General features: G+C 46.9%; 2 protein-coding genes and 1 pseudogene across 2 annotated transcripts; 2 read left to right on the forward strand and 1 right to left on the reverse strand.

Annotated features, from left to right (window-relative positions):
- The first annotated feature begins 45,991 nt into the window (after positions 1–45,991).
- On the forward strand, positions 45,992–61,083 carry TECTB (tectorin beta). Its single transcript, XM_075533464.1, has 10 exons — positions 45,992–46,067; positions 46,681–46,871; positions 48,612–48,754; positions 48,861–48,933; positions 53,407–53,510; positions 53,644–53,727; positions 56,959–57,121; positions 58,255–58,327; positions 59,761–59,793; positions 61,034–61,083. The coding sequence occupies exons 1-10, from the start codon at positions 45,992–45,994 to the stop codon at positions 61,081–61,083; spliced, it is 990 nt and encodes a 329-aa protein (XP_075389579.1).
- A 5,525-nt stretch (positions 61,084–66,608) lies between these two features.
- LOC142428675 (guanylate cyclase 2G-like) lies at positions 66,609–113,603 on the reverse strand. Its single transcript, XM_075533465.1, has 22 exons — positions 113,232–113,603; positions 110,800–111,148; positions 108,862–108,971; positions 105,903–106,088; positions 103,441–103,585; positions 101,468–101,603; positions 101,131–101,237; positions 100,289–100,351; positions 98,730–98,830; positions 96,569–96,703; positions 91,869–91,952; positions 91,042–91,146; positions 90,481–90,552; positions 81,236–81,401; positions 79,794–79,949; positions 78,639–78,819; positions 77,330–77,470; positions 75,452–75,644; positions 73,155–73,329; positions 72,324–72,422; positions 70,051–70,142; positions 66,609–66,716 (listed from the first exon to the last, which is right to left on the reverse strand). Exons 1-22 carry the CDS (start codon positions 113,601–113,603, stop codon positions 66,609–66,611), a joined length of 3,276 nt encoding a protein of 1,091 aa, XP_075389580.1.
- Positions 113,604–116,641: 3,038 nt separating this feature from the next.
- On the forward strand, positions 116,642–117,035 carry LOC142428676 (protein Churchill pseudogene; annotated as a pseudogene).
- The last annotated feature ends 27,144 nt before the right edge of the window (positions 117,036–144,179 follow it).

Consider the following 144,179-nt stretch of genomic DNA (forward strand, 5'->3'; position numbering starts at 1 on the left):
CTCCCAAAATTAGCAAGTTTGACTATATATATATATATATATATATATATATATATATATATATATATATATATACAGAGAGGTCAAAGGCCACAGCGTCACCTGTCCGTGGTAGAAACACCAATGGGTTTAATTTTCTTCCTTCTGTTTTTTTGGGTACTTTCCAAATGGACCACAGCAAAAATAAGTAAATAAACACATGATCTCTCAGAACCGAAGAGTGCGCGTGGATAAAGCAGCTCTTTCTGGGCCCTGGAAGAAGTGTTCAATATGTTCTGCCTTGCTTCTGATTGAGGTTTGTCTCTGCTTCCTTCTGTCATTGCTGTTCGGCTGTTTGTTTGTGTTTTGTTTCGATCTTGTAAGTTTCCTGCTGATGAAACCCAGCATGGGCAAACCTATTGCGACAATCACTGGATGGATAGTTTCCAAGGGACCTGGCAGGGGAGGTTGGCGGGACATGGAGAGCGAATAGCGACGGGTACAAGGAGGGAGAACGGTACTGGAATCGGTCAAGAGGATGGCCGCACAACCCTTTTGAATGGAATTGAACTCGTGAAATGTATGACGTGTGAATTGTATGTCGGCGAAACTGTTCAAAGGAAATAATTAAAATAGAAGACAAAACCAAGTGTGGCGCTCTGCCTACTATGGCACTCTCAAATAATATTCAAGATGTTGAATAAGTTGGAAAAACAGAGTGGAAAATTCCAGAACAGAGTGAAAATAAAGGTTGTCATGGCACACTGGAAACTTGCCACCAGGTTTGCTACCTGCAAGTACGCTATTCCTACCTTCTAACGTTTCATTCCATAAAGACAGGCATAATAAAGGCAATGGAACCATGTTTTAAAAGGAAGAAGGGGAGCCTTTTGAACAAACGCTGAGAAGCAGGCTTTGGGAATTAAAATCGCAGCGGAAAAAGCTTTCTCCTGAGGAACAGTCCTTGTTTGTTCGAATCAAAAAGGATACAGTAAAATGCGTCCCTTCCTCCCCGATTCCTTTCTCCAAAGGCAGTTTCTGCTGAGAAACAGGAAACCCCCTGAACATTCTTCTGGGGATTCTCAAATCCATGCTTTGCCCCAGGGTCCGATAGAGGAGTATTTGTTCCTTTCTGGTAAGTCAACTGTGAGCCGTGGTTTATTGTTTTGGCAAATACGGCCACGGGAAGGGGCCCTTCCAAGGGAATCCTTTCTTTCCAGGGGCCTGGGGAGGCTGGGAAACCGGAAGACGCTTACATTGCCTTTCGGGTAGCCCGACCCACATGCATCTCCAGAATAATTTCCATCTCCTATTTTTGTCCCTGCCCAGTAAGCACTTTGCTTTCTCCCAGAAAGCTAGAGGTTATCTCTAATTCTCCTGTTTGCGGAGCTAGAAGCCATCATCTCAAAGACCTGGGAAATTAACATTCTTGGAAAAGTGGGTCCTTGAGAAACAGGGAAACGGGCTTCTCAAAGGAAACAGGCTCATTCTTAGAGATCCAGCCATTGAATCATTCATCCACCCCTCTATAGACATTACCCACCCATCCTTCTACTTAATAATAGTGCCAGGTTAGAGGATACCACTGAAAACAAGACAGACTAGAGTGGATTTCATGGACTTTATATACCGAGGGCAGCAAGTCCAGAGAGACACATGATTAAAAAAAGAAACAAACAAATCATTTTAAAAAGTGAGAATGTGATATAATGTCAATCGGAATAAGGTTCTAGAGCGCTCAACAGGAATAGAAGAGGCGGTCGGGAAAGGCCTGTTTGAGGAGTGTGGTAGGCACCTAATGTGGTGTCATGTTAAGGATTAAGAGTGTAGGGGTGAAGTCTAGGCTGTCAATCTGGAGAAAGCCAATGAGACTTTTGTGTGGGCATAGCCTTCTCCTGAGAATTCTGGGAAATCGGGTATGTCCTCCTTGGAGGCAGAAGACACTTCTCTCTCTCTGCTACTCCCTGAGAGACATTGCACAAGACCAGCCATATTTACACAACTAGAGTTCCGAACCTGGAGAAGCCACATAGCCGGAACTGAGATGCTTACGTCACTGGATCCAAAGACATTTTACCCAATGGCTTGTGATCATCCTTCATTTGGCTTCGTTGCATGTCTTTCATGAGTCTGAAGAGGACATCATAGATTGGTATCAGACATATGGGCTAATATCAGACTTATGGCCTTGGACTGGACTGGGCTGGGATGTTTTCTCAATGTTCAATTCCTCTTGTATATAAAACTCTTTCTCATACACATATCCATGTCCATGGATTTGTTTCTCTAGTCTACCAAGACTAACACAAGGAGGTAAGATTTGGAGCGGTGAGAAGATTGAACGTGGTATAGTTCACGAGAACAGAGTGGTCCAGGAGGCGGTGGCAGCAACTGCAGTCAGAAAACAAGGGCAAAACTAGAACATACAGGATCTTAGAAGCTGTAGGAAGAAGTTTGGCTTGGATTCAAGATCAAGTAGCCATCTTCAGGGTAGAGAAAGCAGCTGCGCATCCATCAACAGCTGTTTGTCCAACCCTGCTAGATGGGAGCATAGCTAACCAGGTTAAAACATTGTTTTCTAGGAGCTTCCAGACTGGACTAGGAAGCAAAAAAAAACCAACCCCCAAATAAAGCAATTCTTAATGATTGTCATCTCATCTTACTGTGGTGACTTGCACATTGCTGTGATGCTGAAAGCTATGTCACAGGTTTCGAATACCAACACGGTCACCCATAGTGGACAGACTTCAGGGATGTTTCTAGACTAAGACTAGGAAGAAAGACCTGGTGATTTCACAACAGAATTTCACCGCGCACTGGAGCGTATCAACGATCATGAAGCTGGGGCAGGATCAAAACCATCCTATGTGATTTTGAGAATGAGTGTCACATCCCTTATCTGTAAGGACCAGATAGAATGCACATGCCCCACAAAGTACTCTGATCCCTTGTTCTTCTGGGTTGACCTTGTTTTGACCTCCACACAACACAACTTACATGCGATCATCTCAGTTTGCTCCTGGGAATGCCAGAATTATTGTAATTTCTCTCATTCATCCTCGATTTTGATCCCAGTTTGGATGATAAGTCATGTGGTCCCACCTCAGTTCATAATTAGAGGCCTGGCATTAGCAGGCTGTACGTTATGTATAGGCGGTTGGATTTACAGGAAGCACACGGATCAAACATCTAAGAAACCCTAGTGGCACAATGAATAAGTCTTCGGCAGTTCAAACCCACCCAGTGGTCCCATCAGGGAAAAACCTGCTGAACCACTCTTGAAAAGATGACAGCCTAGGAAATCCTGAGGGGCAGCTCTAATCTAATGCCCTAGAGAGTTGGTTATTCATTGGGCTGTGATCCCCATGGTAGGCAGTTTGAAACCACCTGCAGCTCCTCTGGAGAAAGACTGAGCTTTCTACTCTCGTAAACAGTTACAGTCCCGGATACCCACTGGGGGTCACTGTGACTCGGCACTGGCTTGATGGCAGCGACTTCAGTTTGGTTTGCATGAAGACATAAGATGAAATGACTGTCAGGGGATGGTGGATCAGAAGGTTGTATGCAGAGGCCAGCCTGTTCCAGGAAGACCTTTGAAGAGATTACTACGTTGGTTTAGGCTGAGGATGGGTCAAAGCCCAGGGTCTTCGAGGAAGGAGAGAAGCTTAATCAACATTTAGTTAACAAGCACTTTGTTTCTGATTGATGAAGGAGACAGGCAATTCAGTTACCTATTTGTGGGGCAAGAAATGGGGAATTGGAGACTCTGTGTCTAAACAAGGGCATCCGTGAGTCTTACCTAAGTCATATGAGCTGTATGTGTGATGTGCAGTAAACACAAATGGTGGGAGGGATTTTGCCAGAACACAATGGTGGGAGGGATTTCTCTAACCATTCCTGTTTCCAAGTACTACAGAATTCAGGTCAAATGCACCACGCACAGCTTTAGGAGCAAGAAAAGTGCCCTGCCTCTGTTTGGCCCACCCAACAAGGAGGCAAGATCTCGGAGGAGAAGGAGCTACAGGGCACGTGTCTGATGGGGAGGACTGGGGATGGCTTCCGGAGTGCACGGAGCCCATCTGGCAGGAAGAGAAGTGCCAAGAGCTACCCATTGCCCACATGTCAATTCCAATGCACAGCGGCCCTCTACAACTGCCCCACAGGGTTTCCAAGACTACATCTTTATGTGAGCAAGCAGCCTCATCTCTCCAGTGGTGGGTTTGAACCTCCAACCTTGAAGATACCTGCCCACCACTTGACCCACTCAACAGAGTTCTTTCCTCTGATAGCTATGGCGACTCATTCATTCATTCTGTCACTTGTACTCTTATTCAACATGGGTGGTAGTTTCTCTTATGGGTGCTAAGAACGCTGCAGGGAACACAAGAGAGAATCTGTGGAAAAGGAATAGGCATCTGGTATACCTGTACAATGGGCTGTTGTTTAGCAATCAAGGAAATGAAGTCCCAGCACATGCCATAGCGTGGATGAACCTTGAAAACAGTATGCTCAATGAAGTCTGTCAGCCGCAAAGCATAATCTCATTTGTGTGAAACATCTGGAAGGCGGACAGAGGTCAATGGGTAGCTGTTGAGGGTTGGGGGAGAGGAGGGAAGGGAGGCAACTGCTGTTGAATGAGGAGTTGTCTTCTCAACTCACGCACTGCCATCAAGTCGATGCGGACTCATGGCGACCCTGTAGGCTACTTTGAGAGTGATCAAAGCGTGCTCACAGGAACCGTGCTTGTGGTGTGAAGTACACCCACTCGGCGAAGGCACGGAAACTCATGGTGGGGTGTACTTTCACTGGATGACTGGTCTGGTCTGTGACTTCTACCTCGAGGCAACTCTTTGAAATTGCAGGAAAAAAGGAACAGACGGGATGATAAGATTACACAGACACAATAGCAGTTGTCACGCCAGGACAATGGCTAGTATTTATTCTAATCATGCGGCACATACTTTCTCCAGTGAATCCTCCAGGAGGCCCACCCCGGCTAGGCTCCAGCTGACGTGGAGGAGGCCGAGAGAGAAGTGGGGGGTGGAGGTGGATTTTATGGGGCTTTCATGGAGCCCTGGGGTCATAGTGGTACACCCTGGGCTGCTAACCACAAGGTCAGCAGTTTGTAACCACACCAGCTGGTCCATTGATGGAGAAAGATGTAATGTTCTACGATCTCAGAAACCCATGGGGGCAGTTCTACCCTGTCCTATGGGGTTGCTGTGAGTTGGCATCGGCTTGATGGCAGAAAGTTTGAGTTTGGGTTTTTCCTCGCCCTACCCTTGTCAGTGTCATTAGTCCAGAGAAGTGAGAGGCTCCCCGTTGGGGTGGAATTTCTGCTCCATGGAGCTGTGGAGAAAAGTCTTTCAGAGGCTGCGGGCTGGTGGCCTGGATCAATTTGGGTCCCCGGAAGCACAGCTTGATTAGGTAACAGGGATCAGATAGTCTTTGGGATGAGATTCTGGGAAGCAGGAGTGAGGGACTAGGGAGAGGAGGCCAAGCGAGGGCAGCCAGTGACACTGTTCAGTCCCGCTGGCGCTTTCTGAGACAGCGAGTACAGTGCCACACAAGTGTCACTTTGAAAGTCTGAGACTGAGGCTTTTATTCACGTGTCCTGTGCCCTCTCCGTGGAGGGCTTCTCCAAGGGCATTACTGCCACTACCCACTCTCACTGCTCCAGGCAACACCTACTCATGGGCTTCAAAGAAAGCCCTGAGATCAGACTCGGGGGGGACTAAATGGGACAAAGGAGCGAGGCAAAGTGCTGTCTGCCACAAGTGCCCTGGAATTGGAGTTGGGCGGGGGCATGCTTTTTCATGGTGTGAGGGACTCTGGGTGTTCACTGGCTAGGAAAAGGTGTAGATAGGAGAGTGGATGTTGCGGGGGGTGGGAGGGCTGATGTAGCTAGATGAGACAGACTAAGAACAGACTAAGCCATTATGGAAAAGAGGATGGCTTTGCCCTAGACCAGTGGTCCTCAACCTGTGGGTCTCGACCCCTTTGGGGATCGAAGGACCCTTTCACGGGGGTCGTCCGATGCATAACCGTAGCAAAATGACAGTGATGAAGTAGCAATGAAAATAATGTTATGGTTGGGGGGTCACCACCACATGAGGAACTGTATGAAAGGGCCGTGGCACGAGGAAGGTGGAGAACCGCTGCTGTAGGGAAAGGCTGCCCCCTGGGCTCCACCTTTCCACATTTCCAGTGAACACACGCTCCAATAATCAAACTCAATTAAAACTGTGAGCACTGAACCTTTCCCTCCACTAGCAAAGCCAATGACAAGCACTTGCCGCACCATGCCAATGTAGGTGCATGCTACTTACAGAGAAGCATGCTAAGCAAAGTAGGGAGGATTGGCAGCAACCAGAGGGAGACGTAAAGCGCCGCTACAGGACAAACACTCCTTCGAGGGAAGGACGGCAAGCGAGACGTTGTCTCATGTTTTTCAGACATGTTGTCAAGAAAGATCAGTCCCTAGATCAGGACATCGTGTTTAGTAAAGTAGAGGGACCCTCTTCAAGATGGATTGACGCAGTGCCTGCGTTGAAGTGAGGAAGATGCGGCGCTGGGGCAGTGTTTCTTCCTGCTGTAAGAGTAAGAATCAACTTTACGGCACCCATCAGCAACATAGGATAAGTGAAGGGCCCTGGGTCAGCGTGATTCTGCGTTGGGTTGCTAACTACAAGGCCAGCAGTTCAAAACCACCAGTCACTCCATGGGAGAAAGACAAGGCTTTCTACTTCTGTAGAATTACAGTCTAGGCACCCACAAGAACCCTTCTACTCTGCCATAGAGGGCCACAGCCAGTCAGCATCAACTCGATGGCACCCGAGGAGTCAGCACGGACTTGAGGGCAGGGCGTCTGGAGTTTTGCGGGACGAAGTAGAACTGTCCCCGTAGGATTTGCCAGGCTATGATCGTGATGAGAGCAAATCTCCTGATGCATATCTTCCCTGCTTTTAAACACTGAATGTGTATTTGTTCTGTTTCAATGACTGCTTCGCGGTCTATGTACAGGTTCTACATGAGCACGATGAAGGGCTCGGGGCTTCTTGTTATTTGCAATATTATCTAGAGTTCGTTTTTATTCACTCGGCTGAAGGCCTTTGCGCCATCAGTAAGACACAAGTGAATATCTTTCCGGTGTTCTCAGCTTTAGGCCCAGATTCATCTGACATCATCCAGATTCCTCGTTCCGTAGCCTCTTCAGAATCCTGCGTGGACAACTGGAAGCTGCCTTCGTGTACTGCTACAACCATTGCTGACTAATATTCAGAGAAATTGCACTTGCATGTGATAGTCATGATATTGTCCGATCATTTCCACATTCTGTTGGGGCACCTTTCTTTGAAATGGGCACAGAGAGGGATGTCTTCTTGTTGCTTGCCCAAGTAGCTGTTTTGCAAATTTCTTGGAATAGACTCGTTAGTGCTTCTAGTACTTCATCAGCTGTTGCAACGGTTCAGTTGTTTTGTCAATTCTCAGAGCCTGATTTTTCTTGTTCATCCTTCAGAGCACCTTGGACTTCTTCCTTTAATTCTATTGGCTCGTGAACATATGTTACCTCTTGAAACAGTTGAATGTCAACCAATAATTCTTGGGGCAGTGACTATGTACTCCTTTCTTATCTTTTTAGATTTCCTGTATTGTTTCATATGGTACATTCAATACTGCGACGCCAGGCTTGACTTTTTTTTTCCTTCTCGGTTCTTTCAGCTTGAGATATGCTGAGCGCGCTCATTTTTGGTTTGCAAACTCCAGGTCTCTGTGTGTTTCATGATAACATTCTGTCTTCTCAAGCTACCCTTTGGAATTGTCTGTTCAGCTCTTTTACTTCAAACTTTTTCAATTTGTTTTAGTTATTCTTTTCAAGGGCAAATTTCAGACTCCCTTCTAACATCTTCCTTGGCCTTCTTTCTTGTCCTTTTAATGACATATTGCCTTTTTCAAGTATGATATTCTTGATGTCGTCCTACTACTTGTCAGATATTCAGTCATCAGTATTCAGTATGGTCTCTTAATTCAAGTGGGATATACACAAATCACAGCAACAATGAGATACTACCTTATCCTGATAATGACAGCCAAATTTTAAAAAGCAAAACCAGAAAATAACAAGTACTGGAGAAGCTTGGAAGAGGTTGGGACCCTCATACACTTCAGATGGGGATTTATAGGTAACTATTATGGAAAGTAATATGACAGTACCTCAAACAACTGGCAATAAAAATTCCATATGACCTAGAAAACAAACAAGCAAAAAAAGATATAGCACCTGGGGTTTTAAAGGCTTGAAGATAAATAAGCAGTCATCTAGCAGGGGAGCAACAAAACCTACATGGAAAAAGCACACCAGCCTGTGTGATCACAAGGTGTCGAAGGGATCATGTATCAGGTATCAAAGATCCCAAACAAACAATTATATCAATGCAAACAAGGTGGTCTGGAGTGGAGATCCAAAGCCTATCTGTAGACAATTGGTCATCCCCTCACAGAAGAGTCACAAGGAAGGGATGATTCAACTGGGGTGCAGTATAGCACTGACAAAACACACATCATTCCTCTTGTTCCTGACTACTTCCTCCCTCCTCCCACACTGTCAAGATGCCATTCTACCTTACAAATCCGGCTAGACCAGAGAATGTACACATGGAATCCAGGACAGATAAACTCAGGAACAGTATTGGGAGTAGTGATACCATGAGGGTAATGGGAGAGCGGAGGGGGGTGGAGAGAAAGGGAGAACTGCTTACAGATTGGATATACATGACCCCCCCCAAGGGGGACAAATAATAGAAATGTGGGTGAAGAGAGACAACAGACAGTGTAAGATATGAAATAACAATAATAATATATACCCTATATACTCGAGTATAAGCCAACCTGAATATCAGCTGAGGCACCTAATTTTACCACAAAGACTGCATACATAAAAAATGTGCTGGAAACTTGGTTTATACATGAGTATATATGGTAATTGATCAAGGATTCACGAGGGTTGGGAGTGGGGAAGAGCAACTGATACCAAGGGCTCAAGTAGAAAGAAAATGTTTTGGAACTGTTGATGGCATCATATGTACTAGTGTGGTTAATACAATTGAATGATAGATTGTTATAAGATCCGTAAGAGCCCCCCCCAATAAAATGATTAATAATAAAAAGAAGGACTTTATGTACATGTCCTTGATCCAATAGTGAGACTTGGTGGCCTAGTGGGTTATGAGTTGGGCTGTGAACCTCAAAGTCAGCAGTTCAAAACCACCAGCCACTCTGAGGAATAAAGATGAGGCTTTCTACTCCTGGAAACAGTGAGTCTCAGAAGCCCATAAAGGAAGTTAAATATTGCCCTCTGGGGCTGCTATGAGCCCAGATCCACTTGATGGCCATGAATTTGGGAGAGTTTTGATCCACTGATTCCAGGTCAACCATGATAAGGAAATTACTGGAATTGTGCACAAAGCGCTGTAAGAACCTTCAGTGTGGTGAGCATTCTGAATGGCAGCAATCGGGCCTACTCGATCATGAGCAGATGGAAACCACCAACAAAGACGGCGTTTCAATCAAGCCTACAGCATCGTAATGGAGTGTTCTTTGAATTGGTGCTCCTATTGTTGATTTAGACGCCACCAAGTCAGTTCCGACTCCCAGTGACCTAACGTGCAACTGAATGGAACACCTTTACCTTACTCACCAGTCTTATTTGAGCTTATTGTTGCAACCAGCATGTCAATCCCTCTCCTGAAAGGCCTTCCTCTTTGTCACTGCCCTTCCACCTCTTTTAAGGAGAAGTCTAGCTGGACTTCTTACAAGTCCGATTTTTGTCGTGATTCTTCTGGAGGTCCATGGTACTTTCAATATTCTTCTCCAGCACCATAATCAGAATGTATGGATTCTTCTTTGGTCTTCCTTCTTCAAGGTTCAACTTTCACATATGGATGAAATGAATGAAGATACAACTTTCACATATGGATGAAATGAATGAAGATACCATGACTTGGGGCAGGTGCTCTTTAATCCTGAAAGTGACATCGTTGCTCTTCAACCTTTTAAAGAGGACTTGTGCAGTCGATTTGCCCCAGTGCAATGCATCGTTTGATTTCTTAACTGCTGCTTCCATGAACATTCATTGCAGATCCAAACAAGACTTCAATCTTTTCTCCATTTATCATGATTTTATGTATTGGTTCATTTGTGAGGGTTTTTGTTTTCTGAACATTGAGTTGTAATTCATATGGAAGACTGCGATCCTTGACCTGCGTCAGCAAGTGGCTCAAGTCCTCCTCACTTGCAGCAAGCAAGTTTGCGTCATCTGTTAAAGGAGGTTGTTAACAAGCCTTCTTCCAATCCAGAAGGCACCTTCTTCTTCCTCTAATCCAGTTTCCCGGATTATGATATGATTGTCTGGTTCAAAATGGTCAATACCACGTCAGTGCATTCCAGCTCACGAACGCCTAGGGTTTTGATCTTTAGGCAGTCCGTTTCATTTGCAATGACTTCCCGTGTTCCCAGGTTCTTTCCTTGTATGTTCCAAGTTTCAATGATTAAAGTTGTTTGCAGCTGTTCCTTCTGGCTTTGAGTTGTTATCCATCAACAAATGAAGGTCCCGGAGACTTTACTCCCTGCAAGTAATTACGGTCGACTCTCCTTGGAGAAGGCAGCACTTCCCTAGTCATATGTCGAGTGCCTTCCGACTTGAGAGCTCATCTTGTGGCCCTTCCTCTGACACTGCTCCACTGCCACACACGAGGCTGTGTGTATCGGACACTGTCCACTGCCACGCACGAGGCTGTCTGTATCTGACACTGTCCCACTGCCACGCATGAGGCTGTCTGCATCTGACACTGCTCCACTGCCACGCATGAGGCTGTCTGTATCGGACACTGTCCACTGCCACGCACGAGGCTGTCTGTATCTGACACTGTCCCACTGCCACGCATGAGGCTGTCTGCGTCTGACACTGCTCCACTGCCACGCACGAGGCTTTCTGTATCTGACACTGCTCCACTGCCACGCATGAGGCTGTCTGCATCTGACACTGCTCCACTGCCACGCACGAGGCTGTCTGCATCTGACACTGTTCCACTGCCACGCACGAGGCTGTCTGCATCTGACACTGTTCCACTGCCACGCACGAGGCTGTTTGCATCTGACATGGTTCCACTGCTATTCATAATGTTTTCGGTGACTAATTCCTCAAAAGTGCACAGCCTATTTCTTCTTCATACTTTGTTCTTAATCTGTCCTTCATTTGTTCTTAGGCTGAAAGCTTCGACAAAACCTGCTGCTATTTGTAATATCTGTGGCAGAACTTCCCAGATCCCCGCAACACTACAGTATGACAAAGTGACAGACAAGTGGTAGCTGGTGTACCTAGAGCAAAGGAGAGGAAAAGGAAAGTAAACCAAAATATTAATAACGAGTATGTCTATGTGATATTGTGTATCTTCCTCTGTTTTATATTTGTATCTTTCTACTTTTTAAATAAATGTTCATATGTTGGTAGGTACCATTGAGTCTCACTGCCCTCCTTTCTAAGGAGCATTATGGCTGTACGTCTTCACATATAGATTTATTCATCCTTGCCACGGTCCCATGGCACATTCAATGGTCTTCACCAACACTGCAATTCAAAGGCATCTACTTTTCTTCAGTCTTCAAAAGATGGTCCACCAGGCATCTGTTCTTTTGTCAACTTGGCATGGCTTGACTGGTATGATGCTGGAAACTGTGTCACTTGTATAAATACCAGTAGGTCAGCAGGTGGGCATGGTGGTTGGGTTTCAGCACAGTTGCAGACTAGGAGAGACTAAGAGGAGGGATTTGGTGGGCTACTTATGAAAACAGGGACTGGTGAAAACCTTATGAATAGAAAACATAAGTCACTTTTATAACCAGAAAAATAAAATGACTTTTAAAATCCTATCTGTGGTACTTACAAGATCTGGTGTCAATGTGAGGATATTAAGAGTGAAGGGGTGGAGTCTAGCCTGTCAATCAGGACATAGTCAATAAAGCCTCTGTGTGGGTATGGCCCTTTCCTGAGGATTCTGAGAACTCCTGTCTTCCTCCCTGGAGGTGGGACACACTTTCTCTCTGCTTTGTCTCCCTGTGAGCCATTCCTGATGAAAAGTCAGATGGAGCTACACTGATGGAGCCAGAACCCTGGGGCTAGAGGAGCTACATGGAAACCCCTGTCAGTGCTGAGATGCTTCCACCACCACTGGATCCACAAGACTTTCCACCCACTGGCATGTGATCTTCCTACATTCAGCATCATTTCGTGTGTGTGTGTGTGTGTGTGTGAATCTGAAGAGAAATGTAGAGACTGGTATCGGACATATGGTCCGACACTGGACTTATGGACTTGATCTGGACTGGGCTGGGATGTTTTCTCAATATACAATTGCTCTTTCTTACACACATATGAGTGTCCTCTCACTCTCCTTGGCCCGGGGACAAGAGTGACTTCGACAATTATCTTATGCTACTGTGCCTGGCAATGCTTTCTGTCTATTCCTTATCGCTCCATCTTCAAGGTGGGTGCTTCATTTATCTTGACCATAGGAAGCACACACCATGTATCTGTTCAATAAAATGGCACTGAATACTTTGTTACAACATCTCCTTCAAAAGGCAACCAGAATCAAGCCACTTCTGCCTCAGCTGCTCCTGTCCTGGTCCAAGCCATGGTTATCTGCTGCCTGGTTCAAATATAATAGCCTCCTAGCTAGTCTTCTTGTTTCTGTCATTGCCACCTGGGGTCGCAACAGAGCAGCAGCAGAGGGATCCCGATAAAATGGAGAGAGATTGCATCCCTCTTCTGCTCCACATCCCCCTCAGGTCCTTCATTTCACCCAAAGTAAACTCCTGCACCCTAGCCAGGCTCCGGCACCAGTACCACTCTTGGTGGTGGACAGACCCAGTCACACCAGCCTCCTCGTTACCCCTCCGGCCTCCGGAACTTTGCCTTTGGGGGTTCCCTCTGCCTGAAACACTCCCCAGTGCCCAGGCCTCACTCTTCAGCCTCTTTCAAAATCTTCCCTGAAATATCCCCTTCTCAGAGAGCCCTTCTCAGAACCCCTGGCCCTGCCCTCATCACCACTGTCACCGTCATTCATTGTCCCCATAGGTCGTCCTGGAGGAAGGCCGACCACAGAGCCTGGCACAGAGTCAGAGTGAGCCCGTTCCTGCTGTAAAATGAGTTGATTCCACTTTGTGGAGGCCCCGTGTGTGTCCCAGTAGAGCTGTGCTCTGTCAGGCTCTCCATGGCTGTTCTTTCAGAAGTAGATTGCCAGGCCTTTCTTTGGAGGCTCCTCAAGGTGAGCTTGGACCTCCCACCTTTCTGTTAGCAGCCGAGGGCAGGAACCATTTGTGTCATCCAGGGACTCCAGAGTAAGCACAGGTACCAAATGGCATGCCTCTCCCCACAGCCAGCTTCATCCCAAACTCACTTGACTTGCCTGGCCTCATTAACAGAACATATCCCTGGTTCCAAAATGAACTCGGGCTCTGAAGTCAGGCAATATCTGTCAAAACGAATCAAGTTTAAGCAGCTAAAGTCCATTTGTAGAAGGCATTCTCTGCTCCGGTGAACACTAAGTTTCCTGAAGCCTGGCTGTCCCTGCTGACCCAGCAACCCAATCAGACCCTGAAGGGGAGTGTTGACATCAAGCACATCAAGAGCCACTGGGAATCATTTCCCAGCACTGCCGAGAAGTCGACTCTGTTTTCAATGACCTCTGAGCTTTGCAGGTCAACGGTACGTTCAAAAGTGACTTTCCTTTTCCAATATCCCCTCCCCTGGCTGGGCTCGTGGTTTGTTGACTGTGGCTCTGGTAGTCCAAGTCTGTGTACCTCCCGCCAAACAACTCTCCCTGCACAGGGTGGGTAAGAAGGCGGGAGACCCTCATAGGATTCACCCGAGTGGCTAAGAGACATCGTTTCGATCACCATCCTGCTGCATATAGAATGAGCCCTCTACGAAGAAGTGGGGGGGGGGCATGACTGTAACCACCAGCAGGAGGGGGAAGCATGTCCTTTGGACCGTGACATCCCTGTGCGGTGACCCTCCTGGATCCAGGAGACAGCTGTGACATCAGAGGAGTGGCGGGGGAGAAGCAGCAGAACCGGGAGCCAGCGCAGGAGACAATGTGGTGGCTTCCCAGGCAGCTGAACTGTGGAGTGCCATGCTTCTGGGCCCTTCACTGGGGAAACGGGGCTTGGTGACCTGTGGAGGTGGAGTTGAGTGTCTCCATATTGGCCCTTCCTGGAGTGGGGTGCCTCGGCTCTTATTTGGGGCCACTGGGCTTGCTGACTCATGGAGCTGGGGCGGAATATTTGGCGTGAAGCTTACAGAGGGTCAAGCCATTCGGGCCTTTGTAATGGATCTTGACTGGCCATCTGTATCCTGAACATTTCTCACCTGCATTGTAACTTGTTAAATTCCTTAATAAACCCTCAATCATAAGCATTGTCTGCGAGTTCTGTGCGGCCACTGCAGTGAATGAACAGACCTAGGAATAAACGTAGAGTATTGTGTGAGACAGAACACATTCAAATGTCTTTTTTTTTTAAGTTACTTAATCTGATCATTCCTTGCAGGATTTCTGAGTCTGTAAGTCTTCACGGCCGCAGATTTGCCTCATCTTTCTCCCACAGGGCAGCTGGTGATTTCAACTGCTCGGACCTCTTCTTCAATAGTTCAGTGCTTCGTCCACTGTGCCAGAAACATTCACCATGGCAGAGTAGATGGATCACGCTCATATGCACCAAACAAAGCTATGGAAACAACCCCGTGCCCATCAACGGGTGAAACAAACGGTGGTCGCCCACCCTGGGAGAGCGCACACAATAAAGAATAGACGGAGAATCCAAGAAACACCCCCCGCCTGAACCCACCTGAGGACAGTGTGCTGAGATAAGTCCCTCACAAATAGGCAACTGTGACCTGAGACCACTGTGAGCAAAGGTCAAGAACGCACAGAAAGAACATTATTTGACAGCTATCCAGGATGGAATGGTAGGGGAGGCAGAGAAATCACCAATGATACAGTAGCTATATATTGACCTGGGTGAAAGGAAAGACTATATATAATGAAGGTCAACACAGCATGATCAAGGCCAAGGAAGATAATGCGAGGCACGCGAGAGTAAAAGGTGAAACGGCTCAATATTCTTACATACAGTCTTGCAATAGCATTGTTTTACAAATAGAGATGTAAACTGAACAGGCATGGAAAGAGGTGGAGAAAACACACATTTTGTATTGCTGCACATATACCAAGGATATAATCAATAATACAGGAGGCAACGCAGACCATGGCCTTCCAGAAGAATGAAGAAATCTGTCCTGGAAAAACTTTGGCTGGCAGGTCTCTTAACAACAAGGATGGAGAGGCTTCCTCCTACCTACTTTGACTCTCTTATCTGAAGGACCAATCCCTGAAGAAAGACATCGTGTGTGGTGAAGCAGAGAGACGGGGGTAGGGGTGGGGGAAAGAGGCAGCCCCTCAATAAGGCGGATTGACACAGTGGCTGTACCAATGGCATCCAACACTGGAAAGATAGTGCAGATGGTCCAGGACCAGGCAGTGTTTTGTGCTCTTGGACATAGGGCTGCAATGGGCCAGAACTGATTCAACAGCACCTAACACCACCACCAATATTCAGAGTCGTAACCAAACACCTTGAAGGAATGTCACCGGACTGGAGGACCTGGGATCACACTTTCAGGGGTCCATCGAGGTAAATTGGCATTAAAAAGAACTCTTTCTCATTGGCCTATGTTATCAAAGGAAACGTACTCACAGGAAACATCTTCTGAAGAATGACAAGGCTCCGACTTCATCCCTCCAACACCCATCAAGGGAAAGGAAGGCGTGGCTTATCCTGGCCTCCCTGGCCCTATCGACATAATGAGGCCAGCCGTCATAGTGCCAGCACTTCCTCCCGGACAGCCTGTGTGTCCCAGTGGGACGGTGCTCAGTCCAGTTTGGAATAGCTGCCTTTTTGGAAGCAGATCACTCCCCACTTTCTTCCAAGCTACCTCTTGGTGGCTGTGAACGGTCAACCTTGTAGTTAGCAGCCGAGTGTATTCACCACTTGCAAGACTCAAGGACGTCACAGATGTCATGGCTCTTGTTGTGCACCATGGAGTAGGTCCAGCTCACAGAGACCCCGTGTCCCATAGGAGGAGATACAGCCTGGCCCTGCACCCTCTTCACAATGGCTACTTCCATATACGTGGGTGGTTCAAACCTGCTTCCCAAAGTAAGTGTTAACCACACTTGCCAGAAGGCAGTAGATGCCAGGGAAGCCCCCCGAATAAGAGAGGAACCAGTTTGTCTTCCAGATACACAAATATGACAATTTATTCAAATTTTATTTTATTTTTAATTTCTATGCTTTTTAAAATATTTAAAACCTTATGGATGTTTTATGGAAATAAACAGAAATGCTATGATATGACTTTTCCCCCCTTATTTAAAAAAATCACTTTATTGGAGGCTCTTACAGCTATTATCACAACCCATACATCCATCTATTGTGTCAAGCATATTTGCACATATGTTGTCATCATCATTTTCAAAACATCTTCTTTCAACTTGAGTCCTTGATATCAGCTCCTCATTTCCCCCTCCTCCACCCTCACTCCCTCATGAACAATCCATACATACATCAATCGTGTAAAGCACATTTGTACATTCATTGCCATCATCATTCTCAAAACATGTGCTCTCCACTTAGGCCCTTGGCATCAGCTCCTCATTTTTTCCTCCTCCCTCCCTGCTTCCCCCTCCCCCATGAACCCTTGATAATTTATAAATTATTGTTTTGTCATATCTTACACTCTCCGATGTCTCCCTTCACCCACTTTTCTGTTGTCCGTCCCCCAAGGAGGAGGTTATATGTAGATCCCTGTAATTGGTTCTCCCTTTCCACCCCACACCCCCCTCCACCCTCCCAGTATTGCCACTCTCAACCACTGGTCCTGAAGGGATCATCTGCCCTGGATTCCCTGTGCTTCCAGTTCCTATCCGTACCAGTGTACATCCGCTGGTCTAGCCAGATTTGTAAGTAGAACTGAAATCATGATCAGGGGGCAGGGGGAGCATTAAAAAACTAGAGGAAAGTTGTATGTTTCATCAGTGCTATACTGCACCCTGACTGGCTCATCTCTTCCTTGTGACCCTTATCTAAGGGGGTATCAAATTGTCCACAGATGGGCTTTGGGTCTCCACTCCATGCTCCCCCTCATTCATATTGATATGATTTTTTATTCTGGGTCTTTGATGCCGGATACCTGATCCTATTGACTCCTCATGATCACACAGGTTGGTATGCTTCTTCCATGTGGGCTTTGTTGCTTGTCAGCTAGATGGCTGTTTGTTTATCTTCAAGCCTTTAAGACCCCAAATGCTGTATCTTGATGTGACGTTTTAATGGATTTGAAAAATAAAAAAAGAGGAGGCATTGCTGACTCACTGTCCTGTGAGATGGAAAAACTTTATAAACACGGGTCACGATGATGCCAAAAGGTCAGTGCCCATCCTGCCTCTCCAAACACAGACTGCTGTCAGCGCTGACCCAAAGCAAATGAGTAACCTAAAATATAAATGTAGGGAAAACTATTTGAATTCACCTTGAAAAGAATTCACTCATAAAAGCAAGCAAGCCAGGGACAGCCGGCCAACTAAGTGCTCCCTGGCGCCAGGCTACAAAACTACCTGATCCTAGGGGACGTTTCCAGTTTGTGCCCAGGATGAAAGGTTTTCAGGGGCAGCTGTCCCCAGCAAAGGCAGGCGCCCTTGTGATGCTGGGTGCAGATAACGAGCGAGCCAGTCATTGTCATGGTGTGTGGAAGGACATTCAGAAACCATAAATGCCCCCCTGGAAGGAAATCTAAGAAATCAACTGAGCATCAAGAATGACAGAACTCTTAGTATGTCTGGCTAGTCCTTATCTTTAAAAGCAATTTTACTTATTGTATCAAATTATGGAAATGCAGCAAAGAAGAAACCAGAGGATAAAATCACCCATAATCCCTTTTGCCAGAAATAATGGAACAACTTAGAATGTTGCCATAGCTTTTCAGATCTCTATATACTTGAAGACATTGAACGGTAGGTAGGTAGGTAGATAAAGATACAGAGAGATGATAGATAGATACATATTATAAAATGTTGTATAGCTTGCTTTATTACTAAAATGTCACATATATACACCGAAACCCACTGCCATTGAATCCATTTTGACCCATAGTGACCCTCTAGACCAGAGTAGAACTGCTTTTTAGAATTTCCAAGACTCGAAAGGAGAGTCTAAAGTCCCAATAGTCAATAGGTAGCCTGGGTCGCCAAGGACTGACTGGAAACAAGGTCACAAGTGTCCCATTCGGAACATAATATACTAGGCATATTCTCCCCATAGGTTCCAGCTTCTCCACCAACCAAAATGCAATCACCGTCTCTGAGCCCCACATGCCTGCCTCCCCCATCTGCTCTTCATCTCTACTCACTCTTGTAGGATTGCCCGTGGCTTTGAGATGGTCTTAGCACAATGTTATATGGCAGCAACTGAATGGTCTTCTCCCTTTCTCCACATCTGACCAACTGACACCAGCTGGGTGAGGTCTCCTCTTTGCAAGTGGGTTTAAGATGCACATATAGAGGGGGTGGTAGATGGTTCCTGGACACTAGGTAGGTTCTCCACCTCATTGCCTGAGCGCCCAGAATAGAAGGTTGCATGACCTGAGAGCAGAAGTTTGCCTTCTCCGTGGTGCCTCTCCTTATAGCAGTCGATTCATACAGTATTTGTCCTTTTGTGACTGACGAGGTCCTTCCATGCCATGAGGTCGGGAATGGAAGCCTTTCTATCATGCAGAGTATAAGGGAAAGCGGATTACTGCAGACGTAGTCAGGTTGAAAGTTAGCACCTTCTGAGTTGATCTCCCTTTGACCCATTTTACGTTTGTTCTACTTTTTAGTGTGTTCGTTCTTTTCAGTTGAGGTTTTTCTCCATTTAATTGTATTACTGTTGTTGGTTGTTTTGTCATTTTGTTTTATTGGGTTGTTTGGATATGCTTTTTTCTGTACATGAAATCCAGAACAGTAAATCTATAGAGACAGTCACTGGAGTTTCTCATGGGTATTATGGGAGGTTGGGGGGGAAATGGGGTGCTATAAACAAGGAGTACCTGAATGAAGAATATGTTCTAAGATTAATGGTGGTGATAATTGTACAACTCTTTTTAATATGATTAAACTATTGGGTTGCATGATATGTGAATTTTATATTAATAAAACTTTAAAAAAATAAAAGATTTTCCAGGACTATCGCCCTTTACAGAAGCACTAACACAGCCTCACCATTCTTCCTCAGAGCAGCTGGTACACTTAAACCACAAACCTTGTGGTTGTTGTTGTTAAGTGCCATCCAGTGGATTCCAACTCATCGCGACCCTGTGTACAACAGAAGGAAACACTGCCCGGTCCTGTACCCGCCTTCCACTTGTTCTTATGTCTGAGCCCATTGCTGCAGCCCTAGTGCTAATCCATCTTGTTTAGGGACCTCCTCTTTGTGCTGTCCCTTTACTTTGCTAAGCATGAGGTCCTTCTCCAGTGACAGGTCTCTCCTGATAACATAGCCAAAGTACTGGAGATGAAGTCTTCCCATCTTGCCCTCTAAAGAGCATTTGACTGTACTTCTCTCAGCAGAGTTTAGTTGGTTCTTTTGGCAATCCATGGGACTTCCGAAATTCTTCACTATCGCCGGAACTCAGATGCATCGATTCTTCTTCAGGCGGATTCCTTATTCAATGTGCAATTCTCGCATGCATATCAAATGATGGAAAATACCATGGCTTGGGTCAGGCACTCCTTAGTCCTCAAAGTAACATCCTTATGGCTAGCAGCCCAGTAATGAACCTGCTAGACCAGCGGGCCACCATCGACACATATACATGCATATGGGACCCCGGTGGTGCATATAGCTGCAAAACCAAACACTGCCATCAACTGCAACTCACAGCTCCCTTCCCAAAGAGAATGAAATGGCCCCCAAATGTTCCCTAGGCTGTCATCTTTATAACAGCAGGTCCCAGGCCTTTCTTGGGCCAAATGGTTGGTGGCCTTGCGTCGTCACCCTTCTGGTTAGCAGACAAACACATAACCATTGCACCAGCAGGACTCCTGCGATAGATTTACAAGGATACACCTGTGACGACACCGTTATCTAACATGTGTGATCACTAAACATGAAATTGTGAACATTTACCATGTTCTTATTCTGTGTGTGTGCGTGTAATTTCTAGTATCTTCCTTATATTCAGGACCTCTTGTGGGAGCAATAGTAGTTCAGGGCCAGAACCCCCATCTCCCATGTGGAAACCCTGGCGTGATGCCCAGCAAATGTACCGCCTACGCAGCCACTTCTCACGTGTCAGTGGAGGCCTGTGGTTGCTATGATGCTGAACATGTTTCAGCAGGACTTCCGGACAAAGGTAGGTTAGGAAGAAAAGTCTGGTGATCTCCAAATTACGAGCCCCTAAACACCCTGTAAATCCCAGTGATTCAATCCTCCACGGGCCATAAGGAAGACACAGAGCCAGGCAGTGTTTTATTCAATTGTGCTTGAGGCTCCACAGCAATTCAGCAGCAGTTACAACCAATTCTCTGTCAATCCAATTACATGTATTTCAACGACCCCATTTTATACACTCTAAGTGTTTTATTATATATGTATGACATTTATTTATTTAAGCTACATTATTGGGATTTTTTTCTGTTTAAGTCTTCCAGTTTTCTTTTTTTTTACATTTTATTAGGGGCGCATACAACTCTTATCACAAGCCATACATATACATTCATCAATTTTATAAAGCACATCCGTACATTCTTTGCCCTAATCATTTTCAAAGCCTTTGCTCTCCACTTAGCATTATTGGGATTTTATTTCTAATCTATTGTTCAAGTTCATGCTTTTATAAACCACCCTAGCAAGCAAACCCAGCTAATGTCGATCATGCTAAACTCGTTCTGAGAAGCCTTTCATTGAAGGGTCACACTCGTTCCACGAGTTACTGTTATCACCCTCATCTTATGAATAAAGGAGGCAGAGAGAAATGAAGGAACTTCATCAAAATGCCAGAGCGAATGAGAAATGCAGCCAGACGGGCTCTGGACCACTAGGACATCTGACTGCGTCCTGGTTTTACTCATCCATCAGGGAGGATTGTGTGACCCAGGGGTTGATTAGGTCTAATTACACATTCCATTTCATCCCTGTTGTTGTTGTTGTTGTTAGGTACCATCAAGTTAGTTTGGGCTCACGGTGACCCTGTGTGCAACAGAAGCAAACACTGCCCAGTCCTGCACCGTCCTCACAATCATTATGCTTGAAAACATTGGTAAGAGGAGAAGCTTTGAAGCCACACTTGTGCTCGCTCATCAGCCTAGCTTCACCACTCACCATGCTAAGCCTGTTTCCCTGTCTGAAAAACGTGGACAACGGGAGTACTGATTGCTTTGAGAACTAATGAGATGATGCTAGCTAACTGCCTGGCACAAGGTTCATGATTGGGAGCCTTTAGAAGTGACTTTTAGCCAAAGTGTTTTTGCCAATTTGAACCCAAACTCTGCCCTGGGAGAGTGATCAGTGGGGACCTTGAAAAAGGACCCAAAATTTCATTTTTCCAAAGCTGGAAAGGAATCCAAGAAGCATATCTAGAAAAAGGCTGACATTCCAGACACATGGGGAACCTCTCCCCAGAACCTACCTAGCGCTGATCTGGACCATCTCTGAGTACTGGGCCTGGGAAAGGATTCTCCTGGAAGTCTCAGGCCAGACTTCACAACCGACAGTCCCAATAACAGTCCAGGAGGGTCCACTGCAGACCCATCGGACAAGCAGACCCTTCTAGCCAGTTCTTTTAGACCAAGTCCTTGCAGTGGGTCCCAGGCCAGGAGGTCAGGGCATCACCCACCCCAGACTAAGGTATGAGCAGTCGATGCATTCCCAAAGGTCTCTAGAAATATCCAGCTGGAATATGCTTACAGCCAAAAAAAGGTGTGTGTGTGTGTGAAGCTCGGGTGGGGTTGTTACTTCTTTGCTTTTTCCAAGTCAGTCAGAGAAAGATGAACGCTCTTCTCCTTGAATGTCCCCAAGCCGCGGGACTGATCATTCCAGGGAGCCAGCTGCCTCTAGGCAGCCAAAGATTGATGGAGATGGTGCCTCGGGATGCCATCGTCTGTGATCCAGGAGAAGGTCACATCCCGCAGAGTTTTCCCAGAGGACAACAAATTGGCTGGTGAGCCAAGTCACCTCCTCCTTTGATCACTTCCAGCCACTTGCAAATGTAGCCACTGCCAGGACAGACCATGGAGTTGGCCATTGAGTCAACGCCAACTCACGGTGGGCTCCATGCATGTCCTCAGCAGAGCTGTGCTCTGTGCTGGCTCTGGGAATTCAATCACCAAGGCTTTCTGTTGAGGTGGGGTAGGGGGACTCAAAATTACAGTCGTTCTGTTAGCGGCCAGGCACATAAATTGGCACGTCCCACGGGTTCCAGTACACAAGAGGCCCACTGAAACACTCGAAATCCCACCCATCGCTTCGACCCTTCCACCTCCCCAGACCCCACACTACTTTCTCAAATCGGATCAAATCCCGTTGCTGTGGTGTTTCTTTTCTCCTGCCAGTTTCCCATGCTTTCTTCAACAAAGGAGGCTGTTTCTGAAGCTGGAAAATGACCTCTTTCACCCTCAGCCTCCCTGCCCTCACAGCCCATCTTCGAAAACAGCTTTCCTGCTTAAAGCCAATTCAGACTAATCTCTGCTTTGGCCTGGAGAAAAGGGGGGAGGCTTGGCTGAAGCGAGACCGGGGAGCAAGTCCACCCTGCGGACTTCCCTCTCAGGCCCCTGCCCTGGATCACCCCTCTGGAGATGACAAGAGAAGGCTCTTTGAAAAGCAGAAGAAAGGAACAAAAAGTGTCTAAAAATAAGGCTTTCACCATGGCGAGAACTCTCGTGTAATATTGGGACAGGAGCCAAAGGATATTAGAATGGAATGTTCCATCTCTTCTCCTGCGTGTTTTCCCCCGACAGACTCCCCCACTCCCAAAAAGTAACCATTTGTAAAGGAAAACAACACAACCAGCTAAGAGAGTTAGTGCTCACAGTGGATGGCGCCCCCCCACCCCACACCCACTGTTACACTTTTAACCCTGTGATGGCCAACCTGTGGCCTGCCAGCTCTCAGTCTCTGACTTGCAGCAATGTTCTCTTATAAATAGTCTGAAGTTCAATCACTAGCGGGAAATAACCCTGAAAAGACAGAAGGGAAAGGCCATCGCTGGCGGAGCAGAAAGAAGCACTTGGGAAAAGGTTAGGAGGTGTTAGTCTGTAGACAACGACGAGAGTCTGGGGATAACCCAGTTGGGGGGGGGGGGCAGAGAGGAAGGACCTACCACCGGAAGCATAAAGCAAACCAGACGACAGGGTGGAAACCCAAATATTGGCATCTGGGGGATGGTTTTATTCTGGCAATCATGAGGAGCCATGGGAAATTTTTGAACAAGGGAGTGATGAACACTGGGCTGCAGAAGGACTACACACAACCAGGTCCCCACTAGAATCTGAGCTATGAGGATCTCTTGCTCTTTAATTAACCACTCAACCCTCTGTCACAGAAAGAGCGTGGCAGGCTGCGGCCTGCCGGGTGGCACTGGGTCAGCTGAAACCAGAGTTTGAATCAGCATCACCCACTTGCTGACTTGACTGTTGTTTTCCTCGAAAGCCATTGCCTTGTCCTTCAGATTGTTGTAACCCCTGAGGCTATTGCCCGTAGACACTCTTCAGTCCTGGAACCAAACTCACTCCTGGAGATCACCTGTCAGTCAGACAAAGGACAGGCCTGTAAAGTGAACAATAACACATGTGAGTTATGTGTTCGTCCAAACAACCAACTAAATGACCCCAAAGGGACAGAACCTGCCCTCCTCCAGCCCCCAAGACTTCAAAAGGCAGGCAGGGGCAGGAAAAGTGGTGAATGGGAATGGGGAGCCCAAGGAGGAAGTGGCAGGAACACTGCTGCTACATTGGGGTGATTGCGACCAATGTCAGGACACAAAATGTGCACAAGGATAAATTGTTGAGTGGGAACCTAATTTGCTCTGGAAAGTTTCAACCAAACCTGAACAAAGTGTTCAAAAGCAAAATCCTAAGACTGATAAGAGACTATTGTCCAAGACAGTGCTAGAGAAGAGGAGCCCGCTTGGGTTGGAAAGCCTTGAAGTACAAAATGACTGCAACAAAGACCTTGAGCTTGTCCATGAGCATGCACGGGATCATGCACTTGGATGGCATCGAATAAGAACATGCATCTTTTTATTTTAACTTGCATCTTTCAATACCTTTGGAGCACACCTCCTGTGACCCCCATCTCCACCTGGTGACGAACTTGATGGAAATGAAGAGCCAGAGAACGGGGACTATTTGCCCAAGGGTCACACCGCTATGTCTACAACTAAGAAGAGAGTCCCGTAAGCGCTAGGCAGGCCCCGGTTCTCCACGGCTCCAAGGGAAGACTGCATTATGGTGTGGCTTCTCCTGAAGACGCGTACAGAGTAGCAAATGGATTTCCTATCAATTGGAACAATCTCTTGGGTTCACCGGGGAGGATCAATTTTCATAGCTTTTTAATCCAACCACAAGAGAACAGAGATTGGTTTGAAACAAGAAACTAAAGCAATGTAAATGGTCTTGCTAAGAAAAATTGGAGGCACCAAGGTCAGGGCATGTAACCTTGGGACTATCGATATTTGCCATAATTGCAGGGGGGAATGGAAACCTGACTATCTAACTTTAAGATCCAAAATTGCTCATATTCAACCAACTGAGCTCCTCTGTCTTGTTTTTCTTTTCACAAGGAAGAAAATAAAGCTTTGTTCCATGTTCTCCTGTAAAGGATCTCATAGTTGTGCCTATGTGAGCACAATGCTGGATGGTTTTTTAATATTAATACTATTACTTGAGCCAAACCCATTGAAACACTAGGTCATGGCCAGCGAAATCTCCTCAAGCATGAGTTGTTACAGAAGTGGGAACTAGACAGTGACCACAAATCACTAAGTCAATTGGCTTTGTTGGACACAATCCAACAGAATTGCAGTCCAAAGAGTGCCTTCCCCAGGACCCAATGCTACAGGCAAAAAAAAAGCAGTGGGGTGAGCCTGAAACATCGCAGCACGTTGTGATGCTCTAAGTTCTGCTGCTTTGATCCAATTGCCCAGTCCATGAGCAGATGCAGACCAGACACAGGAGTCAAATAACCACTATTGACATCCTTTTCGAAATTTTCCATTTGTGTGCAGACAAAGAGTAGAATCACTGGCATTGAATTATACATGTAGAAGTTGTGGGATTGGAGAATATTTTGTTTGGTATCATTTTGCCACAATTAGAAAAAATAATAATTACGTGAACAACAATGAATGTGAGGAAAAAGAAAATGTTCTAGAATTGAATGTGGCGATAATTGTACAACTCTTCTTGGTATGATTGAATTATTGAACCATAGGACATGTGGATGAAGTGCTAATAAAACTGTTCAGAGAAAAAAGACAGGAGTTGGTGAGTGAATGGTCCCACAGGCTGATGGTCAAGCGGATGGTCAGAAAGCCCGAGAGTGGGTCAATAGTGCCTGGGGACAATTGACAAGGTCTGGAAGGCCATCATGCTAGCAGCGAGCATAACAAGGAGTTTGCCCAGCTTCCCAGACAGGTGAGTTCCTGAGCCCCAATTCTCCAGCAACACTGAGGACCCAGGAGAAAGAGAGCACTGAAATGAAGGGTCCTAAACCCCGGTGGCACAGTGGTTAAGCACTGGGCTGCTCACGGCAAGAGGAAGCGTTCTACTCCTGTGAAGCGTTTGTCTCAGAAACCCCCGTGGCCATTCTACCCTGTCCTAAAGGGTCGCTCTGCGTTGGAATCAACTCGAAGGCAGTGAGCTTGTTTGCATTTGTTTATTACACATCAAAAAGGAGCCCTAGTGGTACCAAGAGGTAACCGCTTGGCTGGCCAATGACAAGGGTTGGACATTTGATGCGACTAGAGAGCCGTCAGAAGGATGGTGCGGAGCCAGGCAGCATTTGTCCTGTTGTGGATAGGATGGCCACGGGAGAAAGAGCTGGTGACGGGCTTTCATAAAGCGTGCAGCCAAGAAAGCCCCCCGGGGGCAGTTCGGCTCTGTCCTATGGAGTTGCTAGCAGTCAAAATCGAATCAAGAACACCTAACCAGAGCAGGCGCCAAACGAGTCAACTAACACAACCTCCCGCCTGGGGATCTGGAAACATGGTGATAAAAATGGCAGCAGTCGCTAGCATTGAGGGGAAGCAGCAGTCAAGAAATCAAATGAGACACATTGCATCGAGCAAATCTGCTGCCAAAGAGCTCTTTAAACTGTTGAAATACAAAGGCATCCCGCTGAAGCCCAAGTCCACCTGACCCAAGCCATCCACGGCCTCAAACGTGTGTGGAAGCCGAACCATGAATAGGGTGGATGGAAGAATTGATGCATATGAACTATGGCTTCGGAGATGAATACCTGAAAGTAGAACCACGGGTGACCAGAAGAACCAACAAATCTGTCTTAGAAGAAGAGCATCCTCTCTCTCTCTCTCTCTCTCTCTTTCAATCTCTCTCTCACGTTCAGTTTACTATACTGCCTGAAACTGCTTCTATCCTTTATTAGAAATTCACTTGGATCACAAAATGAAGAAGAAGAAGAGAAGGAGGAGGAGGAGAAGCATCCTGAATACTTCTGAAACTAAAGCAAACATGGGTGGGGCTTAGGCTCATGGACAATGGGCATCCTGTCAGGAGAAACCAGGCATGGGCCTTGGTCAAGTAGAAGGCCAACAAAAAAGAGGAAGACTCTCAATGAGCTGGCCTGGCACACTAGCTGCAACAATGGGCTCAAGAGCAAGAACAATGATGGAGCTTACAATGAGGACACCTAGCCTAGCCAAAGCACTTCACCTGACTGACTACTGCCGTAGCTCCTTGATCTGCACCACAACCTTGATGGCAGTGGATGACCACTTGTTTCCAAATGAGAGGCATGGCGATGCACAGAGAGGGTGCACAACTTATCCACAGACACACAGCTCAGCGGCAAAGCCAGGCTGTCTGACATTGACGCCCTTCCGCCTTACCCTAAAAGCAAAGCCTCCCTACCTCCCCCAGCACCACACCTCCCTCCCCGTCGTTCCTGAAACCATTGCATCATACTCGTGGATCAATAGTATGATGTTTTCTCCTGATAAGAAATAAAAGGAGGCCAGGTAGCTAACATTGTGTTTTATGCCATCATCTAACAAATATTTAGTTAGTGCTTGCCACCAGGCTAGGTCTCAGGCATTCAGCCAAGCACAGCACTTTAGAGTTGAGGGGAGGGGCCAGCAAGCGACAACACACAGTACTAAGGGGTAGCACTGAAACAAGCAGATGCTTCCAAGAGGGTGCCCGGCATTTCTTTGGGCCATTTGCTTGGCTCGGGGTTCTCGGGTATGGTTTTCAGGACTCTGAGTTCCTCAGACCCTATCCAGGAGCCACTATTTGAGCGAATGTTTGTACTGGAGACACTCTTGGCTGCTAACCACAGGTAGGAGGTTTGCGTCACCCAGAGACATCTTAGTAACTAGGCCTGGCCCTCGGCTTCTGCAACAAAGCAACCACTAAATGGTGTGGGCAGCGCAGCTGGACTCTGACAGGCTGGGAAGCCAGGAGTCAGAGTTGACTGGTGCATGTGCACGGATGATACAAAGCCATGTGGGTAAAACAGTTACCATCGTAGCAGGAACCCAGGCAGCAGTCCTGCTGTCGCAGCGGCTAGGTGTCATTGCGTCCGTTCTAACTCGCAGTGACCCAATTTGACAGAGTGGAATTTGTGCCCCAGGTCTTTCTTGACTGTCATCTCTGTGGATCACCAGGGCTTTCTCCTGTGGAGACGCGGGATGGGTCCAAAAAGCCCTGGTATTGTATTCTTTGCCACAGCACCCAATTAAAAACAAAAAGTCATTTTCACTTAAGGATGTTCTTGAGCAGCAGTTCTCAACCTTCCTCATGCTGCGACCCTTTCATACAGTTCCTCATGTTTTGGTGACCCCCCCAACCATAATATTATTTTCGTTGCTACTTCATCACTGTCATTTTGGTACCGTTATGACTCGGGCGACCCCTGTCAAAGGGTCATTCAACCCCCAAAGGGTCGTGACCACAGGTTGAGAACCACTGTTCTTGAGAAAGCAGTAAACATTAATTTAAGGAAAGCTTGACCTTAGAATACATCTTTTTAACATTTGTATTAAAATTGCCTGGGACAAAATGGGGATAGTGCATAAGGCATTTCTGCTGCATACCAAAATATGATGGCTATATTTTGGGAAGCAGCTGTAGGATTGTATTAAGAAGTGAACAAAGCCCCTTTGAGGAACATCTTGCCTTTGATGAGCACTTGAGAAGCCAGCTATGGGTATCATCATTGGTAGATGCTTTCTTAAAAATGAACCCAGTAAGCTTTCCATGACCAGAGACCACTGACCGCATTCGTTGCCAATGATGGAAGCTGAGCTTCCATGGAAAAGAGCGAATTCTCCAAGCCTTGTGTTTAGCACTGTGAGCCTGCCCGATCTTCAGCACTCCGTGTCTTTTCTGATGTAATTTCGGTGTTTTCCAGTAGTGTGATTATTCAATAATGTATAGTGACATTTTCAACAGTGAACCAATGCTTTCCATAAGACCAATTTATGATGTTATTAGTCATGCATGTGTGGAGAATTCATTTAAAAAACAAGATAAACTAATGGATTTCAGTGGTATAGATTATAGACAGTTCATTGAGATGGTGGTGTCATATTCCACATTGATACTAACATTTGACAAATTTCAGTTTCATGTTACAAAAAAAGAGAATATCTAAATCGCTCTCAATTATCTTAAACGTTCAACTGAAATACTCCTCTTTTCTAACTGTCAATATGTGCGAAAATCAGATTTTCTTCATATGCTTCAACCAAAACAACAGATCTCAAAAGACTTCCCGGAGCAAATATGAGAATCCACCTGTCTTCTACTACGCTGAACCCCAAGATCAGTGGTACAAATCCACCAGCCACTCCAGCGTATAAGATGAGGCTATCATCTTAAAGACTTAAATCTCAGAAGCTCTGTGGAGTGATTTTACTCTGTCCTATCGGGTTGCTTTGAGTTTGAATCCATTTGATGGCAGTGGATTTTTTGTTGTTTCGTTTTGGCAAAAATATCTCTTTAGTTTATATGTTCAGCAAATAATACAAGAAACTGGATTACATGGAAAAGACTGGGGCATCTGGATTGAATTTGAAGTAAGACTCACTAACAACCTACCATTTATCGATGACCTAACCTGGTTTGCAGAAAGCAAGGCGATCTTGAATCACTTGTTGATGAAAATCAAAGACTGCAGTGGGGACCCAAAGCCCATCTGTAGGCAACTGGACATCCCCTTATAGAAGGGTCATGGGTAGGAGACCAGCCAGTCAGGGTGCTGTGTAGCAATGATGAAACATACAACTTTCCTCTAGTTCCTAAATGCTTCCTCCCCACCCACCATCATGATCCCAATTCTACCTTACAAATCTGGCTACCCCAGAAGATGTAAACTTGTACAGATAGGAACTGGAAACACAGGGAATCCAGGATGGATGATACCTTCAGGACCAGTGGTAAAAGTGGGGATACTGGGAGGGGAGAGGGAGGGTGGGATAGAGAGGGGAAATCAATTACAAGGATCTACATTAACCTGGGAGACGGGCAACAGAAAAGTGGGTGAAGGGAGACATTAGACAGGGAAAGATATGACAAAATAATAATTTATAAACTATCAAAGGTTCATGAGGGAGGCAGGAGTGGGGGAAAATGAGGAGCTGATGCCAGGGGCTTATATGGAGAACAAATGTTTTGAGAATGATGAGAGTAACGAATGTACAAATGTACTTTACACAATTGATGGGTGTATGGATTGTGATAAGAACTGTAAGAGCCCCCAATAAAATGATTTTTTTTAAAAAGAAAATCAAAGACTGCAGCCTTTAGGAAAGATTGTGAGTCAATGTGAAGAAAACAAAAATCCTCATAACAGAACCAATAGACAGCATCATGGCAAACTGAGAATTGAAGTTGTCAAACATTTCATTTTACTTGAATCCTCTATCGACACTCATAGAAGCAGCAATCAAAATTATGCCATGCTGAAGACAAAGGTGCGCCTGACCAAAGCCTTGCGGGTTCAGTCACCACGTGCGTGTGAAAGCTGAGCAATGACTAAGGAAGGCCGAGGAAAAAGAGATTTATTTGAATGATGGTTTTGGAGGATAGTAGCGATAGTACACTGACCTTCCAGAGGAACAAATAAATCCGTCTTAGAAGAGGTACAGCAGATGCTCCTTAGAACCGAGGGAGGATGTGACTTCATCTCGTGTATTTGGGCCATGTTATAGGAGAGATCATGACATCATGCTTTGTGAGATGATTGACACGGTGGGTAAAGCAATAGGTTCAAGGCTAACAGTTGTGAGGATTGCACACGACTAGTGTGCAGGTAGAGTCACAAGGAGAACTGACTCAAGAGCACCGCGCAATAACAACACAGGAAGACTGGATGTCTGCAGTCAAGAATAAGATGATTAAAAATACAACCGCAAGCACTGAATACTTAGATATCCTCATTTCAATGCTTCTAGATATTTAGATCACTTTTCTTATTTCATTCATTTAACAAATATTTATTACTTGCCAGACACTAAGAAACAGAGTGGCTTGTATTTATAAGGCCTTAGGATCATAGTCAGGATCTTCTACTTACTCTCTGTGGGATGTAGTTGAGATTCTTACCCTTTCTGGTTCTCGACATCCTCCAGTTTACAATGAAGATAAGCAAACCTACTTAACTTGCAAAACCAAGCCAAACTCCTTACTATCGAGTCGATTCTGACTCAGCTGTCAGAACTGGATAGAAAACAGCTGCTCCTGGGGGTTTCCAAGATGTAAATATTGACTGGAACAGAAAGCCTCATCTTTCTCCCATTGAGGGACTGAAGGGTTTGAACTGCTGACTTTGTGGTTAGCAGTCCAATGCATAACCCACTATGCCACCTGTGTTCCCTCACTCAATTCACAGGACTCTTAAAAGCAATGTATTTGTCAACACATAAATCTGTCAGTTGATCAAAGTAGTAACACACTTATGTACAAGCAAACATCTCATGGGATTTCTTTTTTTTGTTTGGAGATTTAGGGTCATGGTTTCCAGAGATATCCCAATTAATTGATCTAGCATTATATTTAGTGTTTCTGTTCTATCTCCTACTTTTTTGTACCGTGCCTGGAATCCTAAAAACTTCCAAATGGTAACCAAAGGTTTACAAATTGGTCTATTTTCACTTGGAGCCACAGAGAGACAGAAATACCATGAGAACAGAACTGAAGTTCTCTGCTACTGTTCCTGATCATTTAGCTCAAGTCTTCTATGGAAAACTCCTGATCAGAGGGGGGAATTGTAGAATGGAATTTTGAATTCTCATGAAATTAAGAATTACTGGAGCCATGGAGACTGGGTGAACTCCTGAAACTATTGCCTCGACATAATAATTGAACCTTAAATCAAAAACATCCATTGGTGGCTCCTTAAAGCCAAAACCAATTTTTTAATTAACTAGTAAAGAATGTCTATAGTAACTCTCTAAATGGGATCAAACGGACAGCAGCAACTTGAAAGATGAGGTAGGAATCTTAGGGGGCAGTTAGTCTATGCAATGGAGGAAGAATAATTCATAAAAGGAGGGTAAGAATGCATGCTCAACTTGAAGATGATAACAATGTACATGTAGAAACTATTGAACTGATATATGTTCTGCTGGACATATTCTAAATAAGAACAACAAATAAATTATTCAAAAAGATAAAAAGCAGTAATATAGTAAATATTGTATAATTACCTGCTGAAATTAAAATGCTGTAATTACACAATTGTAAAATATTTCAAAATAGCTTACCAGCTATTATTGCTATTCAATGTTGAAAAAAATCCCTCCCTAGGATATGTCTATTGTGTGGATAAGAAAAAAAGGAGTTGTGAAATAACCTGGGTGAATGCCCTACACCTTGAAGATTCTCCCACACCCTTGAACCTTCTCTGAAAGAAGGGGCAGTCAAGTTCTCTCATACCAGGTTATCAGAGTTCATTCAACTTGAACATGACTCCTTCTCTCAGCTCATTGATTGGCCCACTTATAGACTGATCAGCAACCGAGAAGATAGCTGGCCTGGCAAAGTAGCTTTTCCAAAAGGGCATTAATGACCAACCGTTTCCTCTCCTTGGGCTAAAGCAAGACTCTTGGTGGGAGGGCCGTGGGGGGCGGGGGGGGGGAACTCAGAGGTAGTCGAAGGGGAACAACTGTGCCTTGGGCATAAAGAGGAGGTTCAGCAGTATGAGAGCCACGTTGATCGTTTCAGACAATCACCTAAGCCCTCGTATGTTAGCTGTCACAGCCACAAGCATATGCAGACTAGGAGCAGAGACTTTGTGTGCTGACCCCAAGCCTGGATGTTTCCCTCTCCAAAGGCTTACATCAGAGAGCTGGCCACTCTGAAATGTGTGGCATCTTTATACCATGCCCTGCACCCATCAGCCTGCTCTTTAGAATCCAGCGGTGGGGACAGGAAGACAGAATGGGCCCCTGGTGCTGTTTATTTGATGGGGTTTTTTTCTTACACAGTTGGCTGCCAACAAAGACATCACCATACTGTCTGGAGCTCCTCTGCTAGGTCAGGATCGGCATGTGGCTGCTGCTGGGGCACTTCTTACAAAGCTGGAATTGATGGAAGTGACCGCAATGTTTCCAGAGGAGCCTGGGGTTGGGAGTGGGTGGGTTGTGGGGATCCTATACTAGGTGACGAAGAGGAGACAGAGGAGCTTGGTTTTGCAAATCACTGCTTCCTATACCATAAGGGAGGGGGGGATAGCATAAGTTAAAAGACTTAAATGTGTCCACAATCTGCATCCATCATTTCCATTTGTAATATAAACAATCCAGATGACTTCCAATCGCATGTAAACCCAACAAAAACCCATCGCCATTGAGTTGGTTCTGACTCATTTGTAAGACAGCTTTAGTCATTCCTTTAAGCATCCTAGTTTTCAACAAGATCGCTTGCCCTACAGCTCTTCCTAAGAGAAAAGAAGCCGCTATCATCATGCGCAACCTCGTGCTTCCGGCTGAATCACTGTGTACTTACACAGAGCCCTGCACCAACTCAGAAAGCTTCCTCTCCCTTTCTCTGACCCTAAACAATGTAGAGGCTGATAGGAACCCTGAGTGCTGATGATTGGATTTGAGGCGTCCCAAAACTGCTTTCTTTGCCCCTCCTCCAAGGACAGAGACCCACGTGGGTTAAACTTAGGGAATACTAGAGTGAGATCAAATGAAATAGCAAACAATGGATTTAGTGTAAGAAATACGGTGAATAGGCAAATAATAAATTAGTAAGTCCCATAGGATAGGTGAGTCTGAGATGGCTTTCCCAGGTGGGGAAGTTACATAATCTACTGTCAACTTGCGAAGGGGTGGAGTCTAGTCTGTCAATCAGGTCACAGCCACTGAGGCCTCTGTGTGGGCATGGCCTTCTCCTGAGGATTCTGGGAACTCCACCTGACCTCTCTCTGCGCAACTTCTTTTTGTTTCTGCAAATGAAGAGCGACATGAAAGGACAGCGATTTGATGATGTAGAAGAGGTGAAGGAAAAAAATGAGGGAGGTGCTGTCAGCCATCCAAACAGATGAGTTTGAAAACTGTTTCCAAGAATAGAATCACAGATTTGACAAAGGTATTAAGAGTAATGGAGAATACTTTGAAGGTGATAAGGTTGTTTTGTAAAAAAAAAACATAGCTTTGAAAAAAATTCTGGGTTATTTTTTTGGGGGGGGGAGGTACAATATAGATCTATTTTCTATATAACTTGACACATCATAAGCTCCCAAACCATGATCATATATACTGCATGTATACACAATGCAGAGATTGTTGTTAAGTGCTCTTGAATTGGTTCTGACTCATAGCAACCTTATGTATCAAGTGGCTCAGTGCTGTATCATCCTCACGAGCGGGAATGTTTGAGCTTATTGCTGCAAACACTGAGGGCTTTAGTGGACCTTGCCCAGGGCTTGATTCTTTTTACAGAACCCCTACCAGGAGTGATGAACCTCGGGACTTTGCCAGAGATTGGTTCCTCGTAATAATGTGTCCAAAGTAAGCGGAATGAAGAAGATTCACTACCCTTGCTTCAGATAAGAGTTTAGTAGCAGTTTCAGGTCCCCTTGAGTGAGGTGGCTCTGTGCTGTCTTTAGAGAAGAGCTAGCTTTGAGTTCGAAGGTTGGAGATGGATAATAGAGATATATCATCCATGCAACAGCCTTTAGAAACATCAGTAAGAAACCTTTCATCTTTCACAATCCACCTCTTGGTAGCCTGTCAAGATGTTTGGCATCTTAGCCTGTATTTCCGCACAGCTCATGTATTCTGCCAGTGACCGCCATGTGACCTGGTTTCTGGGTCCCGTGCTAGGACCCTTCAACACTCTGAAACCTACTGAAAAGGGATATTCCTTCATATTTCCACTTTTTATTTCTAAAAGCCCAGGAAAGCAAGGGTCTCCAGCTTGAGAATTGTTTGATACCCTACCCAGTGGGCCCATCATTCCCTGTGTTTGTAGCTTTAAGAAAGTAGCTGGTCAATGGAACCGAAACTATGTATTCGTATTGCCCCCAGCATTTTGATTTTCAACTTGCAGCCGCTGATCAATGAATCTGTTTTAATTACCATTTCCCTCTGATTAAACTTCAAGGCTATACAAGCAGAGCTTTATTTCAGAAATTGAAAGCCTGATCAGGATTTGGCAATTTGATCATTACCCTATAAAGAAATTTTATAACATAAACATTCTGCTTATAGTTTCCTCTGCCAAATCATTAATTATAGATAACATTATTTTAAAACCCTGCTCTGGTTTAAAATGTGCTTTTGCTTAAAATAACCAAGCTGGTTGCCCTTTAGTCTTTAGACGGAGTTAGACGGCCTATTTTGTATGAATAACAGAAAACGCCTTTGTCATTTCCTAAGTTTTCAACTTCCCCCAAATGCATCAACTAGACATTATTATTGTCCAAAGAAAGAAATGCACAGTGTATTCATAGACATTAAGAATGTCACACATGATTCTTTCTGTTTATTAAATAGCTATAAGAGGAGCAGAAACCAAAAAAGAATGAAGCCATCCAGAGGTCGGGCATGGCGTCATTTAAAACTCATCATTAAAAAAAACAAAAACAAAAACCTCATCATTTAAGTACTGTGTATTTTGCAGGAAGAAAGTTGATACAGCTTCCAGAGTTTGAAGCATATTCAAGGTTAAATTCTGGGAATCCTGGTTTGCAGGAGGCTATGGACGACAGCAACACCCAAAATCCACTGGCAGGGTCCCCACGTAGATTAAGCCTCCATTGAATTATTTCTGTTCATTAACCAAGGATGCAGATAATTTTGCCGTCGGGCAGAGTGCCTTAGAAAGAGACGGTCTCTCTTGGGGGCTGCCGGGGTGTGGCCTTGATGGAGATCAGTGTATTGGGGACAGACAGAGTTCCTTATGGGTCATGACCTATCAGTTAGGCCCTGACTGTCTAGGTCAGAAACCCCTGGCTCAACCTTGTAAGCCCTTCTACCTAACAGTGTACATGTCCCACACCTGGTCTCATTCCTATTTCTGTAGGAAGTTCCACCTGGAACTGTGATGTGTTGATCTGCCACCAATCATGAATTTGCAACAGTTCCTTAACTCCATGCCTGCTTAACCAGCTTCCTGACTGTGAGCCCTTGGCCACCATTTTGACCTTGCGTCTCCTTCATCTGGGTGATGTGTGTGTCTTTGTGTTGTCTCTGCCCTTGGAAGACTTAAATTAAATCTGAGATCAGGGGTCTTTTTTACTGTAGCACAGAAGTCACATCGACTGCCAGAGTGAGATTAATTTGACAACTTGGTTTTCTGCTTGCTAACGGGGCACCATTGGCAAGAGACACTCTACAGCTTTACAGGGACACAATGTAAAAATAACATAGTGTCTGCGGTCTTAAAGGCTTGATGGTAAACAAGAAGCACACCAGCCAGTGCGATCACGAGGTGGCGAAGGGATCAGGTATCAAGCATCATCAGAACAAAAAATCTTACCATAGTGAATGAGAGAGGGAGTGAGGGTAGAAACCCAATACCCATTTGTAGGCCACTGTACACCCCCTTACAGAAGGGTCTTGGGGAGGAGATGAGCCAGTCAGGGTGTGATTGAGCAATGATGAAAAATACAACTTTCCTCTAGTTCCTAAATGCTTCCTCCCCACACCCCTACAATGATCCCAATTCTCCCTTGCAAGTCTGGCTAGACCAGAGGATGTGCACTGGTGCAGATAGGAGCTGGAGGCACAGGGAATCCAGTGCAGATGAGCCCTCCAGGACCAGTGGTGTGAGTGGCGATACTGGGAGGGTGGAGGGAGGGTGTGTTGGAAAGAGGGAACTGATTACAAGGATCTGCATGTGACCTCTTCCTTGGGAGACGGACCACAGAAAAGTTGGTGAAGGGAGACATCAGACATGGAAAGATATGACAAAATAATAATTTATAAATTATCAAGGGCACGTGAGGGAGGGGGGAACTGGGAGGGAGGGGGAAAATGAGGAGCTGATGCCAGGGGCTGAAGTGGAGAGCAAATGTTTTGAGAATGCTGAGGGCAATGACTGTACAAATGTGCTTGACACAATTGATATATGTATAGATTCTGATAAGAGTTGTGTGAGCCCCTAATAAAAAATAAAAAGAAAGACAATGACCTTCTCTTTAGGTCAACAGTTTGAAACCACCAGAGACCATTAGCTGTTCCAAGGGAGAAAGACGAGCTTTCTACTCCTGTGACTCTAGTGTTACAATCTCCGGAAACCGACAGAGGCAGTTCTACCTCATCCTGTAGGTCGCTACAAGTCAGCATTGACTCGCTGGCCATGAGTAGCAGTAGCCACGCCACTGGAGAAAGATGAGGCAGTCCGTTTCCATGAAAAGTCACAGCAAGTGATACTTCCGCCCTCCTGGCTCTTTGAGCAGCACCATGGTGGTCGGCAAGGACAAGCGCCTTACAAAAGTTGGCCAAAAAGGAGCCAAGAAGAAAGTGGTTGGCCTGTTTCCTAAGAAAGGCTGGTAGGATGTGAAGCAGCAGCTATGTCCAATGTAAGAAATACTGGGAAAGCCCTAGTCACCAGGACCCAAGGGGCCAAAATTGCATCTGCTGGCCTCAAGGGTCGAGTTCTTGAAGTGAGCCTTGCTGATGTGCAAAGTGATGAAGTTAAATTTAGAAAATGCAAGCTAATGACTGAGGACGTTCAGAGGCTAAAACTGCCTGATCAACTTCCATGGCATAGGTCTCAAACAGAACAAAATGTGCCCCATGGTCAAACAGTGGCAGACCATGATGGATGCACATGTTGATGTCAAGACTACCAATGGGTATCTGCTTCGTCTGCTCTGTGTTGGTTTTACTGAAACAAAGAAACAAACAAAAACGCAACAATCAGATTCAGAAGACCTCTTACGCTCAGATCCACCAAATCCGAGAGAAAATGATGGACACCATGACCGGAGAGGTGCAGACAAATGACTTGAAATAAGTGGTCAGAAAATGCATTCCAGACAGCACTGGGAAAGACACAGAAAAGGCTTCCCATCTATTCATCCTCTCCATGATGCGTTCGTCAGAAAAGTGTAAATGCTGGAGAAGGCCGAGTCTGAATCAGGAAAGCTCATGGAGTCTCAAGGTGAAGGTGGCCATTCTGGAAAAACTCCTGGAGATGAGACAGGTGCTCAAGTGGAAGGAGCTGATGGCTATCAGCCACCAGTCAAAAACATGTTTAAAATTCAGATTTTTAATGGTGACAAATAAAAGATCTTATTTGTGAAAGAAAGCTAAACAGGAGTTTCGGTCTCAGAAATGCACAAGGTTCGTCCTGCTGCATCCCACAGGGCCCCTCTGAAGCACAATCAGCACATGGTGGTGAGTATGGGTTGGGTTTGTCTTTAGAACAGTTAGCTGGTGCCTACAGGAACCCTGAGGTCAGAAGTGGGATGGGAGAACTGGTATGGACTACAGCTGAAAGTAAAACTGAGACTTTCCCTGCACCGGTCTGTCTATGCTCACTAGCCAACATGGATGCTACTTGATTTAGTGCGCGCGCGCACACACACACACACACACACACACACACACACACACACACTGCAGAAACCTATCCTTCAGGGTTGTATGAGGACAGTGTTGGGTCAGGTAGCAGTCGATGGGTTGGGGGGACATTAGGAACACCCTGACCTGCCCTTATTGGACCAAGATGGCTAGCTTCAAAAAGACTCCAGGCCAATGAGCCATCTCCTCAGTATCAGGAGGAACGATCAAGACACCACTCTACCTTGGACTTTCACAGATGAAGATGGATGCAGCCCCTACAGCTGCGGCCCCTACCCCTCCCTTCTTGTTTACCCTCCTGACTGGCTTAAAAACTGGCTCTTCACCATAGATAGATGTGACTTTTCCGGCCCCCACTGGGACCCTATGAACTCATCTGGAGCTCAGAGTTCCCCTGGCTCTCTCTCTCTCTCTCATATATATATATATTCCCTCCCCTCCGTGAATCTCAGCCGGGAGCACAGAATAAACTCCCTTTCCTTCTCTCTGGCCCGGCCTCAGTTTATCTTTGTGGCTAGCCTAGCAGACAGTTGTGTTCCACTTTGAAAATTTCGTTGGTTTCTTCCAAAGAGCAACTTTGTCCCATTCATGCCATCTGCAAATATTTGCTAAATAACCTCTCTGCTAGTCCCTGGACTATCCCTGAATTCCCTGGGAGCTTGGAATTTCATGCTGAGCAAAAGGTTAGATGTGGCCATGTCCGTGGCCTTGATGGAGTTTTCTGTCTACTGAAGGTGGTTTTAGGCCCCAAAGAGGAGAGCACAGTTGTGTGAGAAGCTATGAAGGGGTGGTGTGTGATGTTATAAGAATGTGCCTCTCGGTCCTAGAAGCGGTACCACTGCTTGCTCCAGGGACCGCAAATGCACATGGGTTTCAAACCATGTGGGAATCCCCATTGATGAATAGTATCAGGAGTATGATTTTGAGAAAGCATTTGAGTTTCTGCTTGAGGTTAGAAGGGAAGAGGGTCTTCATGTGGTCCATCTCTAACACACACACACACACACACACACTAAATTCAATACTACAGGGGCTGATATATTGGTTCGCTTGGCGCCTATGATCATGCCTGCCATATAACAAACCATACATATTTGATGAAGCAAGAGATGAATGGACAAACAAGCAACTGGTTCTCACGGAGTTTCAAGTACGGAATAAAGTCTTTGCCTTGAATGTTTTAGATCAGCAGTGGGATCCCTGATGTGGATCGGAAGTGGAACTCTTGTTCATTCTCCCATGTATGATCACCTGTGGTAGCCAGGAGCGGAGGTTGGTGGGAGGACAAAGGACAGGTTGATAAGATGAGAAGAAACGTGACTGCCAGTCCTACTCTTCTGGCGGAGGAGGCAGGGCTGTCTCCCGTGCTTAGAGAATATCCAGGGAAGACCCCAGGGGCCCATCGTGTCTTCTTGGTCTGCGTGGTTCTCAGAAGCTAGGGATTGTGGGGTCCGGTGAGGGCTGGGAGCCAGGGCCTTTTGCTCTGGATATCTGACCAACTATCAGCACAATGTCTGTGCTCGCTTCTCAGTTTGCTGTCGGGAGTCTGTTTTCCAAAAGAAGAACATGGATTTCTTCATTCCTCGGGAGGGCTGTGAGGTTGCAGCTGTTTTGCCAGGCTGGGGACACCACAGGCTTGTGACCCAGCAGAGCTTCCACAAAGCAGCCGGCAGCTCAATGCAAGGCTTCCAGGCAGCAGTGGAATCCACTGAACAAATTCAACATTCAGTGAACTCAAAAGGGTGCACTTTAAAAAATAACTCAATAAAGGAACCTTTTAAACTTTAATGCCTGCTTCCTACCTTCACTTTAAAACTTACCTCAGTAAGAAGTTATTGGTGTGGTTTATCAAACCTGATTTATCACCGATTGGATGTCTGAGCACGGATGAAAACGTTGCCAGGCCTCCAGTGGGAACAGGTGCCTTCTATTGCCTGGTAGTTCACAAAGGACAGATGCACGAGAAACAAGCTCACCTTTCAGAGGTGCCTGCCCTAAACCCTGCTGCCTGCAGGCTTTGGGGCTCTTCCAACATCCTGAGATTGTGAAGATCCTCCAATCGGCTGTCTGTGTGTTGTTTGAAGTCTTGAGAGTCTCCCTGGGGGAGGGAACTTTGCTTTGGGGCTCCAGCATCTCCCAGTGATGTCCCTCCCACCCCAACTTCATCCCATGGAGGGAGGGGTTTGCTGGACAGCAGAGAGGGGGTGGGTGGGGCAGGAGAATGGTGAGTAATTACAGGGCGGGTGGGGAGGGGGGATGGGGGAGGGAGGGGAGGGAGGGCCCCTTGCCTTTTATCATAGCAAGTATCAAATCCTCTTTGGCCCAGGTACATTTTGTCCAGCTCTATTTCTTATGCAAATTGACCATCTAGACACCAGCCGGCCACAAAAGTTGGATTTGCCCCGCCAACTCCATTCAGCTGGCCTTTGAAAGGAATATCCTGTACCTGATTGTTAGTTGGGTTCCCCCCCCCCCCCCCCGCCGCCATTCCCCCTCCAAGGAAACTGTAGGAGAGATCTCTTTCTGCATCACAGGATCTTATCATTCACAGGCTTCTCTAGAAATCAGAAGCACCTGCGCTTTTACGAAGGCAGGCTTCTCAAAAGGGTAATCGTTCCATTAGAAAACTCCCAGAGTTCATATGGGAACACTACAGACAGGTCATCTAAGCCCAAGGAGACCAGCCTCATTTCAAGAAGCAGTGGGTCTTTGCAGGAGGCTGTGCTCAGCAATGGACCTGCGTTGCTCAGTTGGTCCTTGTAAAGGCCCTAGGCAGTAGGAGTCCAAGGTGGTAAATGGAGGCTTGGAAAGGTCAAGGTACTGGTTTTAAACCAGACAACTGAAAAGGCGACAGGGCTGTGATTTCTCCTCCAGGACCTGTGCACCTACGTGGTGGTGTGGAGGGCCCTCAAGTCAGGTCCTCTGACTCACAGCAGCCGTGTGTGCAGCAGAACCAAACACCACCATATACCACACCATTCTCCCATCGTTGTCATGTTAGAGCCTAGCCTTTCAGGCACGGTGTCAGTCCATCTTGTCCAGGGCCTTCCTCCTTTTCATTGCCCCTCCGCTTTACCAAGCACGTCCAGGGACCGGACTCTCCTGATAACATGTTCAAAGTACACGAGACAAATCTTGCCACCTGTGTGCCTAAGGGGCATCCTGGCTGTGCTCCTCTGGGTCACATTTGTTTATTCCTTTGGCACTCCATGCTCTCCGAGCGCCTGTATTCAAGTGAATCAATTGTTCTTCAATCTCCCTTACTCACTGTTTAGCTTTCACATGTGTATGAGGTGATTGAGAATTTCACAACCTCAGTCAGGTGCACTGTCATCCTCTAAGTAACATTTCTGCTTTTCACCGTTTTTAAGAGGTTTTGTGCAACCAAGCAACTATGGACAGGTGCTATAGGTAAGAGGGATGGCAGTCCTGTGGGCTGGCTACTGGTGGCATGCTCTAAATAAGAGTCTACTTTGTGGCTGTCCGTGGCAGAGCTGAGCATAGAAATGAATGGCTTTCCCAATGTTCTGCCCTTATCAAGGAGAGTACACCAATACGCCCACACGTGCGTGCAAGAGGGCTTCAAGAATTTATAGAAGGGGTTAAAAGATTGTGTGTTGTCCCTTGAACTTTTTGAAGACCCGCTCCTGTAATGGTCATAGTGCAAATAGGCAATTAGCTTTAGAACAGGTTGTACAGACTTAACCCTAACCCTAACCTTAAACTTCACCCTCATCCTAACCCTTAATCCCTAACACAGGTGTATTCACTTAACACTTAGCCTGAACCCTTAACTCTAAGTGTGTGTGTGTGTGGGGGGGAGGACAGAACAGGTTGTACGGTGTGCAAAATAAATGTCTAAGGTGCATATTATTTGCATTAAAATATGGTGCTTCTGAAAAATACCAAGCCAAAAACAAGCTCACTGTCCTTGAGTCGCGACCTACTCCTAGAGACCCCCACCACGGCCCCCACCCCTGTGGGTTTCACAGCAGTTTCATCCTGACACACACCTGATCACCAGGAATAGAAACTGCCACCATGATGACTGGGCTCTGGTTTTGGTTTTATGGGTTATTATTTGTTAAATAAGGGTAACAGGCTGCTATCTCAGTTAATACCCCGAGTGACATTGTGTCACAGCCACTATCCCATCCACTCAGGACACAGGGAAATGAAGGTCAACAGAAACCAGTCATTTGCCCAAGAAAACACAGCTAATATGTGATTGTGGCTGTTGCTGAGTCTCATTGAGTTAATTACAGCTCACAGTGACCCCGTGTGACAGAGGGAAGCTGGCCCAGAGGTTTTTTCCAAGATATAATCTTCCCGAAGTTGCTGGATGAGTTTGAACTTCCAGATTTTCACTAGCTATTGACTTTTGAGTCTCTGGGCAGACGGCAGAGCCCACTACTGAGCTTTGCCCTGCACTGCCTTATAGCAACTCACTTGTGTTCATCCCACAGTTCCACTGGCAGCCTAAAAAGGCATCTATCTATGTCGACTGCAGCCTTCTGCCTAAATGAACTCTGAACTTCCGAGTCAAAGGCTGGATGGTACTGGCAACTGGCCTAGGCCAATGTGGATCACAAAAACAGGTTTGAAAATACGTGAAAAGACTCTCAAAATGGAAACAATCCCAAACACTTAGAAGACTCACTTCAAAAAACCTCACTGCTCTAGAGTCGATATGTGCTCAAGGTGACCCTATAGAATAGGGTAGAACTGCTCTTGTGGGTTTCTGAGACTGCAACTCTTTACAGGAGTAGAGAGCCTCACCTTCCACCCTGGGAGGGACTGGTGGTTTTGAACCGCTAACCTCAAGGTTTGCAGCTCAACATGTAACCACTACACCTAGATGTAGAAAGAGCAGCATTAAATTGTCAGTGAAGCATCATTACTATGTCACACCAAAGGTGCCGTTCCTTGCACACCTAAATCATTTCAGGTCTGAGTTAGCATGGCCACGTGTTCCTGCCCCTGTCCAGCATCTTGCTGCTCTTTCCCCCTTCCTGTCTGTCCGATGTTGCCAGCACAGCATCCCTCACTCAAGAGCCCCTCTCCAAGTCCCTCCGGGAGAGAAGCAGCATCTGAATGGCTGTGTCCTCATCCCAGGGCCTCGTCCAGTGCCTGGCATATCACTGACACTGAAGAAATGCTTAAGAAAAGAGAAAGTAGGGGAAGAACAGAGAGTCTGTGCTGGGTCCGAGGACAAAGAGACTCTTTCCCACAGACTCTCCAGATTCCACTATTTCGTGTTCGGTTAGTATTGCTGTGAGGCTAAACTAAATGACCGTGACTTAGAAAATATCACAATATAGTCCCTCTTTCTTCCCTCTTCTATCTGTATCCATAAAATATATTGTATACATGGCAGACACCGTTGCTGTATCTAATGGTACATGAATCTAAGATGTGATACTTGTGGTCCTGAGGAAAAGGGAACCCACCCATGGGGACACATGCTTGTTTGGGGGAATTATTGTGCTCCTCCATCCCGCGGGTGTCTGTGGGTCCAAATCAACTTCACGGCAGTGAGGCTGGTGTTTGGAGCTTTACAGCCTACAAAGTCCTTTTGAGTCCTGGCTCTCTCTGTCCTGTGAGGTGAGCCCAGGGCTCCTGCCTGCATTTTACAAACAAGGAAACAGAGTCAGAGAACCTTTTAATGGCGTGCCATGCAGCTACTCTCTCAATTCTTAGACATCATCATTAGAAGACACATCATCAATTTAACAATAGGTTTCGAGCAAGTAGGCAAATCCTATCATATTATGTATACATGCTGATTACGAGGTACATTCCCTTCCTAAAATATGTGGATCTGTGTGCTTCAGCAGAGGTGGAAGATCCAGCCTTCAGGCCGTGTAACGAAAACAGACGCAAACCTCATTGTCTCCCAGTAGCTGCTGCCTCGCGAAGAGGGTGGAACTCCCCTGGCAGCTCTGAAGACTAACTCTCCACGGGAGTAGAGATGCTGGCTCTTTCAAACAGCTGACCTTGCCCTTGTAACCACTCCGCCATAGGCCCTGGAGATCATCGGTACCAGATGGCAGCACACCCCTTGCCAAAGAGAACTAGGCATGAGTTAAGGTTTACCAGTATGGTCTGGGACTGATGTTTATAAACATCCAAAGAGCCCTTAGCAGAAAACAAAATGTTCCCCATCCCCAGCGTCCAGGGAGAAACAAACATCTTAACTATGATACGTAGCAAAACAATGATGTACCCATGTGTCTTGAGTCACTGTGTGTAGAATTTTAGGTCCCCAGCTACATAGCAACCTCCCTTGGGATAGGGGAATTTTCTTTCCATTTTTACTGCCATCTCTCAAGTGGCTTATTGTAGCAACTTCGGTACAATTAGATAGAGCCCTGGTGGCATCGTGCGCTACTCGTTCGTTGGGCTACTAACCACAGGTTAGCAGTTCAAATCCAGCAGCTGCTCCTCAGGTGAAAAATGAGACTGGCTCCTTTTACAAAGATTCAGAGTCACAGAAATCAAAAGGGGAAGTTCTACTCGGTCCCATAGGTTCACTGTGAGTCAGAATCCACACGATGGCAGTGGGTTAGGGGGTCCATACAATAAGTTCTCGATTGAACATGACCTTGTCCTGTAACTACAGAAATTCAAATGGCTTTCCATTCCTCAATTTCTGCTGACATCCGCCCCGTCATCCACCTGGAACTTTCCCCGAGCAGCCTTTTCCCTGCCGTCTTCGGAGGGACCTTGTTGGAAATGAAAGACTAGAATCGGAAGAGACCCTTTCCAAGTTTGACACCACTGCACCGGGAGGCTGATAGAGCCCTTGGCACACAGAGGGTCTGCCACTGGAAGTAGGTAGTGTTTCCAGAGAAGCTCTAGACATCTGAGTTTATTTTAAAGTATGGAAGAAAGCAAACTGAAAATATTTGCATGGGCACAAGTAAACTGTTTGTTTGCCTGCTTCTTGTACCAGGTAAACAGAGAGTCTTCTTCTGCTCCAATGTTAGGCAGCGTGCAAGTCAAAATAAGAAAGCAAGAGTCACAGAGAGAGCGGGGAGACATCATTCGCCTCTAACTGGAGTTAGTTGTTGTACAAGGGAAGAAAATTCCAATTATTATTCTAATCCTGGTTGAAGCAGTTTAAAAAAAACCCAACAGTTTCTCCTATTCTGCGAGGTAAAAAGAATGAGGCTCAAGGGGCCGTAACTGAGCTGTCCCCTGGATGATTATGCAAGCCCCCCTTTCGCTGCTCCCCCGGGTGGGTAATGCATGCTCACTGCGGTTTATCTGGAGCGGGTTTCTTTTACACTCTGCACTATATAAAGCCGAGCGAGGGCCGGGGCTGAACGTGTGAGAAGCATCCAAGAGACAGCGTCCACAGACCAGAGATGAAGAAGCAATGGGGCACTTAAGCAACCTTCTTGGCCACTGACGCGCCCAGTGGTAAGAGCCCCATTTCTTGGGTTGCCTGGGAATGGGGGACAGACAGCATTGCCCCACACATCCCAGAAAAATTGTGTGTGTCTTTTGTCCTCACCCTTGTTCTTCATGCTTCATTTGGTTTCTCATTGAGAAAGATCAAGACTTGGGCCCTGGCAGGACCGTGACCATCCCCCGGCTCGGTGTGGCCACCCAGAGTGGACCAGCTTCTGAGGCGCAATGGGGATGAGGGCTTTTGTCCTGTTGGCTGTCTTTGCAGAGGCCTCTGCGAGATCATGCATTCCTAATAAAGCAGGTATGTCCTGGTGCCCTACCGGTTCCTAAAAGGCCAGTTTCTGGGAGCTTCCTTTTGCAAAGCTGGGGTGCTCTGTGCTTACCTTGTTTTGAAAATGCAATAATGTAGCCCAGAAGCCACCAAAGTCCCCAGGTCAGGCTGTCTGTATAAGACGTAAAAAAAAAAAAAATACCAAAAAAGAAACTGTACTTAAAAAAAATTACACACGCATGCGTACACACATGCACTCCTATAGTCATCCATTTCACATGTTTTCTATTTGATGCTGCATTTGGGCCCTGTGCCACAAGGCAGCATTGTGCATAAAACAGATACCTTTATAGGTTTGGTGCTCAATTTCATGGGCATTTGAAAAAAACAGACACGATGTAGCAACATGTGTGTACATATATGCAGCACATCCTGTCTGAAGCTTCACAGAGAGACTCCTTCAAAGAGAGCTAAAGCTGAAGGCGCACTTCCCATGGCTGGCATCTCAAGAGAACATGCATCAGAGCCCTCGGAGAACCGTGCAGAAAGGGTCTTCGACTGGCTGGTTTGCAGACAAGCCACTATTCTGCAGGCAGAGGGAGTGAGGACCACATCTGACACCTGACTTGTGTGCTCTTTCCAGATGTCATCCTTGTGTTTTGCTATCCCAAAACCATCATCACCAAAATCCCCGAATGCCCCTATGGATGGGAAGTGCACCAACTGGCCCTCGGAGGGCTGTGTTACAATGGGGTCCACGAAGGAGGGTACTACCAGTTTGTAATCCCAGATCTGTCGCCTAAAAACAAGTCCTACTGTGGAACTCAGTCCGAGGTAAGGCCAGGCCCCACAACCGGGAGTCGCGTACGATATGACAGCTGGGCTCAAAAGTCAGTGACCGTCCTTACTGGGACTCGGAATTCACCGTTGTTCTTTTGAAAGTCAATCATGATTCCCAAATTTTCTGCCATATGAGTCTTATTCCACCCCACCCCTCTTCTTTTTAAAGAGTTTTATTGAGATATAATTAGCATATCATACAATTCAATCCTATTCAATCACATTACCACAAGCAACTTCAGGACATTTTCTTCCTTATTGTACCAATTGCTGTTGACTCCCCATTTCTCCCCAATCTCCCCTTCCTTGCCCTCCCGGGTAATCATCCAGTTACTCTCTCCATAGATCCACCCAACATGAGTACCATTTAAATTCCTCTCCTCTGCCTGTTTCAGATGATTCTTGGATATAAATGTTATCCCCCGACCCTCCGAGTTGCCAGTGGGGCTATAAGTTAACTTCCCTTGGCTACAAACCAACAAACGACAGGTGGAGGTGCCAGTCCCCTCCCAGGCACTTGGAAGGAAGACTTGTTGGTCTTCAAAAGAACACCAGCCATTGAAACCCCGGTGGAGCCGTGTTACTCTGGCACACAGGGGCGGCCAGGAGACAAATTGCTTGACAGCAACTGGTTTGGCTAAGTCCCTCCCCTGCTGTTGAGAAGGACCAAGTGCCCCCCCCGCCCACCTCCCCGGGCTTCTAGTGCCTCAGCAAGAGTTCACAAATTGCCTTTATCTGGGGAGGGTGGGATGTCCTCCATCCCCAGCACTTTGAAGTGACGAGAAAGTGAATTTTGGAAGAGCATTTTAAGTGCGAGACCAAAGCGGGACACAGTTCATAAGGTGATCCTAAAAAGGACGTGGAATCAGAGCACTAACAGGCACCACAGACAGCCATCCTCTTGCTAAGTGCCATTGTATTTTGAAAGAGGAAACTTTGACCTCCTATAAAGCGGTTCGTTCAGCTCGCAAAACCAGGGCCACGGTCACAAAAAGCTTGGTCTTCTGAGATCTAGCCTCCTATTGCTTCTGGTCTGCTAGGTCTCAGAAGAGGAGACCAAAAGCATCTTGAGTATGCCCCCTCTTCCTAAACGTCCCGCCAGGATTCAGTGGCTGAGTTGGAAGAGTCCTGGGCCTGCTTAACAAGACTCATACTTGCTTTGAGTATCCACATAGGACGGACTGGGAATCCCCTGTACAATCTGGGCTACCCCACTTCCCAGGCAGACATTCAAGATCCCTTGCTGCTCTGATGGTCTTTGATTCCAGAGTCCAAGGAGGCTGGAAAGATCATCTCAGAAATAGTGTCCCCTGGTTGAAAACACAAAGGAACAGAGGACCAGACAGTAGCCATGCTACAACTAGGAGGCAGGTGAAGCCATTCACTTGGATACTTGGGCCAGGGATATAAATAATTAATATTGGGACAAAGAGTATCTTGCACTGGTCCTTTTTAACCAGGAACCAAATGCATATATGGATCTATGTGTGTGTGTGTGTGTGTGTGTGTGTACTGTATTCAGCTTAGATTATTTTAACTAATATTGGTTGACTCAAGAGCTCTGCAAGTATTTTCAATTCACACTTAAGAACAAGAGAGAAGGGGCGACTGCCAATAGCAGATATTTGTGACTCCCTTTCGGACTTTCTCCCAAGTTATCACGCGTTTTTCCCCTAACCTTCATCTGCATCGTGGGCCATGGACCTACCCGACCTGCCTTCTTCCTTTCTCCAGTACAAGCCCCCCCTCTACCACTTCTACAGCCACATTGTTTCCAATGACAGCACCGTCATCGTGAAGAACCAGCCCGTCAACTACTCCTTCTCCTGCACCTACCACTCCACCTACCTGGTGAACCAGGCTGCCTTTGACCAGAGGTAAGACGCTCTGCGGAGTGGAGGGCTGGCTACCTTGTGTGTGTCTTGCAGTCCTTGCCAATCAGACATGTTTCAGTCCTTATGCAAAATTCTCTCCCCTTTTCAGAGTGGCCACTGTTCATGTGAAGAATGGGAGCATGGGCACATTTGAAAGCCAATTGTCTCTCAACTTCTACACTGTAAGTGGTCTGCAGGTTCCTTTTCCTGTCTTCTGGCTTTTCCAGGGGATTTGGCGGGATTTGGGTCCAGAGCCTCCTTCTCAAATTCAGGTTGAGACGTAAGCTTTAGTCTAGCTTTAAATCTCTTTCTACTCTCGATACAGCAAGAAGTCAGATCCAGAGACTGGGTAGAACAATTGAAAGATGCAATGAATCAATAAAGCCAAACGTTCCCATCTTGTTGATAAGAAAAATGGACTCTAAGGAAATCTCATGACTCACCCAAGGTCAAGAGACAAAATAACAGTCAATGTTTCTCAGTCGTAATCAATGTGAGGTTCTAAGACAGCACCCTCTAGAGCTTTGTATTTAGGATCTAATTCTTACTAAGACATTTGACACCCCTATAGAGCTTGCTGCCTGAGACAGGGCAACTGATGCCTTAGTTGGTACATGTGACTTATGTTGAGTTCTGAGTTAAAGGCACACTTTGACCTCGCTCAAGATGAAATGTTCAAGAGAAACTAAATATGCAATGGCTGTTCCCCTAGCTGCCCACCGATTTAGATGGGGGCGGGTGGGGGGAGTGCTTAAATCTGAAACCCGCAGCTTCCAGTGAGGAGGCATGTGACCAGAGGTACTGGCCCGCCCAGCTGGCAAGCGGTGGATGGAGGCATAAATAGAAACCTTTATCTGGACTATTAGGAAGGGGAGATATTTCCTCAGGGAAAGTTCAGCTTCCTGAACTGCGTTATGTGCTCCCCGGAAGCTAACCCTGCTGAACTCAGAAGGCACACTAGAAGTATCCTAGAACAACTTCTTCCATTGCCTACAGTCTAATATAGTCTCTTAACCCTAGTGTCTGGCTTTTTACTCCAATGCGCATCCCGTGATGGTGGTGAAGCTTAAGGTTCCAAACTCGCTGACACTGAGGCTGCTCTGACTCATAGTGGCCCTGTAGGAGAAAGGAGAACCCCGCCCCCCACCCCACCCCCCACACACTCTGGCTCCCAAGGCAGTGAATCTTTACAGAAGCAGACTGCCACACCTGTCTCCCACAGAGCACTCTGTGGGCTCAAACTGCCAAGCTCTCTATTGTGTTTCAAGTGCCTCGCTACTGCCCACCTGAACTCCTGCGTCAGCTTACGTGTCTCCCAAAGTCTAGACCTGCCCCTGGCCACGCAACTCTCGTCCTGTGCAACTCCTTAATCTGTAATCGGAGTGGGTAAATACGGGGTGGCGTAAGTTGATCACAGGACTGTCCAGAGAAAAGAATAGATGTCCCCACATGGACAAGACTCTCAGGGGACAAACTGATGACAGCCTGTCTTGACTACTGAGTTCCCATTCAGAAGTGCAAAGTGGTTATTTTAACCAGATAAAATGATAGGTATGAGTCCAGGCCGGCTTTCCCAAACCACTGAAAATGAAGAGGTACGGTACCAGGAGTGTGGAAAATCATCAGCCTCCATCAACCGCGTAGGCTTCAGTTGAGAGGCATAACTAGCAAGCCTTTGAACTGAAAAGGAACTAGTCTCTTGTAAGAAGGATAAATTCAATGAATAATTAAGGAGGCTGGGTGCCCAAACTCCAAGCCCACTGCCATCAAGTCACTTCAACTCATGGCGACCCTATCGGACAGGGTGGGACCCGTCCCATTGGGTTTCTGAGGCTACAACTGCTCAAGGGAGTAGAAAGCCCTGTCTTTTCCCCAGGGAGGCTTGGTAGTCTTCATAGGCTATGTCCTTGGTCTGTTCTACAAAGGAAGCTAAGGCCTGCCGCAGGGCCCACTGAGCACCCTCCTGGACAAAGGACCAGGGCAGAGAGAGGGCCCTGCATTGCAGCAGAGCTGTCTGTATGATTCTTACTCTCACCGTGGGTGCAGTTTCCGATGCCGGCCCCATGCAGTTGGTGTTTTTATGCTCTGCCATTCTTCTGCTTTCCCAGCATTCTTGTGTGCTTCTGAAGTAACAAGTGCTCCCTGCATATATTTCCATCAAATCACCAGAAAAAGAACCTTGCCCTACATAGCACAATGGAGTCAATGCCTGGATAATTGCTTAGCATTCCGAGAGCCCAGAGAGCTGGTGCTTCACCCGTGTCCTGCTTCCTCCCTCTTCTCTCTCCACCCCCGCCCCCGCTCATTCCTGCCAAGGGCCCAGGCATGGTTTGCCCAGCACTAACTAAGCTGCTTGGACTCCCAATTCAAAATAGAGGAGAGTCTGACAGACAGAGAAAGCCTAATGCCGTGGGGCAGTGAAGGAGGTCTTGCTTTCTGTCCTGCCATCTTCTAGCGGTGTGGCTCGGACTTCTGTAGCTCTGTATTTGTTCAATAGGAAGTCACATCAAATAACTCTAGGAAGCGCTGAGCAGAGTGACTGGCACAAGATAAGAGCCTGAGAAAGCAGCCATTCTCATGCTGCAGCCTTGACCCCATTTAAAGTAGAAAGACCAGAGGGTGCTGGGAGGAACTTGCAGCCAGCGCCATCACCTTTATAGAAATGAACATCTGTGGTGGAATTAGATTGACCTGTAGTTGATCAAAATCACACTAACTATTCCTCCTAGAGAGAAATGGGAAAGCTGGGGATGGAATACACATAGAGACTAAGCAGTCAAAGTCAAAGTCATAGACTTCTACAATCCCAACAAAACTCAAAACTCCTCAAACTTGACCTTCCGCTCCAAGATGGGAGCCCTTTCTGCGGGATTGCTAAAGGGCGACCTTCTAGGTTCTTCCAAGGACAAGGGTATGAGTTGGGCCTGCCCATAATAGATGGATTAACCTTCGAAATCTGCCGCCCTGAGTACCTGGCCCCTGGTTCTTGTTTGTCTCTGAGAACCATGCCATATAATTATGTGACTGACAATCCTACAACCACTGCAAGACAACCACCATCTCCGCTCTTTCCCAAGATAAACATGTGCTTGTGGCTGCAGGTCCATTCACCAGCTTACTCCTTCCTCTCTCTGCCTGGGGCCATCGATCTGCTCATCACGATCTCCCACTGAGCTCGTGAGCGAAAGCAACGCGTAGATCTTTTCCACAGGAGCGCCTGTGACAAGTTAGGGCATAACCCATCCCTAACTTGTGTCACTAGCTAGTCGGACTCAATCGTTTTGTGAGGTGATGGCGTCAGAAGGCATGGCTTTGACCCCCTTAAAGACTTCTCTCTGAGGCTGATAAAAGCAATGGGGTTTTCCATTTTCCCGATGGATGCTCCACACTGACTTGCCAAGAGCAGGTCTCCAGTGAACGGTAGAACTAGGGACAGCCCAGGATGCTTGTCATTTGTTGAGATGTTTTGGTCTCTGGACAGTAAACTCAGAGAGTAGTTGATGGTCATTCCCGGAGCTGTGTGAACCTAAGATTGAGCGCTAGGGGGTCAGTCAACTGAGAATGCTGCTATAATCCCTAATAACGCACCCAGAACTCCCTGATGAAGATCGCACACAGCACGCCCATGTTTACAACTTGTTGCTTCGGTGCTAAAGTCGTGGTGCAAACTCTCCGTGGCTCACAGGGTTGATGCCACGACTCTTCCGTATCTGCCCCACTGCCTCTCTGACCTCATCTCCTGCCCCGCCTGCCCCCTTCATTCACTTGTCCTGCCACAGTGGCTCCTCACTCTGGCTGGACAGAGGCCCGTGCCGGTGCTTTGCCTGGCTGAAGAGTTCTTCCCTGGATGACTCCCAGTGACTTCCTCACCACCGTCATGTCCCAGCTCGCCTGCCTGTAGTCCATGGTGATTCCCCAGCCACTACATGCAAAATTCCACTCGGCCGCTCCTGACACTTTCCACCTGTTTTCCCCTGATCTATCACTTTAGTCTTTTTTCTGTATAACATTTTAGGTTCTATAGATTCTCTCTTCCACAGGCTATCCTACCTCACGTACTATCTACTTTACTTGTGGTTGTCTGTCCCTCTGCTAGAGTACCAGGTTGTTGAAGACAGAGACCTTTGCTTTGCTCACCAACATATCCCAATTGACAGAATGTCCTGATACAGAGAATTTCCCAAGACTCTGACGCGTGCCTGACAGGATGTGCACAGTACAATATGGTTGCTATTTTCTTTGTTCAATGTCCTGGGAACCAAAGAATAAGCTCTCTAACTCGGGCTGAAGTTGGTGTAGGTGAACAAGCCCTTAGGCCCATGCCTTGGTGTAATTCACTGGAGCATACTGACTCAGCATTCTTGGATTCCAATTGTTTCCATTGGTCAAATCTTGTTCCTTGTTGGCATAGAGTAGACAAGACTTACAGTATGTGTCTCATCATCACCAAGAGATGGAGAATATGGTGAGCCCTGTCCCCTCTGAGAAGGTACCAACATCCTGGGAGGGACAGCTTCCTAGGATCTGCAGGGTCTCCCGTACTTATCCCCTTGGATAGACTCCCACTCCCACCCAGTTCCCATTCATCTGCTTCTGCTGGACTCAACCGCTTAGCCTGAGAATCCGTAACGCCCGTTGTCACTTTCCTTCCCAAGAATGCCAAGTTCTCCGCTAAGAAAGAAGCCCCCTTTGTGCTGGAAACTTCAGAAATCGGTTCAGATCTTTTTGCGGGAGTAGAAGCCAAAGGGTTGAGCGTTCGGTGAGTCCGTTCCTTCCATTTTAATATTTTTAAACATAAAATGGAACAAAGACTAACTAACCGGGAGCCAGTGTGCTTCTCAGCAGAAGATTCTCAGACTCAATGTGACAGCGTTGTTTTGCTTTCGCCCCAGGTTTAAGGTGGTGCTGAACAGCTGCTGGGCCACACCCTCGGCTGATTTCATGTATCCCCTACAGTGGCAGCTGATCAACAAGGGGTAGGTACTCCTCATGAGGCTCCGATGTATCCATAGCAACCTGGCTCTGGCTGAGACCTGCCAGGGTCAGGCCCGGGAAGGTCTGCGTTTCCAGGCTTAGTACTAACCTGTAACACTCTCCAAGCATCAGGCACTGCTCTGTGAACTTTATCATGCATTAACTCATTTCCGTCTTACACGAAGGCATTATCATTGTCATCCTCATTTCACAGATGAGGAAACTGAAGCACGAAAGCAAAGCAAAACAAAGAAGACCCCTAAAGCCCACTGCCATTGAGTCGATTCCAAGTCATAGCAACCCTATAGGAAACGGATTTTTTTTACCGGAGTAGAAAGCCTCATCTTTCTTCCATGGAGTGGTTAGTGGTTTTGAACGGCGGATCTTGCGGATAGTGACACACTCCTTACCCACTGTGCCACTCGGGCTCCTAAACTGAGGGACAGGAGATGTTAAGGACGGTTGGTTACATGGTGTGTGTCTTTGTGGGATCGATGAGTCAGGATAGGCTCAAATCCAGTCACTGGGACACCAGAACCAGGATACAGAATAATTAGATCCCCCTTCCAAAGCTTCGCACACAGCGTCATCCAAATTCAATGCATTTTAAATAGCATCATTTTTATGTTGCATCCGAGAGATAATGGGGAACTCTTAAAAGTTTGGAGAGGAGGACAGGCGTACCCCAACTGCACTGAAGGAAGGTCATGCTGGAAGTCAAATGCAGGAGAGTTTAGAGTCTCCATATGGAGGTGGAATGACCAGGGCAGAGACTGTGGCAAGTCCTGAGGCAACAGGTAATAAGACCAGAGCTGAGGTGCTAGCCAAGTGAAAGAAAAGAAGGTAAGAACAGACGAGGAGAAACTTCTACAGCTTCTTATTTTCTTCTTCAGATAAAAATGCATCAGTTAGTTACCTATGGTGTGGAGGGAAGTCCTGAGTAAGTAGTTGGAGGAATCTCTCTCTCTCTCTCTCTCTCTCTCTCTCTCTCTCTCTCTCTCTCTCTCTCCCTCTCTCTCTCTCAAATATCTGTCTATCCAGATATGTCCCAGATAGCTTTGAGATTGTGAGCCTGTGTGTTGTTAAGATAAAGGAATTGTAATTTTTGTCAGCTGTTGGGGACAAGGAATTCTGGATAAGAGAGCATGGAATCATAGGTGTAGGATTGGACATGGTGAACTTCCAAATGTGATTGTCCAAGAAATCCTTCAAATAGCAACTGGGAAAACCAAGAAGGGTTTTAGCACAGATTACATCAAATAAAGAGGAGGACTTTTCCAAAAGCAAAGTGGGCCGATGTGTAGGGTCATTGCTAGGATTCCCTCAGGCTAAGGCCACGTTGGAACCAAGGCCAGATAATCAAGCTGGAGACTGTAAGTAGTTCTTTGTATGTCACAAACATGGATAAGCATGTGCCAGCCCAGCTCCCTACGGAGGGAAGTGTGTGCCCTTGTTTCACTTCCATCGTTGACGGATTCCCTTGGGCTCTGTTGACAAGGGTCCAATCAAATACCTTCAAGGACTGATTGACTTGGGACTAGATTGACTATCAGCATGGGGTCTTCTCACAGGTCGTAGCCATGCAAAGAAAGGCTTCTTCTACCCGACCCAGTCAGTGCCCTGTGGGTATTCTGCTCCTGCTCCCTGACAGATGCTCATGTGACAGAAGCAGCAATGGCTTTGGGGTAGTTGAGGCAAGTCATCCTCAAATGCTAGTGTGCACGTGAATTACCTTACATGGCTGTGAAACAGTGAGGGCTCCTGTCAACCTACTGAGTCAGAAGATTTCCAGGAGGAACCTGGGCCTCTGCATTCAAGCATAGCCAAATGAGGCGAATGCTATTTACTTATGTGTGTCTATAGATTTATATATATATATATATATATACACACACACACATTATATAAATATATGTAAGTATGGTCTGCCTCACTTGGTCTCTAAGAGACAGGATCAACTCAGTGCCATGAGTGAGTTTTCTCAGCGAACCAATACCTTAACACGGATACAAAGGCCAGAGCCAAAGAGGGGAAGTGGAAAGCCACTCCCACAACTGTCAAGAAGCTTTCTGTTCCCATGGGCTACTTGGGAGGAACCCCAGTTTTCTAAGCACGCCCCACTATGTACTTGCTGCTGCTGCCACTGTTTGTGGCCGAGCCAGTTGCAATTCCTGGTGAGCCCCCATGTGCCGAGCAGAGCTTCTCTGGAGAGTTTTCCAGACTGACCTGTTGGAAGTCGATCACCAGGCCTGTCTTCCAAGGTGCCTCCAAGTAGGTTTGAAGCACCAACCTTCAGGCTAACAGCCAAATGCTTAACCATGTGTGTCACCCCAGACCCATCTAGAGAGATTAAGTAGCTATATTTTCAGGCATGACAAAATAGCATGACTATCTCAAAGGTTGCCTCTGTTTGGGGAAGGAGACTCGTGCAGCAGTGGTGTGAAAGCCTCACTTTGGGACCTTGTCCAGCCCAGAGATATCTGTCTCCGAGGGGCAGGGACTGGGGCAGGGCCAACAGGCAGTGGTGTCAAGAGCCCGACGTCTCCCCATGACTTGCTTCCTCCCTAAGTCCCCACCCCAACGAAGGTCCGCTTACATTAGTTTCCACTGGCTATCACAGGCCTGGGGCACGCTGGCTGCTGGAAGCTATTTTAAGGACTCATGTCTGAGTTCACCCAAGGATCTCAGGTTTATTGATCAAATGATCCTGCAAGTGTAATGTTTCACACATTGGAAAACGTCCACAGCAGCATCAGAAGCAGGACCGAGCGTCTGAGCCCCGGTGTCGCTATTAAGCTTTGGTGGTTCTTCCTCATCTCCCCCACTACCGCTCGGAGTGGACGCTGTGGTTCGGGGAGAATGGGATGTGGGCAGGGAGAGCCTGAAGGATCTCTGGCACTACTAGGCCATTCTCTGACTCAGTGTTTTGTTGAAGCTACAATTCAGTGAGATAGCTGTTTGGGGGGAGGGAGAGCATTAATTGGGGGTGGGGGCAGCTATGGTGCTGCCCACTGCTACAGAAGGTTAATTGATAGACCTCCAGATGGACTTGAACCTTCAACCTGCCGATTAGTAGCTGTGCACGGTAACTGTTTGCACCATCTGACACCCGCAAGGGAGGATACAAGCCCAAGGGGGTGTCGTTGTTGTGTAGAAACTTGCTTCCAAAGCCATTGCTTGCGGAGAAGAGTTAATATTTTGCCTCCCCTCTTTCCCCCCTCCTTGTGCCTCAGCTGTCCCACCGATGAGACAGTTCTGGTGCATGAGAACGGGAAAGATCACAGGGCAACTTTCCAGTTCAACGCTTTCCGGTTCCAAAACATTCCCAAGCTCTCCAAGGTCTGGTTGCACTGTGAGACGTTCGTCTGTGACAGTGAGAAGCTCTCCTGCCCGGTGGTGAGCCCCCTTCCCCCCGCAGAGCGTGTGAGTCAAGGGAGGGCAAGGGAGGGGGCAGGCAGCTGTGTCCTCACCTATGTGTGGATGGGTGCAGAGGGCACCCTGGAGGAGAGGGGGCTGGGTGTGAGGGCAGAAGCTCCCAGCCCCAGCCCCACTGCAATGGACCAGTGGCTCAGCCTGACACTGGTCACTTAGTCCTCTTCTTAGAGAGTGGTGATAGGTACCAGCGGTTCTTTCCTTGGTGCGGAGCCATGTCAGGGGAAATGCCAGCCGTCACAGAAACAGAAATGCTTGGAAAAGGCAGAGCGAACAAAGGAACTCCGGATCTAGGTTGCAATGAGGGGCTCTGGGGACCCCTGGAAGCTGGGTAGTTTTAGGGGTGGATGGGGCCCACTGAGGGTCACCTGTGCAAGCTCAGAGAGGTGCTGCAGCAGGCTCCACAGGTGCAGGCGGATCGAGTGGAGCTCATGCCTTCAGATCCCTCCCCCCCTGCCCCTCCACTCCCTCCAGCACCACAACGTGGATTCAGACAAACCCAACTACCCCTTAGAGCAGCTGTTCTCAAAGCACAATGACAGCATCAGCAGCATCTGGGAACTTAGGAGACGTGCAAATTCTCAGGAACCACGCTAGACTGACCCACCAACTGAGACTCAATTCTGACTCAAAGTGACTCTACAGGACAGAGAAGAGCTGCCCCATAGGGTTCCCAAGGTGGCGCTGGAAAACCAAAGACACAAAAACGAACTGGAAGTACTCTGCCAGAGGTCACATCAAATGGTTGTGATGAGAGGAACACACAGAAAACCTCCCTTCTCCTCAAAAGAAACAGGGCTCGTCTCACCTCTGTCCACGGACCGCCTTCCAGCATGATTTCTCTCAGACCCCCTTTCTTTATGAGTTCGAGGCATTAATGAATGACTCCTTGTTTTCTTTCCTCAAGTTGGAGCAGAGATAAAGAATCTCTCTCTTGGTTACATTAAAAAAAAACAAACAAAGAAACAAGGTAGCTAATAACTGTTGAATGAGTGGATATGACTCTATCCAGGTGGTAACTTCTCTTTTTCCCCCCTCTTTTTCTTCTCTCTCTTATCCTCACCCCCTGCTTTACCCCTGTGGTGCTGGGTCTTCAGACCTGTGATAAGAGGAAGCGTCTCCTCCGGGACCAGACTGGCGGTGTCCTGGTGATGGAGCTGATTCTCCGCAGTAAGCGCCCCATTTCCCGGATGGTTTGCATCCACATCTGGGCTGCGTCCACAGGCACAGCCGGTTTGAGCATTTTGACCGAATTGCCAAACCACTGGTGCCTGTAGCCACAGCCTGCACCTGCTCCTGAGTCCTCTCGGCTGGGAGGGGCTCCTCATCCCAAGCTAAGCCGTTGAGGTCAGTTCGCCATTCTGGAAAGTTCTATTCGTGGCCTACATGTTAAGTAAGAAGTGCCAAGCTTCCAAACAGACCTCAGAATGATGATGATGATGATGATGATGATAAGGAGCCAGCCTGGGAATGCCAAGGCCAAGGCCATGGCAAGGTCCCTGGGGAAACCAACACTGTGGCTGGTTCTAGGCTGGACCCTGGGGGTCCAGAAATCTGCAAGCCCTGTCCTTGTCATCTAGCAAAGAGGGAGATGATAAACAGCTCCTGGGAGAACTGAGCATTGCTCTGGGAGTGTATCAGAGGGGGAGTAAGGCCCGGGGGGAAGGTAGAGGCCGTAGGAGTGACTTAGTACTAATCAGTACGCCAGCTGCCATCAAGTGCATTCCAACTCCTGGCAGCCCCTGTGCCAGGGCAAACCTGGGCTCCCGGCTCACTTCTCCAAGTGAACCTGCAGGTCTTTCTTCCCAGGCACCTCTGATGGCTGTGGTTGCCACCGAGTCATTTCTGACTCAGAGCAACCCTAAGGGGCAGGGTAGAACTGCCCACGGTGGGTTTCTGAGACTGTCACACTTTAAGGGAGTAGAAAGGCTCGCCTTTCTCCCTAGTAGGGACTGATGGCTTCAAACAGCTGACCGTGCGGGTCACAAGCCAACATTTAACCACTACTCCACCAGGGCTCCTCTAGGTAAATGCAGACCACCAGCCTTTCAGTGTGCAGCCAAGTGCATGAGCCCTTTGCCCTTCCCAGTTATCCCTTAAGCACAGTGATCGAACTACACCTGGGGGCCAGAGGCGGCTGCATGGTTTCGATTGGCCTGCAAATTAAAGGTGGCTTGCTTGTTTTTAAACATTTTCAGGTGATAGGGAAAAAATTCAAAAGAAATGCAGTGTTTTGTACTTGCACACTCCCACCCACCAAAATGATACAGAATTGATTATCAATGTTTATGCAAAAGGTTACTGAGCCCTCGAACACACTCACCCCCCACCCCCGAGACAGGGCTCAGGTGTTGCGATGCTAATCCTGTGGCCCACACAGCTGAAAATATTCACTATCTGGTCCTTTCCAGCCAAAGCATCCCCACCCCGCCATAGAGAGCTGAAGAGGAGATGGGACGAAGCAAAGCCTTTGTACCTGCATGTACACCTTGTCCTGCGGGCAGTGGGGTGGTCAGATGTTGGTCTGGGGAGGTTGTGTGAGAGCCATAGTAGCGTCGATTACCTTGCTTTAACCTTCTGCCTTCTCTCTCTGCTCACTACAGGCAGGGGATTCTCGCGTCTCTATGGCTTCTCAGGTAAGGAAAACGGTGCCTCTGAGAAGGCCAGGGGCTACCCTCAGAAAAGGCAGGTGTGTGCTTTCAAGGCAGCTTACCTTGGGCTGCAGCAAAGCCTTTCCGAATTGAAAACGGTCCTTCAGAGCACACCTGCATAGGGGGGGGGGGGGGCAGGTACCAAAATCTTCCTCCAGCCAGCCCAGTCCTCTGAGGGAGAGGGGCAGTTGGGCTAAAAGCAGATGGAGCAGAACTGGGGGCCGCACTCCAAGTCTCAGCAGAGCCATCACCAAGTGGTTTCTCTTGGGTTTCTCCATTTGGAGACTCTGATTTGCCATGATCTGTTCATTCAACGAGCCTCTCTGGGTCCCTGCTATGGCGCTGCTGTTTGTACACAGTGTGGCCTTGGGCGATGACCTCCCTCATCTACTGCCCAGTTTTCTCTCTAAAAATGGGCTCATAATTGCCCACATCATACATGGCTGTGGCAAAGCATTAATGGGACAGGTGAAGGCCCTCAATCAAAGCCCAGCACACAGCAAACGTGTGGTAAGGGTCAGCTGGTCTGGATGTGGAGGCTGCCGCCACGGGTGAATACGACACTAGGGCTGTAGGAGACAGGGCTGCTTGTTTGGAGGTGGTCCTGGTTTGACTAGCATCCAGGAAGCCTGTCTGAGGAAGACACATTTCAACTACGACCCATCGTCAGGGTAAGACCGTTTTTTCTTGATTGACAAGCTGAGAGGGTGCACTTTGAGCACCACGCCCATTGGATGTCAATCCTAGATCCTAATTTCCCAGGAAGTTTTATAGTGAAAGTCCTACACGGAGGTACAGATGACTCATTCCAGAGTCCCGGCCTCTGGGTGGAGCTGGCATACTCTCTGCACTGGCACAACTGAAACCTCACACCCCAACCCAAACTCAGCGCCGTCCATGTGATGCCCACTGACACACTGACCTGGTAGGACAGAGGAGAACCGCCCCTGTGAGTTCCCCAAACTGTGGGTCTTTAGGGGAGTAGAAAGCCCCATCACTGTTCCCCAAGCAGGAGCGGGTGCTCTCGAACTGCTGACTGCAAGGTTAGCAGCCTGTCCCGTACCTCGCTATGCCACCACCCCACGGGAATGCAAACTTGACTTGGTATAAAACAGAGTTTTGTGAACACCTGCTGAAGACCCCTGAGTGGACTCTGGTGTGTAGTGGTCCTTGGCCCTTTTGGTCCTGCATCTGAACATGTTGGGCCCTGTCCCCCGGTTCACAGATGTCCTCTATCAGCTCATCGTGATGCTGGGGATTTGTAGCCTCTTCTAAAAGGTAGCCAGCCACCTCAGCAACACCACCCAGGTGAGGTCATCCCCATCTCTGAGGACAAGCTCAACTCTGCTGGTGCTGTGAGGAAAAACCACCTGACAGAAGACCATGCCTGCGGGGGAGCAGAGACTAACTCTTTACCAAATATGCTTCCCATCGGATTCTGTGGCTTTCGATGGTTGTTTTTCTTTGGTGTCTCACTGGCTCTGGTGACTTCCGGTGGCTCTTAGGTCCTCCAGTCCTCCCACCCCCTTCAGCTGGGTGGCTGAATTTGCTTAAGTAAGTCTTTCCATACTCAAGTTAGCAATGTCCAGCCAAGTGCAACTGAGCTCCTGATGGCGCGTGGGGGCAGAGCCGCAAAGGCAATGCTCGGTGCAGCATGCCCAGACATTGTCAGATCTGCTGAAAACACTATCATGTGTGCTGGGCAGTTCCTCTTAAGGACCAGGGCCAGCCACCAGGAAGGGGCTTCCAATCCCTCACACAAGGCCATGGGAACCAGGGCTGCTCAAACTGGAGTGATATAAAAGTCACTGCATTTTGAGATTTCCTCCGGGATGAACCTAATTTGTTTTTATTTTTCAATCAGTTGCCATTGAGTCGACCTTGACTCTTTGGGCATCTGGTAAGAGCTGGGCTCCGGAGGTATTTTGTGACTAGTGTTTGGTGGAAAGGGATCACCAGGCTTTTCTTCCGAGGTGCCTCTGAGGTGGATTTGAACCGCCAATCTTGTAGTGAACAGCCAAATCCCTCCCTGCCTGCTCCACCTAGGAACCTGGTTTGTATTTTAAGATTTCTTAACTCTCTACGAACATTATTATCACTTGGAGAGCCAATGTGTACTTGCTAAGCCAAATGAACACCACCAATTAAATAGAAGTAAAACTGCATGATGCATAAAATCCACACTGCCATGAATTTAGCATAGAGCCAAGTGTGGCTTTGCCTACCTGAAACCATGACTCCACAGTATGGCGTGGCCACCGTGCTCAGTGGCATCCCAGATCCTACCATCTGCTTTCGGATGCTCGGTGCTAGGTTTCACCATTTGCTGTACTAGGACATCCTCCTTTGTGCAGATGGGTCTGACCTCGTTTAGCCTTTGCTTAAGCCTTTGCGCTTGTCTCTCTGTCTCATTCTGATCATCAGAATGGACCCAGCAGAACTCAGAAGCCCAGGTCTAAACACAACCAATGAAACCACGTTGAAATGTGCAGGGATCCCGAATCAGCTATCAATCAGTGAGTTAAGTGGTCAGCAGGATACAAACTGGGAGATCCCTGGAATGGCACCTTGACCCCAGGTGGAGGCTGGACTGTGATAGGAAATGTCATGGTTAGAAGTTCGGTTCTTCATCTTGTCGCAGACTTTAATTAGTGGACTTACAATTTGAAAACAATACATGAGTATGTCCTGTGGTATTTAAGGTATTTGAGAAGTTTTGAAATTATTGTTTGATGGACCTTTCATGACTTGTGGCGGTGAACCTAGGAAGTGAACTAGGATTCAAATTTCCGGGCACAGAAAGCTCATTTTTGTTCTGCAATAGACAACACTGGAATTACACGATGTTGTCTCACCTGGAACTCGTGGCTGGCATGCTTTCTTTCTGTGACCTCAGACTTTTTGTAGTCAGGAAAGACAAGAGAAATGTTTCATTGACTAGTTTTTAAAAAATGAAAATAGCACACTTAGAACCGTAATCATAAATCCTTGGCTGTCAGAATAAAACAATGTGATGTTAGTTTGGCTTGATTCTATCATCATTTTTTATGATCTTGTATCTCTGCCTGGTGCTATCGAATAAATAAAATTGCCTTAACATAAATAACCTATGACTACAGCTTACAGTGTAAATATATCATGTGTGATAGCCAATTCCTCAAGCCTGCCAGAGGTCCTTCCCACCAGAATTTCTTCGACACACATGTACACCATAGGCTTTTAATCATCCTTGCCTACCTTGACAATAGGAGTTTTCCAGTTTAGGTTCCCAGTGTCGAGAGGTTAAGGCGTTTCATATGATTAACATTTGGAAGGTGGGGCATCATGTTGGTTATCTCCCTGCCTATCAAAAGCCCTAATGTTTCTCACCAGAATCTGGATGTGTTTTTACGTGAAGTAAACTAATGGTTCAATGGTCTTGGGTTGCCTTTCTGGTCTAGTAACGTCTCTCCTAGAGAACTAGGAAAAGACACTCTCAAAGCAGTCTGTCTTGTAAACACCCGTTAGTGTTCAATATAAAGCAAACATGTGGAAAAGGAGAAAAGAATGGATTTCTTTGAGGTATTTCTAATAGATGTTAAGGAAAAAAACCAGTATAGATTTCAGGAAATTTCTCTAACCAAAATTTCTAGTTAACATTATGCCTAGAAGGCTCTGTGCTGATGCGTACAATTCACTGAGTCATCCATATACTCCTAAATCTGTGTACGTACACACGCACATAAAGTCTGTGAATACACATTGTATAAGGGTTTTATGTGTATATTTGTACATAGATGCCAAATGTTACCATGTACAATGAGAAAGGAATAGTTAAGGAAAGCCTTTATTATAGTAATCGGCTCCATATGCACATGGGCTAGGGCTAGAAGGGAACGTAGCTCAAAAAAGTACAGAGGTAGGATAATCATAGACAATTGTCGTGTCCCACATTTATCACTATATCCATATTAGTTTCCAGTGCCCTTTTTAAAGTGATGATACCAGAATTCTTAGTCATTTGCTCTGTATTTTTACACTTATATGAGAGTAAGTCACAAAGTATGACTACAAAGTCATACTAACCTTTATTAAAGAAAGATATCATAGTGCGAATCTATCGTTCCTCATCACATCCTCCATCTAGGTCTATCCCTGCTTGGACAGGTCAGAGATGTAGGGTGGTTGGGGGTTAAGGCTTCTCAACAAGCCCAAGTTTCTCTCCTAGGACAGATCATGCTACCCTTTAAGAATGAGCAGGTGCATTGTTATGATTGGGGGGGTGGGGATTCCTGGGCACAATTTCACAATCTTTTTCTCATGAATGCTGTTTTCAATTTCCTTAAAACCTCTTCATATGAAGCCTCCGTAATAATCCTGCATGTGAAGAGAAAAATCTATAAAGATTATCCCATGGCAATCCAAAAAAAAATAGTAGCCCAAACCTTCTGAGCTGAGCGCTGTGCTTTGAATTTAGCTGCCTCAGTAGTAACCCTTAGAAGCCATTGTTTGGATTGGACCTCACTCTTTGGATCAGATGGGTAAATCCAAGACTCACCCCCAGTTATGATTTGTTCCATAAAATCACCTTCAGTAGCTTCAATATCACTTAAAAGACTGATGGAAACATCAGCTCTTTGAGTTAGCTGAGTTTCAGGCAACAGTTATTTTTTAGTATCCTTTTTCTTGCCGGCATTCCAATAAGACTAAGGTCAATATGTCACTGAGAGAACTTGTCTGCAGTCATCCACTGAGTGCAAGGGTCTCTTTAAATATATGTTGCCTGAAATAAATGCATGCATGTGTATACTGGAAATGTAATACTCTTGGACTCCTATTGATTCTTCATATATTATTACCTATACGTTTTTTCTTTTTTTAACATTTAAAAAATCATTTTATTAGGGGGCGCATACAACTCTTATCACAATCCACACATACATCAATTGTTTAAAGCACATTTGTACATTCATTGCCCTCATCATTCTCAAACAATTATGTATCACTATCTACCAGTTCTTTGTATAAATTATTCACTTTCCTCCTCTACAACTAAACTGTGAGGTAATATCAAGAAAAGTTTCATAGTCTTTCATGTTCCCCAGTGTGATATCTAACACAGAATAAGGGCTCAGCAAACTATGCTTGAATGAGTGAAACGTTCGTATGCATCGGTGGATGGGTGGAAGGAAGACAAGAGGAGTGGAAGCTGGCCCGTCTCTCCACGAGGGCTTCTAGCAGAGAACACCGTATTACCTCCCGGGACAAAGCACAGTAGTGTTCCGGAAGCCCTGATCTCAAACATGAGAAGCTGTTCCAAGGCAAATGAAGATGATTCATTTGACTCATTGTCTGAAATCAGGTGTGACAGGGAGATGATCCCCATTCCCGTCCCAGTAATGCCTCCTGCTTTCCTGCCTTCTAAGAATCCGCCAAAAGGCTCTAGGTCCTGATGATTCCGAGAGCTACAGGGAGAAATTGAACCTGCCCTAATCGAGAGGAGCCCGTGTTATAGAAAAAGTGACTGTCATGGTCATTACGTTTAGGCATCCGGCGGCAGGGGCAGAAGTTCTGCAGATGGAAATGTTCCGTGGAGACGGGGTTACTTATGAGTAGCTTTCCTGGGCTCTGATGTAAGGTCCCTCTTTCCACAGAAAGTCACGAATTCCATCAGCCCCGCTGGAGAGCCTGATAGCAAAGACCCTCACGAATGGAAACCCACGTATTCCTAACCTCACCTCCTTGCGCAGAGCTCAAAGATCTCTCCGCCGCCACGGAGGCTCCGGAGCCCAGCAACGAGGAAAACATTCTTGCTCCTTGGCGTTTCTGAAACTCAACTGGCTAAGGTTCCCAACACAATCTGTCATTAAAATGACTCGTCCCGATTCCAAAGCAACCACACAGCAGACGTGAGGGTCTGAGGAATGACGAGACAAAGCGAGGGCACTGAAAAGGCATTCTTGGTTCAGTAAGCTATTACCAATAATGAATCGAGCCACGTGGGGACTTATTGTTCAAAGTGGAAAATGGCCATGGCGGGAATGGATGTGTTTGCCTTGGCTGAGTTTTTTTTTTTTTTTTTTTTTTTAACATTTAGCATGCTTTCTAAACAAATGGAAAATTTCCACTTAAAATTTGCGCTCTATCTTTTTCTTGGTATTGAGAAAACAAGTTAGGAAACGCATTAGGCTAAGACAGTCTTCACTTGGAAGCTGAAGCACTCGTAGGAATCCTGGAAGAGGGGCTGCATCTTTCCAGCGACGGGCGTGGGTCCATCTGCTTGTCATAGCATTAGGCCTTGTGGACAGCAGTGAGTGCCCACGCACATTGGAGAGGCCTTCTGAACTGAGGTGAGAAGCCTGGGGCTATGGGCTCCTCTCTCCTCGCAGGCTGGTTAAGTGACAGGAGAATAGACACAGAAGTTAAGTCAACAGCCGCCTCACAAAGTCAATAGGCCTGAGTGGAAGGCATGAGTAAGTCCCATGTTTCATTCTCCTACCTTTTTCTCTCCAGGAATAAACTGGGTTCATGAACTCATGGACTAGAAAGATCTGGCAGTGGGGTGGGTTCACAGCAGTTTCCCAGGGCTGAGAGCGTAGGCCGCTCCAGACCCCCCAGATGTCCAGTTCAAACAGCCTAGCGGCCTGGGAGCAAACCCCAGAGTAGGGAGAGGAAACTAGTTAGATGGTTCCCCCTAGTGGAGAAGTTGACCTTAATACCCCACTAACAACACTTTTAAATGGCTTAGGGAGGTCCCAAAGAACAGGACTCCCACCAACTTTCATGTGACCTCTTGCAGACCTTGGAGGGAGATACCCACCTCATAAGATCTCAGGGACGACGGTAGCCTCTTCCTCTGGAAACTCAGGGAGCAGAAAAGTGAGACCTTCTTTGCCTTTCAACCAGAACGTTGTCTGTGCGCCTTTCCCCTGTGGGGAGCAAGGGAAGGCGTGAGGGCATCAAAGCGGAGAGGAGCCGCCTGGGAGGTGCAGGCTCTGAGCAGGCACCTCGGGACACCCTCCTTGCCGAGAGAGCAGAAGCCACCCCAGTGAGGGAGGCAGCCAGCTTCCATGGAGTCCATCCAAACCCATGGCGACCCCGTGTGTGTGCTCGAGGCCCCGTGCGTGTGCTCGAGCAGAGTTGCACTCCGCAGGGCTTTCATGGCTGCCTTCACAGAAGCATATCTTCTGGTCAGTCTTCTGACCAACCTCAGGGTGGGTTTGAAAATGCCAAGTTCCCCCAACAGGATCGCTGAAGACAAACTGGGTGCATAAACAAATGTGGTGAAAAAAGAAGATGGTGCCCGGCTATTGAAAGATATAGCATCTGGGGTCTTAAAGGCTTGAAGGTAAACAAATGACCATCTATCAGGGAAGCAGCAAAACCCACATAGAAGAATCACACCAGCCTGTGTGATCATGAGGTGTCGATGGGATCAGGTGTCAGGCATCAGGAGACCCAAAACAAACACTCATGCGGATGTGAATGTGGGGGGCTGCAGTGGAGACCCAAAGCCATCTGTAAACAATTGGACATCCCCTCATAGAAGGGTCACATGGAAGGGACAAGTCAGCTACAGTGCAGTATAACACTGACAAAACACACAACATTCCTCTAATTTTTTAATGCTTCCTAAACCCCCACCTCCATCCCCCATTATCATGACCCCAGTTTTATGTTACAAATCCGGCTAGACTGGAGCATGTTCACTGGGACAGATAAGAGTTCCTGACATGAAGAATCCAGGACAGAAACCCCCTCAAGAACAGTAATAGGAATAGCAATGTCATGAGGGTAGGGAGAAAGTGCGGAGAGAAAGGGGAAACCAAGCGTAATGGTTGATATATAACTCCCACACCCCAGGTGGATGAACAACAGAAATGTGCATGAAGGGAGAGAGCAGACAGTATAAGATATAAAAATAATTATAATTTATAATTCATCAGGGATTCAGGAGGGCGAGAGAGTGGGGGAGGATGGGGAAAAAGGCGCTCAAGTAGAAAGAAAATGTTTTGAAAATGATGATGGCAACATATGAACAAATGTGCATGATACAATGGATGGATGGATGGATGGATGGATGGATGGATGGATGGATGGATGGATGGAAGGATTGCGATAAGAGCTGTAAAAGCACCCAATAAAATGATTTAGAAAGAATATATGTGTCTTAAAAGCTTGAAGTCAAACAGGTGGCCATCTAGCAGAGAAGCAACAAAGCCCACCTGGAAGAAGCACGCCAGCCTGTGTGATCATGAGATGTTGATGAGAACAGGCATCAGAAGCTCCGATATAAACAGCCTCATCGTGGTGATAGAGAGGGGTCCAGGAGGACACCCAGAGCCCGTCCATGGATAACTGGATGTTCCCTTGCAGAGAGGCTGCACAGAGGAGAAGTACATCCAGGGAGCAGTTTAGCACTGATGAAACACACAGCACCCCCAGTTTATTAACCCTTCCTCCCTCCACTATTATGATCTCAGTCCTACCTCGCAAACCCCACCAGACCGGTGTACAGACAGCAGCACAGATGAGAGCTTTCAATTATGGAGTTCAGGAAAGACAAGCCCCCTCAAAATCAGTCATGGGAGTAAAGACTCCAGGAGGGCAGCGAAAGGGAAGGGGATGAATACCAAGCTAGTAGGAGAAGGGATAGAATGGGCAGTCTAAGACATGTCTAAATATTAAGAACAACGCATAATATATTAAGGGTTCGCAGGGATGACAGGGTGGGGAAGAGAAGGGGGAAAAGAGGAGTTGATATCAAAGGTCTCACGAAGAAAGATAATGTCTAGAAATTGTTGACTAACAATTGCCCATGTCCGCTTGATACAATGGATGGTTGGATTGTTATAATATATGTCAGCGCCCCAATAAAATGATTTATTATTAAAAAGAAGGAAACACCGAGCTCTTAACCATTTGCTTCACCAGAGAAACAATGATTGTAATAGATGTTATAGAATATAATATAGATGAACTCTGGGCAGTGCTGAGAAGCTTGATGGAGGTTTAGCAAGGGTCTGGGCCATGAGAGTCAATGGCAGTAATGGACGGGGAAAGGAAAGTTTCAAAGTACCAATGAACCTGAGTTTTCACCATGAACTCTATAAACTGGGCACCCGTGAAGTACCCCCTATACATGTTCATATTTCATCCTCACAAAGACCCTTGATGGGCAGCGTTACCATCGGCCACATTTACAAATGAGAAAACTAAGTCCCCAAATCAGACAGTAAGTGAAAGGTCAGGATTCAAAGCCAGATCTACACAGCTGCCATGCTAGAAAAATCCTCTCTGTCCCGAACTCACTTGATCAAATACAGCATGCCAGTCAGACTCAGCGAACTAGAGTTGACGATGCCCTTCTCCCCTTTTATCTCTCTTCTCTGGATGCCCATACCCACTCAAACACCCAATAGCTCAGTAGCCAGCCTGCCACACTAGAAGAAAGGGGTTGGGATAAAAGCAGTTGTGTTGAGATGCTTGCCTGGGAGTCTCCCAGAAAGACCTGCTCTCTCGAGAGGAGTACCCCTCCCCTAGGGGAAGAGCAGCGTTTATGAGAAGGCGAGAATGTCCCAATGACACGTGTCAGGGTACAACTGTGGGCCAGACGGCTCAAGGCAAGGGAGAGGTCAATGAGGCCCTGGCACCGCCAAGTGCAAACCAGCGGATTCTGTCCCCTTAACGTGGACACTTGAGTCTTGGGTGAAAGGAAACCAAAAGAAAGGCGAGCATGGTGATTCGCAGGGTTGGATCTGGCAGACTGGACTGGGGCTGCCGAAGCCGAAGCTGGAGAACCACTTGTGACAGAGAGAAGGGAGGCGGGTCTAGGTCAGCGGTGCTCAACCTGTGGGTTGAGACCCCTTTGGGGGTCGAATGCCCCTTTCACAGGGGTCGCCTGGTTCATAACAGTAGCAAGATTACAGTGATGAAGTAGCAGTGAAAATAATTTTATGGTTGGGGGTCAACACAACATGAGGAACTGTATTAAAGGGTGGCGGCTTTAGGAAGGTTGAACACTCCTGGTCTAGGTGGTAGCTAAGGTATTTTCTGTTGTAGTGTCCATGTTGGACTATTTAAGGGGATGGGCCTGTCTGGAAGAAGAAGACCTTGAAGTCATGAAAACTTCCGGAGATGGACCTTAGGCATCCCCACTGACCACTGCACGCTGTGGATTCATGCCTGCAGCCAAGTTCCTTGACCCCTCCAATCATCGGTGACCCAAGTAGGCAGAAGAGGGTGCAGTTAGCCTGGCCTTACCTTGACTTGAATGGTGCCTCTCTCTTGCAAATCATACCCTCCCAACTTCAGCAGGGCCTCTGCGGTGCTCTGAGAGACATGAATCCGGAGAGCTGCAGAAACCAATCAAGTCTTAGTCATCCCTTGCTTGTGGCTCTCCTATGAGGGCCCAGGGGTGGGCAGCTTTTCAGAGGGAACACCACATGGCTCGGGTTCTCTGGTCACCAGGGCTTCTGTTTAAGCAAATCTTGGAACCTGGGATAGGTGGGCAGGGACACCCCTCCCACCTCATCACCCCCACCCTCAACATTGCCCAGACCTGGTTGGGTGCTGCTGAAATTGCAGTAAGTTCAGGATAGAGACAGAAGGCAGAACTAGATCCGGGCTGCAAGTTGGGACCTCCCATCGATGGAGAGTAACCAGTGGCCTCAGATTTCAGCAGAAGAAAGGTTGCCTGGGGGGAGGGTTTCTGAGCCGGGTCTTATGACTGGAAATATGTTTTTCACCAGAACGAGGACTCAAGTTTAGCGCCTCCATAAAACAGAAACAACTCACTGACAACGAGTTGCTTTGGGCTCATAACAGCCCTATAAGGAGAGGGTAGAACTGCCCTGTGGGTTTCTGAGACTGTAACTTCTTACGGGAGAGAAAGCCCCATCTTTTTCTCATGGGATGGCTGGTGGTTTTGAACTGATAACCTTATGGTTTGTAGCCCAACGTATAACCACTATGCCAGCTCCCAATATCAGACTTTAAAGCTGAAAACCTTTACGACACACTAAGAAATTATTCCACCCTAAGCAAGTCTATGTTTGAGGCTTGGTCGATTCACTTTAAGCATCAAGTAATAAGAAGTGGAAAACATTTTTGTTTGTTTCTATATGTTGTGGGGAATTTGTCATTTTCCACAAGGTTAGTTAACCACAAGGTTAGCAGTTTGACTCCCAGGAGAGAGATGAAACTTCATACTCCTTCAGAAACCCCCAGGAGCAGTTCTACCCAGACCTACAGGTTCACTATGAGTCAGAATCGACTCAATGTCGGGGAGTTTGATTTTGGTTTTATAAAAGAAGGTTTACCTCCACTCTTTGCAACTTAAATCAATGACTCATTCTTTTCCCACACTTCAGCTGGTAAATGCCTGGTCATAGTCAGGGCAGTACCATTACTTTCAAGCCAAAGAACATGCAGTGCCCTGGACTCCCTGGCCAGAGAGTTCTTCCCCACAACAAGAAGATCAGGGATCAGCCAATTGGGACTCCCAGACTAACTGCAGGCGCCTGCCTGTGGTAAATAAAAGTGCCATGGAAACGCAACCCTGCCCGTTCATTTACATATTATCTGTGGCTGTTTGGCAACTCCACTGGCAGTGCTCAGTAAGGTGACAGAGGCCCTGTGTCCCGGAAGGCCTAGACTATGTGCTCTCGGACCTTGTACAGAAAGTGTCCTATTAAAATGAGTTCCTTCTCGGTGTGACAGCTGACTGCTTAGAAGAGACGGTCTGGTCTTAGATGACCGGTCTCCCTAGAGAACACAGCACTACCACGCTTGCGATCGGTGTGGCCTAGGGTGGACAGTGTTCTTTTTTTTTTTCTTAATCTTTTTATTGGGGCTCATAAGGCTCTTATCACAGTCTGTACATACATCAATTGAGCAAAGCACCCTTATACATTCGTTGCACTCGTCATTCTCATAATTCACCTTCCACTTGGGTTCCTGGAATCAGCTCGGTTTTCCTTTTTTTCCCCGTCCCCCTCCCTCCCCGATCCCACCCCTGGTCCTTTGATAGTTTATAAATAATTATTATATCTTATCTTACATTCCCCGGCGTCTCCCCTCACCCGCCTCCCCATTGCCCATCTCCCAGAGAGGAGGTTACACATAGATCTCCGAGATCGGTTCTCCCTTTCTACACCCCCTTCCCTCCTGGTGTTGCCACTCCCGCCGCTGGTGTTGAGGGGTTTTTTCCGTCCTAGTTTCCCTGTGTTTCCAGATCCCTACTGCACCACTGTACATCCTCTGGTATAACAGGTCCGCAAGGTAGAATTGGGGTCATGATAATTGGGAGGGGAGGAAGCGTTCAGGAACTAGAGGAAGGTTTTGAGTTTCATTGTTGCTACACTGAACCCTGAGTGACTCATCTCCTCCCCACTACCCCTCTGCAAGGGATGGGGTGGACAGTGTTCTTTAACCTCCAGGGGGGAGAGAGTGGGCAACCTGCAAGCGCCACTTTTAAAAAGAACTCTGGAGGGACAATGATGCTGAGTTTGCAAGATGCTGCAAGCAATACCCACGCAAACTGCCGCTTTCCATTCTAGAGGCCATGTTCACGGTGTCTCCAAACAGGCAGTATCTGGGCATGGTGATCCCCACCACGCCAGCCACCACGGGACCTGTGAAGTGAAGAACCACAGGACATCACCGCCTGGCCTCCCCAAGGACTGAACCTTGCGCTCCTCCAGGCGACTAAGGGAACGCTTCTCACTAAGCGGTTTTCAAGCGCCCTCTTGGGGTAAGGTTTGGCAATAAGTCCTGGGGTGGACATAGACTTGGACCATCTTCAATTAAAAATAGCCTGTCATCCGTGCACTGGACATCTACACAGAGGCAACGTGGCGCAGACGCGAGGGTCATTCATTCGGATTGTGGATCTTATTTTATTTCAGTTAAACCTTGAAGGATACAGGTTAGAGCAGGGCAGGCGACCTTATGTGGAGGGTAGGGCTCGGGCCAAATGAAAATGTGGGCCCCCCTGTTCAAAATACGATTTGGAATTTCAGGACAGCGACCGCAGAGCATAGAAGCAATTGCACGTCTGTACAGGTCGCGCGCCCGTGACTCCAGCTCGGGTTGGAATTTGATCACAGCCGCCAGGTGTCACCGTCCTCCAGGTGGACCTGCTACCTATTTGGGTTTGATGCCCTGTTGTTGGTGCTGCCTGGCTGTTAGCAAGCAACCTGGCGACATGGAAATACCATGGAAGCTTTTGCTTCCACTAAAACAGTGTCGTTCCATTTTAGGGGGTCTCAAGAGCCTCCCAGCTACGACTCAGGACACAGAACTCGCTGCCCTGCACCCCACCCCCACCCCCTACCCCCGCCCCACCTGCCATCAGTGCTGCCTACCTGTGTGGAGACCAATCCGAACCTTGAGCTTCTCCTCGGGCATGTGCCCAATCTGGAAGTGGACGGTGGCACTGAGGAAGTGCAGGGACATCGTGGCGATCTCATCCGCATGCTGGATCCCGTTGCGGATGGGAAGTCCACTAGCGACCATGTATGCATCTCCAATGGTCTCAACCTGAAAGCAGAACAGGCAGGTGATCTCCTGTTCTCTGGGGGCTGGATGGTGGTAAAGAGAAGGCCCCTGTGACCCTGGCCCCTCCGTCTTTGAAGCAGTTGCATTCCATTGCCTGCACCCCACACACAGGACCCAGTTTGCCCTCAAATTGCTGCTCTTGTCCTGCTTCTTCCACATCACTATCCCTCCTTAACCTTCCTTCCACAGATGTTTTCTCTTTCTCTGCTGGCCATATGGCCCACAGGATGGTGAGACTGAGACTGACAGCAGTGTGCTGATAGGTCAACTGGAAAGAGCAGGTGGATCACAAAGAATCTATCCTGAAATGCCCTGTCCTCACAGAAGGGCTCACACACATGTATGTGTACTCAGGGGCATAAAAAGGGGTTTGCAGTGGTTCTAGAAATTAATGGCTAAGCATGAAGTAGGTAGTTCAAACTCACCAGTATCACCATGGAAACAAGTCAGGGCAATTTACTCCCATCGAGATGATGACATTGGAGAGTCGTATGGATCGTTCTATTTTCCCTAGAGGGTGGCTATGCATGAGAACCCACTTGATGGCAAATGAGTTTTCAGGTTTAATGTCTATCAATGTGTCTGTCTGGTCTATCGGCTTTGCCCCTAATCCTCCTCTAAGCAGCTTGCAAATCCTCCCGTCACTGGAGAGAAAGCAGTGACTCCCAGGAGTTCAAAGCTTCAGCCCATCCAGATATGCTGGAGGCATCGCTGACATAGGTGATGTAAGGGTGGAACGCCTCTGTTGGATCGCACCAACAAGGCAATAAGAACACCTCTGTCTCCAGGCAACTCTGAAATGACACAAAGTCCAGCAGCTCACAAGTCCAACTGGATTCTAGGGTACCTCTCCCCCCCATGAGAACCCCCTTGAGGGAGATACATTGAGACAGGCCCTTGTGAAACCTAGCCGAGAAGATAATCAGTCCTAAGCTCTTTGCCTGGGAGTTGATTCGGAGCTGCGATGGCCCCATGTGGGTCAGAGGCAAGCTGCTCCCCTGGGATTGCAGTGGCTGATGGTTGGGGAGTAGCCACCAGTCTTTTGTTCTCAGGCACCTCTGGTTCGGCTTAAGCCACCAACCTGTCAGTGAGCAGCTGCCTGCATGGCCACGTACAGAACCACCTGGAACTCTGAGAAGGCAGGTAGCACTCAGAGGACAATTCCCGGAGAGCGCCTTCCTAAACAGAGTAGGTTTGGCATTAGCCAGTTCTTAAAATTATCTGTGCCATCCTATTGTTCCCCCTTGAACAGAGGGGGACAGCTGTGGGAACATTGGGGACAACCATTAAGGATGTGTCCCTGAGGGACATGCCCACTGTTCCCAACCTCTCCCTAGCCGTGAGGTTGTTTGCAGACACAGAGTCCTGGGAGCACTTGTATGGGCAGGTACCCACGTGGCTGCCCACATGCTTCAGGGCCCGCATGCATCCTTGGCCCTGTAGACTCCTGTGCTTGCCAAGCCCCCATCTGAAGCCAGAACGCAGGCAAAATAGCCAGTAGCGCTACCACCTGAGTCTTCTGCTGGTTAGCTGAGTATGTCCTTTAAGGAAGCCAAATTATTGTTTTTGCTATTCCCTCTTCCCACTCCCACCTGCCCCCTGCCGCCCCCCCCCAAATATATATATTTCTTCACTCAAAGTGTCTATTCTCTGAGCAAGGCTGGTCAGGTGACTATGTGCTGAAGCCAGGACTGAGAGTCTAAAACTGCAGGCCCGACGTCACTCTGAATTGCTTAGCATCACATAACCGAAATGAGGGCCAATAAGCCCCAAGACAGACTTTAAAGCAGGGACAATAGGGACATCCCTGCATCTGACAACCATTTAGTCAGGTGGGGAGAGGAGCAATTAGCCAGTAGAAGGGCAACTCCCTTCAGACGTGTTACCATTAGATCAAATAAAAGCATGGAAGGAACCCGAGGGAACCAGCTGGTGATTCTTGACAGGCATGTGAATCTCCAATGCATCCTGCTCTTTTGCGAGAAAACAAACAGGAATAAAGCACTGGCCATGCATCGAAACGGACTGGTTCCTTCTGCCTCGAACCCCAAGGCAGCTGGCAAGGAGTGTGTGCCGCTCCTCAGCTGGGAGCCAGGTGGCTCACCTTATACACGTCATAGACTTTAATGATGTTATCGAACAAGCTGTACAGGTCATTGAGGAGCTTCACGACTTGCAAAGGGGAGCTGCGTGAACACAGCTTTGTGAATCCAACAATGTCGGAGAAGAAGATGGTCACAGAGTCGAAGTGTTCTGGTTCCACGGACTTCCCAGCGATGAGCTGTTCTCCAATGAAGCTGGAACCAGAGAAAGGGTCCCTTGGTATTTACGTTTTGGGTGTTTATTTTTTAATTAAACAGTTGTGTTTGCATACATTTCAAATATCATACCATTGAATTGTTCAAGCGTATGAATAAGAGCGGTCCAATCAACTCCACAATCAATTTTCAAACACTTACCTCTTCCTTGTATTTGACTACCCACCTCCCCCCCGCCCCGCGACTCCGCCCGAATTCATCATCAATGAAGTCACTGTTTCTGTAGTTCTACCCATCCTGGGTTTCTTATACAGAAAAAAGAAGCATAGAAAACAAAATAGAGACAAACAAAACAAAACCCCACCACCCTCCGCCCCATAGCAAGGGTATTCACCCGCCTGGTCTGCGGTCGAGGGCAGTCACCGGAACCTTAATCCATACGTGGATCCTGCAAATGGATTTTGAGCTTCTACTGTCATCCATAGGCTGGCTATTCATGATTTAAGCTCAGATATCATTCCCTCCTTCAAGTTTGGATTTTATCATGCACAATCCTGAGATCACACAAGCTGGCTTGCTTCTTCTGGGTCGGGTCCTTATTTATTTTAATAGCAACTCTTCATCTGGTTCCCCACAAACAAACAACCAAACAAATAACCCAACACTATCACCACTAAGCCAATTCCAACTCGTAGCAGCCCCGCGGGTGACAGCGTAGCACTGCTCCCTAGGGTTTGTGGGGCTGTCATCTTTGGGGTAGCAGCTCATCAGATCTTTCTTCATGGCTACTGGGTGGGTTCAAACTGCCGACCTTTAGCTGAGTAGCCAACTGGCCAATTGCAAATAGTTTGTGCCACCCAAGGGCCTCCCCTGCCCCCCTACACACACACACACACACACACACACACACACACACACAGTTGTCCTCACAGATCTGATTGCATCGCTGAATTAGGACTTGGGGTCACAAAACTCTGTTCTAGAGGGATTCTGGTGACATCTACTTCTCCAATGTATTATGTGTTTTCTCTAAGGAGATAGTTGAGTCAGTGGATATAAAGGGAGAAGAAGAGGAGTTACATAACTACATTTACTCGAAGGCTTTCCTCTCGAGGGCACTTCAATTTATAGGGTTTGACAGTTCAAACTCAGTCTGCACCCTTGGAAACAAATGCACTGATCCAGAAACCGATGCTTTTGCTCCACCCAGCCCAGTGCCCGTGAACACATCCAAACCCCCTCACTTCTTTTGCCGAAATGTGAAAAGGGGGCACAGGAATGTGGACAGAAGAGGATCTGCCAAGTGTTAAGAGGGTGCACACATGAAAAACCGAGCCAAAAAAGGAACAAGTTTTGGGTGCTGCAGTCCAAAATGCATGTTCCACTGTGCAAAGGTTTAGAAGGGGTTGGGGGGGTGGGAGGCAGTGTTAAGGATTCATCAGACTCATGGAACTAGAGCTCCATCTAGTGGTATTTATGTTGCTACACCCACCGTCTCTTATAATCCCTCCTTGTGGAATACCAAAGGACCCCTGGTAGCACAGTGGTTATGAATTGGGCTGCTAGCCACAAGGCCAGCTGTTCAAAACCACCAGCTATTCCACAGGAGAAAGGGGACTTTCTACTCCCATGAGTCAGACTCAATTCAATTGGCAGGGAGTTGTGTTGGACATCTTAGATAGTGATGGTTTTGCTCCCCGAATTCCCACCGTGCTTTGGAATACCTGGGCAACATTCTGGCCAGAAGTTTTTCCACCTTCCTCTTCTCTGCCGTCAGCTGGTGGGTCCTCTCCTCCACCACCTCCTCCAGGTGATTGGCATACACTTCCAGCTTGCTCACCATGCTGTCCAGGATGCTCACGTGGCTGTGAACAAAACCAACACATCCAAGTCTTTTCCCGAGCACGTCAGGGCCACCCTGGGACATGACTGCAAGTTCATATGCTAGGAGAGCCCTGCTTGCCCTGTGGGGTCCCTGCTTCAGGGTTGGCAGCATATGACACTGAGATGACAATGGCACTTATCAGCTCTGTGATCACTCCCCGGAGCCTCAGCTTGCTCACCTGGAAAATGGGCATAATAATACCTACCTGCCAGGTTGGCAGGAACAGGGGGAGGGGCAGGGGTATCCAGGAAGATGGTGGGTGTAAAGTGCCTGGCTCCATGTCTGACACCCACCCAACCACACTCACTAAAGAGTGGCCATTGGGGACACTGGCAGCACAGCCCTGTATGACCACTACCGTGGTCAATTGAAAATTGGCGGGATTCAGGACAAAGTCATCTTTATCTCTTCAGACGGACCTATGGTGCAAGCGGAGCTTTTGGATACGACCAATAACTAGAAGGATCTTCAGAGACATCATTTAAACTAGTCTCGGTGCATAGGAGACTGTGGCCGCTGGCCAGCTATGATGGAAGAAGACATTGACAAGCATGAATACCAATCATTATTGGCACGATCATTACGCCAATAATCTACTCTAAGGTTGGTGAATAGTTTTCAGGCCACAGTCCAATTCCATTTGATTAGTCATGATTCTTGGAATGCTGGTTGAAGCAGATTCTGAGGCCATGTCAAACCTCCCTGGGCACGACTGTCCCCATTGATTAGTGATGTCTGAAACGAACCAAGGGAGGCGGTGAAAGCGTTAATGTCCGATACACATTTAAATCATTTATGAAGCAGGGAAAGTACTGCTCCATTTTCACCAGCATCTAGAATATCGTTTGTGCATATGGTGGACAAAGAGTGATGCATAGGATGAATGAATGAATGAATGAATGCACTGAGCCACTGGCATTGGCACCAATCCTAGCCCCTCAAGCAGATTATAGTGTTGGGCTGCTAGCTACAAGGCCAGTGGTCTAAACCCACCAGCTGCTCTGACCGAGAAAGACGAGGCTGTCTCCTCCCGTCAAGTTACAGCCGTGGAAATCGCTGGGGCAGTTCCACTCTCATGAGTCAGAATCGACTCGAGGGCAGTGAGAGGGGAGAACACTCAAATGAAGAGGAGAAACAACCGAACTTACCCTTTGGGACTGGTTTCTCGTAAAACTTTCTTGATGGAGGAGAAAGTGGGCCTTTTCTCAGGAGATTCGTCCCAGCAGGCCTTCATCATGGCCACGACCACCGATTCGCCGCCCGGCTCCTCGGACACGGACGGTCTCAGCAGGCTGGCTGCCGTGGGGTTCCTGATTTGGTTGATGATTTCTGAAAGCCATTTGGGGGCTTAGCTGGTTACATGTGCGAGTTGCTGGCGTTTGTAAATTAAATATTTAAATTAATTGAAGCCGACTCAAGCACTTCAGGGCACTCTAGATATCCTAAGATAAATATTTTTTACATCCTAGAAATTGAAGCTGGATTCAAAGCAAACATGCACCCCCCCCCAACCACTCTTTGAGGGGATCAAGATTTTTTTATCTTGGGGGGGGGCGGGGAAGGAGCACTCGCTAGACCCGACAGTGATAACACCACTCATTTGAAAAGGGATTTAACCATGTGGATTGTGGTCATGATTGCACCACTCGTGGTAAAATGATGGAACTGTTGGATTGTGACATGTGGATTGAGTGCCAGGAAACCTGCTGGGAAAATTGTTCTTTTAATGGCTTCCTTTTTCTTGGAACAAAGTCCCTCAATGTGATTGAAAATAAAATAAATCACCATGGCTAGGGAGTCCAGTTCAACTCCTAGTTGTCCTATCACTTTTTTAGGAGCTGCTGACTGCCAGGTCAGTGGTTCAATCCCACCAACCGCTCCTCGGAAGAAAAATGAGGCTGTAACCTTTAGTGACCTTTAGCCTGGGGAACTCTCAAATGGGTTGCTGTGAATCAGAATCCACTTGATAGCAGTGGGTCTGGGGTGATAAACATTTGGGATTGGACACTCCCAAAGGTGTTTGATACAATTTTGCATCTCATGTCATATGCAACACAAAAACGCCTGTAACAAATCCGTAACTGTTACCAATATGCTCTGTCTTCATGGACAACCTTGTAGACCTACATTCATTTGTCTTTTTTGGGGGGGGGGGGGAAATGGGACAAAATGGAATTTGTTTTCTAACTCAGGAAGAAAGCATGATTTGGATAAATTGTAAACGAGTGAGCACTTTCTGAAACAATTTGATGACAGGGGCTGCGTCAGAGGCCGGAGCCTGTGGGGAGCCCTCCCAGGGTTACCCTTGGGCTCCGCGTGGAGGTCGCCGAAGGGCCCGCCAGCCGGGTGATGGAGCAGCTGCCACAGCAGAACGGCAAAGCTGTAAACGTCCCCCTTTGGGGTGCCCGCGCAGGGCACCTCGGGGAGCCGCAGCAGCTCCGGGGCCGTCCAGTAGAGCTCTGTAAAACAAGGAGAGAAGCAGTCAAGTCATTGTAGTCCTTCATGTGGCTCGGCTAGCTGTAATTCTTGTGTGATGTGCTCCAATGGTGGGCTCTGTGTCTGCGGCGATTGCCACACCTTGTGGGTGGGGGCGGGGGCTCTCTGCTACACTACTGATCAAGTCCCGACCTCAATCCGGTGGTGAACCGAAATGCGCCCTTTGTTTCCTAGGGGGCAACGTCAGACTCCGCTTTAACTAAGAGGTGTGACTTAAGTCCCCACCCTTCATGTTCCTTGGTGGCAGACTTGGCTAAAAGTAAGGTGACCAGATTTTAACATTGGTAAAGTGGGACACCAGCGCGACACCATTGATCAAACTCATATACTTGCAAAATAACCATATGGCAACCGAAAACCATATACCCTAGCTTGTTGTGCATTCTTTCCAAAAATCGGGACTTTTTAAAAATTCCACGGGATGTGGGGAAAATTGTGAAAAATCAGGACTGCCCCGCCAAAAGCGGGACGTCTGGTCACCTTAGCTAAAAGACCAAAGCCACGCTTGTGTTAAAGTCATTCCTTGGAGTATACGAGCCATCTCAGACTGCAGGGAAGCCCAGGCCCATCAGAAGAGCCTGTTCCAGACCTTTGTCGGGAGTGGGAGAGGCATCAGAGATTGTGGCTGGGAGACTGTGGGGCACAGCAAGAGGGCCGCTGAGGCAGAGAGACAGTGGCCTTCCTGGCCCAGGGAGGAGAGGCCGGGGGACCACGGGGTGGAGAGGGTGGGAGCTAGAGAGAGACTCGGCTGCTGGCTGAGGAGAGGTGCTGCTGTCGGCTAAGGGCTGTCTCCTCACTGTTTGCTGATCCTTAGTTAACTTCCCGACGAAACCCTCATCCTGATGGGTGTTTTCTGGGAGTTCTGCGAGCCATTGCAGTGCATTGTCAAACCAGCGTGGAAAGAGTGCCGAGGGAGGAACCGCCGGTGTCAAAGAGTGGGTAAAGAAGGCCAGACCATGGAGGCATGTCTGACCCCAGGCCTCGTGGCAATAGGGAAGGCAGAGGAGGCCAGATAGGACCCTGCATGCCCTTTGCTGCCATGCGGACATCCCGTGCAGTGAGAGCAGCCAGGAAGCAGCAGCAAGCCACCCTTCGCCCTCAGCAATGGAAGATACGAATGTGCCCACCCCTGAGCAACCAGCCCTGCCCGTGGCTGGCATATGGGGCAGAGGGGTCCTCAGATATGAGCAAAACACTAGTCAGGGGGGACATATTCCCTGTGGCTGATGCACCCTTCTTTCATGCTTACCTGAGTAGTCTGTCCTCTCATTGTGCGTCCTCTCCATGGCCCCATGCTTAAGCATCCACAGCCCAAATCCTGACAGCTTCACCTGCAGGCGCCCGTCCACCAGGCAGGTGGATGGCTTCAGATTGCCGTGAGTCCTCAGCGGGCTCCTGTGGAGAAACGCCAGGCCCTGGAAGAGTGAAAGTGAGAGAGTCCATGGCACCAAGCAGATGCCCGGAGAGAGAGGAGGAGCGCACACCCACCGTTGGGCCTGGCTGGACCAGAGACCCTGCCCAACTCAGTTCTCCCCTCCATGGGATCTTCCATGGGACTCAGTGGGGAAAATCAATCTTGGGCTGCTGGTGTGGGTGCCATCGAGTCCCGGCCCCGACTCATAGCGACCCTGTGCCAGGCTGACAATTTTTTTTTTGAGCCCACTGCGGCAGCTACTGAGTCAATCTGTTTCCTTGAGGGCCTTGCTGCCTCTCTACCAAGCATGATGTCCTTCTCCCGGGAGCTGATCTCTCCTGACAACATGTCAAAGCACGTAAGAAGTCTCATCATCCTTCCCTTGAAGCAACATTCTGGTTGTACTTCTTCCAAGATAGATTTGTGTGTTCTTTTGGCTGTCTGTGGTCCATTCGATATTCATCACCAGCACCATAATTTGAGTGCATCGGGCCTTCTTCAGTCTTCCTTAATCAACATCCACATTTCACATGCATGTGAGGCAATTGAAAAGACCGAGGCCTAAGTCCAGTGTGCCTTAGTTCTCAAAGTAATCTTGCTTTTCAACACTTTAAAGAAGTCTTGTGCAGTAACTTTGCCTAATGCAATGCATCATTTGGTGTCTTGACTGCTGCTTCCATGAGCATTGATTGTAGATCCAAGCAAGACAAAATCCTGGATAACTTCAGTCTTTTCTCCATATCATGTTGTTACCTATTGGTCCAGATGTGAGGATTTTGGTCTTCTTTATATCAAGTGGTAATCCATACTGAAGGATGTAATCCCTGGTCTTCATCTCAGCAAGTGCTTCAAGTCCTCCTCACTTTCAGGAAGCAAGGTTGTGTCATCTGCATACCGAGGTTGTTAATCATCCTCAAATCCTGTTGCATTTTTTTCTTTTTTTACATTTTATTAGGGGCTCATACAACTCTTATCACAATCCATACATATACATACATCAATTGTATGAAGCACATCCGCACATTCCCTGCCCCAATCATTCTCAAAGCATTTGCTCTCCACTTAAGCCCTTTGCATCAGGTCCTCTTTTTGTTTCCCCTCCCTCCCCGCTCCCCCCTCCCTCATGAGCCCTTGGTAATTTATACATTGCTATTTTGTCATATCTTGCCCTATCCGGAGTCTCCCTTCCCCCCCTTCTCTGCCATCCCTCTCCCAGGGAGGAGGTCACATGTGGACCCCTGTAATCAGTTCCTCCTTTCCAACCTACTCACCCTCCACTCTCCCAGCATCGCCCCTCACACCCCTGGTCCTGAAGGTATCATCCACCCTGGATTCCCTGTGCCTCCAGCCCCCATATGCACCAGTGTACAACCTCTGCCCTATCCAGCCCTGCAAGGTAGAATTTGGATCATGGTAATTGCGGGGAGGTCCTGTTGCATTTTTCTTAATATTATCCAGTTTTTCTTATTATTTGCTCAGCTTACAGAATGAGTAACTATGGTGAGAGGATACAATCCTGACCCACACCTTGACTGACTTTAAACCAAGCAGTCTCCCCCTGTTCTGTTGAGATAACTGCCTGTTGATCTACGTGCAAATTCCACACGAGCACAGTGGAGTGATCTGGAATGCTCATTCTTCTCAAGTCTGGCCATAGTTTGTGGTTATTCGCATAGTTGAATGCCCTGGCAAAGTCAACAAAGCACAAATAAACATCTTTCTGGTAGTCTGTGCCTTCAACCAATAACCATCTGACATTAATAATAATATGCCTTATTCCACATCCTCTTCTTAATCCTGACCTGAGCCTCTGGCAGCTCCCTGTCATGTATGACTGTAACCTCTCCGGGATGATCTTCAGCAACATTTAGTTTTATGTGATGCTCATGATATTGCTCTACAATTTGAGCAATCTCTTGGGTCACCTTTATTTGGAATTGGTACAAGTTGACCGACCAAGTAGTTACCTTCCAAATTTCCTGGCACAGAGGAATAAGCGATTCCCCTGCTTCGTCAGCTGGTTGAAGCATGTCGATCAGTATTCCATCAATTCCTGCAGACTTGTTTTTGGCGAATGATCTCAGTGCAGTTTGAACACCTTCCTTCTGTTTCACTGATTCTTGCTTATATGCTATCTCCTGAAATGGTAGAATGTCAACTTATTCTCTTTTAGTACAGTGACTGTAGATCCTTTCCAACCTCTTTTTATTTATTTTACTTATTTTCTACATTTTATTGTCACCTAGTCCACATATAATTCAGTCGTTCAATCATCATATTCCATCTTCTTTTGATTCTTCCCGTATCATTCATTATTTTGCTTGTAGAAGAATCTTTCAAGGTTCAATTCGATGCTTAAATTTTTTCTTCAGTTTTACTAGTTTAAGATGCACTGAGAATATTATTTCTTTTTGATTTTCTACCTCTTGGCCTTCACACATTTTGTTATAATAGTCAACTTTGTCTTCTCAAGAGACACTCTGGAATTTTCTGCTCAGCTCTTTGACATCCTCAATTTCTTCCATTTGCCTCAGCTACTCTACAACTGAGAGCAAATTTCAGAGTCGCTCCTGACATCTACTTCTATCTTTTCTTTATTTCCTGTTTTTATAACAATAGTTTGCTTTCTTCGTGAATGATGCTCTTGATATTCTCCCATAGCTCATCAGGTCTTCCATCATTAGTGTTGAATGCAGCAAATCTGTTCTGCGATGTTCTCAAATGTTAGGTGGGGCAGACTCGGGTTCATATCTTAGCTCTCATAGACCTGTTTGGATTTTCTTGAACTTACATATGAGCAATTGATAGTCTGTTCCACAGTCAGCCCCTGATTTGGGTTTAGCTGCTGATATTGAACTTTTCTAGGCTCTCTTCCCACAGATGTAGTCAATTTGATCTCTGTGTGTTCCATTTGGAAAAATACATGTGTGTACAAAGCAGCCGCTGTTTGTCTTCTTGCAAAAAGGTATTTGCTACAGACAGGTCCTTGGTCTCCCATCATGCTCTGTCCAGCTTCTTCATCTCTATCACCAAGACCATATTTTCCAGATATAACCCTTGGTTAGCAATAAACGGGGTCCTTGAGCATCCTGCCGGGTCTCCGCCCCACCTCACCTCAGCCCACGCTGTGCACGGACCTGGCTGGTAAGGTCATGGCCATCCAGGAGGACAAACTATTCGGGAGGAAAGAATTGTAGAAACAGCCCTCAAAAAAGAAGTAGACTATGAACTAGGTGATATCCCAACAGAGTGGGAAGCTTGGATTAGAAGAACCAGAAAGATTACACCTACTATGGATGAAAGTTTGAAGAATGAAAAATATAGAGAAGAAATAAAAATAAACAGTGAAGAATTTTATAAGGCAAAACTCCTAAGTAAAGAGGAACTCTTGGCTCTCCCTGTTCACACTCAAATCAAAGGGCAGGCCTCTGCTCTACACTTCGTGAAGGAAGAGCCCTCAGAGGGCCCCACCAGCACGAGGCAAACCTTCCAGCCAGGATCCTGGATGCCACAGGATGGCAAGAGCCAGAAAAAGTGAAGAGCTATGGCAAATCTTTTCCTGTACACGGATGTATTTTAACAAATAAGCCACAGAGAAAGTTATTTTGTATTTTCAGAATGTAAAATGGTTCTCTACTAGTTCATTTAAGTTTTTTAATGTACCTAAGAAATGTGAGATGGCAAAATATAAAGACCTAAAATCTTTGTCATTAAACCAAAAAAGACCATATTTCCCACTACCGTTCCTTCCTCTTTGTTTCCAACTTTTGCATTCCAATCTCCAATAATCTCCATTATCAGTACATCTTGATTACATGGTTGATCAATTTCTGACCGAAGATGTTGGTAAAATTGTTTGATTTCTTCAACATTGCATTAGTAGTTGGTGCACAAATTTGAATAATAGTTGTATTAATTGGATTTCCTTGAACAGGGATAGATATAATCGTATGACAAATAGCATTGTACTTCAAGATAGAGCTTGAAATATCTTTTAAAAAAAGATAATTTTACTGGGAGCTCTTATAACAATCCACCCAACAATTGTATCAAGCATATATGTACATATGTTGCCACCATTATTTTAAATACATTTCCTTTCTATTTGAGCCCTTGGTATCAGCTCCTCTTTTGTCCCTCCCTCCCCCTCCCACCCTTGTGACTCCTTAATGAATTATAAATTATTATTATTTTCATATCTTACACCAACCGCTGTCTCCCTTCCCCCATGGTTTCTGTTGTTCATTCCCCTGGAGGGGTGGTGGTGGTTATGTGTCCACTGTTGGGATCAGTTTCCCCTTTCTCCCCTCCTGTCCCCACCTTCCCCCTCCCCTCCTGGTATGGCTACTCCCATTTCTGTTCCTGAGGAGTTTATCTGACCTGGATTCCATGTGTCCTGCACTCTTATCTGGGCACATGCTGCGATCTAGCCCGCAGTGAAAGGCAGGACTGGAGTCACGGTACTGGTAGGGAGGAAGCCTCGAGGAACCAGAATGTCCTTTTTGATGATGAGCGCAATGTCGTTCTTCTTGATTGGGTCATTCTCAGCATAGGAAACCACATGATTTTCTAATTCAACGTGGCCGACAGCAGTCCATTTCAGCTCATTGGCCCCTAGGGTATCGATCTTTATGGGTTCCATTTCATTTTTGGCAACTTCCAATTTTCATTCATGCTTCATACATTCTGATTATTAGATTTTTCCAGCTGTTTCATTTCTTCTCGCTTTGGGTCAAGTCCCACCAGCAAAAGAAGGTCCCAAAGGCTTTAACTCCCCAGGCCTTACTCCGTTCACGTCATTCTTGCTGACTCTGCTTTAAGAAGGCAGCCCTTCCCCAGGCATACTTTGAGTGGCCCCTGACTTGAAGGGCTCATCTTCTGGCACCATCTCTGACAACGTTCTGCTTATACTCATGAGTGTCACTTTGGGTGTTAGTATTTGAAATATCAGTGACATCGCTTCCAGCAACACAGTAAAACACTCAGGCCACCACGGTATGACCAACTGACAGACAAGTGGTAGCAATCCTGTCCAGGGGCGTCTGAAGAAGAGAAAACCCCTACTGGCCATTCTGTGTGAAGCCAACAGATATGGCCAGCTTCAAATGGATAATGTCCCGATGGTCATACAGGAGCCCTAGTAGGCATTGCGGTTAAGCACTGGGCTGAGATCCGCAAGGTCAGCTGTTCTACTCCTGTGTAGAGTTACAGTCTTGGAAACACACAGGGGCAGGTCTACCCTGTCCTATATGGTCGCTATGAGTTGGCACAGACCCTGACCATATGCTCGTGCCCTTATTTCCAGTGTAAATCCCTGCTGTGCCACTGAGAGGGAAAGCTAGCCCAGTGGCTTTCATTGCATTATCAAAATGGGGATGACAATCGCATCGACCTCAGAGGGTGACTTCGGAGATTAGACATGAGCTACCAGTCCTGATGTCTGGTGCATAGCAAAGACCCAATATAAATTATAATGAAAAAATTGTATAAATATGATAAATGATAACAATATACAGAAACCACACCATGTAGTCAAGAATGTGATTTTATGACTACAGATTTTTTATTATATCTACCGCATGAACTTAAGTGTCCTCTTTGAGCACTTTAGAGGGAAAAGTAATAAAATAGAGAACATTGAAAAATTCTCCTGCCCTCTACTGTGTTCCGGCGGGGTTCTACCAGTGAGCATTATATAAAGCACATTTCTATATTATGGGACAGGACGAACACCAGAACCAGAAAATAAATTCAAGGATGGGCTTTGCCACTAAGCCATTTCAAGCAAAGCGACTCAATGTTCTTTCGTTTGTAAGATGAGACTGCCTGGATCCCCACGGCTCAGAGGACGGCTTGGGGACCTGCAGCATCCTCTTCCATGGAGAGCTTGGACAAAAGGCCGAATCTCAGGCCCTGCCCTAGACCTCTCGAACTGGACTCCGCTTTAATAAGACTCCAGGGTATTCATGTGCCCTTACAGTCTGAGACACCCTGACCTAGGTCAATGATCCCCAACATGGCCACATTGGACAGTCACCTGGAAGGCTTCCAAAAATATACGAGCACCCCCAAACACTGCAAGGTCAGTATAGGACCTATAGAAACCCCAAATTATCTATAGCACAGCGTCCCTGGTTAATGAAAATGGCCAATATGCTCAGCAGCTAACTAAAGAGTGGGAGGCTTGAATCCAGTGAAAGACGCTCCAAAGAAAAGCCTGGCAACCTACCTTCCAAAATCCAGCCACAGAAAGTTCTATGGAGCACGCACTCACGCAGGGTCACACTAAGTCAGCATCATAGTCAATGCCACCAACACTGGAGTGTTCAGTATCCTCATCCTTTTGGTTCTCGGAGCCCTGGAAGCCTCATGGTTACTCATGGGTCTGCCAACTGCAAGGTCAGAGTTTTGAAACTACCAGCCACTTTGCGGAAGAAAGGGCCTTCTTCTTCTGTAAACAGTTACCATCTGGAAAAATCACAGAGGCAGTTCGACCCTGTCCCAGAGGGTCACTGTGAGTTGGCATCAAGTCGATGGTAATGAGCTTGGTTTTGTCCCCTAGGCTTCTGGCCCCTAGGGTTGTTCATCGCTTCCAAGGATTGGGTGACAGACGAGATTGACACCCAGCTTGGACTGCCTTCGAAGCCCAGCATCTTCTAAACCACTTGACTTTACTGTTCCTCTGCCCTGGGTGATTAATTGTAGGCGAGGCTGGAGAGTAGGGCAAGTCATGGCTTTATATTCCCAGCACAATGATGGGGACCTGAAGCGTCCACTTGGCCTGGGAGCTTGGACAAAAGGCAGTATCTCAGACCCAACCTGAGATATAAGAACAGCCAGATGCATGAACCCACTTGAGAAAGGGATGGGAAGCCACCCACGGGTGACTCTGAGGACATTCAGGAAGGAGGGAAGTGGGGAGGGTGGCCTGAACTGGCCACTACACACAAGGCCTTGGCTTCTCGGGGACCAGCTCAAGGACTCACTTCTTCCTCCAAAGGCCCTAGTGAGAGCCCACCCTAGTGAGAGCCCAGCAGGGCTAGTCACACCTGGCTCTGCCATGTTTGAGGTCCAGGCTGTGTACCTCACCTGCTGTGTCCCTGCAGCTACACGTGGCACACCTGGTAGGCGCGACCATGTGGAGTACGGGCTCAGCCTCACTGTGAACCACCTGGAAGTCCCTAGGGACAGCTCAGCAGCTGGTTCACTGACCAGGGCCATGAGGCTAGGCCAGCACAGCGTCTCCTAGACCTTGTCCAGCTCCCCGCAGTAGCAGTGGGCCATCCCCCACCCACCCCACCTCTCCACATCTTACTTGCCTGCGATACCAATAGTGCTTCATAATAACCAATGGTGTTACTTTTGGGACTCACATCGAAACATGAGGATGATTATTACTGTGCTAAGCTTAGTGTGTCTACAAGTATTATTTTAATGCTTTTGATGAGTAGAAACCCACCCAGAGTTGATGCTGACTCATAGTGACCCGATGTAGGATTTCTCAGGCTGTACACTTTTGTGGGAGCAGGATCACCTCATTTTTCTCCCTGAGAGTATCTGGCAGGTTTGAACTGCTGACCTTGCAGTTAGCAGTGCAATGCTTACCCCACTTTGCCACCAAGGCTCCTTGTTATGCATAGGACATACTACATGCTATTTACAAAGACAACCATTTGACTAACTTATGGTGCAGCAGGCAGCTAGCTCAGCATGATAATGGCCCACAGCATCCAGGAACTGGGGTGATTTAGATATTGGCGTCTAGACTACCTCTCTGGGCTTGGTAGACAAGAGAAGGGATTAAACAGATGAGGGGAGTTCGGGGTGGGAAGGGTGATATCACCTCACATCCTCCCTCTTACAGCTATTCCACTGCCACTAAAATAATGTCATCGGTGCATTTCTGGACTGCGTCATCTATCGATCTATAATCTATCTAGATTTTAACCTTTCCATGGTCAGAAACAAGCCTTTGTCCTTATCTTCCTATGAGAGTGCCTAGGTTAGAATAAACCCTAAACAGATGTTCATGGGTGGTAAATTAAAAGGTTGATGGTGGTGCCCAGGGTTGCCCGTGGAGACCCAATCACAGAGAGGTTTCTGTTTGTCTGCTTTGTTGGGCTCCCCGCTAAGGCCTAGAAAGTCCAATTGTCCCAAGGTCATTAAGATGCAGCTCTTTAGAAACCAGGGCATTTATGGCCCAGAGAAAGAAAACTCTGGACCTTGAGTGGGTCAATAGTATCTACCATAAGCAGAGATACTGGGGCAGCAGAGTGGTTGTGGGTACAGGACTCCACTGGAGACACGTTCAAATCCTGATTCCACCATTCATCAGCTGTGAGTGTGGACTAGCTCAGAGGACTCGGGCCAGTCATGGAAACTCTGTGCTTTGATCTCCCCTTCTGTGAAATAGGAACAATAATAGGTCTGCATCACCACTTGCCTATGAGCAGTAAATAAGTCCATGCTACGACGTGCTAGACAGAAGCTGGCCCAGAGTCGGCATTCTGGGGATGTGAGTTGTGATTGGGGTTTATTTTCTTCTTGGCAGCTACCACAGCCCTCAAGACCTGAAGCAGAGCGGCAGCCTGGGTTACCGCTCTCACCTGCCTTCATGGCCCATCACACAGGTGAGCTGCCTTGGGCTTACCGTGGCACGAATCCCCATTTTCCCAGAGTATTAGGAGTCCTCTTTCCTGGTTTTCTAATGATACTCTCTTTGGTACTTAAAACCAAACCAAACCAAAAAAGTTCACGCCTAAAATGCAAATACCCTGCTCCTTCCTGACCAGGACAGGTAGCTCCTGTTCTAATGTGAGTGTAACATGCGCTCCTCTCCTCGCTTGAGATCAGAGAGGGAGGAAGGCATGGGAAAGCTGCTAGAAGTGGTGGATTTTAGAGCTGGGGTAGCTTGATTTGAAGAGGAGCATGGAGGGGGAGGAGGGGGAAGAGAGGGAGGAGGAGAATGGAGGAGGGGGGGATGTTCGGAAGAGATTATACTTCTGGCTTTAAAGCAGGACCGAGAACAACTCAGAGACGCGATGCAATCCGCTCTTGAACCAATCTCCTGTTATACTCACGTTGGCTATGTCATACGCAAAGGAGAGCTTGAATATCCAATCCAGTTCAACATCCAAGTTTCCCAAAACATCCTGGAAAACAGTTATTAAAAGTGTCACCAGTGACTCACCCCGAAGGCCGGTGAGCTTCGAACCCCGAGTGGACTTGCCTGTAATGCAGCTATGACTGGGGCCTGAACTCACCCCCGGAGGCAGAGTATTCCCTCAGCATTGAGACAGTGTACAGCCTTGAGTTTTCCAGACACTTACCGGTTCCTGGCCTAAAGCTGATCGGCTCCTGCCATGTATGTGGATAGGAAGGGTCTCCGAACCATCTTGCAAGATGTATGGTAACAAGGACGTCTTAGAAGGTGAAACCAAGCCCAGACGGCTTCCACCCAGAGCAAAGGAAACCAGACTCAAGGCAACACTGCGGCTACGTTGATCGCCCGCAGGCAGTCCAGCAGCGTGATCATTCAGGTCCCACAATTAGCCCCGGAAGGCGCTGTCCTTGGACCAATGGGAACAGCACTGACAAGGCTCCTCATTGGTCAATGCTGATGAAATGGGTGGTTTGCTTACCTTCAGACTTCCTTTTTTGCAATACTGGGTGACAATACAGAGGTTGGGTGCTTCCATGCAAACGCCAAAGAGAGGAACAATGTTGTCGTGCCTTAATCTGCACATCTGAAAATTACAAGGGCAATAATAATAGCTCACGTTTACAGAGAAGGCATCCTCTGTACCAGGAATCCTGATAAGTGTTTTGTGTCCTTCCCAATCATTTGATTCTCATGAAGACCTTGTAAGAACTAGTGTTCCGGGTGCTACAAGGACGATGAGTTCTCCCGTTTTGTAATCGGGGAAATGGAAGCTCAACGAGGGAAATGAACCACAATGAACGGAACGGGGGTACAAACCCAGGCCAGCAGATAAACTAGACGGTGATCAAAGTCCAACCACAGGCATCGGCATTCATTAGACCAGGCCACAAAGGATGGAATCAGTCTGCCTGGGTATTTATGCCTGTCAAGGCCAAGGCCAATATGTGGTCCACGGTAGACCTCGGCGACGAAGTCGGACCCATGAACTTCAGGATCTGTAAGGGTCAGGCCCAAAGCAGATGGGAATCTATCACAAACGTAGGGGATTTGGGGTCCACAGGAAGGCCAGGAAATGGTCAGGGAAAAGGAACAAGGCTGGGAGGGATTGCAGGCTTCCAGGACCAAAGATCTGAGATCCTAAACCTGGACTGTCCATTGGGAGGAGCAGGAGGAACACCAAGTTAAACATCTCCCACCCTTAATCCTTTGGGGATGTGAGCCATGCCTCATAAGGGGGAGCAGAAAGGGGCAAGTCAGGAGCACAGTGCAATGTGATTGGCCCTCTCCCCTCGAGTGGGGCCTTACCAGGCGGATTTCCTGTCGGACCGATGGCTTCCTAATCCAGGCTTGAGCTTGCTGATCAACATAATGAATGGCCACATGGTTTCCCTGGAACAAGGGACAAAGCACAGGGTTCTTCACGCAGGATGGTCCCGAAAGGGCTAGGAAGGGGAGCAAGAAGACTGATGAGAAGTCCCTCTGGGAGAGTTCCCATCAGCTCTTCACTACCCAAGCCAGCCTCGGTGGGGGCCCAGGACCTGTGCTATCCACCACCAGCGGTCCATGTGACTCCCGGTGTCAGAGTAGAACTATGCTTCATGGGATTTTCAGTGGCTGGAGTTTTAAAATTTTTCTTTTTTAATCATTTTACTGGGGGCTCGTACAACTCTTATCACAATCCATGCATCTATCCATTGTGTCAAGCACATTTGTACATTTGTTGCCATCATTGTTCTCAAATATTTGCTTTCGACTTGAGCAGTGGCTGGGTTTTTAAGAAGCAGGGCACCAGGTGGTTCAGCTAAGACTCCTCTGGGGAGACTCAACGCTCCAGCCTTTGAATTAGCAGCTGAGTCCATTAATGCTTACACTACCCTTCAACCAGCGGCCGTGCTAGGGGCTAAATACAACGGACATTCTGTCCCTGTCATCACAGCCCTGTCAGGTGGGTAGGATGATCCCATTTCCATATGGGGTCCTGGAGACAAGATAACTTATCTACATCACACCTGTGCAGGGAGCAAACAGTAGCCAGGATGTGAGCATCTGCCTCTTAAAGACTGATGTCCTGCGTGGAACAAGTGGTTAAAGTGCTCAGCCACCAAGCAGAAGCGTGGTGATTTGAGCCCGCCCACAGATGCCTCACAAGAAGAGTCCGGCAATCAACTTCTAGAAGATCAGACACTGAAAACCCTCTGGGGTACATAGCTCCAAGGCTGCACAGAAAAATGGCGTGTCAGCAGCCTTGTTGGCCCTACGAATGCAATCCATCCAACTACACTTGGTCACTATGTTTCCTTCTATCATGCAATAACGTTCATCTTCATGCTGTGAAGTGAGGTCAGGGCCCAAGTGGAAGCCTGAAGTCAGATGCCTGGGTTCAGCTTCCAGCTCTACTGTTTACCACCTGCATAACCTGGAGCAGTTGATGCACCTCCACCAAGCCTCCACGTCCTCACCTGCAAAATGGGGTGAAAAAGAATAGCCATCCCAATGAAAGGAGCCTGGTAGCACAGTGGTTAAGCACTCCACTGCTCACCAAAATTCAGTGTGAAAACCCACCAACTGCTATTCTGGGGACAGATGGAGCAGCCTCCTTCCATAAAGATCCACAGACTTGGAAATATGATGAGATAGCTCTACTCTGTCCTTTAGGGTGTCTGTGAGGTGAAATTGATTGGAAGCCACAGGTTTGCTTTTGGCTTTTGGTGTCACAAAGGATGGCTGGGAGGATAAAATGAGCCAGGATAAGCAGCCCTGTTGACTGGATACCTGGCACCCATGAGTCTGCTTTTAGAGAATCACATAATCACCACCCAGACATATAACATGCAAAGAGCTGAGAAGAGACAAAAATCTATATGCAAGCTCAGGCAAGCCTGAGTGCAAATTAACTCATCACCAACCAACCCAAGATCTGCCACTTGGAAATATGGGATTAATGGCAGAGGGTGTGAAATTGTAATGGGGGTCCCAAGGTGGAAAGGGTCCCTATGAGATGAAGGCAAGGCTTCATGGTGGATGGTCCTTAAGCTGAATCTTGAAGGGTGGGAAGGTTCCAGATGGGTGGAATAGAGGGGCACAGTTGTGACACTGTTAGAGAGTACAATACACATGCCATAGTTGGCAGGAGCAATTGGAAGAGCGTTGGCTTTGAAAGTCCTAAAAGTGGTTGGGGCTAAGCGGTAGAGAGCCTGGAGTCCTTGGGTAAAGAGTTTGGGGGTGGGGGGGTTTACATTAAGTGCAGTAGGTATACTGTATTCTTTCTCTAAATGACTATTGACCCCAACACGCACTGTTGTCTAAATGGTGGCTCTTGTGGTGTTGGGTAATATCTAAGGAGATTTTTTTTTTTAGCTTGGAAACTCAAGTAACTAAACCAAAAAGACTGAAGTACCATTTACATAAGTGCCAATGATTTAGCTCTAATCTTTGCTAACCCTAATTTAGAGTCATGGGCAAATCTTCCCTTGCTTGGGGCTTTCAGCTCCTTCCCCCAGGACCTCAATTTAAAAAAATAAATGCAGGGTTTTTGGGTTTTTTTTCCCTTTACCTAATTTCTCCCCAGGGGACTGGAACTTCTGAAGTCTGTCTATGCACAGGTAACTCTAATGATGTGGAATATGGGAGGAAGGGTGACCTGAGAGGATTTATGCTTCAGGAATCAGCAGCTATCACTGTTTATACTTCAGGAGTCTCAGTACTGTTTTAGGGCACAAAAAAGACTGCAAATTTCACATGTAATTTAAAGAGAACATGCATTAAGTCTTAAACAGGACAGAAACAAGATGAAGAAAAGGGATACCATTAGCAGGTCATAATGGCTTCCAAGGATTCAAAGCCACCTCACCACTTAAATAGGATATGAATAATAAAGGAAACCGCTGCAAATTTCAGGAGCCCTGGGAGTAGATTACAGGGAAGGCTGCTAACCACAGGGTCACCAGTTCGAAACCACTAGCTGCTCCTCAGGAGAAAGATATGGCTTTCTACTTCCCTAAAGAGGGACAGTCTAAGAAATGGCGTGAGTGAGTCACAAAATCATGATTGGTGGCAGATGAACATATCACAGTTACAGATGAGGCTACGGAAGCAGAGATGAATCATGATAGAGACATGTACATTATGTTGAAAGGACATAGAAAGTTGATCCAGGGAGTGAAAGCATGACTCATAGGGCGTAACCCATGACTGTGGACCCCCAGTGAGGCCGTGTCCATTAAGGACACATCCAGGCAAGTTCTTAAGGAAGACTGTCTCTTCCCTGGGCTGCTCAGAAAGAGTGAAGGTCATCCACTTCCTGGTACACTCTGTCCAAAGGTAAGAGTGCTCACGCCCTTGGGCAATGATTAGAAACAATTCTGGGGAGGCTTAAAATTCACCCAGGAATCTTCAGATGGATTTAGGGCTTTCACTGTCATCTATAGCCTTCTGCAAACTGGGTGCTCAGAAGTTAAGCCTAATTTCCTCTCTACCCACCGTTTCTCAGTGATCCATCGGTGCTGCAGTACCAAGATGAACTAATCCGAGTTCAGGGTCTGTGCTGTACGCTGGGGTACCACTAGCTGCATGAGCTATTTTCATTGACGTGCTCTGACATTTACCATTGCGTTCCTCAGCCACCCTGAGTATGTGCTGAAGAGCAGCCAGGGACTGGTAGCAGTTGCTAACTAATAGTGGCCCAGTGGGCTGAGTAGAACTGCTCCCTAGGACTTCCTAGTCTGTGATCTTCATAGGAGCAGATGGCCGGGCATTCTGCAGACCACTGGGTAGGTTTGAACCAACACTTTGATTAGCAGCTGAGTGCTTTGCTGAGGCTCCACCAGGGATCCTTGACTAGTGGCTTCTGGCTACCTTGTTGGTCAGTACTGTTTGGACATTTCCATCACCCAACCTTATTGCCATTGAGTCCATTCCAACTCATAGTGACCCTGTAGGATGGGAGAGAACTGCCCTGGTGGGTTTCCAAGACTGTAGCTCTTTATGGGAGTAAAAAGTCCCATCTGTCTCCTTCCATTACCCAGGCGGAGTGGGTCTATCGATCAGAACTGAGCAATAGGGTCTAGAAACCTTGCTACGCAAAACAGTATCATACCCAGCGCAGGAGTCACTGGGACTTTCTCAGAATGAAGAAGCTCAGGCTCCACCCCAGACCTAGTATATCAAAGCCTGCATTTCAACAAGAACCCCAGGTGATCCGTATGTACATTAAAGTTGCAGCAGCCCTCAGGTGGAGTCACAGGGCCATCTTGGCATTTGCCTGGAGAAACCCAACCCAATTGCTCCACAATTATGGAGCAACTCAGTCTGTGGGACAACATGGAATTATCCCATAGAGTTTCTATTATATCTCCATAGACATGAACTACCCCCACCTTTCCACCTCAGAGCAGCTAGTGGGTCAGCAGTCAAGGCCCTAACCACTCTACCAAGAATGCCCCTATCTAGAATTCCCTAGCAATGGTAGTTACATATCTGGTGTCAACTTGAGGATATTAGGAATCTAGCCTAATCTAGTTAAGCAGGTCACAGCCTGATGACTCCTTGTGGGCGTGGCCTTCTAGTGAAGATTCTGGGCATTCCTCTCTTCCTCCCTGAAGGCAGGATGCACTCTCTGTCTGCTTCACATTCCTGTTAACAAGCCACCTGGAGCCACACTGATGCCATCCAGAGCCCTGCAGATGCTTCCACTGCCAGTGGATTCACAAGACGTCACTCACTGGCCTATGATCTTCCTACTTGAGTTTAAAGAGGAATTTATGGATGAGAATCGGACATATGGGCTAGTATCAGACTTAGGGACTTGACCTGGACTGAGCTGGGATGTTTTTTCAATATACAACTGCTCTTTGATAGAAAGCTCTCTCTTACACACATATGAGTGTCTCTGGGTTTGTTTCTCTCGTCAACCCAGACTAACACCCTGGCCCACTGAATGAACGTGCAGGGAGCAGGACAGAGACACGTTGTAAGCCCACACACAGTTCTCTTGCCATTAGACGTACCTGATAAAGTCCTAGGGGCGCATAAAAGAGATCTTCCCCTTGCTGGCTCTTGGCAAAGGAACTGAGGTCCCCAGAAATCACACTTGATGCGCTCCCAAGGTTCCCTCGCGACACAGGCGTGCCCCTCTGGGATGACTGTAAAACAGGGCACAAGGCGTGACCGGACCATACAGCTTGTAGAGAAGCCCAGGTCATGCAGAATGTGAACCCTGGTTTCTCTGACCCTGAGGGTCAAGTCCTTAACTGCCGCTTACATCCATCTTTCTTGGTATCCGCACCGCTGTGGATGGTGGCGTGGTGTGGTGATCATTCAAGTCCCAGTTCCGCCACTCGGGCCAGAATCATTTCCCCAAAGGACAGCCTAACCATGCTGTTGTGGCTGCTTGTCACTGAGTACGTTCTGACTCCCGATAACCGTACAGGACGGAGTAGAACTGCCCCATCAGGATCCCTAGGCTATCATCTCTACAGGGGCTCCTCACCAGACCTTTCCTCCTCTGGAGGCTCCGAGTGGATTTGAACCAAGCACTTAATGACAGCTACAGTATGCCTATAGTGCAGAGGAGCTGGAATTTTCAAAAAGCGAGACCTTAATAGAAACCAGACAGGGGAAAGCAGAGTTGCTTTGGTTGGCGAGGGAAGAGGGAAGCTCAGAAACCCCTGAGCCCAGCATCCTCCCCACCCCCAGCCCCCAAAGATCATTCAATCCAACACCAGCCCAGCGAGTCGCAGACTCTCAGAAATAATTGGAAAGTGGTTTACCAATAGATCACACTCTCCTGGGTTTAGTACCTGGAAGCCCATCCTGGTTGGTTTGGTACCCCTAGAAGCTTCTGGTTCCATCTCCCATATCCAAGCCCTCCCATACCCTGGGTTACTCCTCTCTCTTTTACATCCAACAAATCCGCTCTTCCCTGAAGCTTTCCAACGGTGGAGACACACAGTCACTCTCCCTGCAGGGACCCCTGGCATATCCTCCTGTCTCCCTCGTGGTTGTACCTCCACACAAGGCACTTGGTCTACAGGCGATGTTCAACAGTGTTTGGGGAGCAACTGAACATCACGTACAAGTCATCCAGGGATGAAGGACTGCCTTGGTTGTGAAGATAACTGTTCCCCAGGGGACACTTTAATATTTGAGCAGGTGTCTGGGTTCTTTTGTCCACATTAGAGGTGACCCAGTCATGGCTCTGTACCGAGACATTCAGCAAGGGAATGGCGCACCAGGGACCAGAACCTTGGTATCATGACTCTCTGTGGGCTGTGGTGGCATCTTTGTTTTACCCTTGAATGGAGATGTATTATCACATTTGCCAAGCTTCCCATGCTAAAAACACTTCACAGAAGGCTTATCTCACAGCCATGAAAGTTCCGAGATGAAATTGGATACGTACTCTTTTTAACTACAAATCTTTAAAGAAACTGTCAAAGATAATAACGAGATTCTAATACCTTCGACATGTGCACTGTCAAAATGTACCTGTGACTTCAAAACAACAGGAGAGTCTGTTAACTACCCACTAGAGTTTGGTTCATCATTTTGCTTCTCGTTCAAAACCACTGCCAGTCATAGTGCCCTTCCTCTACTTTGTAGGGGAAATATCTGTTCACCAAGGGGCCCAGGCTGAGAAGTGATGGAGCACATAGTTCTAATCAGAACCAAGGAACCCACTTGACAGGGACTGGCCGTCCAGTTGTTGCTGCTGCCGTCGTCGTTAGCTGCTGTTCAGCCAGCTCCCCCGGGCATGTGGGGACCACATGCACAGAGGAATGAATCACTGCCCAGGCCTGAGTCAGCCTCATACCACTGGGTGCCCTCAGGTTTCCATCAGCGGATTTTTTAGAATGAAATCACCAGACCTCTCTTCCAAGTCTGTCTTAACTTGGCAGTTCCACTGAAGCCTGTTCAGCATCACCTGGTCTTGCAAGCCCCCATTGACAGACAGGTAGAGGCTATGCCTGCGGTGTACTGGCCAAGGATCAAACTTGGGTCTTCTGCATGAACAAGGAAGATTCTGTGGACCACCACCCATGATCAATAAATGCTTGTTTTATAAATGAGTCAGTCTCCTACTTCCCTAAGCTCCTATACAAGATCCCGCCCAACACTCTCCAGCAAAGAGGAAGGAAGTGCTGTCCGGGCCACCACGTGGGGTCTCACCTTGCTCTGGGGCAGCAGGGTGATGTCATCATAATTGATTTGCCACCAGATGTCTTCATGCTGCCTCTGCCGTCTTCCCCTCCGCAGCCTTAAAATCAGACCTGTGTGAATGGGGGGGGGGGAGGGGTTGCAGAGTGGAGACCCAAAGCCCATCTGTAGGCAAATGGACCTCCTCTTACAGAAGGGTCGCAGGTCAGGTGCAGTGTAGCAACAATGAAACATACAACTTCCCTCTCGTTCCTAAATGCTCCCCGCCCCCTCACCACCACTATCATGACTCCAATTCTACCTTACAAATCTGGCTAGACCAGAGGATGTACACTGGCACACATAGGAACTGAAAACACAGGGGATCCAGGACAGATGAACCCCTCAGGATCAGTGGTGAGAGCAGCGATACTGGGAGGGTGGAGAGAAGATGGGGTAGAAAGAGGGAACTGATTACAAGGATCTACATATAACCCCCTCCCAGGGGAGACAAACAGTAGAAAAGTGGGTGAAGGGAAACGTCGGACAGTGTAAGACATGAAAAAGTGATAATAATTTATAAATTATCAAGGGTTCATATGGGAGGGAGCGGTGAGGGAGGGGAAAATGAGCTGATACCAAGGACTCAAGTAGAAAGAGAATGTTTTGAGAATGATGATGGCAACAAATGTACAAATGTGCCTGACACGATGGATGGATGTGTGGGTTGTGATAAGAATGATACGAGCCCCCAATAAAATGATTAGAAAAAGTCAGACCTGCGGCCCAAAACAACCAATACTGATACAAATGAGTGTGGTCTGAGTGTGGACCCAAAGCCTATCTGTAGACAATTCAACATCCCCTCCCACAAGGGTCCCAAGAAAGGGACAAGTTGGTGCAGTGTAGCACGGACTACACACAACATTCCTCTAGTGCTTTAATGCTTCACACACACACACACACACACACACACACAAATCATGACCCCCCAGTTCTACCTTATAAATCCAGCTAGACTAAGCATGTACACTGGTACAGATAAGAGCTCTCAACACACAGAATTCAGGACAGATAAACCCCTCAATAATGGTAATGGGAGTAGCGATACCAGGAGGTAGGGGGAATGGTGTTAGGGGGAGGAGGGGAGAAACAGGGAACTAATCACAGTGATGGACGTATACCACCCCCCCACCACCCAGGAGGGATGAACAACACAAATGTGGTTGAATGGTTGAAGGGAAACAGCAGACAGTGTAAGATGTGAAAACAATAATAATTTATCATTTGACTTTTTGATGGTGGGAGGGGGCAAGAGAGGGAAAAAAGAGGACCTGATACCAAGGGCTCAAGTAGAAAGAAAATGTTTTGGAAATGATTATAGCAACCTATGTACAAATGTGTCTGATACAATTTATGTATGAATTGTTGTAAGAACTATAAGAGCCCCCGATAAAATGATCTTTTAAAAAACAGAGAGAAAATTATGCTGGCAACATATGTACAAATGTGTGTATACAATTCATGTATGGATTGTTATAAGAGCTGTAATAGTCCCCAATAAAACGATTTATTAAAAACAAAAATCAGACCTGTGCCAGCAGCTCCCAAGACAACCGTCAGGACCGTCAGCTTGAGAATCATAGCACTCACATCTGGCAGGTACAGACAGACAGTTACCCAGGTCAGCCTGACCTCAGAAAGAAGGACATCCTGGACTTGACCCCGCCAACCCGATGCCTCCTAAGCTGTCCAGTCGTGGGGCTGGGTGAGGGACTCTGAGCCCACCAGATGCCCTTCACTGCAGGAGCCCCACCTGGACGACCCCTTGACTCCCATGGCCCCCGAAGCACCCTCCCTCAGGTATCGAAACCTCCACGGTAGAGATAGTGCTGATGACATCTGAGGCCACCAGCGCCTGGGATCAGCCGCCTACTGCGTGAGCTCCTTAGAGTCAGCCTCTAGGCACGATCCATCTCACGCCCCTACCCAGGCTTTCGGCTTCCCTAGCCATGAAGTTCCTCCGTGGGTTTCCCTAGAACGGTGACTCGCAAGAGACGGTCGGTGGATTTGTTTTTCATCTTTTGATGACATCTGGAGATCTTTGGGGCTTTGTAATGAGAGAGGTGCTACTGTCATGTAGTGGGTGCTGACCAACCTCCTTCAATGCCCAGGACAGCCCCTGCATGCATAACAAAGAATTATCCAGCTTGAACAATCCTGCCACGGCCGGCCTCCAAGTGGCCACCCACCCACTGCCATCGAGTTGATGCTGGTGGTGACCCCTATATAGGCTTTCTGAGGCTACACCGCATGATGGAACTCCCCAGCCTCACCATCCTTCTGTGCTATCACATGGTGGGTTTGCTGCCTGCTGCTCAGCTCTGCAGCGCCGACCTGGCAGCACCAGGGCTCCCGAAGCGGAAGCACTTACCTGTAAAAGCAGGCTCTGTGTCACAAAGCTCGTGGAATCCACAGCCAGGTTGGTCTTCAGGCAGGGAGCCACGGGGCCAGGTCATTGTGGAGAAATTCCTTGTGGGTCTTAAGGCAAAATACAAAAGAGAGCGCTTACATGATTTATTCTAGGTGGCGCTGCCTTAGGCTTCGCAAGGGCAACTGAAACACGTGTGTCCTGTGCAAAAAGTAGCCTTTGGACCCTTAACCATCCATTTTTCCCATCTCACCCAACGCTCCAAAACCTAGCCTTGCCATGCTCTACTTCATGGGAGAGCCATAGCGTCTTGTCCCACAATATGCTGTCTCATCGATACCTGATGACTTTCTGGTCGCTGTCATAGTGAAGAAAGGGGAGCCAGATGGACCCGTTTCCAGATTTCTGTAGGCTGTAGACTAGGTAGTCCATGCGCCTCTCTCCCCGGGAGCCCACGATCACGGGGCCGGTAATGCCTGGCAAGGTAAAGAGGGCAAGAGGAACCAGTGACTCAAGATGCCCAGCTGCTGGCTCAGATCCACTGAGCCCTGCCCTACCCTCAGATGGTCCTCAGCCACTAGACAGGAGGACACTGCCACTTGAGAGGCCTCAGACTCTGTCCAACTACTCACTGCCCTTTGATACAAAGCAAACGCACTGCAGAGTCAGTTCCAATTCACTGTGACCCTACATAAATCTTCACACAAGCAGACCACCTCACCTTTCCCCTTCAGTGAAGCTGGTAGGGTTGAACCACTGGCCCTGCAGTGGCAATTATGGTAAAATCTAGACTTTACGTGGTAAAAAGACAAGGCACCCTGATGTGCAAACTGTTCGATGTTCATCTTCCATCCTGAAGGTGGGTGGTTAGGATCCATCCAGAAGCTCCTCAGGAGAAAGTTGGTCGGTCGGCCACCATGAAGATGACAGTCCGGAGAATCTCATGGGACCATTCCACTGGGCTACACAGGTTGCTATGCAATCGGACAGTGCCCAGCAACCACGTGGCTAACTGTGGCCTTGTGTGCGTCAGCAGAGTGGAACGGTACTCCAGAGAGTTTCCAACCATGGATCTTTCAGAAGAAGGTCACCAGGCCTTTCTTCCAAGGGGCTTCTGGGTGGATTTGAACTGCCAGCCTTTCCATCAGTAGCCATGTTAGCCATTGGCACCCCTTGAGATTCCTGTCTCTGGGATAGGAGGTGTTGTCACTGTCTTTCTACATGTGAGAACTCGTGTGCCCCAAAGGACTGGCACAGTTGATCAAGTCCCACAGTGAAGTCAGAATGACCCACTTCTAAATCTCCACTCGCCGAACAAGCAACTAAGAAGGGGGTGGATGGATGTCTTCCGAGGTTGCTGTGCCCAGGGTCCCACCAGGGACAGAGTGGTGGAAAGATCAGCTCTCACAGACTTGAGTTTTATTCTTTTTTAAAAAAATAAATCATTTTATTGGGCTCATACAACTCTTAATACAATCCTGCCAATTGAGCAAAGAACCCCCATACATTCATTGCCTTCCTCATTCTCAAAATTCGCCTTCCACTTGGGTTCCTGGAATCAACTCACCTTCCTTTTTCCCTCCCCCTCCCTCCCCGCCCCCCCTCCCTCATGAACCCTTAATAATTTATAAATTATTATTTTATCTTATCTTACACTGACCGGCATCTCCCTTCACCCACTTACCTGTTGCCCATTCCCCAGAGAGGAGGTTATATGTTGATCCCCAAGATCGGTTCCCCCTTTCTACACCCCCTTCCCTCCCGGTATCTCCACTCTCACCGTTGGACCTGAGGGGTTCATCTGTCCTAGATTCCCTGTGTTTCCAGATCCCAACTGTACCACTGTGCATCCTGTGGTCTAACCAGGTTTGCAAGGTAGCGTTGGGATCATGACAGTTGGAGGGGCGGAAGTGTTTAAGAACTAGAGGAAGGTTGTGAGTTTCATTATTGCTACACTGAACCCTGAGTGACTCATCTCCTCCCCCTACCCCTCTGCAATGGATGTCCAGTTGTCTACAGATGGGCATTGGGTCCCCATCATGCACTCCCCTCATTCACCATGATATGATGCATTCAACCTGAAAGTGGCTGTGGGGAGAGACTTTCCAGAAGGACACGATGCCCAGGGGCAGGCCCGCCTGGCCCAGGCAGCCCTGGAGACAGAGAAGAAAGAGTGCACCATGACAGCTGGAAGCCAGGACCTTTCAGGAAAGCCAGGACCCCCACAAGAAAGATGACATCTGTAGCTCTGCACAGGCAGCTCACAGGCCCACAACCTCAAAGCACCGTGGGCTCCCTCCGGCAGCCACCTACCCTGCAGCACAGTGCGATTGGGTCCCTGCAGAGTGCGAACCAGCTGGCGTCCGTCCCGGAAATCTCTCCCGGATTCTTTCATTTCCTCCACGGCCTTAGCGTAGAGCAGGGCTGCGTCATGAAGGTAGGCAGCATACGGGCTCACCTTGAACCGGGAAAGCAAGATATGAGCTTTCCGAAGGCCCACGACCAGCAAGTCATGGTCAGCCCGGGGTCTGGCGGGATCTCTCGCTCAGCACCTGTTCTTCCTGCCAACAAGTAGGGGAGTGGTGCTGTGGACCAGGGCTGGTTGGGGAATGTGTGTGTACGTGATGGGTGCCGGGAAGTGGGGGGAAATGAGGTGGTGTTATTGGATGCCATTGACTTCTCCTTATTCATTAGACCTCCTTGTCCAGTTAGATCACATGATCCCTTAGGGCAAGATTGGTTCTTGGGCATTGTTCAGGAGATGCTGTGGCTTCACTGAGAGGATATAGGCGTTGGGTCCTGGCTAACTGGATTCTAACCCTGACCCTGCCATTAACCGACACTGAGACCCCCATAAGCTCTGAGTCTCAACTCCCTTGAGTATAAAATGGGGATAAAAACATCCGTCATAATGATTCTCCAGGAAGCAGGATGAAACACAATAGGAACAATGCCTATGGTGATGCCTGGCACATTCACACCACATGCCCTGCCATCGGGTTGATCCTGACTCACATGAACCTACAGGACAGAGTGGAACTGCGCCACCAGCTCCAAGCTTCATGGAAGCAGACCGCCACTTCTTTCTCCTGCAGAGCAGCTGGTGGGTTCAAACCATCGACTTTCGGATGAGCAGCTGATCTAAGGAACCACTAAGAAGCCAGAGCTCAATGAAGGTTGTAAGTACATACTTTTCTCTCTCTCTTATTTGTTCAATAAGGAGCTCTGGTGGCATCCTGGTTATTCACTGGACTGCTAACCGCAAAGTCAGCAGTTCAAAACTCTCAGCTACTCCTCAGGAGAAAGATGAGGCTTTTTACTCCTGTAAAGAGCTACAGTGTTAGAACCAACCCCACAGGGGTAATTCCACTCTGTCCGATAGGGTCGCTATGAGTCAGATTTGACTCAACATCAGTGGGTTTGGGTTTTCTTATTTGTTTGGTGGGATCTCTGGTGACAGAGTGGGTTATATTTTGTACTGCTAGTCACAAGTCTAGCAGTTCAAAGCCACCAGCCACTCCACAAGAAGAAGACGGAGCTTTCTACTCCTGTAAAGGCTTATAGTCTCAGAAACCCACAGGAGCAGCTCTTCTCTGAGTTCACCATGAGTCGAAATCGACTCTACTGCAATGTGCATCGACTTTGGCTTCAAGTTGGTTTCCAATATAAAAAAAACCAAACTCACTGCTATCAAGTCAATTCTGACTCATAGTGACCCTGTAGGACAGGGCAGAACTGCCCCTGTGGGTTTCCAAGACTGTAACTCTTTGTGGGAGTGAAAGCTCCATCTTTCTCCTATGGCGTAGTTGGTGGTTTCAAACTGCTGACCATGCAGATTGCAGCCCTGTGCATAACCACTCTGCTACCAGGGCTCCTTGGGGCTTGTTTAGTCAACAAAGTATGAGTACTTGCTAAGTGCCAGGCATGTTTTCTTTTAGTTTGTTTTCTCCACACAGCATCTGGGATAGAGCTAGCAGTAGACAGCTTCTCAAACAGTCAATGACAGTGACAATAATCTTGTGTGTGTTAGGACCTACATATGGACGCCATCTCCCACCCTAATTCCTATTCAACCCTCCTGTCACCAGTGACCCAGTCACCTTTGGGCTCAGCTTGGCCTCACACTGGAAGTTTAGTTTGGCTGATAGTGTCTCTGTAAGAAATAATCTGTGGGAGTCAGGAGCTTGGCTTCATCATCCCACACATTCTTGGCTTGCCACTAATGGGTCTTCTCTCTTAGCTACCTTCTCTGTCTCCCTGCTCCAGCCCACCTCCTTTCCTTGGCCCGTTCGATTCTACATCTCTGTTCTTGTTCTTGACCCTAACATCTTTCTCAAAACAGAAACTGTCTTGGCCCAAACACCCACTGTTATTAGATGGGCGAGGTTTATGGGAGGCTGCTGCCATCCATCTTCAGTCCCGTTCGACTAATGGAGAGACCACGGTATAGGGAGGCTAGGCAAGTCACTGCAAGGTCCATGGTTAGCAAATAAATGGCAGGACTAGGATGAAAGCCCCGCTCACTCCCTCAAAGGTCAATGGCTTTTCATCTAGTAACCTCTGCCCCATCCGGGGTTCGGGAGAGCAGATTCCACAAGGGGCATTGACTTTGGCTTGTGAAAGAAGGGGAAGGACCTGTGTAGTTGGAGTGGACGTGTCTGAAGGTGGAAGGGGGAAGGGGAGATGATGAGTGAGAGGGATAAAATGCAAAAGCCCAACCCAAGGTCTCCTCCTCCGGGGGTGGGGGCTGGAGGGAGGGGGGCTCCGTGTCAGACCTGCTCCTCCGAGGAGATGGAGCTGTTGAAGGGGGGCCTCCCGAGCCTTCGGTAGACTTGTTTCCAGAAACCTTCATCTCCAGGCCCTTTTCCAGAGGTGCTGAAGGTGAGGAGAAGTACTGACTCATAGATGTTTGGGGAGCGGGTGCCCTTCTGATATGTCAATGCTTCCTTCCAAAAGCTGTCCTACAGAGGAACGGCACAATTGTAGGCAAACAGAAGGGCACTCGAGCAAGTGCTGAATTGAAACCAGTGCATGCCAATCCTCGGGTTTCAAACCCCCTGAGAGACAGTGGCGACCAGCCGACAGAGAAGCAGTGGAGAGGAAGACAAAGACTAAGTCGGACAAAATAAAAACTCAACCCGGCCACCAAACAGCCAAGTCAGAAAGCGCACCTTCTGAGAAGAAACCAGCTGTTGTAGAGACAGCCAGCCAGCGCTCAGGATTGTCAGCTCCTATTTCCGATGGCCACTCCTGTGTTGGGTTATTTTTAATACCATCTACCTTGCTACTGTAGTGGAAGTGATCCCCTTGCTGTACGGATGTCCATTGAAACCTGTGAGAGCTGAAACGCAATGGGACTGCCTTGCTTTTCCGAGTTTCTCAAGTTTTCCTCCTCTGACCGGGTGTGCCTTTCCATGGTTCTCTAATTGTGGGAAATACTTGGGGAAGACACTGTCTTAAAAGAGGGAGATGGGGGGGCGGGCAGCGGGGACAGAGATAGGGCAAACCATGGGGAAAGGCTGATCAGTTGCTTAAGTGGTGGGATGCAGAAAAAACGATCCGATATGAGGTAAACCCAACAAAGAGTTCACAATGAAGAAGAAAACACTGGGATTGTTGCTCCTCCTCCTCCTCGGCTCTCTCCTGGCACTGCTTTCAGCGTCTGCAGGTTTTCCTGTGCGCCTGCTCCTTCTTTATCGACTGTCTCTTCAGCTGGCTTTGCGTGTTTGTGACACCAGTAGGAAATTGACGGTCCCACTATCTTGCGCGTTAACGACATGCACCTGGCAGGAGTAGACGCCAACGTGGGAGGCGAGAGTAGCACTGGCTGGGGGTGGCCGAGGGGTTAGGGGTCAGCTTGGCTGGGCCACGAGTCTCTGCGGTGGCAGTGATGTAGGAGATGACTTACGGTTGTGTAATGACGACACCCTCCTTTTGGGGGCTCCGATGTGCTCATCTTCCCATTTCACATGATGCCAATTTTCACACAACGGCCTGCTCTTGGTCCCTAACCACACTGGTAAGTGAGGAGTGGTGTTCATGAAGGGCAGTTGGACTGTCCCTGATATCCCTATAGCTCCTCCTTTCCTACCCTGAGAGCTGTCCATAAAATGATTCGCATGTAACGAGGTGTGTGTGTGTGTGTGTGTGTGTGTGTGTGTACATGTGAGGGTGTGTTATATGTAACTGGTGTGACACTATAATGCTGTCCTGCAACTCCATCTCCCTCTTCCTTCTTCTTGCGTTATATTGGGGAGACATCTATAGAATAGATTGATGTTACTCTCTTAAAGACAGCATGGAATTCCATTCGATGGGCATTCCATGGCATGTTTTTACTTCTACTCTTCCCTCTCTCTACCCCTACTAAACGGTTTGGGTTTGATCATGCAGGGCTTGGGAGAAAAGGGCTTCTCTGCCAACACCGAAAGCAGGTCTATTGGCTTTTAGTCTCATCTGCCTGAGAAGCGATGGGAAGAATAAGGAGGTGGACAGCGGAGGCACAAAGGTACTCGGGAATTCCTGGCACAGCTTTAAAATCCCATTTAGTCACCCAAAGAAACCCAGGGCCCTGTTGATAATCGGAAAGGCTTGATAAAGAAAAAAGAACAGAAAGCTGGAATATTATTACCTATCTTTCTTTACTGCCTCTTGCCTTACTTCAGCTTCTTATGAGCACGTAAAATAAATTCCCTTTAGAGCTGGCGTGTGTGTACAATGTGTCCCTAAGAAATAGCCTTGTTAGGCTGCTCGTAGATGGTCTACTCGTGTAGTTTAGAACTGCCCCTGTGAGTTTCTGAGACAGTAGCCCCCGTGTTTCTCCAGGGGAGCCGCTGGGGGTTTCTAACTGCTGCCCTTGCCCTCAAATGACCACTGTGTCACCAGAACACAGACCCAAAAGGTCACACATTGTACGATCCCATTCACATTCACACACACACACAAAGCTGGGAAAATACAGAATGGGGGCAAAGGGGTGGAGACAGAATATGGACTGACTGCCTATTGGGTATGGCGTTCCCTTCTGGGGAGATGAAAACATTCTGGAACCAGCTGGTGGTGATGGTTACATAGCATGTATGACCTCAGTGCCCCCGAATTAGTAACTTTAAAAGGAGTAAATAAATACATGTTAGGTGAATTTCACCTTTCTTTCTTACTTTCTTTTTTAATCGTTTTATTGGGGGCTTGTGCAACTCTTATCACAATCCTTCCATCCATAGTTTCAAGCACATTTGTACATTTGTTGCCATCATCATTCTCAAAACATTTTTTTACTTGAGCCCTTGGTATCAGCTCCTCATTTTCCCCTCCCTCACGAACCCTTGATAATTTATAAGTCATTGTATTTTCCTTCTCTCTCTCTCTCTCTCTCTCTCTCTCTCTCTCTCTCTCTCTCTCTCTCTCTCTCTCTCTCTCTCTCTCTCCCTCTCTCTTCTCTCCTCTCTCTCTCCTCTCTCTCGCTCTCAGATGAAGGGTCAAAATAGCTGCTGCTTGCTACCACAGAGCAGAGCATCACGGTCTGGGACCAGCTCAGCCACTCATTAATTGGGCAAAAGAATGCCGGGCACGTTTCTCTACTCAGTCCCACTCTCCTGGCCTTACGTTGCGAGTGTAAGAGCGCCTCCACCAGGTGGTAATAAAAGGTGCCCGGTGCTAGCCCGTGCTGAGCCCAGCATGCGCCCCAAGCCTGCTACCCACAGAGAGAGCTCCCGAGGGCTCAGGAGCACCCACCTCAACTCGCTGCAAAATGATGAAGACAAATTCTCCCGTGTCCAGTCCCAGGCTCTGGGCAGCCAGCAGGGTCACGTGCGCCTCATGGGTGCTGCATATCAGGACGATCACTGTAAGGAGAGAACATGGAGGCAGTCAATTGCACCCTGGCGCCCACCAGGACGCAAGCGCATACGCTTTGAAACGACTAGCCTGAAGCCCCTCCAAATGAGTCGGGCCTTTTCCTTTCCTTGAGCGTGCTCCAGGAAGCGGGAGCGGCTGGATTCGCCCTGAGAGGGTGCTTCAGAAGCAGGCGTGCAAGTCCTCTGCAAACCAGCAGTGACTGCTCTACCGAGCTCAAGTCTTCGCAAACCAGAAAAAAGTTGGAGCGTACTTTTGCATTCGGCTCTCCTTAGTTAAATTGGCACCAGAAATTTGGAATGACGGGCCTGGTTTGTGACTTGTTAGTCACATACTCAGATCGGAATTCTTCAGGGCCTTTGAGTTGGGACCAGAGTAAGGAAGAGAAAAGGAGAGGGTCAAGGCGCTTAGCGCCCCTCTCACCCCACCAGTAGTCATTTTGAGGACATGTAAATGAAGCAGTGATTTTTTTTTAATTCAGTCAATTATAATCTATTCGTGAGGGGCCCGAGCGGCTTAGTGGTTCAGGTATCAGGCTGCTAACCTCAAGATCAGCAGTTGGAAAGTACCAGCCTGTCCACAGGAGAAAGAGGAGGCTTTCTGCTCCTATGAAGATTTACCCTCTCGGAAACCCACAGGGACAGGCCGACAGTCACTCTATGACAGTCTGTGAATGCTTGAGGGAGGGAGGGAGGTAACCTATTCATCAGAACTCCTTTGCCACGTGCCAGGCAGGAACAGTGCTCGGCTCAGATTGTAGCAGGGAGTGAGGCAGAAAGTGTCCTGACTGTAGGAAGCTGGTATTCCAGGAGACAGACAGTATACAAGTGAATAAATTAAAATGAGCAATTTAGTTTCTAGTTAGCGGGATGTAGGGAAGCAAGGATGCTGGGGAGAAAATTACTCTGCAAAAAAAAAATTTTTTTTTAATTTTAATGGGCCCAAGCAGAAAGCAAATGTTTTGAGAATGGTTAGGACAATAAATGTACGCATGTGCTCAATACAATGGATGGATATATATATGGATTGTGATAAGAGTGGTACGAGCCCCCAATAAAATGATTTTTTTTTTTAAAGAAAAGTTCCCTGCATCCAGGAATCAGACAGGCAGGGAGTGAGCCTGGACCAAGTCTGCAAGGATGAGAGGAAGCTGCCCTGAAATAGCTGAGCCTGGGGTGGGACTGCAGGTGGCACTCCAATCCCAAATCCCTAAGGCTAAGTCCACTTTCGGCTAGCCTTACTTTATGTGGAGAGCAGTCAGGAGTCAGTGAGTCCTTGCTGCTAACCATGCTAGAATGGAGAGTCTCCTAAGCACCCCAACAAAAATAATTGCTAACCCATGTTGACCAAGTAACTACGTCTAGACCCAGTGCTATGTCCTTCATAGGCACGATCTTGTTCAATCCTCAGAATTCATAGAGGTAGGTAAGAGGATTGTCCTCACTTTACAGATAAGAACAGAGAGGTTCAGGTCCTTGCCCAGGAGCACACAGCCCATGCTGTGAACAACTACGGAAGTGCCGGGCCCAGTCCATCCAGAAGATGCTCCAGACCTTACTGGGGCCATCATACCATGAGAGCCACTGGAGCTTCACTTTGAACCAAAAAGCAATGCTCTCTTGGTGATGTGGGGCCAGGAAGGGGGCTGCTTTTATATTTCATTATGTTGGGAACAATTTCCATCTGCTATTGTCACCCACAGCAAACCAAAAGTTCTTCGTGGTTAGGGACACCCACACCCCCGCCCCCCACCATGCGTTTTTCCTATTTGTCTTTTCAAACATAAGCAAGGGGAGACTTTTTTCTTTTTAAACTCACCTCTGGCAACTGCGGCCATGCTTCTAAGACTCTCTTGAAGGGAGGCTGGATCCTGGGTGGCAGATGGCACATGGGCGGTGATGGTGAACTGGGCTTGGAGTTTCTTCTCTACAACCGTCCACATCTCATCCAGTCCATCCCAGGAGGCAGCTCCCGAGTAGCCTCCAAACATCCCAATGTGTTTCCACCCCAAGTACTGCAGAGTTTTCCGGAGCACCTCACCCATCTCCTGCATGGGGGGCACGAGCCTCACACAGGTGTCGTACAAGAAGTGGTTCTCCAGTTTATCCGTTTGTCCCACAAAGTCAAACATGGGGATATTCCACTCAGAAGCCAGCAAGCCAATAACCTTGAAAGTAAACAGAAGAATGCGTTTCCATAGCTGAGTTTAGGCTACCTTCAAACTCCCTATGTTGGATAGATGGGCCGTACGGGGCCCTCACTTTTGAAATGTGGATGCAATGGCTTGGATCCAATGGACCTCAGAAGACAAGGATAACAGTGAGAAGAATGTGTGCATCCTGTGTGTCAAGCGCTCCATGAAGAGCTTAGATAGAACGAGCTAAACTCCTAGAAATGTTTCTCCGGTATTATCCTTATCCCATTTTATAGAAGAAAAACCACGGAGGCACAGAATGTAAGTTTCTTGCCTACCGGCACAAAGTTAGCAAATAACAGAGCCAACATCGAAACGGAGGCAATCTGGTCCCAGAGCCCTCATTTATAATGTCAGCTCAACTCTCAATGTCAGCATTCTTTCTCAATTAATTCTTTTTTAAAAAATCATTTTATTGGGGGCTTGTACAATTCTTATCACAATGCATACATCCATCCATTGTATCAAGCATATCCGTACATTTGTTGCCATCATCATTCACAAAACTTTTGCTTTCTATTTGAGCCCTTGATATCAGCTCCTCATTTTCCCCCTCCCTCCCCACTGCCCTCTCCCTCATGAATCCTTGATAATTTATAAAATATTATTATTTTGTTATATCTTACACTGTCCGACGTCTCCCTTCACCCATTTTTCTGTAGTTCATCCCCAAGGGAGGAGGTTATATGTAGATCCTTCTCATCGGTTCCCTCTTCCTACCCCACCTTCCCTCCACCCTCCCGGTATCACCACTCTCACCACTGGTCCTGAAGGGATCATCTGTCCTAGATTCCCTGTGTTTCCAGTTCCTATCTGTACCAATGTATATCCTCTGGTCTAGCCAGTTTTCTTAATTAATTCTTTATTCATTGCTCGTTAGGCGCCAAGTCTTCGCAAGGAACTTTGGAGAAGTTGCATTTATAGAAGCACATATAAATCAAAAAAGCTCTAGTGTTCAATACACCCACCCTTCAAGAGAGACAGACAATGGGCACACTGTAGTTTAGAGAAGAAAGAAATTACTGCTGATTTGGGAATTAGAGATGAGGTGGGTAGAGGGATTAAAAATGTCTTCATGACATTTGAGCTTGATTTTATAAGCTTTGAATAAGCTGTTCATGTGTCCATCAGGGAGCTCCAGGAGAAACCGAGAATCAAATTCAAATGTTACTTTTCTCCACAATTCGCCGACATTAATAACAGTTTGGCAATACATTTGAGAATTAGAATGAGGATGCTCCTTCCTAGTTAGACTTCTCCTCAGCACCTCAGATCATGCAATAACCAATCAACAACCAAACTCACTGCCATAAAGTTGGTTCCAATTCATAGAGGCCCTGTAGGGCAGAGTAAAACTGTCCTTGTGGGTGTCTGAGGTTGTAAATATTTACAGAAGTAGAAAGCTTCTTCTTTCTCCCTTGCAGAAGCTGGTGCCTTTGAACTACTGACCTTGAAGTTAGCAGCCCAATTTATAATCCACTACCACACGAGGGCTCAACAAAGAACATCAACAAAGTGTATCCCATTAGCCAACACATAAATGCCATTCGTTGTCCTGGGTTTCTTGATCTAATTTATTGCTATCTCTCGCATTCTGGGGTTTTTCCCCATTTGCTTTCCCCATCACAGTAATTTATTATATGCCCGTGAAGCAAACCTAAACAAGTGACCATTTTCTTGTTGAAACCAAGCATTGGTTTGTCATTGGTTTGTTTTTCATTCGATTTTCTGAATGATATGGCTGACAACAGTAGGATGGGAAACACTGAGTCTACACACATCAGCTTCAAGTGCACACCATCAACAAAAGGGGCGGGAGGGTGGGTAAGTGACTATTTCCCGATTTGAAAGGTTTTCTGAGAGGATGCTAACTGTTCTAATGACTTCTCCAATTACACTTCAAAGAAATGATCCTCAAAACCACTATGCAGTCATTTGAACAATAATACAAACTTTGGCAAGAGATTATTTGCGTCTGGACTCTAGTCTTTAAAATCACCCCCTTTTTTCCCCAGTGGAAACTGCGCCAATGTTTCTAAAGGGCTGTATACTCTACCTCAGCCGCTTCTGGGCATGCTGGTCCAAACAGAGCGGAGATCTGTTCATGCTGGACCTGGCTGATGAAAACAGAGAGGGCCTCCTTGGCACTGCAGCTTGCGCGGGTGTAAGTAAACTCCCAACTGAAGTTTCCCCGGGAAGCCAGCTCCAAGTTGACCTGCTCGATGGCCATCTGAAGGCCGGCACCCAGTCTTTGCACACTGAATGGATGAGAGATGTTCCAGGGGGCCTGGAAGCCCACCCTGACTTTAGCAGCCTCAAGCCAAATCCCCAGCACACTAGGCAAGAGCATCAGAAATAGCACTGGGTGGGCAGCATGGTACTCAACCCTGACACAGAGCCCAGAGCGGCGCAGGGCTTTAGGACCCATCCTGGGAGCCTTGGGAGGCATCTAACATCCGTGTCCCTGCAGAACTCCGAGCTGCTCCACCTCCTGACCACTTCGGCTAGAGCTTATATGACAATACCTGAGTCCCCTGAGGGCCACAGCTTGCTTTCCATCCAGTGTGCTAATTAATCCAAGCCCTGCCCTTTCTGTGTCACTTCATACACAACCTACGGTCAGCAGAGGCTGTGCGAAGAGGCTGAGGCAGGTCCAGAGGCCTGAGTACCAACCCGGTGACACCACCTCAAGCCGCCAGATGGTTCTGTGCTTCTCTGTGTCAAATGCTGATCCCACAACATATTTGTTGTGTAACTTGAGACATGTTCTTTGCCCTCTCTAAGCCTCCATCTTCTGATCTGTAAAATGGGGATAAAATTGTAATGGAATCTTCCTGTAGGGACACGAGCTAAGGCTCCAAAGTGACCATGCTTCAGCTAAGGAGGCATTCCTGGTATGTCCTTTGGGTCACCCAGACACCTCCTCCCACAGGCAGTCGTGCCAGACACCCTGTGAATGCTTTCTCCTTCCCCCTTATCACAAAGTTGACCTAACAATGAGTCTCAAATCATTTCAGTTACCCACCTCACTCAACGTTGATTAGAAAGAGTCACAGCCACCCCTTCGGGGGTCCTTTCCTGTCCAGCCAGTTGCCACTGAATGCAGTAATGATCTCAGGGTCTATAAGCAGCCCCCTCACACCCCTTGCTGGGTGCAAATACACGAATGTCCCTCAGCCTGGGTCCAGATCCGTTTGTCAGTCTCTCATCCTCTACATATAGTGAGTCTCTCCTTCTTTGGGGCTTGAGCCCAAACACTTCTTCTAAGTCATACGTTGTGATGTCGTTGTTGTTGGGTGTCATCGAGTCAGCTCTGACTCACAGCGACCCTGTGCACAACAGAATGAAACACTGCACAGTCCTGTGCCGCCCCCACCGTTGATCCTATGCCCGCGCCCATTGATGCAGCCACTGGGTCAATCCATTGCACCCAGGCCACCTTCTTTTGTGCTTCCCTTCCACTTAACCAAACATGCCGTCTCTCTTCAGAGACTGGTCTCTCCTGACAATAAGTCTAAAGTATGTAAGACTAAGTCATGCCATCCTTGCCTCTAAGGAGCACTCTGGCCTGACATCTTCTAATAAAGATGGGTTTGTCCTTTTAGCAGTCCATGGCACTTTCAATATCCTTCTCCAGCACCACAGTTCCAATGTAACTATTCTTCTATGGTATTCTGCAATCAATTTCCAACTTTCACCTGCATATGATGCAATGGAAGATACCTCGGCTCGGGTCAGGTGCACCTTAATCTGTAAAGTAACACCTTTGTTCTTCAATACTCCAAAAAGACCTGTGGCAGGTTTGCCCAGTGCAATACGTCTTTTGTTCTCTTGGCTACGGTTTCCAAAAGCATTGGTTGTGAATCCAGGCAAGACAAAAATCCTTGGCAACTTCACTCTTTTCTCGATTTACCATGATGGTACCTGTTGGTCTAGTTGTGAGGATTTGGGTCACCCTTACACTGAGTTTTAACTCTTACTGAAGGCTACAACCTTGAGCTTCATCAAAAAAGTGCTTCAATTCCTTCTCACTTTCAACAAGCAAGGTTGTGTCATCTGCATACCACGGGTTGTTAATAAGCCTTTCTCCCATGCAATTCTTCTTCATATAATCCAGTTTCTCTGATGATTTGCTCAGCATACAGATTAAACAAGTATGGTGAGAGGTTCCAACTCTGGCACACACCTTTCTTGATTTTAAATCATGCAGTATTCCCGGGCTCTGTTCACACAACTGCCTCTTGATCCATGCACAAGTTCCAAGAACACAATGAAGAGTTCAGGAATTCCCATTTTTCTCAAGCTTATCCACAGTTTATTCTGGTCCTCACAGTCTAATTCCTTTGCATAGTCTATTAAACACAAGTAAGCATCTTTCCGGTACATAGTAGTGGTAGTTTTAGATGTCAACGAGTCATTTCTCATTCATAGTGGCCCCATGTGCCCCAGAAGGAAACACTGCCTGATCCAACTTTAACCTCCCAGTTGTTTGTATACCTTAGCTCATCATTGCAGCCACTAAGTCAATCCATATCATTGAAGGTCTTCTTCGCTGACCCTCTACTTTACCAAGCATGATACCCTTCTCCGGGGATTTATTCTTCCTGATAGCATACCCCGTGCCCTGGTGGCACAGTAGGTTACAAATTGGGTTGATGATGGTGAGTGATGAGTGTATTGTTCATTGTTGATAATGATTATAACAAAATGATAATATTTATCACTTGATGAATTCATCTTATAAGAATTTTTTTCTAGAATAAATTAGATAAATAGCCATGAGCAAGCTTACCAAGCCCTGATAGCACAGTGTTTATGAACTGGGGTGCCAGCCACAAAGTCCACAGTTAGAAACCACAAGCTGTTCCATGGAAGACAAAAGGGCCTTTCTAATCCTATAAAGAACCACAGTCTCAGAAACCCAACAGGGGCTGCTCTGCCCTGTCCCATAGTCGGTCAACTCAATGGCAGTGACTGATAACATGTAGATAATTCAAAAGGTCCACTGGCTAAGGTCAAAGGATCTCCACTAACCTTCTTATTAAGCTATTGATTGGCCTCAAGGTGGCTTTAGGAAACAGATTTCTTCCAAGCTCAGATTCAAAGGGACATCTACTGGCAAGTGGCGTGCATGGGACACCCCTTGGACCGTGAAATCTGGGATATAGGTGATTTCACGGGGTTTCTCACTGACAACTATGAGCAGTAACCAAATGAATGTAAGAAACAAGGAAGGAGTGAGCTGAACAAAACATTTCAAGTGGCAGCTGGAAAAGACAAAGTAAAGTATTGTAATGAAATGAAATGTGCAAAGAAAACCACAAGTCAACTCTTGACTTACATTCAGCATAACTCAAGTTGAAAGAACTGCAGAAAAACTCAAGTCCTGAGTTGCTATGTTGAAGGATTCTGTGGGGGAAAATATTGAATGATGTAAGGCCGGACACACTTGTTAACAGTGCCTTAATGTATGGAGACTGCGTGCAGAAGGAAGATCCTAAGCCGGGTCGCACCTGTTTGGAGCATGGGTTTTTCTTGTTGAACTTTATAGGCTACATTGTGTGTAACAGAAGAGATTTTATGATGTTTACTAGCAAGTCCTTCAACGAGGAAGATGGCAAGAGAAAGTGTCACCTTTGACCATCTATGTGATAATTGTTATCACTTAGATACCAGACCTGAGTGTACATTCCCTATTGTCGATGGATTTCAGGAGAGTACCACGCTGTGTCTGTTCAGTGGCAAAGCCCAAGATACTATTACTGTTCTTCCTGATGACCCACAACAGACTCCTGTTCTGCAGATCCTTCTGCAGCTCTGTTGTAACCACATAGTGTTCATTTACAATCAACAAGCCTGATGATATGTATTTCTTCATAGTGAAAATTCTTTACTTTTTTTTTAGTTTAGATTGGTCTAATCTTTGAGATAAAAAGCCATTTAGGGAATTTCTGCTCTCCAGGACTGAATTCGTGCTGAGTTCCCAATTGCCACCAGAGTAAGAACATCATTATTAGAAGCATATTAGGAGCATCCCAGATAAGCCTGGAGCACAAAGCATTATTAGGAGCATCCCAGATAAGCCTGGAGCACAAAGTAAGGATGTACTTAAAACAAACAAAAATCAGTGATTGAGGGTAAGTCAAAGGGGCCAAGAATCAACTAAAAGAGTTCCTGGTGGCCAAAGATGGAACAATTCGTACAACAAGATAAATAAAGTGATAGTGACTTATAGCCCAAACTATGAAATACATACTCAAATGCATACTAATATAAATAATTGATAGAATAAATAAATAGTGGGGGATGCACGCAAGGGGTTGGGGGGGGCAATCTCCTAGACTGAAGAATTCCAAATTTGTACAGTTACTGTGTTAGAGCTGAAAATACTCTTTTGGTTTGCAAAAGGGTATGAATGGCAGTGGCAACCTAAAACCCACGTGCAGCGGCCTCACATAAACCAAGCCTCCATTGAATGCTTTCTGAACATTCACCAGGATGTAGAGAGTCTTACCCTCAGGTGGAATGTCCTGGAGAGTGGCTTGTCTCCTTGACTCTCTGGCCATTCCAGGGAAGGGCACTCTCTCTCTTGGGGTTCCTCTAGGTGTATCCGTGATGGAGGTCACTATACTGGGAATGGTACAGGGGTTCTCCTAGTCATGAGTCAAGGCCTATCATTTCCCCCCTAACTGTCTTGGTCCAAAGACCCTGGACCAATCTTGCAAACCTTTTTATATAAGGATGTAAGTCTTTCAATCATAGTCCTGCCTTTGTCTCAATTGTGGGATTTGTCTGAATGATGAGGGAACATGATAGATGTATTTAACAGCAGTCAAAGTGTAAGGTCTCTCTCTCCGGGCTAGATTCCAACCTCGGTCCTTGGCTCCACACGAGAAAGCTTTCACGCCGAAGCCGGGCTCGTGATCCAAGTGAATTTAATGAAAGTTCAAAGAAGCATCAGGTTTTACGCGGCACCCATAGGATTCCTTTGACCATGCGGCCTGGCAGAGACTGCTCCGGGTCATGCAAGGATCTCTCTCCTCACAGGAAGACGACCAGACAAGCCAAGCAAGACCCTCTCCCTCTTGGTCCCTGCCTTTTTAAGGGTTCCCTGGGGAGGCGTGGTGAACGACCCCAGGTCGATCCCAGTGGCTGAATTGCAGTCACCTGACCCAGGTAGGCTGCTCCAGGTGTAACGCCCATCTCCGCCCACCGGCGGGATAATCCAGCTTTGTCCTTTGCTGCCTCTCCTGGGCATGCGTAAATGGACTTCCCAATTACCTAAACTAAGCTGCCTAACAAAAGATCTTGGGGGGATCCAGGTGGACGAAAAACAGAAACCAGAGGGGAAGGGAGACAATGATTGGTGTGAGATTTTAAAATAATTAACAATCTATATCAAGGGGCCACAAGAGTTGGGGAGGGGGCAGAGGGAGTGGGGAAAGTAAATATCTGTAAAAGAACGATGGAATATATGAACTAATATGCTGGATACAATTGATGTATGGATTGTAGCGAGTTGTAAGAGCCCCCAATAAAATTATATGTGTGTGTGTGTGTGTGTGTGTTTGTAATTTTTTAAAGATCTTGGGGAGGCTTGGACTATGGGTTTCTGGAAGACCACTGAGGTGAGATGTCATTCTTATCACATCACACCAAGGGTGCATACTATCAATCTGAGTTACCAGTGGTGCTGTGAACCTTGATGACCTGGTTTAGGTAGTTTGCCCAGTCTCCATTGTAAAATTATGCTCTCCCCCACTCCATTTCCATACAGGACTCTTCAGAAGGAATCACTAAGTGCATCCCATACTGAATGGCTGAGGAATTATGTGCCATTCCTTGAGCACAGAGTACTGTTTTGGGGTGCAAAGGAGACCTTGTTTCACATATAATTTAAAGAGAACACTTACTAAGTCTCAAAATAGATGAAGATAACACATCATCTTGTTTGAAATGGCGCCCAAGGGTTACTTGAGATATCGAGCTTCATGAAGGGCATGGGTGGGCAGAGTACTGTATGCAAATGGGGTTGGGGGATAGTTTTACAATGGAGACTGGGCAAACTACCTAAGTCAGGTGATCAAGGGTAACAGTACCGTTGGTAACTCAGACTGATAGTATGCACCCTTGGTGTGATGTGGTAAAAATGACATCTCACCTCAGTGGTCTTCCAGAAACCCATAGTCCAAGTCCCCCAAGATCTTTGACTGCTGTTAAATACATCTATTGTGTTCCCTCGTCATTCAGGCAAATCCCACAATTCAGACAAAGACGAATCTGTGAAAGAGCCAGCCAGCATTCTTCACCGCTATCAAGGTCATCAGAAACAAAGTCTAAGAGACTGTCACAGCCCGGAGGAACCTAAGGAGAGATGGGAGCTAAGTGTAATGTGGGTCCCCTCCCCCATCTAACTCACAATAAAAAATCTATTAATAAAAGAAGATGGAAAGATTACACAGAGCAATTGTACCCCCAAATTGCTACACTTTCAATATCAACTTTCAAGAGATAGCATAGGCTCGAGTACCAATGGTACTGAAAGAAAACGTCCAAACTGCACTGCAGGCACCAGCAAGCAAACTAACTAAACAAATCACCAAATACCTACCTCACTGCCATCAAGACACTTCCTACTCATAGCAACCTCATAGGACAGTAGAACTGCTGCCTTTGACTTTCTGAGCCACCAAAAAACTGACTCAAGAATTGACAGAATACCTGTGGGATACAGAAAGATTTCTCCCAAGTTTCTCCCCAAATATATGCCAAACTCAAGACGCTGCTTGCTACACACAGTAAATGACTGTACAGTAGGAGGTCAATGAAAGTAGGTCAGAAGTTATTCTCCTTAAGGGTACCTGGAGCAAGCAGACTATATAATCTGACTCATCCTGGGTAGGGCCCACTCCCTTCTTATATTGTTCCCTTGAGGGAGTGTCCGAAGGCAAGCCTGGGACCACCCAAGGAGATAACTAAGGTTAGGCTACTGTATTGAGTCTAGGGTCTGCCCATTTCACCACATATGTACTGCTAGTCCCTCCCTGTACTATTGTGTGTACACCCCTAAGTCATCCCCCTCTAATCATTTAGTGTCTATGTTACAACCCCTTCCTATGACATAGGTTATTATCTATAATCAGAGGGCTTGCATGCCCCCAAAGATATATAAGCTTTGGTGAGAAATAAAACCTCAAGAGAGCTCTCTCCTGCCCTCTTCTCTTTCCACATCCCCACGTGGACCACCTAGAGAAGCTGAGGTGAGCATGCTACCATGAAATGTGTCTGACTTCTTCATTAGACCACCTCTCCTATCTCTCTTATTTCTCTATGACTTTATTGTAATCTTTATATATATTTTAACCATACAGTTGAGCTTATGGAACCCATGATTAGTTGTGGGGGCTGGTTTTCTTCCACAAATACCAATTGAAATATTAGAAAAACAAGCACACAAGCAAACAAACAGATGCAGCACCGGAAGTACTCACTAGCTGATGCCAAGCATTGGGGAAATCTGGCCCACTGACGGAAAGAGATGTACATGTGTGCCCATTCCAGTCGAATGCAGAAATTATCCAATAATGTCACTAATATCACGTGCAAGTGAAATTTTGCTGAAGATCATTTTAAAATATGTGTAGCGGTACATTGTCTACGAGCTGCCAGAAACTCTTCTGCCAGATTCAGAAGAGAGGATGCACAGGGGATCTGTTGTTGGCATCTGATGGATCCTGGCTGAAAACAGATTATCAGAAAGTTTGCGTGAGTTTTATTGACTTTGCAAAGGTATTTAACTATGTGGATCATAACCCACTATGACTAACATTGCAAAAACTGACAATCAAAGAACACGTCCTTGTGTTCATGAACAACCTGTACATCAGCAGTTCTCAACTTGTGGGTTATGACCCCTTTAGGGGTCAAATGACCCTTTCACAGGGGTCATCTAATACATCCTGCATATCAGACATTTACATTACATTTCATAACAGTAGCAAAATTACAGTTATGAAGTAGCAATGAAAATAATTTTATGGTTGGGGGGTCACCACAACATAAAGAACTGTATTTTTTTTTAATCATTCTTTTTCATGTGATTTCCCTATTCCTTTTTGTTGTTTTGTTTTTTAAATCATTTTATTGGGGACTCATGCAACTTTTATCACAATCCATACAAAGATCCATTGTGTCAAGCACATTTGTACATCTGCTGCCCTCATCATTCTCAAAACATTTTTATTTCAACTTGAGCCCTTAGTATCAACTCCTCATTTTTCCCCTCCCTCCCCAACCTCTCCTCACAAATCCCTGATAATTTATAAATGATTATTATTTTGTCATGTCTTACACTGTCCAACATCTCCCTTCACCCACTTTTCTGTTGTGCATCCCCCAGGGAGGGGGCTATATGTAGATCCTTATGATCAGCCCCCCCCCCCTTCTATCCTACCCTCCCTTCACCCTCCTGATATCGCCACTCTCACCACTGGTCCTGAGGTATTCATCTGTCCTGGATTCCGTGTGTTTCTATTTCCTATCTGTACCAGTATACATTCTCTGGTCTATCCAGATTTGTAAGGTAGAATTTGGATCATGATAGTGGGGAGGAGGAAGCATTAAAGAACTAGAGGAAAGTTGTGTGTTTTGTCAGAGCTGTACTGCACCCTGACTGGCTCATCTCCTCTCCGTGACCCTTCTGTAAGGAGATGTCCAATTGTCTACAGATGGACTTTGGGTCTCCACTCTACCCTCCCCTTCATTCACATCGATATGGTATTTTATTTTGGATCTTTGATGCCTGATACCTGATCCCATCGACACCTCATGATCACACAGGCTGGTGTGCTTCTACTATGTGGGCTTTGTTGCTTCTGAGCTGGATGGCTGCATGTTTACCTTCGAGCTTTTAAGACCCAGATGCTTTATCTTTTGATAGCCAGGCACCATCAGCTTTCTTAACCACATTTGCTTGTGCACCTGCTTTGTCTTTAGTGATCATGTCAGGAAGATGAGCATTATGGAATGCCAGTTTAATAGAACAAAGTGTTCTTGCATTGAGGGAGTATTTGAGTGGAGGCCCAATGTCCATCTGGTACCTTAATACTAAACCCCAAAATTTTTGTATATAGATCTATTTCTCCATCCTCATATATAAATATATTTACATATTTACATGCCTGTATTTAGAACTCTATCAATGCCCTTTGCCTCCTAGTTCTTTCCTCTATTTTCTTTTAATTTCCTCTTGTCCCACTATCATGCTCTGCCTTCAGTAATTCCTCTTGGTTACATTGCCCTTGATCAAGCCCTACAAGGCCTCTTACACCCTTCTTGTGACTGATTTTGGATCACTTGTTGTTCCCTTTCTCTGGGTTTGTTAACACCACTTCCTTTCCCCCACCTCCTCTTCTCCCATTTTCCCCAAGGCGTCAGTCCCATTGTTTTCTCCTCCAGATTGTTTATCCAGCCTATCTTATCTAGAGAGACCTGCAGAGATAATAATATGCACAAAAACAAGACAGAGCAAATCAAAGCAACAAAAGTAAACAAAGCAAAACAATGACAAAAAAAGAGAGAGAGAGAAAAGCCTGTAAATAGTTCTGTTTGCTGACCTTCAGGAGTGTTTTCCTGTGGAGTCTGATGGGGTGCCACACCCTAGCCCAAAGTCTATTTTTTATATTCCCTCAGGACTTCCTTGCTCTGCTCCCCTTGCTGTTCTGTTGCATGCCCTTAGTGTTTTGCCTTGGTTTGGTGCAGTCAGATTGAGGAACTGTATTAATGGGTCATGGCATTAGGAAGGTTGAGAACCACTGTTGTACATAGACCAAGAGGCAGTGGCTTGAACAGAACAAGGAGACGCTGGACCATTTAACATCAGAAAGGTGTGCATCAGCCTTTCAACACACTGATTCAATCTGTGTAATGAGAAAATGATCCCAGAAAGTGGAATTTATGAGAAACAATGCAGCATCAGGTTTGGAAGAAGGCTCACTGTGCAGGAGACCCATTCTTGCTTGTTGAAAGCCAAGAAAACATCTTGATAAAGCCGTTACTGGTGAAGATCAATGAAGACTACAGTCTTCAGCACCGACTACAGCGCGATGTGAAAAAAATGAAAGTGCTCGCAACTGCACCGATGGACAGCAGGGTGGTAAGATGAGAAACAAAGCTGGGAAAGGATTTCGTTTTACTCGGATACACAATCAACACTAGTGGAAGCGGCAGTCAAGATGTCAAACAAGGTATCACACTGGGCGTATCTGCAGCACAACACCTGTTTACAGTGTTAGAGAGCAAAGACGGCACTCTGAGGACTAAGGTGTGCCTGACACCCCCCCCCCCCACCGCCAGGGTATTTTAATAGCCTAGTGTGCATTCAAAGGCAGGATAGTGAGTAAGGCAGAGGGGTGCAGAATGCATGGGTTGGAATAGTGGTGTTGATCGAATACTAAGAGTACGATGAATGACCAGAAGCACAAACAAATGCCTTAGAGGAAGTACGGCTTTTAGATTACTGGTTAGAAGTACCTCCGTCCTTGGCTTCCCATGAGAAAGAATTAGCACTGCAGCCTGGTTTATGATCCTAGTGAGTTTGTTATAAAGGACAGAAGAAGTTTCAGGTTTTACACAGACACCTTCAGGGCACTTCACACCCACACGTGGAGACCTGAGGCCAGAGAAACCGCAGCACTGCTGAGGAGCAGCTGAAAATGAGGGGGGGGGGAAAGGGGCTCGAAGTTTCAGCCTTTTCAGGGCACTCCACTGGGAGGCATGGTCAACAGTACCGGTTGACCCCATTGACTGAATTAAACCCACCTGGCCTACATTGGGGCCCTCCCAGGTGTCCTGGCTTCCTGTCTCAGGGCTTGAATGTAAGCATGCCTCTAGCCTTTATGGCTGGGCTCTCCTGAGTGTCTGCAGCAACCTCCTTTAGGGGCGCCTTGGCATAGAGAGGGACAACTCCCTATCCGGCTCCCTAACGCGGCCAGAATGTCTCTTACAAATAAGCTGGTGAGACTTTGTCTCATATACTTTGAACACTCTCTCACGAGAGACCAGGGACTCAATGGAGGCTTAATCTACATGGGCACTCTGTGAATGGACTTGAGGATTTTACTGTCTATCATCCGTACCCTTCTCCAAAGTGAATCGCAGTGATGATTGCACATTAATCACATTAATACGATTGAGTTGTGTGATGGCCTCATTACATCTCAACAAAACTTTTTTTTTCCCTCAGTAAAACTATCGTAAAGAAAGAAATCAAAGGATGCATTGCATTGGGCAAATCTGCTGCACAAAATCTCTTGAAAGTGTCCTCATTTTGAAGACTAAGGTGCACCTGCCCCAAGTCATGGTATCTTCAACGACTGTGCCCTACTAGGCTGTAACTTTCTTAGGAACGAATCTTTGGATCTTTCTGCTGAGGAGCCACTATGTGGGTTCCCAGTGTTAACCTTTCAGCGGGCACTGAAGCACTTAACCATCGCACCTTAAAGGCAGGGTAGGGGGTGTGTGTGCTTCCTTGGGAAACCCACCAGCTAGGTAAAACCAGCTAGGTGACTTAAAACCACAGAAAGTTATTCTCTCACCGCTCAGGAGGCCAGAAGTATGCAATGAAAGTTGTCAGCAGAACCACGCCTTTTTCTGAAGGCTCCTAGGACGATCCCTTCCTGGGTTCTCCCTAGCTGGTGGTCCTTGGGATTTTTCCTCTGCTTGTGGCCTCATCACACCCACATCTGCCTCTGTTGCCCCCTGGCCTTCTCCCCTGCCCCCTGCGTGTGTCTCTGTTTCCACATGGTCTTGGTAGAAGGCCCCCAGTCATGTGATTTAGGGCCCACTTGAATCCAGTAGGACCTCATCACTCCTAATTACATCCGCAAAGATCCTACTTCGGAGTCACCTTCTGGAGCCCCAGGTAAACACGAACCTTTGACGGACATTGTTCAACGAGTCCAGGGCATGTGTCAGCTGTGCCGCTGGAGAGGGTGTGCTGGTCTCCATTCTGCCTCTCTTGCCCTTTTCCCATCGAGGGGATTTTGATAGCAGGAAGGTATGAGTGTCATGGGGGGTTGATGGAAGCGCACACTGCTTCATTGGATGATTCTTGAGAATTCATGGAAACCTCACTGCCATCGGGGTAGTTCCGACTCACAGTGACCATATAGGACAGGGCAGAAGTGCCCCAAGTCTGTGACTCTTCACAGGAGGAGAAAGCCTCCTCTGTCTCCTTCACAGGGGCTGGTGGTTTCCAACTGCTGGCCTTGTGGCGAGGAGCCCGATTCACAGCCCCTGTGTCACTGGGCTACTTTTAGAGCGAGGTCGCGCACCTGCCCCATAGGGATACATAGGCTGTACTCTTTACAAAAGGACCCTGCAGGGCCCCCTAATGTTAAGGGCTTGACTGGTAAATGAAAAGGTGGCTGGTTAAACCCACTAGCCGCTTGTGGGAAACTCACAAATGTCATTCCCACAGATTCTCCCCTAATGGCTATGCTGCCTTAAAGTGAGCCCGGGGTTGATCCTGTCTCCCTGTAGAGGCAGACTTTCCCTGATTATCTCCTCCCACTGCAGTGCCCATCCCCCCTCATGCCTTCCCCCAGTGCAGGTATTGGGTTTCCTCACCTGTGAGCTCAGGGATTACCACTCACCTTGTGACATACGTGCATCCTGAATATGCACGGCTAATGGCTACCTATAAAAACCCCCAAACACTAAAGGCACCTCCTCTCTGGCCCTCTCCCCTCTCCTCCAGACCTCCTTCCATGCTCCCTCACCCTCTCCCTCCTGCCCTCTCCTCCTCCCACATCCCCAAGAGGACCAGCAAGAAGGGCTGAGGTGAGCACGCTACTATGAAATGTGTCTGACCCTTTCATTCGACTCTCTCCTATCTCTCTTAAGCTTTATGACTTTACTATAGTACATATGTGTTATATATTATAGCTGTACAATTGTGCCTACCAGACCTGTGCTAGTGTGGGGCTGGCTTCTCCCACAGCCACTCGGTGGAAGCAAGAGGTTACCATCTGCCTCTGTAAAGATCACAGGCTTGGAAACCTTACAGGGATCTTGTAATCCACTCAACACTGTGGAAGCAGATCAACAGGTTTGGGGCCTGGGTGTTCCAACTGCCAGTGTTTTCAGGGCCGTTGACTTGATGCCAACTCACCGAGATCCCATGTGGTAGATGAGAGCTGCCCCACAAGGTCTCCTAGGCTGTGTTCTTTAGATCAGCGGTTCTCAGCCTTCCTCGTGCCACGACCCTTGAATACAGGTCCTCACGTTGTGGTGACCCTCCAACCATAAAATTATTTTTGTTGCTACTTCGTAACTGTAATTTTGCTACTGTTATGAATTTGGGTGACCCCTGTGAAATGGTAATTTGACGCCCAAAGGGGTCGCGACCCCCAGGTTGAGAACTGCTGCTTTAGTAGATCAGCTCCAGGAGTTTAACCCATGAGGCTACTGGGTTGGTTCAAACCACCCAGGGTCTGGGAAATAGTTGTGGTGGGTGTCTCTGCACCGGAAATGTCTCAAAGCAAATGTTCGCAGTTACAGGGACATGTGTCCTAAGTCGGCAGCAAAGCAAATTCCTTCAGATTCAAAACAACTACTTGGGTAAACATGTACATACTTTTTCCAGCAAGCATAGAATGAGACAGTAGATTTGGATCACTGAAGAGAACATTCTGATCTTATTTCTGAAAATTGGGGGTGGGGGTGGTTTGTGTTGTTTTGTCTGGGGAGAGGGAAAGGACAACTCCCTGATGGTGGGTGGGGCTGTTTCTCCCAGCTTCCTGTATCCTTCTAGTATCTGCTGGGTATCCTGTGCTGCTGAAAAGTCTCTTCTGGTCGAGAAGTTTCTCCTTCTCACGCTCCTTCCCACGAGGCCTGTCTCTGACGCTTGAGCAGGCGCTCTTTGCAAGTCTAGGGATATTGCCACATTTTCATCTGGCTACACATACAAGCTGAGGTTTAGCTGGTGAGTCTGGCTTAAGTGCCAAGGGTGGCCTTTCCCTCTGCCCCCACCCCCTTTACCCCATAAATCCTGAGCATGCAGAGTAAACACTCTCAGAAGCCCGGGTGATGGCAAGGCGCAGCTCCGTCTTATGGGCACTCAGTCCATCAAAGATACTAAAGCGTTGCCACCGCTGCCTCCCATTTCCAACAAGCCAACTCCAACTCATGGGGAGCCCAGTGGTGTCGGAGGAGGGCAGTGCTCGTGGGGCTTTTGATGGCTGACTTTTCAGAAGTAGGTCGCCAGGCCTTTCTTCCGCAATACTTCCAGATGGACTTGAACTATCAGCCTTTTAGCTAGCAGCTGAGTGTTTAACCATTTACACTACTCAGAGACTCCATTGAATGATTGCTCCCCAGGCCGAGCCTCAAAACCAAGGATCTCGTCCTGGAAGGATGAGGGCTGCATCCCCACAAGCCCCCACATACTGATGCTACTGTCTGAGTCAGAGGAACTGCCTCTCTTGACAACATCCTGAAGGAGGCAGTCTGTACAGTGGTTAGGCACAGGAAGCTGACTTGGAAGCTCTGAGCACCAGTATCCTGCCTGTAATTGCCCGGGTACCGGACAGCATAGACAGGAGGCACACAGCATGGGAGCTGGGGTGTAACCTCGTACAGTAACAGGAATTTCTGTTAGCACAAGGAACTGTTGACCTGGGTCCTGAGATCATCAGATGTGTGGGTGAAAGCGATAGAAACCCAGAGGACCATAGAGGGAAAGTGCTAAAAAGCAAACCTTAATAGGCCCACCGTGAGTAGTTACAGCACGTTCACTTCTTCCCCTGGGGAGCCCCAATCTCTTGTTTAGATTCTATAGAGTGTAGGGAAAAGTATATTCTCACTGGAACTTGGCATTGAGGCCAAAGGCTTTTGACCTAAATCAATCTTATCTCCCTGACACCTCCCCACCCCAATTCCTGTACAAACAACTTACACAATTTAAAATTCTCTAAAGGGTCCTTGGTGGCATACTGGGTATGCTATGGACTGCTAACTGCAAGGTAAGCAGTTCAAAACCACCAGTTGCTCTGCAGAAGAAAGATGGGGCTTTCTATTCCAGTAAAGAGTTACAGTCTCAGAAACTCACAGGGACAGTTCTACCCTGTCCTATAGGATCACAATGAGTCTAACCTACCCTACCCACTGGCAGTGATTTTTTTGTTTGGTTTTAGATGACATATAAAAAAGAAAAAGGTTAGTTGTATGAGCCCCTAATAAAATGTAAAAAAAGAAAATGATTAGGGCAAAGAATGTGCAGATGTGCTTTATACAATTGATGTATGTATATGTATGGATTGTGATAAGAGTTGTATGAGCCCCTAATAAAATGTTTACAAAATATTTTTTAAAAAAAGAGGTAGAATTATTTTGAATCTTATTTTTATTTACCCTAATATATCCTATATGTTATCATTTCAACATGCAACCTAGCGATATTTAACTGAGATTTTACATTATTTCCTTTGTGCAAAATCTTCTAAATAAAAATCACCTGATTTTAAAGTGTATTTGATACTTAAGCTTGTCTTAATTCAGACTCACTTCTTTTCAAGTGCTCGGTAGCTCTCATTGGCTAGTGACCAAGAGGTTGGATCATTAGCTCAGAATCTTTACCTTGAACTGTGGTTTTGTTTTGTTTTTCATTTTAATGGTTTTATTATTTTTAATGGTTTTATTGACATATAGTTTACATATCATATGTATTAGGCTGGGTTGTCTAGAGAAACAAATCCAGATAGATAGATACATAGATGAACTTTATATCAAGAAGTACTTAGACATCAAGAAGGTATCCCAGCCCAGAGAAACTCAAATCCATAAGCCTGATGCTATTGCCTCAGTCCCTTGTTCGACTCATGTAGCCACATGCCAGTGACGCAGAATGGGGACCAGGCCAGGTGGCACAGGGTCAAATGAATCCAAAGGTTGGTTCAAGCGTGGCAGGGCCCACATGGGGCTGTCACATGGGGAGGCAGACACAGCATCCCAGTAAAGTCCTACGGCACAGAGAGAGAAGCAGTTCCCAGAGTCCCTTGCCTCATACAAAAGGCCAGACCCCCAAGGAGATGTCATCAAGCTACCACTTGATTGGCAGGGTTGGCTCCACCCCAGCCAGGAGTATCTAGTTGACCTAATCCCCCAACTACCACATCACACAAATGGTTGAAACATATTTAAAAGAGTGGCGGCCTGCAAGATGATTGGTCAGTCCTTCTCAGCAGGGCCACACGGCATGGATGATAGAGCCGGGGTGCAGTATGGCACTGATGAACCACATAACTATCCTCTGGTTCTTTAATATTTTCTCCCCTTACAAGGGAGGTTTATACGTGTTTCACCTCATTGATCATGTTAGACTTATAGATGCAGGATCACTGGGTACATGAAGGTCAAGATGGATGGCGCCTCAGAGACAGTGACAAGAGTGCTGGTGGTGCCCTGAGGGCACAGGAGGAAGGAGGGGGCAAGTGAAAAGGGGGGTGATAGCATCCATGACTGAATAACCCCCCTCGATGGGATTGGACAACAGAATTGTATTGGAATGGATATATTGGAATGTGTAAGGTAGGTCAATAAAACTATTATTAAAAAAGAAAAAATTAATCATTCCATTTCAGTAAAAAAGAGTTGTGCAGTTATCACTACAATGAATTTCAGAACATTTCCTTCATTCTTCTACTCAGTACTATTAGCTTCCTATTCGCTCCCCCCCCAACCTCCCTTACCATTGCCCTAAGAAACTACTAATCCACTTACTCGCTCTATGGCTCTACCTATTCTAAAAATACCCCCCACCCAAATAACAAAATAAAAGAGAGAAAAATACGAATCAAAAGGAAAACAGAAAATAATAAAAACTAGAACAAATTTTAAATGGTTCAAAGGGGAGAATAAATGATAAGGAATTAAATTTTAACAACTACATTTGCATTAATTCATTCTCCAGGACACTTGGTCTGATAGCACTGCCACTGCCACTCATGGTCAATGGGTGCAGGGAATTCCCAGAGGCATGATCCACGTGGGGACCTTGCAAATGGATCTGGGGCTTCATTATCATCCATAGCCTTCTGCAGACTGGATGTTCAGAATTTAAGCGCTAGTACAGTTCCCTGCTCTGGTCTTGGATTTTATTATTTATAATCATTGGATTCCGCAGGACGGTGTGCTTCTTCCATGTGGACTTAGCTGACCGCATGCGTAGTTGTTTGTTTTGAGGCAAGCCTTTAGAATCCTAGGTGCCAGTCTCGCTTCTTTGGGGTGTGTGTGAATTTTCTGTTTTTAACATTTTTATTGGCACCTTATTCACATATCATGCAATTCACTAGTTCAATCATATCAAGAAGTATACGATCATTGCCACAATCAATTTTAGAACATTTCCTGCCCCCGTGTGTTAAATAGCCTTTAAAATGAGTTGTATGATCACACTCAGTTCTAGTGTTCCTTCTCCAATCCCAATTTCACTGTGTACTCCCAAGATCCCCTCACCCTCTCTATCTCTCACCTCCCATCCCTACATCCTCTATAAACCCTTAAATCAGTTATTATCTCTATGCATCCACTTCTGTGTATCACAAACTGGGAAACCCAACAGAAAAACTGAAAAACAAAAGTGAAATAAAGTGGGAAGGATAAAATAATAATAATACAATGATAAAACTACAAATAACGAGTAAGAAAGAAAAGGCCACCCTCAATATTTAAAAAGCCAGAGAGGAAATTTTTTTATCATGGAATGTGCCAGACATATTTTCACCTAGAACAAATTCAGGTGGGTTCAATAGGGAAGTTGGAGAGATAGGGGAACACACCGTGGCCCACCAAGCCCCAAGGATGCTATTTCTGCTCAGAGTAGCTGATGCACAGAGAGGACCAAAGGACCAGCCCCACCATATGATCAGCCTCACTGATCCATAGTGCTACGGGGGACAACACTGGAGACACAGTGTGGGAATTGTGCCCAATCTGACCCCACCACACTGGGGTGAAACACTACAGGCATGCAACAAAGCAGCAAGGGGAACAAAGCAATGAAGTTCCTGAGGAATACCAAAAATGGACTTTGGGGCCAGGGCATGGCACCCCCTCAGACTTGACTGGAAAATATTCCTTAAGGTAAACAAACAGACCTCCTGGAAGTATTTATAGACTTTTCTTTTTTTAATTAAAAGATCATTTTATCAGGGGCTCTTATAGATCTTATAGCAATCCATACACCAATTGTATTAAGCATATTTGTGCATATGTTACCATAATAATTTTCTAGACATTTACTTTCTTTTTTAAATTATTAAATCATTTTATTGGGGCTCGTACAACTCCTATCACAATCCATACATCCATCCATTGTGTCAAGCACATTTGTACACTTGTTGCCACTAACATTCTCAAAACATTTGCTTTCATTTTTACCCCTTTCTCCCTGCTCCCCCCACCCCCATGAACCCTTGATAATTTATAAATTATTATTATTTTGTCATGTCTTACACTGTCCGACGTCTCCCTTCACCACTTCCTTCACTCACTTCTGTTGTCCATCTCCCAGGGAGGAAGTTATAAACCTTATAATCAGTTTCCCCTTTCTACCCCACCTTCCCTCCACCCTCCCGGTATCACCACTCTCACCACTGGTCCTGAAGGGATCACCACTGGTCCTGAAGGGATCATCTGGATTCCCTGTGTTTCCAGTTCCTATCTGTACCAGTGTACATTCTCTGATCTAGCCGGATTTGCAAGGGAGAATTGGGATCATGATAGTGGAGGGGTAGGGAGAGGAAGCCTTTAAGAACTGGAGGAACGTTGTATGTTTCATCGTTGCTACACTGCACCCTGACTGGCACGTCTCCTCCCCGTGACCTATCCGTAAGGGAACGTCCAGTTGCCTACAGATAGGCTTTGGGTCCCCAAGCTGCACTCCCCCTCATTCACAATGATATAATTTTTTGTTCTTTGATGCCTGATACCTGATTCCATCAACACCTCATGATCACACAGGCTGGTGTGCTCCTTCCATGTGGGCTTTGTTGCTTCTGAGCTAGATGGCCGCTTGTTTATCTTTAAGACCCCAGACACTATAGCTTTTGATAGCCGAGTACCATCAGCTTTCTTCACCACATTTTTTTATGCATCCATTTGGGAAGGTGAACACACAATGATTTTTTTGTTCTTTGATACCTGATACCTGTTTTTTGTCATTGCTTTTGTTGTTGTTGTTTTGTTTTACTCTGACTTCTTTTTATATTTATTGTTGTCTCTGCATGTTTATCTAGATAAGATAGACAGGACAAACAATCCAGAGGAGAAACAGGACCAATGGTTCAGGGGCACAAGGGAGAGGAGGAAAAGGGAAAAAGGAAGTGGGTGTGAACAAACTCAGGGACAAGGGAACAACAAGTGATCTAAAGTTGATGACAATGAAGGAATAGGATGCCTGGTGGGGCTTGATCAAGAGCAATGTAGCTGAGAGGAATTGGTGAAACCCAAATGAAGGCTGAACATGAGAGTGTGACAAGAGGAAAGTAAAAGGAAATGGAGGAAAGAACTAATAAGTAAAGAAGAGTTATAGAGATCTAAATACAGACATGTACATATGTAAATGGCCGGCTATCAAAAGATATAGTGTCTGGGGTCTTAAATACTTGAAGATAAACAAGCAGCCATCTAGCTGAGAAACAACAAAGTCCACATGAAAGAAGCACACCAGCCTGTGAGATCATGGTGTCAATGGGATCAGGTATCAGACATCAAAGACCCAAAACAAAAAATCATATCAATGTGAATGAGAGGGAGGGAAGAGTGGAGACCCAAAGTCCATTTGTAGACAATTGGACATCCCTTTACAGAAGGGTCATAAGGAAGAAACAAGCCAGTCAGGGTGCAGTATTAGCACCAATGAAACACAACTTTCCTCTAACATGACCTCAATTCTACCTTAAAAATCCAGCTAGACCATAGGATGTACACCGGTACAGATAAGAGTTGGAAACACAGGGAATCCAGGACAGATAGCCCCCTCAGGACTAATAATGAGAGTAGCAGTACCAGGAGGGGGAAGGGGAAGGTAGGGGAGAAAAGAGGGAACTGATGACAATGATCTACATCTAACCCCTTCCCAGGGGGACAGACAAGAAAAGTGGGTGAAGGGAAACAGTCATCGGTGCAAGACAGGGGGGAAAATGATAAATTATCAAGGGTCCATGAGTGAGGGAGAAGGGGGAAAATGAGGAGCTGATAGCAAGGACTCAAGTAAAAAGAACATGTTTTGAAATGGATGATGACAACATATGTACAAATGTGCTTGACACAATGGATGCATGTATGGATTGTGATAATAGCTATAAGAGCCCCCAATAAAATGATTCAAAATATTAAAAAAATTAAAATATAGGGAGGTCAGTTGACTAAATATGATGTTCAATCCAGCATAATCAGAATTATAGTGATCTCTGTCTGGTAGTGATATTGTCTAAGACCCCTGCCTGCTGTGGCTAGTGGGGTTCGGCCAGCAGCTTCATCTGACTAGTTACTCTACAGGTGGACTTGGGGCTCCCAGTCTTCCATAGCCTTCTACAAATCAGGTGCTCATAATTTTAGCTCTGATCCTTTTCCCTTCATCCTGTTTGAATTTTGTTATTGTCATCTTTAGGTCATATAAGCTGGTATGGCCTTTTCCCATGTGGCCTTAGTTGACTCCTCACTTAGATGGCTGCTTGTTTGAATAGAAGATTTTAAGACCCCAGACACTATTCTGATTGATAGCCGGGCACATCTCCTCTCTTCACACACTTTGCTGTAGCACCCTTATCTTCAGTGATCGTTTCATGAAGGTGAGTATGGAGCAGGGCCATGTTATCGGAACTAACTGTTCTTGGATTGTGACTAGAGTTCAGTGGAGGCCCAGAATCCACCAGATGCTATTCTTTCTGACAGCCAGGCACCATCTGATATCTTCCCGGCACTTGGTTACAGAACCCATATCTTCAGAGATCTCTTCATGAGGGCAAGTAAAGCTATGTCATAAAAATGAATTATCCTTAGATTACGGTTATGATTAATTGCTAATAGAGCTCTGTTTTATTTTTTTTATTAAAAGGTCATTTTATTGGGGGCTCTTACAGCTCTTATAACAATCTATACCTCAATTGCAACAAGCATATTTGTACATATGTTGCCAGCATTATTTTCTAGACATTTACTTTCTATTGAGCCTTTGATATCAGCTCCTCTCCACCCCCTCATGAACTTTTGATAAATGATAATTTATTATTATTTTCATATCTTAGACTGACTGCTATCTCCCTTACCCCAGTTTACTATTGTTCATCCCAGTGGAGGGGGGTTGTGTGTGGTTATGTGTCGACCATTGCAATCAGTTCCCCCTTTCTCCCCAACTCTCCCCACCTTCCCCCTACCCTTCTGGTAATGCTACTCCCAATTCTGTTCCTGGATTCCATGTGTCGTGATTGAGCTCTGTTTCTAACCCAGCTGGGAACTAGCAATGTTTGCTATGGAGTTGTTAAAGGTTCTGGGAATATGGTATCTGAGGCCAACCACTTCACTCAGTGAACTTTATACTTCCTATCTGACTCTTAAATGCCCTTTGGAAACTTGCCGATAAAGGAACAAGTTGTCTGAATCATTGTGTCCCAACTATTCCCATTATGACAGTCACAGAGGAGGCGATCCCTGAAGAGGCCCATACCCGCACACCCAGCCATTCTGGAGGCTAAAAGCATCAGTCTCTTGGCCTCATAGACTAGGATGACTCATAGGCTCAAGGTTCCAAGGAAAGTTGCTTGGTGTGCTTTTCCGAGGGAGGAGAGGGAGATGCTTTAAGGGAGGCGTGCTTTTTCTTCTCTTCCCAAATTCAAATCTGTTCAAGCAACATTTTTTTGTCAACCAAGGGCTTATGTTTGCATAACACTTCCTTCCTACAATGAGCAAGTGACCTAAAGCTTGGATTGTTGAAACTCTTGGCTTCAGTGACGTGGACGCAGAGCAAACAAACTGCGATACTCCCTGGAAGGAGCCCTGAAGTCACACATTATGAGCTGGGCCACGATCCTTACGATGAGGCTTTCTGGAACGCCCATAAAAATTCCAGTCTGGGAAACCCACCGGGCAGGCGCTCTCTGCCCTCCAGGCTCACGATGAGTTAGAATGGACTCAAGGGCAGTGAGTTTGGTTTGGTTTCTTTATAAACCCTGACTCCTGGGGGGCAACTTCTCTCTCTTCTCTGGGAACCCCGTGTGAGAGAAGCCTAACAGCGGAGCCCCAAGCGGAGATAGGGGCATTCAGAGTACAGTACCCCTTGGGCCCCTTCAACTGAGTGAAGTAAGGCTTTGTGTGGAAAATGAGCTCTTGGGCAGGAAGAAGGCCCGGGTAGACAGAACCCTTCAACGGGCATGGAGAGTAGCTATCGCTCTACCCTGGGGTCCTACTGTTCTGCTGCAGCAGTTAGCAAGCACATCCTGGGTATGTGCTTGGGCTCTGGTCTCAGATTGCTTAAGCTCAAAATGCGATTCGGAGACTCTGCCAACTGGTAGCCATACACACCTTAAGCAAGTTATGTGGCCTCTCTTCTTCTGTAAACATATCAAGAATAACTTCGTCATACCTTGCTGGGCTGACAAAAACCTTAACACAGTGCTTGCCACAAGGGAAGCCCTCAATCGTGTTTGTTCCTGAGGTATAGTCAACTGAGATGGTAATTCCTCGTGTGCTATAGTATAATTCATGCTGAATAGGGAAAAGATTGGAGTAGTCAAGGATTTTGTCTAGCTTGGACCCACAATCAATGTCCATGGAAGCAGCAGTCGAGAGACCCAAAGACATTTGCATTATGTACATCTGCTGCACAAGACCTCTTTAGAGTATGGAAAAGGGAAGAAGTTAACTTTGTAGACTAAGGGGGCACCTCACCCAAGCCCTTGTATTTTCCATGACCTCATAAGAATCTGAAAATTGGACGTTGAATAAGGACGACAGTGCAAGAATCAACACATTTGAATTGTGGGTGCTGGCAAAGTAGATTAAAAATACCATGGACACTTCAAAGGAGAAACCAGCGTGTCTTGGAAGAAGTACGGCCAGAGTGTTCCTTAGAGGAAAGGATGGCAAGGCTTCTTCGTGCATACTTTGGCCACATTATCGAGAGAGGCCAGTCGCTGAAGAAGGACATCATGCTCAATAAAGTGCGGGGGGGGTTGAAAAAGAGGGAGGCCCTCCACAAGATGGATTGACGCAGTGGCTGCAACTATGGGCTCAAGCACCGGAACAATTGTCAGGTTGACATAGAGCCAGGCAATATTTGTTCTATTGTGCGTGGGAAGGGTTGCTATGGGTCAGAACCAACCCCATGGCACCTAACAACCACAGCCCTTGTGGGGGGAGGTCAGATGCTCACAGGCATCTTCCCTGTAGGCAGCCCCTGCCAGACTGCTCTCTCTCTGCACCACAGGGGTGGGGGCTCGCTACCATTAACTTGGTTCCTGTAGGTGGAGTTCACACCCCACTGATAATGGTCTCTATCAGTTGAACCAGCCCAACTGGATCTGTGACATCCAAGGTTAGGCTGCCATCCTGTATCTAGGATCCGCCCATCTTGTCACATGTATACCCCCAATCCCTCCTCTTCCTATTGTGTCTATGTCCCTAGATCACCCCTCTCATTACTGTATTACCTATAGCACAGCCCCTTCCTGTGACGTATGTCCTCACCTGTAATTAGGGGGCTTGCATGTCCCCAGAGAAGATAAAAAGCCTGGGCTAGCATTAAAGATTCTCTCTCTCCCTCCACATGGACCATCAGGCGGGGCTGAGGTGAGCATGCTACCATGAATCGTGTCTGACTCCATTTATTTCAATACTTCACTTCAATCTCTCATGTTCTCTATAACTTTACTATGATCTTTACTTATTATGGCTGTACAATTGCGCCTACTGGACCCATAATGATGTGGTAGGGGCTGGCTTCCCCTGACAAGCCCTAATTGCTTAGGTGATAGATCATAATTCTAGATTCTATGCACTTGTGGCTAATATCTCACTTTGGAGGGCATGCCCTACAAGAAGCCCTGGGAGTGTCTTGGTTATACATTGAGCTGCTAACTAAAGGGTCGGCAGTTTGAAACCACCAGCTGTTCCACAAAGAAAGACGAGGCTTTCTCGTCCAGTAGATGAGTTACAGAAATCCACCAGGCAGTTGTACCCTATCAGGGTGCTACGAGTCAGAATTGACACAATGACAGTGAGTTTGCTCAGTTTTTGACCTCTTTTATGTTAATGAACAGGAGTAGGTGGAATCAAGACTTGATTTTCAAAGACGGTGTGAACCTAGTTGACATTCATTTCCTTGGGGACAACTTTAAACTACCTTAGTAGAGGGTGCGAACCAAGCCTTTGTTCCCTAAAGGGCATTTTAAAAATTTCGTTTTATTGGCATAGATCATACAATTTAACATATCATATAATTTAACCAGATTAAGAAGACTTGTGCAAGTAGAAGCCGAAAATAATAAAAACTGAAACAATTTGAAAATGCTTCAAGAGGAGATCAAACAAGATATTACATTTCAACCTAACTCAAAAAACAAAGAAACTCATGGTTACCGAGTCCATGCCGACGTGCAGTAACCCTGCAGGAGAGGGTAGAACTGCCCCTGCAAGTTTCCAAGACTGTGACACATTTGGGGAGCAGAAAGCCCTGTCTTTCTCCCATGGAGGGCTGGGGGTTTCGAACCGCTGACCTTCTCATTAACAGCCCAACATGTAGCCACTATGCCTCCAGGGCTCCTTTAGCCTAACTACATCTGCTGTAATGGACTTTACAATGCTCTCTGTCTGACAGCAAGGCTGCTCACACCCCGGGACAATGGTCAGAGGGGAGTCACCAGAGGTTTGAATGCACGTGCGGACCCTGCACATGGATTTTGGGCTTCCGCTGTCATTCATACCTCTCTCTAAACCAGGTGTTCACAACGTAAGCTCTAATACCATTCCCTCCTTCAGATTTGGATTTTATTATGTACAATCCTTGGATCTCACAGGCTGGTGTGCTTTTTCTGTTAGGCAGATAGGCAGGGATGGGATGTCCGTTGACGCATGCCCAGGAGAGCCAGCATAGAACAAAGGCCTAGGTTTTCCCGCCGGTGGGCTCGGATGGGCCTTAAACCTGGATCAGCCCACCTGGGCCAGGTGATTGCAACTCAGCCAATGGGATCAACCTGGGGTCATTCACCACGCCTCCCCTGGGAATCCTTGAAAAGGCAGGAAAGAAGAGGGAGAGGGGTCCTTTTTCGGAGGAAAATTTGGAAGAGAGCTCTTTGCATGACCCTGAGCAGTCTCTGCCAGGCTGCATGGTTGAAAGGACTCCTATGGGTGCTGCATAAAACCTGAAGCTTCTTTTAACTCTCATTAAATTCACTTGGATCACGAGTCAGGCTTCGGCGTGAATTCTTTCTCGGGCGGAGCCAAGGACCGAGGTGTAACTCTAGCCCCGAGAGAGAGAGATCTTACACTTCCATGTGGACTTAGTTGACCCCGGGCGTCTCTTTAAGACTACCTTTGGAGAGGCTGTGATTGAAGACCCCATCTTTTGTTTTCCTTTATGGTGTATATACACTGGTACCACCATACAGTTCTAACATGCACCACGTCTGCTGAAAAACTGTGCCTCTGTTTCCTGGCTGAGTTTTGCTAGAAGCAAGAAGACCTACTCTGACTTTTGGACATTTTTGGCTTCTGGCTCTTGACCTTACATTTGGGTTCTTCTGCCTGACTTTCAGATTGGGGTCTGGACTGCACCTACCACCACATGAGACCTTTCCTCAAAGTTTCATGAGTTTCTGGAGGATGTTATAGTGAATCACAGAATCCAGGAATAGGAGGGGATTGATTCAAGGGGGAAGTAGGGGGAAAGGAAACTTAATAGATCTTCAAAGAATTGGACATTCAGGACATCTTTAACTTCCAACTCCTTGGGACTAGTCTGGAATTCTTCTAAATGAAATTCTCACCACGGCTCTCATGATTACCCAGAAGGCCTTCAGAAAGGATCTGCCTCAGGAACCATAGATTGCTGCTCTGTGAGGTGAACTTTGACTGTGAGTTGCCTTTTGAAATATCAGATAACCAGGAGAAGAATTGGTATGGAATTAGGATGGCCAATTATGGCACCTTGTTAAAGGGGAGCTTATGGGACTTTGACCCTTCCGGTTCACATCTCAGTAGAAGATTAAACTTCAAAGTCAACTCTGCCATGTGGAAAGCTAAAGGTCAGTCCTTCCAAACTTTATCTGTGCCCACTTCAAGGAGCCTGGGCCTAAGAGCCTGCCATGACAACCTCGCCCTACTCTGCAGCTAGCTCTGAAGAGAAACAGCTCAAGAGTTTGCTTTCGGATTCCTCGTTCCTAAGTAAAGAGGAGCAGACACGGCCCAGGCCTTTGGTACCTGGTGTTCTTTCCTCTTGGTCATGTGGACTGACTTCTGAAGACGGGCTGGTAGTCGGGATGCTTCTTAAGTAAGCGTCCCCCCCGTCGCTCCAGACATTGGCGTTCCCATTGCTCTTCTCATCCCCACCTTTCATCTCTGCGCTTACTCAAAATGATTATGGCGAACACTGTCCCGGTGTCTGAACCCAAGATAATATTTGGAAGCAGAGGAGCTAGAGAGGTCTAAGTTGAGTCCTCTGGATTTTAACAACAACCACAACAAAACAAATGCAACGTTTCTTCAGAAGAGTTTCCTTAAGTGCAATGGAACCTGAAATCTGGAAACATTTCCAAAGACAATTACGCAACACTTGACCTGACTCTTCCCCCACCTATCCTTAAATTTACCTTGCAACCAACAGGCCTCCGGAAAGAAGGACTGCTTTTCTTGGACAAGCGCTAAGTCCCTTGACTTTGGGAAATTGCCCGAAATCTTTAAGAACAATAGTTGGCTCCACTACCAGCTTTGAAACACTTTGAACAAGCTAGGGAAGTTCAGACAGCTTACTTAGCTTCTCGACCCTCCATTTTCTCATCTGTAACATGGTAACTATCATGCGAGTTTATTGTAAGGGTGAAATAAGAGGGGATCTGGAAAAAGTTCTTCATTGACCTGGGACCCAGTAGCCAGAGTAGGTTTGGGATGTTGAAATCATTGTCTCTCTGGCTCAGTGATACAAATCTCACATACATATGTGCTGCAACAAACGTAGCTCAGTTCCCAGCCAATATACCCCCTGCTCAACCACCGTGGGTCTATCTGTGGAGGCGTGCATGTTGCTACAGTGCTGGACAGGTTTCAGGAAAATCTTCAGACTAAGATGAACTAGGAAGAAAAGTCTGACAATCTAGTTCCAAACACCAGCCAATAAAAATCCTATGGGTCCCAGTGAACCAATCCACAATCAGTCAGGGGCATGGTGCCGGAACAGGCAGTGCTTAGTTCCACTGTACAGGGTGCCACCATGAGTTGAGGGTCAACACCACGGCAGGCAACAACAACAACACAGGCTTGCTAAGAGACACTCTGAAAGGTGTGTTATAAACACGGGAGGAGCTATAAAAATGCAGCCAACAACTCACTGCCAGCAACTTTGTTCTGACTCCTAGTGACCCTGAGGTGGTCAGTCTTTACAGGAATAGACAGCTTCATCTGTCTTCGTAGCAATGGCTGGTCGACTTGAGCCACAGACCTGACAGTTACCTGCCCAACATTTACCTGGGAACAGTAGGGCCATTTCATCTTTTTAAAGCCCCTGGCCTTCTCAGCCTTCAAGAACAGGGTGACAACTGGCTTCCTATTTCAGAGTTGCTGGGGGTCCCAGTTGTAGATGGTATCTTGGAATTTTCCCAGGCTCTTGTCTCCAAGAACTGTTTTACATCAAATGTATGGTAAGGCAAAAGCCACAGGGAAAGGTAGGGCATAGATATTGTGTTGATCGGGGTAGACCAGAGAAACAAATCCAGGTAGACACATACATGTATAGGAAAGTGCTTTCTATACAAGAGCAATTGAACGTCGAAAAAACATCCCAGCCCAGTCCAGATCAAGTCCATATGTCCGATGTTAGCTCATAAGTCCAATACCAATCTATAAAGTCCTCTTCAGACTCACGCAACACATGCAATGACGTGAATGCAGGAAGATCTCAGGCCAGTGGGTGGAATGTCTTGTGGATCCAGTGGCAGTAGAGGCATCTCAGTGCTGGAAGGTGTCTCCACATGGCTCCTTCAGCTCCAGGGCTCTAGCATAGCTCCGTGTGTCTTGTCCACAAGTATGTCTCACAGGAGGTGCATGTGTGCCCCACCTCCAACGAGTTATTTAGCTCCTTAGCGCCTCCAAATGAGATGATCAAGCTGCAACCTGATCGATAGGCTAAACACCCCTTCACTCATAAGTCAAAAATTGGCAACAGAATATGTAACTACCACAGATATAAACCGATCCGATTAGCACATATGAGCCTATCAGTATCAGGGTCATTGGATCAGACTTCCATAATGCAGGCATCTCATCTAAAGACACACTACAAAATGAAGTTTTTCACTTTTTAGGGACTGCAGGCCGCCCAATCCTAAAAGGAATTTGCTTTAATGTTGCCTTCGAGATGCATAGGGCTGTAGGAGGAGGAAGTGAGCAAAGGCTGCTGCAACGAACCCTGATCTAACGCGCGCGTTTTGTGATGTTGTAAAGAGACAGTCATTGATCAAAAGATAGTGTAACCAGCTGGGGTGATCACTCACTCACTGCCATCAAATCGATGCTGTCTCATAGCGACCCTATAGGACAGCATAGAACTGTCCCTGTGAGTTTCTGAGACTGTAACTCTTTACAGGACCTCCACTTTCTCTCATGGAGAGACTGGTGGTTTTGAACTGCTGACTGTGCAAATCACCAGACCTGGGATATAGGAGACCTGAAGTCTGGACTTAGCTTTTTCAACAAAGCAGATGCAACATCTTAGCCAACTGCTCAACCCTTTGGGCTCTCATATAGTCTCACTAGTAAGATAATGGCTATTGGGTCAGGTCGTGTTCCCTGCACACCCCCACCCATTTCCACACAGCATGTCTAGTTTGGGCGCTTATCAGTAGTGATGGCTCCAAGTGACATTGGACTGGACCTCCTGGCTGATGAGGGGTCACACCCTTGACTCAGAGGAAGTCCGTCTACTCTGTGTCAAGCTGTAGGGTTACAACAAAGAGTTCCCAAAACAATTCCTTTTGATATTTCAGTGAGTGAGTTCTTTGAAGGTAGGGTGGCTGTTTAAAGCAGTGGTACCTCCTGTGGTCCAAGTGTTGCCTTCAGATCAGCAGTATCCACATTGCCTGGGATGTGTTAGGGATGCAGAATCTCGGACTTATGGAATCAGAAGCTCTGGGATGGAGCTTGGCAAACGATGCTGTAGAATATTGTGTGTTTCATCAGTGCCGTACTTCACCCTGGATGAATCATCCCTTCCACATGACCCTTCTGTGAGGGAATGTCCAATTGTCTCCAGATGGGCTCCTGGTCTTCACTCTGACCCCTTTCCTTCACATTAAACGTTTTTTTTTTTAACTTCTGATACCTGATCCCGTCGGCACCTCCTCGTGATCACACAGCTGGTGTGCTTTCTTCCATGTGAGCTTTGTTACTCCATTGTTAGATGGGTGCTTGTTTACCTTCAAGCCTTCCCCAGATGATATATCTTGTAATAGCCAGGCACCATCAGCTTTCTTCACCGCGTTTGCTTATGTACCCATTTTGTCGTCAGTGGTTGCATCAGAAAGTTGGGTCTCACACAGTGCCAGATTATTAGAACAAAGTGTTCTTGTGTTCAGGGAAGACTTAAGTAGAGGCCCAGAGCCCATCTGCTACCTTGATTCTGTTAACATATAAATATATGTACAGGCACCAACACTCTTATCTTTATAAATTCATATATTTACATATATACACATCTATATTTACATCTCTGTATACAGCGTTTACCTCCTAGCTCTTTCCTCCATTTCATTTACTTTCTTCCTGCCCCACCGTCATGTTTACCCTTCATTCGGTTTTCAGTAATTCCTCTCAGCTGCATAATGGTAGATCGAACACCACCAGGCATTCTACATCCTGCTCATCCTTTTTAGATCCCTTATTGTTTCCATATCCCTGGGTTTGTTGGTTGCCCTTTCTGTTCCCCCCACCTACTCATCTCCCATGCTCCCCAGAACCAACAGTCCCATTGGTTTCTCCTCGGGATGGTTTATCCTGCCTATCTTATATAGATAGACATACATTAAAAATATTAAGCCTATAAATAGTTCCAGGTCAATCTGCTGACTTTTATGAATACCCACTAACCTGGTCTGATAGGGTGCCAAGTACTGCCCTACCCACCCTCCCTCCCTGAGTCAGAAGTCTATTTGTGGGGGTTCCTCAGAGACTTCATGACTTTGCTCTCCCAACTTTTTAAAGAAGCACCATACCACTTGTGATAGGTAGCTTTATTGTGCCAACCTGGCCAATAGGAACATGTGGAATGAATAAGGTCACAGTTTGATTGGAAGGCAAAGATAAATGACTCAGCAAGCCCTGCCTCTCTCTCTCTTGCTCTGTGGTGATTGGGCCAGTGTGTGGCTGCTAGTTTTCTGCCTCAACTCATGATCTACACACCCTGTGAGACTGCCGACCCGTGGATCGCATCGCTAGAGCCTGAGGTTTCTTTGAGACCTGCTTTGCTACACTGCTGGTGTATAGTAGATGGGTTTATCTTTGCGTTCTCAATTCTATTCCATTGGGTTTTGTGCCTTTCGTTGTACCGGTACCAGGCTATTTTCACTACTGTGACTGCGCGGTAGGTTTTGAGGATGAGCAGTGAGAGGCTACGTAGTTTGTTCTTTGGCAGTGCTTTGCGTAACCTGGGTCTCTTTTCTTTCCATATAAAGTTGGTGATTAGTTTTTCAATTTCTTTAAAGAATGATGCTGAGATCCAGATTGGAATTGCCTGGTATTA

Source organism: Tenrec ecaudatus, chromosome 16 (genome assembly GCF_050624435.1).
Source record: "Tenrec ecaudatus isolate mTenEca1 chromosome 16, mTenEca1.hap1, whole genome shotgun sequence".
Taxonomy (NCBI): Eukaryota; Metazoa; Chordata; class Mammalia; order Afrosoricida; family Tenrecidae; genus Tenrec; species Tenrec ecaudatus.

Excerpts from the sequence above, each read along its gene's own strand:
- TECTB (XM_075533464.1), top strand. The coding sequence starts at position 45,992 with ATGGGGATGAGGGCTTTTGTCCTGTTGGCTGTCTTTGCAGAGGCCTCT. Across the intron at positions 46,068-46,680 it reads ATGCATTCCTAATAAAGCAG|ATGTCATCCTTGTGTTTTGC; the intron begins GTATGTCCTGGT and ends TGCTCTTTCCAG. Across the intron at positions 59,794-61,033 it reads GCGTCTCTATGGCTTCTCAG|ATGTCCTCTATCAGCTCATC; the intron begins GTAAGGAAAACG and ends CCCGGTTCACAG.
- LOC142428675 (XM_075533465.1), bottom strand. The coding sequence starts at position 113,603 with ATGGGTCCTAAAGCCCTGCGCCGCTCTGGGCTCTGTGTCAGGGTTGAG. Across the intron at positions 103,586-105,902 it reads CCATCTCCTCGGAGGAGCAG|GTGAGCCCGTATGCTGCCTA; the intron begins GTCTGACACGGA and ends TCCCGGTTCAAG. Across the intron at positions 91,147-91,868 it reads TCCGACAGGAAATCCGCCTG|ATGTGCAGATTAAGGCACGA; the intron begins GTAAGGCCCCAC and ends TGTAATTTTCAG.